Raw genomic sequence first — 130,539 nt, 5'->3', positions numbered from 1 at the left:
ATAAAAAAATTACATATCCCTATTAAAAAAATGGAGACCACAGCACAGCCTTGATTTACACATGCACACCCCCAAGTTGTCAGCGGTTGTGATAAGTGTTTCCTTCCCCAGCATCTCACTAACTGTGAGGAGCAGAGATCCAGCCTGTCCTCCACCATAAGGGAAGTTCTTGAGATCTCATTAGGGCCTCTCGGCTGGGAGGCATGGAGCTTTGCCTGTCATGTCTCATTGCTGTCCTATGACAGGAACAGCATTGCTGGAATATGAAGATGATTGAAATGTTAATTGCTTCTAGGAGAATGTCAGCAGCAGCACTTGCCTGGCTGAAAGAAAAACCCCAGGGCATTTACCTGAAGGCAGACGAGGACCCTCCTTACGCCGGGGTCAAAGCAGAGCAACTCCATTGATTTCAGCTGAGCTTGTGCTTTTTTCCCCTGGAAGAGAGAGGACTCAGAATCTGTTCTCTGTTCATTAGTACAGCCTGACACGGAGAAACTAACTCAGCGTGATGGGAAGTCAACTGTGAAATAAACTGTTAATATAAGTAAGGAAGCAGTGACAGACATCAGAATTACTGCTGCTATGCTTATGTTTTGGGAGATGGCAGAATCCGAGCAGATCACTAGCAGGGGGCAAATGCAGAAGTCCTTAGGCTAAATCTTGCCATTGCTCCCAATAATTGGCTTTTAAGCAACTGGGAGTTAGTAGGTGAAAGGTCTTGTACAACCAGAATGAACGTTTTGTGACAGTAAATTTTTCTGACCGTAAGTCAGAAGCATTGAGACCCTAAATATACACAGCTTTGCTAATACTAACAGAGCAACGCAGTCTTTTAGAGGCTGCTTTCCTTAATTTTGTTGTAGCTCGTACAGCCAATAAACAGATCACGCTAGCTTATTGCAAAGATATATTTTCTTTGCACACAGATGGTATTAGAAAACATCTCTGTATATAAAATCTGTAAATATGCAATGAATTAGTTATCTGATATGCAACAAATTAGTTTTCTGTGCAATATCCCCAACAGGAAGCAAAGCATGTGTAGTGACTAAAAGCAATATTATTACTTGCTTAAATAGAGCGATGCATCCTGTTGTTGTGAAGGGTAAGCCTTGACTGGAAAGGACTGTTATTGCAGCTTCAAATCATTCAAAACACTTTTTTTTTTTTTAATTTAAAAAACGTAAGTTTTATTCACTTCTCAGCAACTGTTGGAATATTTCCTTACAGAAGACACTGTTGTGTCCGGCTATTACTCAACCACTAACAAAGACATTAAAGTTGCAGGAAACACAGTTCATCTTTTACGTAGTTAGAAAGGAGTTGGCTTCCCAATTACCCTGGAAACTGGACTTGCTGCTGGGCAGAAAACCACAATTCGCAGTGGAAAATAATAGTTGATATATGAATATCTACCTAAAGACTAATCAGCAAAACAAACAACATATGAGGAAGGCGACCCACATGACGTTGTTTGGAGGAAATTAGTCACCAGTATCCTCTTGCTTCCTTTTGTTTTAAAATGGTAAATCACTGCCCCTCCCCAATTTAGTTGAGAATGGGTTAATACAATCTGTTGTGAATAAGAAATGAAACTATTTCAACAGACAGGCTATATTTTACAAGCGCCCAATGTTGACCATGTGCCTGTTGACTTCCAAGGGCTAGCGCTTCAGGCTAGCACTTAATTCCAGGTGTTATTGCACATCACATGGTGCTAAAGGTCCTAGCAAGCATCAGCACCGCGAAAGACAGACATGAGAAACTGAGGGTAGAGGCAGGATCAAGTTTGCTTTGTGCATGGTCCCCACATATCTTTTGTGGTTTCCTGCCATATTCACCAGGTCAATAAGCACACCTCTAAAAGTTTTCTTTCCTCCTGCAGTTGGCTTAATGGCATACCATTTAGACAGGATAACAAGCTAAATATTGCAGGGAGATAAGCTCCTCTGGATCTGAAGTACCTGCACTGACTCTATTTGACTTCCAGCTTAATTACACCAATGCTCAACCAAGAGCAATTGTCCGTCTCATACCAACTGCATGATGTACAAGCAATAACTCTAAAAGTGTATGTTTTCTTCCTTCTCCATTGAGAAGCTCTACATAAAACATTCTGGATGCCAAGTACTACACGTTGTGTGTAACAAACAAATGAAAAAGGCCACGAGATGAGTCCAGGATCTATTGATGTCAATAGAAGCTTTTGTTGTTCATTCCACCATGGCTGGTGGTTCTCCTGTCCCCAACCCACAGGCAAGACAGGATGGAGTGAAGTTGGTGCTTTGGGAGCTTTGTGGGTGGTGTGGCTTCTCCTTCAAGGTGGTTAACTGCTGCTTATTTTCAAAAAGCCAGCACGTCTCTTAGTTGTCAATGCATGCTGTTCTTGATGCCCTTAGCTCTGAGGCTGGCAGCCTCTTTGCTTCTTTGGGTTTAATTAGGCTCTAATCTCTAGCAAATTAGCTTGACTGCAGATGTCCACTTTTATTAGAGAAAGATCTAACACATTGTACTTACAGCTTTCTGGCAAAAAATAGATCCAGACTCACCACTGTTTCACACTAGGCTTCCCTAAACCAACAGCTTTTACTAACACACAAGCTGTGGGAGCTACAGCCAGCTTTGCCCTATGTCCACTACAGTGCAAAGGCATGTGGCTTACTGAACTGGAAACCACTGCCAAAACAGTCCGTTTTGATGTGTAAACCAGAAGGAAGGTCAGCATGCTGCGGAGCAGACCAGCACTGACACCAGTGACGTGTGTAGGAGCTGGAAAAAGCATTAGCCTCTGCGGGAGGACATGATGACAAGGCAGCCTGGTGCTTGGCTGCTTCGTCAGGTCTTATCCTTCACCCTGTACGCTGCTTCATGCTGCCCATTATGGACACCCATTTCTGTGAACAAAGAGCAAGTCTGGCAGAATTTTACGGGTTGTCAACCACTGTTTTCTGTTTTCTTGCTTTTTTAAATGTAGCTATTTCATTGAAAGAAAGGAAACAAACAAAGAATCCTTAACCCAAACCCTAAACCACTGTTTTCTAGCTTTGAGAAAAATGCTATTTTCTTCCCACCCCCAGGAAATGACTCAGTACTAGAGAGACATCAAAAAAATAAATAGATCAGCTTAATTGTTAGTATAAAAATCAATTAAAATAAAAAAACCCACACCACAAGATGTGCAGCTGGCTTGGCTGAATGAGTCTCTTAGCAGTGGTCTTCCCTTGTCTTGTCTCTTTCTCCTTTGGCCTCCTGTCGCACAGCTGCATCTGTTCTGCTCCCTCTCCTTCCAACTGCTACTTTTTGAAACAAATCTGTGCTAGTAAGAGTCGCGAAAAGGCCAAGCTCCAGCTCTTTTACCTCATCTCCTGGTGTCAGAAGCTCCCGCAGAGCCGACTCTCCGAGCTCACCTCCTCTTTCCTCAGCCACAACCCCCGGGATCGAAGCCGCGGTCATCCCAGTCCTGCAGAAGTTCAGAACAGAGCCAGGGCTACTGCCAGCAGACCAGCGGGGAACAGGATCTTCTCCCTGTTTTGACCTGAGGCCGTGATTTGGTTGTCCCAGCAGCAGGCTGTCTTAAGTAACTACTTACTGGTTGTACTCAGTGGATATATCCTTTAAACCCCATAACTTTTCATGTCCTGACAAAGATTGCAAATATTTTCTGTGATCACTACCCAACGAACATTTTCAACCTTGGCCATCCATCAGTTGCCACACAAGCCTGCGAAGGCTCATACCGGTCCCTACAAATCATCATGCTTTGGCATTGTGCTATGGCCAAGCAGGGAGGTGTCTCTTGCCTGAAGGGGAGCTTTGGGAACGAGCCAGGTCCTTGCCAAGTCTGGCAGCTCCCCCAGCAGCTGTAGCTGCAGATCAGGGCAGCGCGTGGTCAGGGGGTAGTGAGCTCGTAGCAAAAAGTGAGTGTGCATCTGGTGTGGATCACAGGGCTGACTTCATTTCCTTCCTCCTGGCTCCCTTGTCACGCTCTGCCCGGCCGTTTCACCCAGTTCTGGCTGTTATCCAGTCAGTACCTAGTTTCCTCAGGGCAGAGCCACAGATAGCACTGGTTTCCCAAGGTGTGGGATGGCTAGTAATCACTGCAGTGAGCCTTCACGGGCATGATTTCTTTCTCAGGAGCCATCAGATCTCCCCAGTGGCATCTGGAGAACATCCAGAGCTGATGGAGCAGTGAACAGGCACTTCCCTGTTATACCTGCCTGAACTGGAGACCACAACCAGTAAAACAGAGGAAGATTACCATTCCCTTGGCCCACGAGGCTCTCTTAAAAGCTGGAGACAGGAAACATTATCTGTGAGGGACCGATCGGTATTTGTGCTGCAGCAGCTCTGGAGGCTCCCACTGACATCCTGCTCCTGTTATTCTGGGCACAGCCACCAGATTGAAAACAGTCCTGACTGCAAAGACTTTGCAATTGAATCCACCTACATGACTAAAGAAGGCCTGCCCCGCCAGCAGACCCCAGCTAAGGGACTTGGCTCTTCACGTTTAGCCAGGGCCACCAGGGATCACTATATCCGTGCAAGCTGCCCAAGCCTAGTCCAAGTTCAACATACCCACCTCCGACCATGGAGGATGCTACTGAGTCAATACTTGGAAGGGCAGCAGCAAAGCTTGAAGAAACTCAGCCACCGTCAGCCCTCCTTTCCTCCCCAGCAGCTCCTCATTTGATTTATGGTTTTGATGCTTAACCTCACTGTTCTTAGTAATTCCCACAGACAACAAAGCTAGACAGACACCAGGGCTGGGTGAGAGAGAAAGACCATGACTCAAAGTCACAGGGTGCAGGTCCACAGCACAGCCAAGGGCTGAACCCAGGTCACCTGAAACTCAATCCTCGGCCCAGCCAGCTGAGCACCACCACTCTTCATGCTTTACCAGGCTGCAAATCTTTTACTTACTTATTTAGAAAAAGGTTCACTCGATTTTTCAATAAATACCTGTTGCTGGTAATGATGGCATTGCAAAGAGTTATTTGGCTGTAGCTGTGCTCCTAGCAGTTTCTTCAAATAAAGGCTTAAAAACCCCTTCAAATTATGTCCAGGCATCTGCTCCAGTGACTCTCCTGGTAAGACACAAGGCAAAGAAAGGAGTTTTGATTTAGGTTTTACCAGATCTTCCCCCTCTTGCCCAGTGGAACAGGTTGCCCAGAGAAGTTGTAGATGCCCCATCCCTGGCAGTGTTCAAGGCCAGGCTGGATGAGGCTTTGGGCAACCTGGTCTAGTGGAGGGTTTCCCTGCCCATGGCAGGGGGGTTGGAACTAGATGATCTTTGAGGTCCCTTTCAACTCTAACCATTCTATGATATCTTTTATACCCCTCAAACCTGTACAAGAGTATACAAGACAGGTTTTGTTTTCCAGAAGAGGTTCAGTTGCATTTTATCTCTCCATCTAAAACGTCGTAATCTGCTACTTCATTTAGGACAAAAATGACAAAAAAAATAGATCTACAGAAAAGCTTTGTCAAGTATCCATCGGTATCCATCGATACCATCAATAACCAATCCCACTTTTATTTTATTTCAAAGTCATTGATTGGTACATGCTTGGCTTGGATGATACCAGGGCCTGTGTTATATTTGGGAGAGATAGGGGGGAAGAAAACAGTGGGGAGATAAACTCACCATTTATGGAATATTCCTGAAGTCTTTTATTTTTTTGTGTGTTTAAATGATGGGAAAAAGGTTTTGTCACGGTAATTTTCTGGGGATTCCAAATTGGAATAAGAAGCTCCCAGACTCTGTAGACCTATTTCTCCGTGAAAGTAGTGCTGCTTCTTGATGTTGAATGGGAAAGACTGAGTTAATTGCCAGGAAGTGGAAACTGTGCTATAATATCTTGGCGAAAGCGTATATGATGAAGAGCTGTTTGCTCTGCTGGACTTGCAACGCTAATAACATACATGTGTCTCCTGGACTATGTGCCATTTAGATGTTAGCTGTAACTGGAGGACCTGCGTGGTGTTGGTGTGGATTAATCACTCACCAAAACCTGACAGCTGAGCCCAGGAGGGTGCAGTGAGGAGTGGGCTGGGACAGGCAGAGGAATACGCAGAGGCCAAGGGCTGCCTGTGCTGATCCACCCCTGCAGGCAGCATCACTATGAGCCAGATCCAGCACACATGGAGACTCGTGGCTGCCTGGATCTAATGTCCTTCTCTGGTCTGCACCAGGACACCAGGGCAGAGATACCTGACCTCGGGATCAGTCAAGCACATGCATTAAGTGGCTGTAACAAAGTGCTTATCAGTCTCTCATGACTAAAGATTATTCTCCGATGTCTGGACCACTTGCAAAACCTGGAACTGGCTGGGTTCGTTCCTCTCTTGTTCCTCCTCAAAGGTATACGCATAGTCAGCACTATTTAACCATTCCCAGGAAGAGATGAGCTTTCCTGAGAGGAAATCAGTGTTTCATCCCCACCCAGAAGAATCTGCAGGTCTGGATGAAATCCGCAGTCTGAGGTCTGCCCAGGGGCACAGCTAGCGAGCGTGGCTTGTACGAGCCCTTTCAGTCCAAATGAAACGTTCATTAAAAAAAAGACCGAAGCTATTGAGTTTCCGTACTTTCAGTATGAAACAGAGGAAGCCCAGCTGGGTTCAGCTCCCCCCAGTCCCTTTCTTTCCCTTTGGCTTCCTGCCATTGTCTTTGGCAGAGCTCAGGCGGCTGCAGGAGCCCGGGGAAGGGGAGTGCTCTCTTCCCTTGCCCACCATATCAATTACTCAGAGCTCTTTCAGGTATTTTCCAGCCCACATATCTTTTGCTTGAGTGTCTGTATACACACAGACACGTGTATACATTTATACAAGGACACACACCTACTCTAGACATATATTCCTGTATATACACACACTTATATGGTGACCTTGGTCCTTTAGAAAGCGTGTCAGACTCATTTCTGCCATGCGTGTATATTTCCACCAACAAAATGTACAACTCCCACTTTTTTTCCTCCAAAATGATGATGCAGAAGGGTAGGATGAATGTGCCCTAGGAGCGTAGCCCGGCACTGCCTTACACACTGGCACCGCAACATGAAAGTCAGAGGCAACGGGTGGCCAAACTGGGCTTGTCTTTGACAGTTGAGTAACAGCTAGTCACAGCTCAGCTCCTGATTGCTGTCTCCTTCCAGGAAGGACCCTAAACACCTACACAGCTATTGCAACAGTGGGCCTTCAGGCCAGTCTCTCCAGATTTTCTGGGCTTTGTTTGGTGCACCAGAGCTGTGGGCACCCTGAAGCAGCTTTCAACATCCTCCCTCCCCTCCAGCCAAATCCTGGAAGCGGTCCAGCCCCTGGAAGCTGCTCAGCCCCTGGAAGCTGCTTCATGTCAGCAATACGGGTCCCTTCCGCTGCCTGCACGCACTGTGTTTCAGTGTCACAAACACATGCCCTTCCCAGACTCCTCTATTGCTTGGGGAGACCCTGGGTCCAGGAGCAGGTTCCTGTAACTGTATGTTTTCAGGCTGCTGAGGTCGGCTTTTCTTCCCTTTCCTGTTCCTGGGACAGGCCAAGGCATCATCTGGCTTTCATTAGTTTTTGATGCTCTACTCTAGGTAGCAAATTCTAGTTTGAGAAGGACTTTTTGCTTTTCACATCTTGCTTTGAAGAAACTACTGTTTAAAAAAAAAAATGTTTTCTCATCCAATGTCACCACTGGTAAGGCTGAAAGGCTGCTTTCAGCCTGCCGGAAACTGACCTTGGGGAGACCTCAGCACCTGCTAAAACCCTGCCCTGAGCCGGGGCCTCTGCAAAAATCCTCCACCACAGTCGCCGTCAGCAAAATTCAGAGCCACTCCATCGCCTCGGACAGCTTACGAGGCAGCCTCAGCGTAACGGAGAGCAGAGAGCCTTACGTGAGACGGCCAGCTCTGAGACCCACCAGCAACGTCACGCAGCTGCCAACCGGCACCTGGTGGGGACGGGGCTGGTGAAGCAGATGGCATCTCCTCGTGAACCCGGCACGGCTTCCCCAGCCCGCTGCACCAGGTGAGGCTTCATGCCTGAGTAAAGCTCATCTTTCTTCCTGGGGTAACGTACAGGAGAGGCCCAGATGTGCCCACCCTGCTGAGCTGAACAACTCTACCCACGTACCGAGGCCAGAGAAGAGGTTCCAGCCCCTGCATTGCCAGCACAGCCCGAGTCAGCTCCAAATCACCCCACACAGGGCACAGATCACACTCGATGCATCCAGAGAGCCATTGTCCCATCCGTGGGGTGGGGTTACCCCCTGGAGACAAATCCCGACCAGAAGGGGCTGAGGGTGGGAAAGGGGAAGGCAAGGAAGAAGAGGAAAATCACGGAAGTGATGATCCCAGCAGAAGACCCAGATAAGAAATAAGCCATGAAATCTCCTCACCTGTGATTTGATTTGCTCTGTGCGAAATATCTGCTCTCAGCCTTGCCAGTGTGGGCATTTTCTTTAGCATCCAACACTCAAACTTTCTTCCTGCCTATACTAGGCATTGCTGCTTCATTAACACACCTGGAGTTTCGGAACCATCTTTTATTTACTTCACTGGGACAGAGACTGCCTTTTATTTTTATTATCCACTGCCTACCATGATGGCATGAGCAGAGCTCCCAGACCCCAACACGACCCCACTGAACAAATTATAAAATAACACATTACCAATAATCAGCCCCACAGCCCGAGCTGAGCTGACCCACTGTGCCTTTTTGCAGTGCTCAGCACTTACTGCTGTCACTCAGACTCCAGCCCCAGAAGACCTCCGTGGACCTCGAAGATCCTGTAGGGTAAGCTTGCTGCCAGTGACACAGAAGGTGAACGTTTCTCTTTCACGTTGTCACCGTGCAGTCAGTGGCACAGGAAGAGCACGCTGGATCTCTGGGGAACGCAGATCCACATGTAACTGCTGGAGAGGAACAGAGAAAGTACTACACTGCAGAAACAACGTGATACACACCTAAGAGCAAACCTGAGAGCTGAAACATGCTGTCACAGTCTGCTCCAGTGGATAAAGCTTTCTGCTGCTTTATTAAAGCAGAGTAGGGAGCGGGGGGATCAGAGAAATGCTGTCACTTAGCAACTGCATTAACACCAGAACCTGAACCAAACTGTTCCGAATGGAGAATTTCACTAATTTTTGATGCACCTGTGCCCACACGCTGGAGCAAAGGGAAGTGATTTGAGTCCTGGAGAGCCTGTGCTCTCTCTGTGCAAGAGAACGGCCATTGACAGTGAGCTAGGAAGCAAGTACAACAGTGATTTTTCTTTTAAGACATACATGAGTCCCACTGAAGCGTGAAACATTTTGTCAGAGAGGAAACATCTCAAGCAAGTGCTGGGGCACTTTACTTACCCAAAACTGCTGTTTTTGATCCTCTTGGAGTGGTAATAAATGGCGACCCAATCTCTGTTTTTTAATAACAAAACCCAGCAAAAATTCATTGTATCGGATGTTGCTACAGCTGCCTTTGCGAGGATGGGTCCCATTGGTGTTAAGTACATCACTTGTTCTTCTGTACTCTGCAATGCTCAGGCAGAAAAGGGTGTTTTTAAGAAAGAATAGAGATCTCTTGTTGGGTGGTTGAATGTGTCCTACTCTGGGCAAAGTTTTGTCTTCCCATAATACTGGCAAAATGGGAAAACGTAATACTGAACATTGAGGGTGCTCAGACCTCATTATTCAGGAGTTTCAGGACTCATTAATTAATAGCTTTGATTCTTACAGCAACATATTTTCAAGCAGGGGAGAGGTTGTTTCATGACTGAGGAAACCTTGTAAGGTGAAAAGAGAGGTGCCTTCCCCATCCGCCATACCGGCATCAGCCCATCCGTCCCCAAAACTAGCTCTCAGACAAGAAGCCAGGTTGGAAAGTAGAATCTGGTAGAGGGGAAGAGGCTCAATGTTCAAAGGGAAATGAACTTGATCATGTCACCCATAGCCCCAAACACCAAAATTATCTGGAATTATGTTGGTTTTCCTCATTTTCCTATTTTTTGTTTGTGAAAATATCATTTTGGAGGAAGGATTTAGGATTTGTGCTTACAAATAAAATAGACTATAACTTGCATAATGGGAGCAGTTTGGTTTTACATGGTTGTCTCTTGACATGTTTACACAGCTGGTCAGATACCACTAAAACATATTTTCTCAGGAGGCAGTGTGGTCTAGTGGAATGAGCATGGGCCTAGGAGTCAGGAACTCCCACGTTGTAATTCTGGGTCACCAGTGATTCGCTTTGGTGCAGAGACCAAGACATTTAACCCCTCTGTGCTTCAGCATCTCAAAAAGACATCTTCTTGTCACACCTTGGTGTTGAGGATCAATGAGCTGATCCTGGGACAGAAGAGGACGAGGGTCCTGATGTGGTACCCAGTGTCGAAAACACCCTAATGAAGACTTCGGAGGGGTGCATTGGCGCTAACTTTCTGCTCTGTCTTCACCTCTTGTGAGTTTGGGTTAGCCAGTCTCTGAACCAGAACAGATGCATCTGACATGGTCTTGTGCAAGTCTTTCTGCTCCAAATTGTGATCATCCATAAGCACGCTGCAACAGTTTGTCACTTTTCCTAGCAGCAAAGGAACACAAGCCTTCTTGGTCACCACAGCTCTGTAGATCCTCAGTGAGGTGAAAAAGCGAACAAGTAGCAGTGCTAACTTTTAGCCAAGGAATATTAATGATTAAAAAGCATCAATTTCCAAAAAGCCAATAAACATATCAAATGTTATAGGAGCTTGCATGGCAGTAAGATTGTAAGGACCACGAAATGACTGGCTCTAGTTCTAGCTCAGACAGTTAAAAATCAAATAAATCCTAAATTGATACTGAACTAGGGCCTATACTGTGACATCATTGGAAATTTACAGCCTTCCTTCTTTGATTCCTTCAATTCAGGATACTTTTGCCATAGCACCGGGATTACTGAGTAGGCTTCACATTTGACCTAGAAACTGCATGCACACCAATCATATCGCTTCTGGGCGATGAGGATGGAAATAATCCTACAGGAAGATGTTTTAGCTGGTAGCTAAATTGTGATCTTACCCATTAAATATCCTCCTTGTTTACTTCTCCCAATGTTGTTACGTCTGGTAACTGCTGTGTTTGCATTTCACTTTGCTGTTAATAAGGGTTTTATTTGATGGAATATTGGAGATCATCCAGCAAAAAACGTTCCAAATCAGGCAATAGCGGTTTTGTTGCTTCACTCTAGTTCCTTTCTTCCCTGTCTCGGTTTCTCAGGGCCTGTAATAAAAAGGAAAAGTTGCTTGCAAAACTCAGGGACTGGCCTCGCTAATAGACTATCTCTGGGGTTTTGTCAGCAGCTTGAGGGGATTTTTCTCAACAGTTTGAGTCATTTTAGAGAACTGGTCCGCTCTTTGTAAAGCAAACTTCTGCAAAGGAGGACGGGTGTGGGAACAGATAGGCGGCATTACGTCTGAACAGGCAGTGTGGTAGAACGCGCTTTCTCAGGGCTTCTGGATATGGGGAAAGGATGTGTCAAGGCGTGAAGGAGACAGAGCTGGAGATGGCTGTAGCCCGAGAAAGTCTTGTGGCTGTGCATCTTCAGTCCTGCGGCTGCTCCAACTTGCTGAGTAGGCCAGCTGGACTTGTTAACTGACTCAGGGTCTCTGACCACGTAAGGGTCTCGGTGCCTTCTCTGACTACACTGCTGTGCTGAGGACTGGAGCTGACCCCACCGAATCCCGGGAACACTGGAGGTACAGGACCCATGAACCCATCTATTCCACCTCCTGCGCCAAGTAGGGCTCTCCCTAGCTTGATCCCTGATCAACCAAGGCTCTGTCCAGTCAAGGATGGAGACAGCAGGACCCCTTGACAGCCTGTCCCCAGGCTGCACAAGCTCTCTGAGTGAAGAAGTTTTTCGAAATGTCCAAACTGAACCTCAAGCCACAGGCTGTGGCTGCAAAGCCTGGCTGTGACCTGCGGTTCAGGAATCAGACCTTCTCCTCCAAAACTGCCAAGGTAAGAGAGCATTTAGTGCATGTTCTCGTCATGAGAAACACTGGAAGAAACAGAAACCTTTTTTTTTTTTTTTTTTTTTTTTTAAGAGAGAGATTGTTCTCTTCTGGATGGCAGACTTTAACAGCAAAGAAACTTGAGCCTTCAGGGTATCTTTAACCCAATTTTAGAACCTCCTGGAAGCAAGAGTTACTACTAATGGACTTGTTGCTGGAAGCTCAGCTCCAGTATTTTTAATGGCTGTGAAACATACTCCTGATGGGAGAACGAGCACGAAAACAAGAGAAAAACAGGAATCTGTTATCTGATATTCCCACATCAGCTAATAAAGTTCTCTTTTCAATGCTGAAGTCTTGGTTGGTTTTAAAACAGTCATGTAAAATTGCCTTGACACCTTATTTAACATCGGTACAAAAACCTTCTCGCCCACCCTTTACTGACAGAGTGGTACAAGGGATAAAATGGGGGTTTTAGAAACCTGTCAAACGGAATCTGTTGCCTGAGCTCGGAGTGGGTGTGCAGTCTGCAATGAAGTGTCATGCACATCTATAGTGATCTATAAATACCAAATATTAGCATTTACTGAATTAGGGCTTTTGTCTTTTAGTAGCCTTATTTATATAATTGACACTTGCTTCAGTGGGTTTGCTCCAGTATTTCATTACCAGATGATATATCCAGGTCAGCCTCAGTAGGTTAGTGCAGAACCCCACTCCCTCAGCAGGATCTGAAAATTTAGGTCAATTCACATAACTTTGATGAATCTTTAGAACTAAAATTATTAAAGTGACAACTTCCATTGACTCTCTGCTTAGATCTCCGACCTTATATCACAGAGGTCACAAAAAATATGTTAAGAATCCAAATAAACTCCAATTCAGAAGCCTTTTAGATTAAGCATCTCTGTGCAGTGGGAACATCCATATGATTTAAAGGAAGTGCACAACACTTAAGTTTCTCAATAATTACAACTTTTCATAGGAATTTCACAAATTTCAATGCATATCTTTTTTTTTCTCAACTCCATCAAATCCGTTTTTTTTAAAAAAGACAACGGAAAAGATAAGCACTTAAGTATCAGTTCTGCAAAGTCTTCGTAAAGCTGCAACCCTCTAATTTCAGGGTTGCACAGAATAAAACCAATACATTTTTCAGTTAAAGGGTTTGACATTTTTCCTCACCGTATCAGGACCGATGCAAGCACACAGTGTTTTTGCTCCACAGGTACAGTGACAAAGGCCCCTTCCTACATCACTGAATAAATCATTAGGCAAGAACGTTTCCTGACGGCACAAGACTACCACGATGACACATGTCCTCAGTATTACCGGAAGAGGCTGTGATTGGTTGATGCTGTGTAAAAATCAAAGTTCAAACCCAGATTTTATTTTACTACAGAATACTTTGTTCTGTTTCGAAGAGCCCTGCAGGAGCTCGGGGAGGTTGAGCAGTCATCTATCTACTGGAGAGCACTGCAGGGACTGCGAGTCCACCTCTGCAAGCTGGTGCTAAGGGGACACTGCAAGGGGGGTCAGGACCTGTTTCTTATAGGTACCTCTTTTATGAGGAAAGGATGCTCCATGCACACTCATCTTCCCATAGCAGACCACACCGGGGCAAGCAGACTGCTTGCATCTATCCCTCATGCCTACAGACCAGCCCAGATTACCTTAAGCAACCCTAAATTTTCACACAGAGTCCTCTGTGCTCTCTTGGTGGCTGGAGAAGGCGTTAAGTAATGAAAGGAGAATGTAACGTATCCATCAAGAGTCTTTTTTTAAAAAAAATAATTTCTTCAGTTACCAGCACTGTACAGTGTTGCATCCTGATGTCTTTTGCTCAGAATTACGTGAACCAGGAACAAAGTTGTGACGTTTGTTTGAAAGAGTGTGATTTACACGCAGGAAGGAATCCCACAGCGTTTACGTCTCCTCTGTGAGTCATGTTTTGGTATCCCTCATCCTGGGTCCTCACACACATTTGACCCTGGACATGTTGAAATTGCACACGACGAGGGAAATCAAGGGAGAGGAGGGTTGCTTCGGAGATAATCAAGGAATTTGTACTGTGGGATTTAAGTGGAAAGTATTATGGTCCAGTCTTCGCCTCCCGCTACATGCACTGACGAGAAGCCGCGTGGGTTGTGTGTACATGTGCCAGGGCAGCATTTTCTCTTGTGTTTATTTAGCAAAGTGGAGGTCTCGGAACTACAAAGCAAGCAGCAACTTAGGCCTTCAAAATCTTTGCTCCTCAGTGACAATGGGGTCTGACTACCTGGCCAGTAATTCCAGCATGAAGTGGAAAACTATACCATGACTTTATTTTGCAGACCGAAGGCGCCTCCTGTTGGGACCACACACAGAACTGCTGTGGGCTCCAAGGGAAGGGTCATTAGCCACGGAAACCAGGGACGGGCAGCGGCCCGGGGGAGGCTCTGAGCCACCCAAAACGTGTTCTGGATGACCGGGTGCACCAAAGTAGTTCAACCTCGCACTGCTTCTATGCTTCAAGTCCTCCTGTTTTCAAAAACGTTTCAAGTATTTAAAACCTCACCTTCTTAGCCACCAAGAGGACCCTGCTCTTTGTAAGAGGCAGCCGCATGCCAAAGTGCTGGGCAATTTAGTCTTCTCTACTAGGCTGCGTGCGTCAGGGCAGGTTTCCAAGCTCCAAGTTGTGCCTGCGAATTTGTAATTACAGCAACGTGTGTACAGCTGTTACATTTTTGTCTGCAAAAGCCATGGTAATTGCACTCAAACACTGCTGCATCTTCCACGTGTGAACCTTGAGTTGACATTTTTTTCAACTGGGTCCCAAACAGCACATTTTGTATATTAGTATTTAGTGCTGGTCTATAATTAGAAGATAATTTTTTCCAGAGCTAATGAAAAGATGCCCTAGCAACCTCTGGATCTGATCCCAAATCCATTAATACAGTTCAAGCAATTCCATTTTATTTTATGTGGGCCAGACCAAGAAGTTTGAAGAAAGATGCTGCCAAGTATTTCCAATCAGGAATATGCTGAAACTTGGTGAAAAGAGATGGAAGAATTCATCCTGTATCTGTCCCTCTTACATCCAACTTGGAGAGAAACTGGGAAAATTAAATGAGTAATACTTCCTGAACTATGATGGTATACTGATGGAAATGTGGCTAAGAATTAGCTCCCATGGAAAAATTAAGAAAAATACATTTCTATCATCGTAATGAAGACTTAAGCTGTTGCTATTAGTCATTAGTGCCAGTTTATAGAGCCAAAGATGCTAAGCGTAGGGATACAGTGAGCCTCAATTGCATTTCTTTCCTGTGCGCCAGCCTTTGTGTGCGGATTTCTACCATGGTGTCCTGCCACGCTGAGCTGTAGCGAGTATTTGTCACCAAACATTTGGCTCCATTTCACATCCATTATCTCCAAACTCAGATTCCACACAAAAAATTAATAGCTCCCAGCACTTCCACACCCAGTTGTCACGCTGGTGCCCAGAAGTTTGCTGGATTTAGCACGCAAGAGCACAGGTTAATGACCATCGATCTAAACGGAGTGCTAGGAGGGCTCCAGGAACAGCCCAACCACACCATACTCTGCTTGGCACCAGTACAACACCCAGTCTGTGGGTGCCTTTCTGTTCAGATAATGTTCTCTAAAAGCAACTAAGTGCCTATTAAAATGCACCAAAAAAAGCACCAAACATCTGCCATGATGAAGCTATGCTGCATCTCCAAATGGGGTTCATGGCCTGGGGCATATCCATGCATCAAAGATTTTCACAAGCATCGAGGGAAAAGAACAAAAAAGAACATCACTTTGTCGAAACCCCAATTTTCACAGCAAAACAGCACAAATGGAACATTTTCACTGACCAACCTCTCTCTTTGGGATGAGCACGTGGCGAGCAGACTCTGACAGTGCAGGCAGGTCTGGTGGCTGCATCCGATAAAGCACATCCCAGCACCCCGCTTTGACCATGGGTTTCCCATCAGGTCCCCAGCAGAGCCCATGTCTGTTGTTCACAGGCAGGGCCCTGAAAATAGAGCGCGGGCTGCAAAAACACCACCTACCCCGCAGCCGGAATGCGTGCCAGAGAGCACAGCGTCTTCAGCTCCTGCCGTGGTCCAGTCACCAGCTTTTTGGATTTATTAGCAAGGTGAACCCGCTCACAGACTACCAAGTCAACAAAGAAGTACAGCGATGAACACAATGAAGAACCACAGTGAAAGGCAAACGCACTTTACATAAGAAAGTCTGAAAAGGTCACCAGAACGTTTGTGGGAAGGACACACGTGGTTTTTAACTTTGAACAATCAGACCAAAAGGTGAACAAAGACACCACCATGTTACCACCCCAGGAAGCGAATAAGAATTGCCACTGACTATGAATTAATTCTAAATCAATTATGCTCTAATGAAACTCTCTACAAAACAGATACGATTCACACACCTCAGCGTCATCAGCAGAACAGGACTGTTAATGAATGTTTTTCTGGAACTTCTTTTAAAAGTTGAGATCTCAAATTACCATTCCTCTCCCATTCCCCCTGGACAGCCTTTACACAGGACAGATAAAAGGGGAACTTCCCATCCACAACCACAGAGCATAGCAGATTTCAAAGACAAATATCAATGCCTTATCTTCTGATTTTTGGCACGAATCTTATAATTTAGAGTTATTTCCTACTTGACAATTCCCAACAGCATATCTTATTTATTTACAGAAAGACAGGAATTAACAACAGCTCATGACATTTTTATTTTAATGAAATTTAAAAAGGCAGTTATTAGTTATACATACACACAACTGATTCTGTACTTGTTAGTCATAAATATAGAACATTCAGAAGTACAAAATACACTTTATCCACAGCACAATTTCACATCAATATGAAGAGTTTAAACAGATAAGTAACCAAGTGCCTAACAATGACAGAAGCCCATTTTTGGAGTTGTTTTATTTTGTATTTTTTTTAATTTTATTTTTTTTAAAGACCATTAATCTAGGCAAAGTAATCAGTGCCCGCTGTCATCAGTTCCATGAAATGCACTCTGGTTTAAAGTAGGAAAAGACTGACCTTTTAAAGACAATTAGATGCCATCACCTTTTCTTCGCTCCATTAATAGAAACAAAACCAAGCCCACATTCTCCTCTTCTCAGAACTAACAACTGTGAAAAATGGGACTCTGGCAAAAATCACCTGAAGCCAAACTTGAGCACTGCCAGGAAAAGTGAAAATATCTGAACTAGAAATTAGTCCACTCGATACCTTGCAAACAAAGAGCAACAGCAGTATGACACTGATAAGGCATTAATGACAAAATGGCTGTATTATTCTCGAAAAAAGAGTACACCTATGTATAAAAATATATGTCATAGCAATTGGGTAAATCCAACACTATTTAACACTGTGCCAAAAGTAATTAAGAGTTAAAAAGGCAGTACTGCAAGAAGTATTTACAGTTTCATACTGTACTTCAAAAGAAAAAAAAAAGCAACAAAGCTACAAATGGAACTATCTAGTTAAAGCATCACGTAGGTACTGCCAGTAGCACTTGTAACAAGTAATGTGATGGAGTCCCTCTTGTTAAACAGGATTGCTTGTCTGAATAAATGAATGTAAATATTTTTAGATATTTTTAGTATCTAAAATCTTCTCAGTCTACATGCCTGCTCATTGAAATAACTCACCCAGACCATTACTATTTTCAGTTTCTTGCTCCATCAGTTTAAAACCCAAAAGATTCAGTTTCAAGAAACACTGTGTTTGCAACACAGTTTGATCAGAAATCACAGCTTTATTTCCAGCTTAAAAACCACAAAAGAAACAAGAAATCCGCCACTTTTGAAATTCTGGAAACTGGCAGCCAAAGTGCCGGCAAAGCTACACCAAGGGCACGTAATAAAAACGTCAGCATTCCAAACGCACTTTAGAACTTCAGCTATAGGATAATTAAGTTGCTTTAGGAACTAAACACAAGACGGAGAGATACAGCACAGCCAACGCTATACAGCTTTTTCGGCCACAAGAGCTGGGACGAGGCTGTTTGAGAGGAGCAAGCCACTGACACGACGGCAGCGCACGGCGCGGGATGCCCAGCAGCGGTAGCAAAGGCTGAACTTGCTCGTTCGCTTGGTCAGAAGCACAAAGTTGCCAAACTTCCAGCTCATTAAGCGCTCCCTCCTCGCTGGCTCAGGAACCGCAACTCAACGCCTCCCACATGGGTGTGGGAAAACGCTGCGGAGATGGGATGACCGGGAACGGGAGGGGAGGTAAGGAAGGGTGGAAACGCCAAAAAGAAAACACTGGCTCGGGATGGCAGAATAGAAATGGGGGACAATAATGGCTCACAGGGAAACCCCAAACCTGGCACTATCCAGACTGCCCCTTAACAGAGTAGCCATCACCCTTCCCAACCAGAAAGGCAGGAGTGGTCTACAAGGTGAGAAGCAGTCCGTGCTCTGATGCCTCAGGCATATTGGCTTCAAAAAAATAATACTGTATTTAAAAAACAACAACGAAAAAAAGAGAGATGTGCTTGAATTTCTGCTAACAGTGCACTTCTAACTGCACAACCAAATTCAGTACACGAGAAGCTTTCTACAGTAGTATAAAACCCACAACACACTGAGGAAGTTATCATCGCTGATGTTAGGAGAAACAAAATTACTTTAGAAAACTTATTTTTAGATTGAATTCAGGAATAAAAGTAAATTATAAACATACTTTGAGCAGTTGTTGGGTAAAATAAAACAGAGAAATAGCATTTTTTCAATTCATTTTTCACCTTAGAGAGAAATGCTTGTTAAAAATTTTACAAGAACTGACATTCATCATGTCAAGTGTCTTCTGTGCAGAGATATAAACTGCTCATCTACTGCTCCCTCCCTCGTGATCAGCCCCTTTTAACAGCACGTCCTGCCGCAGAGATGCTGACTGCCTCGCTCCAGCCAGCGCAGCATCTAGGCACCTTTTACAGACATCAATGAACTTCATTCTGGGACAGCAGAGCTCTGCCTACATAATTCAATGAGCAGTCATTCATCCGAGCAGCGTGAGCGGAAAGGGGGAAGGCTCCAAGAGAATAAACATCCATGTATTCAAAAGAATAGTGTGTAAGCGCATGGCTTGCTCAACTAAGAAAGTATTTTCCCTATTTCTGCGAGAGAAGAGATATGAGGTTTTCTTGTTTGTTCTCAGCGTGATTTTGGTGAGGCAAGTACAGACCAGGAGATCTGAGGCCTCTCCAGTACTGCATCTAGAGTGATAAAAAAATTCCCTAAAAAAGAGAGTCCCTAGCCCCACTTGCACGTAGGGTGAGAGATTGGTCCCAGATTTAGTGAGAGAAACAGTAGGAAGGACTCTTCATGGTTACTGAAAACTACATGCTGTTCTCAGAGAAGGCTGGAATACCAAAGTCAGATGGAACACTACCATAAGTTACCTGCTAAAGTCACGTCGCTGGATCGTGTTCACCGCAGCCCAGCTGCCCGTGTTGCTTGTCAGTATGAAACCTGTGTGGCCAGAGCAGGCTGCAGGACAGGGGCCTGCCTGCTTTCCAAGATACTATCCTGACAAGATGGACTGTAGCGTGTTCATGGTGCCTCCCGTCAGAGGCACCCCAGAATTCAAGAGGAGCTACGAGAAGCCAGACCTTAGTGCTCTGAGGTCGAACAATTGCTGCAGACATTGAGATCTTCTAGATGGGGGCTATGCCCTGGAGTTGCTGTTCCGAGGTCTGTGATGGCCCCTGAACACGCAAAGGCTGAGGGAAGCTGCCCTCTTCCTCCTCTGCGAAGGAGGAGGTTGGCTACCTCTGTCTAACCTTGAAGGTTCCGAACAACCTGCACGCGGGAACTCTGGGCTCCTTGCCCTTTGTGAGCGATTCCTTCTCCTCCCAGAGAAATGATCTAGCTAAAAATCCTGACCTTACAACCCAGCCTCTGTAACTCATCATGCATACGAAATACTGAATGAAAAACTTTCTACCACGATTCTGATGAAGACATACAGTAGGTGACTTGCCCAAGAGGAAGGTGATTAACTTACCTCTGTGGAAAAGCATATAGCACTCAGAACAGTCAAGAGTCCTCAACATACTTGATAAGCTGAAAATCCTATATTTAACAGAATGGGGTTAACAGGGTTTGACAGAAGTGATTGCTTGGGAATCCAAGCAAAAAATTCAAGTTATCACTGTGTACGCAGTGGACACCAGTCCAACTGATATATCTACCACCAACTCACTCTAAAAAAATCATACACTACAAAACCATCTCACTGCTTGCAGCAAATGAGCTTGAACGATTTCCTAGTAATAGGCCACCACCTTGCACTGTTAAAATGTGAGGTTTCACAGTATAAAAAAGTACTTCACAGAAAGGAAATGCAGCTAATATAGAAAATGCAATCTCGATGCGTTTACAGTCATTTTTTATGAGGCAATATTTTTGGGAAAGCAAGAACAATAGAAATAAAAGCAGCCAGTGAGAAATGTATAGTTATAGGCCTCAATTCAGTGCAAAAACAGACTAATAGCTTATGTAAGTAAATGTTTGTTCTGAATAGAGAACCACCTGAATTAAAAGTAAGAACACCTATGTGAGGTGATGGAGACTCCCACGATATCTAAATCCTTGACATATATTGTCAACCTTTCAATACACTCCAGAATGGACCCTTTGTAAAGGCAAAAGAAACCAGTACAAGAAATCACTTCATACAGCACAAGATATACATAAAGTACCAAAATGTACACACATTCAAGTTTAAGTTAGAAAAGGCGGAGCTGAATCTTCTGGTGAGAGAGGCCTACGTTATGTTTCTTAATCTCACACTTAAAGTGACCTAAAAACTACAAGAATCAAAGAAAACAGAATATTGCGTCTGCTTCCAGAAACTTAAGCTTAAAGCAAGGCATCGAAATTGAGCGGTAGGCACTGTAACAAGACATCACCTTACCTTTCTCTGTTAGTCTTTGTTACTTTGTTAATCTATTTAAAAATTACCATTCAAAGGAAATATTAGGTATCATTCACATTCAAATATTTAAGACTCAGAGATTATTTTTTTTTTTTTAAATCAAGCGAAGTTTTTCATCTCTGAGGTAGATGACAATAATAAAAAAAAAATTAAAATGGAGCTGTCAATAAACACTAACAAGTGCTGGAGCTCCTCTGTCAGCACTGATGCACCCCAAGGAGGAGAGAGCAAGCCCTACACCACTATCTGAAAAATGAGAAATGTGTCTTCTGGTTTAGTAGCTTCTACAGAAATGCAACACAGAAAAAGCAGAGCCAAAATTACACTGAAATGGCCTTGGAGAAGAACTTCCATTTCTGCTTCGCAAGCTACTCAGAAAACGGTGGAAACATGCCCAGGTCAGCAAAATCTTCAATGTTGTAATTGCCAGTACCCTGCGTCGGATCCCCCGGCATTGGCAGCATGTCCTGCACGATAAGGAAAAAATCAAAGTGAAGTGTCACTTGCTAACACGTTATCCAGACACAAACTGTTTCCTGTTCATCTTTTCAGTCTAAAACCAGAAAAGGCCAAAGGTTAGACAAATCAAGGTGAAAACCAGACCTGTGCAGGGGGCTGGGCTAAGGTTTATGTGCTACTTATGTTTTGCTGAAGCGTTTCTGAAAGGAAGATGGGACTTAAGCAGGGCAGAAGTTTTGGATTGCTCCTCTGAATAAGGCACGTTTGAGCTGCCCCATACTCCTCCCAGGACGAAACAGCTCCCCTTGGAACCGGTAGCTACATACGGAGAGAAGCAAACTCTCTGGTTTCACTAGGTGGGAAGTATTGAGCATCTCACATGCACCTGCACCCTAGTTTGGGGAGGGTCTCACCTCCTCACCAGCGCTCTGTAAGTGAACGTATTGCTGCTCTTTGTCCTCTGAGGAACACTAAAGACTGGACATCCACCCCAGCTAACAAGATGCCCAAGCAGGCTTCATGCATGTACAAAGGCAGACGAAATAGCAGGAACTTCTCAGGAGAAACGGGATTTCATACTAACTGCTCCCACGTGTCTTGAGCCAAATGAGGTCCCTGCAGGCGGCTTCGAAAAATACTCAACCTTTCCTCTCAGCTGGAGACTGAAGCCACAGGGAAAAGACATCCCTTGCTGAGAAAAATAGAGTTTACGCTTGCTTTTCCTGTCAGTCCTTACAATAATAAGCTCTTACTGCAAAGCCAAGTTTTGCCAGGGATGGCTCATTATCCAAAAAAACAAAACCTAAAGAGCAAACAAGAAAGCTCACAGGATCTGCTCTGTGAAGGAGTAACTACTGAGAACTGGTGGGTACTGAGAAGTCACCCCAAAATAAAGACAGATTAAAATCCATCTGAGATCTCTGTAGCATCCCTGTCGATGGTGGTGAAAGAGGCTGTGAACACAACTGGCAGTTTCTCAGCTGCCAGGGTCAGCCTTTGTTTTTTGACCAGAACTTGCACTTATTCTGCGTTTTCCCACATTCCTTCCCAGCCAAGGGGAAGCTGTAGCTGCCCTTGCCTGTTTTAATTTCCATCCCTTTGAAGGCATTTCTGCTGCTGGGGCCTCCGAGGCAAGGGCTCCGTAGGTATGGACTTGGCAAGGTAGCTCCCCTCTCCAGTCTGCCTCTCTCCGTATGTCCAGCTAACCCAGGGCTGGCTTCAGGTACAAACAGCCCAAGCAACTTCTTGGAGGCCTTGAACTGAGCTCATCTGAATTTCTCATCACATCAGGCTATTATCCCAATTCCTGCCAAATGCACAGTCAATGCCCAGAGCTCTGCGGGTGAGCCCGGTTCTCCCTTTCTCCCTCAGCCCTCCTTCCCACTGATTTCATAAGACATTTGCTGGGACACAGCATTTGCCTGAGACACAAGCAAGATGCTGGCTGGAGCTCCATGTCCCTGTGGGCCATCGAGCCATGCTGCCATCAGGTCCACTGGAATCACCCTGAATATGCTTTTGGGTTAAAGTACGTGCAGAATGATTAAACTGCTTACAGACAGAGATGCAACACATTAATCTTGCCTGGTAATGGGGTAGAGCATGCAGACAGGGAGTTATTCCAGACGTAGTGATGTTATGTGTTCCTGTGTGAAGCAATGGTTCGTTCACACAGGAATATTTTCAGGCTAACGTCTCTTCTGCAGCATTCCTGCGAGCAACTGAGCACGAGCCCAGTCATGCAGGTAAATTTACTTTCTGAAAGATAATAAGGTGCCCCACTTCTAAACCTTGCTTGTGGCTTTAACTGTCTTTTCTGCACTTATCTGCATTGTTCTGGGCAAACTGTCATCTTGATCTAATTTCAAAATAAGTTATACAAGGACAGAGACCTTATGAGTTAACTTATCAAGTCCCACTCCACCTGTAGTGAAGGCCCAAATGACACTTAATGTTACAAAATCAGGTAGCTGAAGAGGATTGTTTACCAGCTATCTGATATCTGACTGGGTTTAACCTTAAAAAAATAATGGGCTGCTATCTTCTACGCAGTATCAGACTCCTTTCCTGCTTGAACTATCAAAGAGCATTATGCTGATGTCTAACTGGGATTGACTGAGATTTGACAGGCCAGCACCAGGATAAGATAGACCCTCTATTGGGGACTATTTCGTGGCCTCCCTGCAAAACACATAAGCCCTAAATACAGGGTGCAAAGAGAAGGGAAAACAGCACTTAAAATCACCAAAGATGCTGTTTTCCGCAGAAAACAAAACCATCTCAGTTGCAGCTAATGCCAGCTAACAGCAGGCAAACCCACGGCACCACACGGCAAGAGGCAATTGCTCCAAGCCCTGCTAGCACCCTGGTCAGCCAGGGCCACGGTTCTTCAACTCGGCAGTGAGAAGCTGGAGAGACTTGGGGCTTGCTGAGCTCTCCTCACCTGGAACACCTCGGTCTGACTGGTCTGTGGGTGCGAGTGCTGGTCGCCGCTTTGCTGGTTGTGATGTTGGCTCTGCCACTGGGACCAGACTTCGGAAGGTCTCCCCTGGAACTGGCCGCTGCTCTGGCCACCTTCAGCTGGCCAGGGGGAGAAAGGGCAGAAGTCAGAGAGCAGCTCCTTCAAAACACCTGCCTGCTTTTGAGGCTTCATCCCTCAATGCCCGTGTTTGCAAATGAGTCTTAGAAAAAAGACCCTGCGTGACACCCAGCCCCTGCCGGGCGGAAGGCGAAGGGAGCAAAGTTCACCGCTGCGGCTGCGCAGACACGGCAGGTGAATTGCTCACAGCAAAACACACGGTGACACCACAAGCCAGGCACTGGAAGGCAGGTTTCAAGCATCCCTCCACCACTTTTTAACCACTAAGAAAGAATATCAGCCATTTCACTTCCAAACCAAACTGCACAATCTGAATGCTCTTTTCCTTTAAAAGATTAATTCTTGCAGAGCAGTGGGGGCACAGTTACCTGCTCATCTAAGAAATACGCTTTCAGACTTCGTAAGCAGATGTAAAAACAGTAAGATCACACAGGCAACAGCCTTCCTGTATTAAATGCAGATATTGCTGTATTAAATGCAGACTGTTGTTTGCTGGACTATTTTGTCCTCCAATATTATAGCTGCAAAATGATTTATTTAACATGTAGCTTATAGGAAATTATCATCCTGTTCATATGGTGATGGTTTCTTAAAAGTCTGAGGCCATTTAAATTTCAGAGTAATGTGAACAGCAAGGTTTTACGGTAAATACACTTAAAATGATGATTTCAGGGAGATGGACTACTTCTAAGTAGTCTACCAGGAAAAAATATGATGCCACACGGATTAATTTGGTCACCTGTTACACATCCACTTTCCATGACTACAGTCACAGCTCACACTTAAGCTGGACTCATTTTACCCTGTATTTCTACAGACTGGCCCCAAATATATAAATTTTTTGGACCATTTCTGTTCAATTATTTACAACTTCTCCTTCTAAGAATTAGAATTACACTTTTCCTCCAAACATTTTCTCCTCTTTTGTCTTTTCTTTTTCCTTTCTTTTTTTCTATATAACTACTCCTACTATTTTTGCCTATTTTCCTCTCACTGCAGAGAACCAAGCTGGGTACATCTGGTTGTCCCCAGTTATCAGCGCCCTCTGCCAAGGGTGCCCAACTCCCTGTGCCAAACTTCCCCATGTGTACTATGTCAGATCTCCGATAACCAGACTAGATCACGTCAAATCAGTCGCTACTCAAAGTCATGGCTTCAGAAAATACAGAAACACGTGCTTAATCCAATCCCTTTGGCTACCAGCCAAACTGTGTAAAACAGATAAAGCGAACGTTTTACAGGAAAGTAAAGAGGCCGTAGTGACGTATTTCTATCGCATCTGAAGTAGATAATTACAGCTCTTCCCCTACTGACATTACCACAACCAATAATTCAGCTGACTCAGAAACCCTGCAGCCATTTTATGGGCCAAACCAAAATTCATCTAAGTTACCCTTCAAAAGAAAGCTGCGAGTTTTGTTTTTTATTTTATTCTCAGAACGATACATTGACATTAACTCAGTGAAGCAAACGATGCTTCTTTTCAGCAAAACAGTTACTGCCAGCCGGAGGTTCAAGACATTCATCTTCGTGCAGGCTGTGTTATTAATAGCATCCAAACTGATGTAGGTCAGGAAATGTTTCTCATTAGGTGCAAGGGTTCTTGCCAAGTAGCTTAGGCCTGAAATGCAAGGCTGTCTCATAAACAAATGCACAAAGCCCAGTGAAATGGAAATGGAGGCATGAATAAGCTCTCTGGGAAGAGCTCTGTTCCAATCCACTTCTTCTAAGCAATGCAGCACAGGTCTGCACTTTCTGAGGCTGATCTGCAACAGATCTGCACTGACTTTATTCTCAAGACATAAGAGAAAAATGACACACATTAGCATACTGCTACCTATGCTTTTTGGAATTGCACGTTGTTACCAGCCAGCAGCGTTTTTCAGGGACTCCACGTGTGTTTATCACTGATGGATTCATAATTTTTTTACTCTTTAATATTATTCTGCTGGTGGTGTGCAGAAAACTTACCAAGAGGTCACCCACTGTGTCACGGTCTGAAAGCCACTGAATTAGCTTGTAATAGGAAAAGAAAACCATTTCAAAACATGGCACCTACTCTGATTAGGTCAGTAGCAGTGTCGGCACAAAAAAATCCTGCCTCCAGTCAAACTCCAACAAGCCATCCGTGGGCAAGAGGACACCAGCATGCAGTCAGGGAAGTTGAAAAATGAAAAGAATGTAAATTTATGCCATTTAAGCACTCTCCTGAGAAATGAAAAGAAACTGAACCTGCTGACCACAATTTGGGAAGATGTGTACTAGTGATGTAAGGAACTTTTGAATCTTTCATGGCACCGTTTACTGGGAAAAAGGAAAGAAAAAAAAAATTCCTCCTACTATAAAATGCCACAATATTCTGAAGTGTGTTGGATGTGGAGGTGATGCAGCATGGACAGAACAGCTCATTTTGGTCCACTCTGCTCAATGGGAGAAAGCAAAACCCTTTCAGCCCCTGGGCTTCCCAGTCGACCCACCAAAATAACGAGTTGGAGGATTTTTAATAGTTAATGCTGGAGAGTTTCATTTTCATGTGCATTTCTGTGTTACGTCATTTACACTTACCAAACCCTGCACTTCGGTTTGCTAAGCTAGAGTAGGCATTCCCACTTGGAGACGAGGTGGCTGGGCTGGAAAGAGGGCTATATGACGATGGATCAGCTGGGTAGGTGTGACTTGTTCCAATCCCAAAGGGGGATGACTGAGCCTTGCCAGACTGAGATGGAATTTGCTGAGGAACAAGGGGTGAAAGAAAGGGATGAGTTTTATTGTTGACAAACAGCACACCAGACTCACTTTTTAACAATGTAAATACTAAATAAACTGCAGATGCGAACAGGCACGTTATTCCTATCTTAGCCATATTTTATCTCTGTTGAAGCCAACTTATTGCTGCATAAGGAACACAGCAGACTATAAACCATCACTTACAGCTCTCCTGCTGATTAACCTGCATGTACTCAATATCAGAGCTACTTGGAAAAACATGACTTCTTTCACCTCTACTACAAGGATTAATCTCAAACTGAACAGTTATAAAGAATTCACCTTTATTTGCGAGGTGTTTTGATTTTGCAGTGCCACAGTAAAATCACAGTTATCTGAATGTCTTGCAGAATACATGCAGTTCTCAGATGACCAGAGTCTCCAGCGCTTGGGCGTAAATGGACAAAGATGTTTCAAAGCTAATGAGCTACTTTCTCTCCCTTCCTAAGTAGTACAGGCAGTAAAGTTACCTTGCCTTGTAAAAGGCTTGGGAGGGAGTGTGAATCACCAGCCCTGGGAGGAGGGAATAAACAGTCTAACTTTGCTTTAACTGGGCAGCTGAGTTAATTCAAAGGTATTAAAAACCAACTTGCTGTCATTTTCATCTACATAATGGCTTCGTCGTCGGATTTCCAAGAATGTTACACAAATGATTAAACACTACAAGACTGCTTTGAGACATGCACACACCAAGACTAAGGGAGGTGAAGTGTCTCATCCAAAATCACGTGCTACAGTAACGTATCTACAGACAGAATCTGCATATAAACCATTTCCTACATTATGAACAAATCCAGCAGTTCCAAGAAAAACTCATTGCCTAACCAATTCCACAAATAGAAATTAAAAGTGATTACATCTCTGGATACTTCTAATGATGTGCTCTGTTATTGCCAATCAATGTACTCAAGTGAAGATATTCTGTCGGACAAATGCAGGGGAGCTGGGGGAGAAGAACAGATCCCAACAGGCATATAACACAATGAAGATGCTATTAAGTCTTCAGCTCAGTTCCAAGCTAAGAAATTGTACATTTCTAAAGGTTTTCACAATGACAGTGAGAGCATGATGTGTCACTTCTGCAAGACTTAACTCTATTTGACTTTATTTACGATGGATGAATGAATTCCTATTTCCCAACACTCACATACAAACTCTGTCGACTTAGACAGAATTTGAATAGTAAGAGGGATGAATAATTTTTTTTTAGTTATTTTTAGCATCCTCCATGCCATTAAAAAAAACAGTTAATGTTACAACTGGATTTCATTAACAGGTGTGACAGAATACCCATGGCACACTGAGGACTGGGAAGCATCAGTGATTAATGTGGAAACAATTCAGTTACTGAAAAATTACTTAGTGCCCACCCCAACATGCCATTCTAGGCTACCAAACCATGGAAAGTCAAGAGTGATTAAGAGCAACATTAATGATAGATCAAACATGATTATTTCATATTCTTTGTCTTTAACAGAGTTACAAAACAGGTTTTTTTATTGTTAAACTGGTCAAGACATGACTTCTAGGCCAACATCGTCTGATGGAGGGGTGTGTTGTTTCCTCCAGCACACGACACAGTGTGAGCTCCACTGGGCAGTGCTATGGGAAGGGCAATAGGCTAAGTAGCCTCTGCTCTGAATTCATGCCTGGATTTGTATGAGCCCCTTTCTGATAACACTGCTAACTGTGGGTAACATCGCTGGCTTTGAGGCCTTGGTCCAAGAAAGCTTCACTCCGTGAACTTAATCCTAAAGCATAGCAGCTGTCCTCTTTTATTTCATTCAGTGCATGTATGAAAATAAGTGCAGGATTGAGACCTTCCACTGAGATTTATGTCAGTGCTCTGACTGCCACTATTATGAACACTCTTACAAACTAAATGCAGTTACGCAGAGGGCAGTTGTCTCAAATTATTATAACCTGCCAAGGAACAGAAGTGGGGGAACTGATTTCTCTCCAACCACAAATGATAATGACAAAGTACATTTAATCACATTATAAATGGGGTTTACTAATTCTTTTGTAAAAAGCACAAAGATTGCAAATCTTTAACAACGATGAAAATAAAACACTTTTAATCAATACCTGTCCTGGAAATGGTGGGCGATTTCCTGTCCAGGCAACCTGACTCTGATTTAGCTGGCGAGATATCTGTGTCAGATTCTGGCTGGTTGATGAAGAAGACTGGATATCGTTCACACCAGGCACATGTACCACAGATGAGCTAAAGGAACAGAAACAGTGCCTCATTTGTAGGATATATTCTTGATGCACAAATAGTATTTCAGTTATGGAAATGTTGATAATCACATTAAAACTAATTGTTCAATCTGTCTTAATAAAAAATGACTTTAAACCATCACAAAACTATGAAACATACTGGCATTCTAAAATGTCAGTTCAAACAGACACAAAGGGCAAAATTATTTTGAATTAGACTTCTACAATCTCTTTGAAACAGCTTGCAAGAATAATAGTCTAACACACAGTGCATAAACACTTAGCTCCATACTTGTTTAGTATTTAACGCATTAAAGAAAACCTGCTTGCAGACAGTACTCGGGCAGGGACTTAATTTTAAATTTGTGCTTAAAGTCAACACTATTTAAGCATTTGCTTAAATGTCATCCTAAATGAAGATGCACAAAAAGATGATACTTATAAGTACTTCTTTATTTGTTTCCCGCCTGGGAAATAAAGAAGTGTGTGCTATATATTAAAAATATGAACTTTTAATTCTGATTTTCACCAACTGATGCTAAAAAAGAGCATGTAGTAACATATCCAGACAAAAGAATAATCAAGACAAAAACTTAAACTAATGTAATAGCTTTGGAATTAAAAAAAAAAAAAAGTATTTCCAAAGGAACTTGTTTATATGTTGGCTGTTTCCTAATTACTGAATATCACCACAGAGAAATTTCCCAGAAATTCTTAATTAAAAGGAAAATTTTAAAAAGGACCGCTCCACTTTACCATTTTATTCTCATGGAAGTCTTGAACAACTGAATCTATATAACCACACATTTTGAATGTGCTTTTATATATTTTTATCTATAAAAATACATATTTATTATTATTTTACATGCCATATATAAATATATCCATGAATATAAATGAAGACAGAACATATAAAAATGCTTTTATGCATCAATTGAAACAGCTTGCTCTTGCTTTTTTCTCCAATCTCTTCTCTATTGTCTGTTTTCACAGGCATTTTACAGAGAAAGAAGAGAGCAGATTGGGAAAAGAAGTAAACAAGGCTGAGCAGAGAGGATGCAGGAATCCGAATCCTCTGAGAAGATGGACAAAATCCCTCCCCGAGTAGTAAGCAAAACGTGACAAGCATTTGAATATGGGAGTCGCTATTCTGTCTTTCTTAAGCTGCCTAAAAGCAAAGTGCGTGTTTAGAAATTCCTTGTAGAGTTTGTTTTCTATTTTTTTATTTTATTTTTATTTTTTTTACTACAACAGAGTCTCTGAAGAGGGAAATGTGGACCAGAAAGTCCATCTAAATCTAGCTGAACTTGGAAGCACACAACAGCTGCTGGGAAGGGCTGGCCCTACTGCCAACACCTTCCCAGCTGGACTGGCAAGTCCCATCGTCTAAGGGGCTTGGACTGCATATGGAATATATACTTTGAAACTAGGAGTCTGCCAAGTAGTGCCTAAAGGGTGCCCAGGCTCAGTAACGGAATGGACCAGCCTGGAGAGCATCTACAGAGGACAGTTCATGGGGGGTGAAAATGCTGGCAGATTGTGTCGTAGCTTGACGTAACAGAACAGCAGTAGGAAAAAAGCTACAGTTAAGCACCAGGAATTAACAAAGGAAATTAACAAAACACATGCCAAACCCCAAGATGGCAAGTCAACTATCCAGTAATATACAATATCCAATTAAAAGACATTTTAATTTACTGTCATATCCCCCTCAAGTTAATCTTGGTTTTAATGTGACAAAACACACGCATGGGGATTTTATTTCTCCCCACTGCGATTATTAGCAATTATAACTTTAAGAACACATTGGTTTAAATAAAATTATCATTTGCAGATGTTTTCTAATTCCTGGAACTGACAGCTTCTGAATGGCTGTTCCTTCCCTCTCCCAACCTCAGTTGGTCTAAAACAGGAGAATGAAACTTCAGTATCACAGTCCCAGAACGGTGACACGAAAAGCTAATCAGTGTTATCACACTCTCAAAAGTGACTGGAAATGCAGGCAAACGCTTAAGCTTCAGATCAGCCAAATCTGTATTGCCAGTTGGTAGGCAACGATGTGTACTCTGAATAACTCAAAAATGCCTTGGAAAATGCCAGACCACCACCTTATGTGTATTTGGAAACTGTCTTAGAAAACCATTCATGCTTGTGCCCCAGCCCTCACCAGAGACTATGGATCAAGCATCCCTCTGTTCCCTTTAGTAAGGTGTCCACACTGATGCCCTCCAAGGCAGCCTGCAAAAGTACCGACAGGTGTAAGTGCAAAACAAATCTTTGCACATTCCTACCTTAGTTGAATGTTCTTCAGATCTCTGAGCATGCCCCACCACCTTTCAGATTTATTTCCCTTCATGATTTGTTGCTGCTTCTTAGCTTTTTTTTTTCAATTACATCATCACAGCAACAAGTATCTACCTACCAGCCGCTATTTTTGACAGAGATATCCAAATCATCTCAGCATGTAAACCTAGCCTGAGTGCTGAGACATCACATAGGAGTGAAGCGTACACAAAGTAAAGTTCAGTCACATAAAGAAAGCCCTTGCACCTTAGGTCAGTTTTGCTTTCACTAGACTGAAGGGGAACAGTCCTCCACTATCAGACAGAAGCTGATACATTCAGGATCTGGATATCAGTACCTGAAAGTCTTTCCCGAATGTCCTGGCTGAAATGGGCTTCCCTGTGAGTAAAGCTGCTGGCTTCCTGCTGTGGATGCTGAGGCCATCATTTTTTTATCTGCTACAAAAGAAAAACAAATCACAGGAAGAGAAAAGTTTAGGGGATAAGAAAATGAAGACAAAATTATTTAATGAGAATTGCAATGTATACAGGCAGTAGGGATTCTTCTTTCCTTCTTAAAAGACTTATGAAGACGCCCTGTGGAACACATGAAGAATGACACAAAAGGGCTGTATGACAATTCAGTATGGAACGAGAGCCACAGCTGGTTTGTGTCGACTTCATACCCACGTCCCAGGAAGTACTTCACTAATGCTATTGTTTTCATGGAACATAACGCTGGTACGTGCCCTCCAGCCACACAGCCCAGACCTTCTCTGTGCCCGCTGGAAGCTGCTCCTGACCACGCAGGCAGGAAGGGGAATGGCAGACGGAGAGCGGCTCTGGCCGAGGCGGGCAGGGATGGGTACATGGGTCCCAGCTACAGACTGGAAAGGGAAAAAAGGTTTTCTGGAAGAAAGATGGGAGAGTCTGCCCAGGGGAATGGAGGAATGCTGCATGAAACAAGCCTGGCTTGAAGAAGGTCCGATGCACGTGCACCCCTGTGGGCTATGGGGATGGCCTCAGGCGAGGGTACGTTTCTGGCTGCAGAAGCAGCCCTCCAGGTTTGCTGCTGTTCCTGCAGTCTCTTCACACTGAGGTAGTGGAAAGGCAAAAAACTGGTCTCTCATGGATTTTACTGTCCTATATGTGGCTTGAGGGAGTCATGAAATAGGATGTAAGCATCCCAGTGGGGGGTAAGACAGACTAGCGTAGTGAATAACACAGACACGGAGATGCCATTAACTTTTATAGTCTACTCTTAACGTGGCAACTGGAGATCAATCTCTAATTGAATGAAACGAGATTGGGTGAACAGTGCCATTTGGTCCCTTAATTTAATTTTCTGGCACTGGATTATTCCAAAGCACAGGGAAACCTCACTACTACTACTTTTCTTAAAATAATTTAAAGGTCTGCTCCACCTTCCTTTATTCACTTTCTCCATCTTCCCTTACTACCTCTAAGCACAAAACACTCTGCAACTCACTGATGGCTTTGCAACCATTTTTTGTTATGCACCTTTGGTACGCCTAGAAATCAAGCCCACCTCCTCATTTTCCCCTTTGCTCTGTTCAGATTCCCACTTATTTAACAAGATGCTCTCCTGGACAAATGGCCCACTCAGCTCACAAGTAACGGAAGTGGTTTTTAGTTTTCCCTAGCTTTTAGAGACCTTGTGAGTGTGACTCATCAAAGGCCTCCAACACACACCAGCTCTTCCCTGTTACCTAAGTTCTTACTATGTTATGTTCCTAACAGGAATCTAAACTTGCATTCCCAAAGAAAAAAGTCACCTCGAATTACGTCACAGGAGCCTTGGAGAAAGTGCATGAATGCCACTGATGCAAGCTGTCATTGCTTTTCCTCTGTAATGTAGAAATTCCTCACCGGTTACACATTGTCCAGCACAGACACCGAGTCTGGGCTGCAAACCTGAGCTCTCATATAAAAAAAAACCCACAGAGAAATGGGGACAAGGTGTAGAGAAGGTTGTGTATGTAGTAGGAAGAATTGAGAATGGGCTGGGGGGGTATCTCTGAGAAGAAGGACAGATGATTTTGCCTTTTTTTTTCAGTAATGCCATTCTTGCATGAGATGTCCCATTTTTTAAGGCCACCTTTTACAGGGATACCAAACTCTCAGGGTTAGAAAAGACTGAGCCAAAATCCTGTGGGTACTTTAGATAGCTGAGAACAACTTACCAGCAAAATTGACTGCCCTAAATGAACTGGAATTCCTCGAGTGGAGCAGAGTTGCTATGGCAGCTACCAGGGTCTGTGCCACAGGATGAGGCCAAGACAAAGGGAACAGCTAAACTAATCACAAGCACCAAACTCAGCTTTCAAATCTCTTTCCTGAGTTACATCGAATGCTCTTTAGCTTCTGAATCTGGCCCACATCTCTCCCAGCTGTATTCCCACTCAGGACTTCACACACTACTTCTCTGCTCTCACCTTTGGTACAGCACTGAAAACCTATTCTGTCTTGGTTTTTACCTGCATCCTTAGACCTGTTTCTCTCTATAAACTCCATCACTGTACTGGTCAATGTTATGCCCTTCTCCCAGCAGGACCAGTGTTTCTGCCTGTAGAATGAAGATCTCTGTAAGAACCGCATCATCCCGCGCTTCAAGGCACCTGCATGAATCAGCGAAGGCAGGCTTCCTCTCCCCGCTCTTGTTTTTTAGTTATACGTGGCCACTGCATGCAATTACAGCAACAGTTTCCCTATGTCAAACCTGTATTTTTACAGAACGTAGCAGAGAATGAGACTGAGCATCAACATAACGCAAATGTCTTGAAGGCAGCACGCAGGTTTGTCAATATTGGTTTTGGACAGTGTATCTCATCTCTAACTGTGAACCATCTCTTTTTATCATTCAGAGAAGACCTTGATCACAGCTCCCATGAGAAATTCAGACAGGGTGAATGTCCCAAAAAAAGCATAGCCTGTAAATTGATAAGAATGAAAAAAGAAATGGCATTTCCAAGAACATAACCTCCCAGTCCCCTCACAGCTTGCTAGACCCTTAACCCTAACCCCTCCCCACAAACAGTTGAGAGCTGCCTGAAAAAGAGCCAATAAGGCAGCCAAAAAGCAAGATGTTCCTGCTTGGAAAAACATATTCGGGTGTTCAGGGTTGGAGTCTTGCTACTTTCTAATAGACCCCCTTTATGGCCTCAGCTGTTGACTTCCCTGTTAGAGTAGACAGACAAGGATCAACAGGAATAACAGAGAAATGCTGGCAACAGGAGGACAGCATATCAAGTCTATCCTGCAGTTACAGTGCCTTCTCCATTCAAAAGGCCAAGCCAGACATAAGAAACCAATGCAGTGAGGTCATCTCCTAACAGCCCTGGAGTCAAACCCTGCAGGTCATTTCCTCCATCCACTGCGTGACACTTGCACATTGATTTATTTAAAACAATGTAAAAACTTCTCTTTTTCCGTAAGGACAGTTAAGAACAATAAACAATAAAGAGTTCTTCCACAAGCAGTGGAATTAATGAGCCTGGTTTCCTACAGATATATTTCTGACGACCCCTTCAGCTGTCAGTCTTCTCAATGACTTCTGTCTGTTAGGGCAACAAGCAGCACAGGTTGAGGCTAGTTTGAGTCAGCTACGTCTGTCTGGCAAGTTGGCTGCTACCTCTTGGAACAGGACTGGGAAATCCTTCATTGAGGGCACTCAGTTAGGACTCTGTCCTCACAGTAATTTTTGCAAAATATTGACAAATATACTATTTTTGAGACTCCTATCACTCTTGTAAGAACTTGTTAACAACTTCAGAAGTTGTGAGAAAAAGAGCAAGGACTCACCAATAGGTAATGTGACTGGAGATGCCACAACTGACCAGAAAACAAGTATATTATTACACTTCAAGGCAGCGTATGCCTCTGAAAACATCAAAACAAAAGCTTGTGATTTGATTAAAAACTGCAGGCCTATATAAAGACTACGTGGTAACTTTCTCAATCCATGTCTATTTGAAGAGGTGAACTCGTAACTGCTGTTTAAGAAAGAAAATACATACTTAGAAACTAAGTTATGCTCAGTATGTTCAGCATCTATGAACACTGCTTAAGGTGCCCCTGTGAAATGAAAAATAGGTAGCCTTGGTGACACAGAAGCTGTCCTGCCCTCCTTGAATTTACTCTTCATCATCTTTAGGGGAAATATTATCTAAAGGCAAATTCTAGGAAACTGGTCTGAAGACTGACATTGCTTGGAAACTTCTCTGCCACGTTGTAGTTTCTCTTCATTCTCTTGAAGCTGTGCTCCACATCACGTAACCAAGCTTAAATAGTATTAAAAATTAAACAGAGACATTTCACTTACAAGCAGTCATTCCAGCAAACATCTCAGCAAATCTAGGATCTCTCTCTTGGGAGAAGATAGCATCAGGCTTTTCCACAGACTTTCCACCCTCATGAACGTTAGCTGGTATACTGGGAACAGGCACCTGTTGAGATATAGAGAGGAAGGTAATTCCCTCCATCATAGCTGATGAAAATAAATTTAGGGACAGTGACAATGTATTTTTAATTTTGCTGAAATCTGCCATTGTTTTACATTTTAAAAGATCAGAGGCACAAAAATAAAAACTTGAGAAATTTCACCTGAGATAAATCATAGGATGACAGCCCATCTCTTTGATGTACTTCAAGTTCTGCTTGCTGTTGCTGCAGTTGCCTGCAAAGGAGACAAAATGACTTCATTACAAAAACCAATTAAGACACAAAAAGGAACAGCCATGGTCTCCTATTTTATACTCCATGTGAAACATCCTCAGATGATTTAGTAAATCCTTTCCTGTGAGATTCATCTATTTTTAAAGCTTTCTCACTGAGAAAGCTTGCACCACAGGAATGTAACAGGGCACATGAAGAGCTCTGCTGTAACAGCACAGAAATGTAGTAATGGGGGATGGAATACAACCTCCTTGTGAAGGATTTAAGAATTCACCATTAAAACACCAAGAATATCTTCCTCATTTTAACAATGAATATACCAGACCCCTTCACTGATCCCACTGAAGTAAACAAGAAACCTCCAGTAACATTAAAGCAGAATTATGCTGGTCAATCAGAAAAAGTGATCAAAGCTCTGTCTGAAGCATGTCAGACCAAATGGAACAACCTGTTGAGCTAGAAGGAACTGCACATAAATCCTTTTTTGTAATAAAACCTATTTAAGATGCTTTGGTTCTACTTTCCTCAGGATCCAAGTCCAGATTCTATTCAATTTTTGAAAGCTTTTAAGGCAGTGAATGTTCAGAAATAAATAGCTTGTGCTACTATATAAAATTAAGACATTACATAAAATAAATTTGTGTTGACAAATGCTACAGAAAACACAGATCTCCTCTTCATGATAATCAGAGCTGAACAAAAAATAACCATTGTTTAAAGGAGATGAAAATGACTGGAAGTAATAGCCTTAATCCAATTATATGAATTTAGGAAAAATTACATGTGCAGCAGCAATAGAAAAATACTTCAAAAAAAACCTGCCAGAGCCAATAAATGTTAGGGACATATGCCAGAACGAAGAACTTTAGTGTTGAAGACTCTGCAGACTCTTGAAATGCACTCGATTTGTGTTCAGGGTCAGGTGCTGTTACTTAACTACGACAATTAGCCAATACCAACAGATAAAATCATTGGAAGTCACGAGAATTCACTGACAGGTGACCTGTAGGGACAGCATGCGAGTGATAGTAAGTCAGGCATATTCACATCCTACATGTGCAAATGTTGCCTACTTATAAAAATGTGCAGATTTTTAATATAGTTCTAATATATCTCACACACTGATCTTCTGAATCCATTTCTTCACTTGCTTTTTTTAATTCTGAGAGGACACAAATTCAAAGCTGCTAATTAAAAAAAAATCAGTTATGTTAATTGTTGTTACAGAAAATTTCAAAGTTACTGCAGCAAAACAACTTCTACACAGAAAGCAGTACAGTTTATCAGAAATGAAACCCAATCCTTTCGAAATGAAAGGCAAAAGCACTACTGATGCATTAAGGTCAGAATTTTACCATTAAAACGTGAGCTCACGCTTTCTGGTTTGGACTTACACCATCCCGACATGTTGGGTTATTAGGAACCTCACTTGTTTGAGCACAGGCTTGTGTGATTGTTTGCAGACAGACAAACCCAGTGTTGTCCCATTGCTGAGCTGGGCGCAAGAGCCACCTGATCTTGGAGCACAGCGCTGGGTTTGATGGAGAAGGCAGAGTCCCTTGCTCTGGTGTGGGCCAGTACCATCAAGGGCACTGAACCAGCCACTAGCATGCAGCTGGGAGCTCGCTGGCATAGCAGTGCCTCAAGGAAGACTGCCTGTGCAATGACAAATGAACCTCAGCAGCTGTGAAACCATCTAAATGGTTTGCACCTTCCATTAACAGCTGCCCTCTGTCACTTGGTCACAATTAGCGAGATTACTTTTGGCCTGAGGATGTGCATGTATCTCTGTGAGGCTCTTTTCTCAGTTTGCAAAGAAGATGCAAACACTCCCCCCAAACGATACAAAGCTCAGAGATTAGGACAAGATTGGAGTTGGACTGACAAGAAAGTAAGCTTGATACTTGCAAATGATACTTGACAGTGGTATCAGTTTCTCTGTGCTTCTGGCCTCTTTCTGAAGGAAAAATCACCTAACGGACAGGAATTACACATCACGTGGGTTTTCCACCTGAGACACACTATAATGTGACAGGTAGTAATAGATGAGATTTTGCAAAATAGCAAGATCATGGATTTGAAACTCTGGAAAATTAGGATATGTTTTTGGCCACAGGCTTGAATTTTAGATTTTTATCCAAATCTTCTTTCAAATTTTAAACTAGAAAGACTCAAATGTCAAGGGACTAAGACAAACTTGCAGATGAAGTCAAATTAGGCCCAAACTGGTGGGAACGTGAGAGACCACTCAAATGAGTTACTGAAGTAAGCAACAGATTTTTCCATCCCTTGATGCTTTTCCAGAAGACACTTTGCTCAGACACCAATTACTAGGCTCCATGGCAAATTGGACAAAAATCTGTGACCTGCAACAAACAGAAGATTAGAGTAGATGGCCAAAAGCCTTCTGCCAGCCTTACAGTGTAAGAACACATAATACACATAATCACTTCTGTCCTATGAGTAACATGCAAAAAAAGTGAGTCCTCCAGGTCATTAGAGTGTCACGGATTTTCCTCATTATTTTAGCCAACAGAAAATTCCTAAAAATTACCTCTGGAATGCAAAGAAATTCTTTGTTTGCAAGCATAAAATGCATACTTTTCCAACAGAACTATGGGAGGTAATTTAATCATGGCAAATCTATGGGGAAGTTCTAAATACCACCCTGTGGACAATAAACACCCATTAAATCCTGTTGTTAACGTGAAAGCTAATTACACTGTTTCATTTGTTTTTATTACCAACGACTTGGTGCATGTGTCAATAAACAGCACATTAGGTCTCTTCTGTTCCTCAGAAAGCATGTTTTCTTGGTTCAGCCATATACATACAAATGAGCCAAACAAAACAGCATACTTACTAGTTATTTGTTTTGTAGGCACTTCTCTAACTTAGTGCTCCTTCACCCTTCTCTCTTTCATCTCTAATACTCGTTAAGCTGCAGTACAACATAAATACTGCATTGTGTTAACAGCACTGAACTTCAGGAACAACCTCTCGAATCCGTTTCCTATGAAAACCAAACACCTAAGCATATCTTCACTGAACTCTGTGCAAGCTATGCTGCACTTAATTAAGACTGAAATGCAAAACCATGTTAGCATCTTCTGCTGTAGTTTGCTGTTACTGTATAAATAGTTCAAATGATGCTTGAAACCTAAAAGAAACCATGCAGCGACTCACGGGCCAGCCGACCAGGGAAAGCTGAGCACTACTGCTGTGGTTGCTTCAGACTCTGCCATCTAACCAGCCTTCTTGACTGAACAGTCGAGACATGCAGGTCCCTTCGGTCATCCCATTGCTAGATCGCTTTTGTAAATATGGTACAGAACAAGGGATTATTACCGCTTTGGGCAAAACTCAAACTGCCTTCTGACTTTGAAACCAAAACTGAAACTATCCATGGTTTCAATTTCAGTTTCACAGCTTCAAGGAGTAAATGAAGGAGGAATTTCTTGGCTCTACAGGATACTCAACACAGCAAGTAAGGTATTCTCTGGGTCAAGAGAGGACGCTGCTTATGCAGTGGGAATTGCTGGCTCACCCACAGGTTTGGAGTAAAACTGGGAAAGCCCTTGGCTTGAACAAGAAATGGTTCCGTGAATCTGAAGGCTTTGATAGTTAATTCAAATTTACTTCAGTTAATGTGTTTGGAGGAAAAAGGAAGATTCTGTGAAAGTTCCTCTGACACTGGAAAGGATTTCAGCCAAATTAATCTCTCCTATGAACACTGAAGTCACCTGTTCCTTTTCCAGGCATCAGAGTAACCAAAAAAGGACTTGAAATTTAAAATTAACAGTCTCTTTGGCAGGAGAGGAGCAATACTACTGTATCCCTACCAAACTATTTTTATGGAGTACAGGCACACATGCTTCCTGTGTCTAGTTTAGACAAAAAGGGAGTAATAAAAGCTTTGGGGCTGCCGTTGTAAAATCCTCTTTCAGAAACTCCAAATCTTCCTCTTTTAGTTTACAGTTTCAAAGCCATCCGTGTGAAAGGGTCTGTCATACACAGGCCTTGAGTGATCAGATGCCCACAGATGGCATGGGCATCATGAGAAAGTAAGTCTTTAGCACCACTATCATAGACTGGAATTTTAGCAGAATAGTTGATCTCATTTTTGGCCCAGGAAAATCAGAAACAGAAAGTATCTCTTCTACAAGCATGGCAGATTCATCCATCAGGCTGCCTCCAGCAGTGACTTGTGCCAGCTCATTCAAAGACATAAGTCTTGAGGCTCAGGACAACTGCAGGATTCATAAATGCAGCAGTGCAACATAGGCCTTTGGGGCTTACAAAAATGAAACATCAGAATTTCCATAAAGGTCAGAAAAATGTCTTTCTTTTATATATACACATATAAAGATTTTCATATAGTTTTATCTGTCACCATGACAGATTATTTTATTCAAACGCTGCTCTATGTGTATGTTAAATAAACGTTCACTGCAATTACTATTTCTTTTTGGAAATCAAACAGTCCCAACTACACAGGAAGATGTGGTCAATGGGAGGACTCTTCTTTTCAGCCGAACACAGCACAAATGCTAAACGTTAAATGCTTCATTTCTCCAGGAAGTTTCTCTTGGATGACTACACCCAAGTGAAACTAAGAGAAGTTTTGTTTTCTTTTTTCCCAAGGAACTAAGTGAACATTTGAACCTAATGTTTCATTATCCTTCCACACCAAAAGCAAGTTCGAAAAGTTGACTGTTTGAAGCTCCAAAGGAATATTTTTATCTAAAAAAAACAAACAAACAAACCAAAACAAACCAACAATAACAAAAAAGAATAAAAATCAATTTGTTCCTCCACAATTGGAACCATCGCTGCCCTCTACAGTCTTTAGGGAAAACACTGTTCACTGACCAACCCGAGAGCTACTCTGTTAACAGACAGACACACAGACGTATGTACTGTGGCTTTAAAGTATCCTAAGTTAAAAACTGATTTAAACCTAGATCTTTTGGCTACATTGTCTTTACAATTTCATGCCGAATTTTTAACTGCCTCAAACCTGTATTTTATGGAGCTGGCTAGGTTATCCCAGTGACAGACAAATTCAAATTTGTCTCTGCGCACAACTGCCTACAACCGTGCAGCAGAACACATCCCTGCTTGGTCTCCACGTGAAGCACTTTGCTGGACCCAGAGCATCTGATGCTTCCACCAACACGTAAAGATGGCCATGCACACTGGGGTCGGTCCTGAACAACCAGTCCCAGCAGAAGCTTAACGAGGAGGCAGAAATCAACAGTTAACTATGACGTACAACTCCCCAAGGCATCTAGGAAGTCAGAAGTCAAAACATAACCTCACATGTGTAAAAAAAATAAATAAATACAGAAACAGGCAGGAACGGCAGTACATTACAGTAAATTCTCTTTGGAAATCTGTCTGAAAAGTGGGAGAGAACACAGGGAAAAACAGAAAACAGTTTGAATAATGCATCCTTTCTACTCTTCAAAAGCAGACGTATAAAGGGCTGTATCTTCCCATAAGACTAGAACATTTTCAACATGACAGGAAAGAGGGAACATCCTCTGTCAAAGTAGCAGCAGGCAACTTCCATATTAGGTCAACATTTCTGGGTTGTTATTCAAACCTAGCAAGAGACATATAACAGGAGCCAGAAGCTGGCACAGTCCTATTCATCACAGTGAGTGCTGCCATGCCAAGCTGAACAGTATAGTGGAGGCTCAGAAAAAAACATTCCCAGGGTCAACACAACATAAGTCCCACTTTTTGATCTGTGGACTCTCAGGAATAAAGCACAATTAAGCCAGCCTGGGACAGATTTTAGAAGTCACTTTTATTTTGCAGGCCTGTTTTGGCATATACAAATTATTTGGAAAAGAAATGTGGGACAGCAGGAATGTGGAAATATCTATTTCAATGCACAGTGCAGACAGGGAGATATTTGGCTGTCTGATTTCAAGACACATTTGCTTGTTTTTAATGAGTTTAACTATTCGGTTGTTTAAGCCCAACTTTTTGGGTATGAAGAAAAAACGGAGCAAATCGATTGTGATGCTGGGTTCAAGTGAGTAGAAGCATAGCCCTTCTAGCCCAGGTACGTGTCATCTCCAAAGGAGCAAGTCAGGAACATCCAGAGACACTTATTAAAGCTTTCTAAGTTCAAATGCCAAAACCCCAGGGGTTTGGTTTTGCAAATGGTGCTCTCAGCATGCATCTCCACCAGCAGGCTGCTCGTTCAGCATTTCCATTACACAGTGTAACAGGTTGAGATCTTAAAACCAATAATCTCCTCTGAGCTAAAAACTTGGCAAAAAAATCTTTGGTCAGACCAGCAGCAGATTTTGTTTTAGATATAGATTAAGTTTATATTGGAAAGAAGAAATATTTATAAAAAAAATCCCACACTATAAAGCAATGGCTTTATCAAGGTCAGATTAGCTTCTGCAGCTACTGGCTCAAAACTCAGGAGGCTCCAAAGGTATTCCTGCTCAGTCACGCAGTGACGAACCTCCACTACGCTCCTAGGGCGACCTCCTTCTAAGAGGTCCAGTGACAGATTTCTGAAAATATTAATTCAAAGGCAGGATGATGTAATTCTCATTTTAAGATAAGGGGTTGGATCTGTCCCCATACTTGGGGATATTCCATCAGATCTTAGCTGAGTATCAGGAGCCCTCCCCGCTCAAGCCTACTAGGAAATAACTTTGCCAGCTTTCATAGGCCGTACAAGTAGACACAGTCCAAGGAGAAGCTGCTCAGAACTACGGAATGGTATGATCACAATGAACACGGACACAGAATTTTCTCTCTGGCTTAGGAAACAGACTAACCTTCCTCCAAGATCAGGACAGCTGGTCTGCTGCTGGAAGCTCCGTGCTAGTTTAAGGCAGCCTGGACTGAGATCAATGGGTTTGTCTAATGACATAACAGATAAGTGACGTTTCTTGCCCAGCGCGGCCAGGCGCTGGAAGCATCGCAGGATAACAACACAGAGAAACAGCTGCACTGCGAGATCTTGTGATGCAGAAAAACCCTGTTATCGACTGCACTGGCACGGAGAAACAAAAGTAGCTAGAAATAGGCTACCACAAAAATTGGAATGTGCTTTACAGCAAAAAGCAATGCTTAAGTTCTTTCAAAACCACATACGTGAGCATCTGGAAAGACACATACTTTACATTAGTGTTGGTGCAGATGATGTATTCAATCTCATCGGAATAAGGATTCTGAAATGTGAAGCTGCTGGTTCTGATCAGCATCCATTCCCGGTTTTTGGTACGAAAACGATACATCACAGACAGGACTTGACCTTTCAGTTTCACAACCTGAAAAACCATTTGGAAAGGTTAATAAAAGGAGATTGCTACCTGCTGTGCAAATGAATAGTAAATAACAGTAACTGGTGTGTTTTAAACTTAAATTACAGAAAGCTATGGACACAGCATGGAGACTCTTAATTCAAAGAGAATAAGCAAAATCTGATCCACACTTGCAGCTACCTCCTTCAGAAAGAAACCCTCACACTTTGTTGTATAAAACGTCATTTTCCAGCCTGCATATGAGAACAATACAGATTCAAGACAACAGACAGGTTGTGCTGTTATCCCAACAAGGAAGCTTTAAGAAGGGTTTAATGTGGAATGCTTATCAAGAGAGATTGACAGAAACCAGACTGAGTTTTTTTTAAATATTTCTGTGTAGATCAAAAACCAAAAATTGCAGCTGAAACAAAAGCCCACAAGAAAATAACATTTTGAGGTTGACTATCTGCCTGCTTGGATACCTAACTACGATTCATCTATGCGACATACCAAATCACACATCAGCATCAAAATTTAGGATAGTACTTAAACACAACGGGTTTTTTCAGAAACCAGACATGGTTGGGTTTTTTTTTGTCCCCCCAAACACATTCTAAAACTCCCTAGGATGGCAAAGTGCTAACAAGAAACACTTGCTTCTGGCTTTCAAAAGAAGAAAGAATGAGCCAGTGTTTGAATGCAGAGAATACCAATAAGCCACTGTCCATTTTAATAGTATTAATGAAAACAGAGAGCTAATTCTTTACTTGGACAGTCTACTTGTTTATAACAAAGAATTCAGATCTCTGGCAATATTCAGTTCAAATTCTAGTTTTAGTAGCTGAAGTTTTGTTGAAGTCAATAGTTGGGCATCAAGTGAGAAGAAGCAGACAGCTAAAGAAGGACGCTCAAAACAGTACTTGGACACTGGCACTGTAACTGCATTTTATATGTCATCTAACAATCTTGGTTTAAGTCAGAAGAAACCTTACATGGTTTCAAGTCATTCAAGCTGGCACTTACCAGGGCTATCTGTGTTTATTTTTTATTGCTTTTCCACCAAGCTATCTGAGGGGTGCCTCAGGGAAGGAAAGGGAAGGTCTACTACAAATAAATGCCACATCTCATTTTAGATTCTTAATCCTTATTCATTGGAATTTATTTTTTATTAGCTACCTGCAGCCTGTATTCTCTAAAAGTAGAAAAATCAGTATTTACTCTGTCTGTATTGACAAGCAACTAGATTAGGAAAAATGCTCCAATCCCGTTTTTTCCAAAGGTCTGCATTTCAAATTGATCAACTGGATACAGGACTAAATGGAAAGAATGCAAACAGAAGGCACAAAAAGCTTTAGCAATGCCCAGGAAAGTTCAAAATAATACTGAGACAAATGCGTTCTGTTTTTTTGGTGTTTTTTGTTTTTTTTTTTAAATGCTTTTGTAGTTTGAGTTTAGTGAGCAACATTCTTTTATCAGCAATTTTCTATTACCACACCCAGGTTAAAAAACACAGAGCTTGTGTAAAAGTGTCCAATCTGAACAGCATCCTACTGGATACCAAATAGCTGTATTCTGGATCCTTTGATACTAAACTCTATTTGTTGATCTTGGCCTTGAGACTATCTTATTCTGGTCTGATTTTCCCACCCTGATGAATGAATTTATCTTCCCAAGGAAGTAAAAGCTTTGAGATGGATACTGGCAATTGACCAAAAACTGCAAAACCTTCCCTCCCTCCTGTTACACACCAGCCTGGTTCTGATACTGTCAGCAAATCAGAAATGTCAAGTTTTCAGAGGGTACTAGAAAAAAAAGAGTTTATTTGAAATCACAGTTACCTTTTTAATGAAGAGATTCTCAAGGCCAAACTAACAATAATAAAACAAACTGCAGTGATCTATTGTCCTGAAGTCTGAATTAAGCAAACACTAATTCTGTAATAATATATAAAGCTTGAGATCGCTGGTGGGAAAATCCTGAACTGTCCTAAAACAGTGCACACAAACAAGATAGCACAAAAAATTTCAAAGCTAATGTTTAACCTTTACTTTCTTACATTCTTTGGAAATAAAAACCACCTGGTGCATAGCTTAACTGTTTACTTCAGTCTTTTATTGCATGATCGAAATAACGGCCCCAATCACATTGCTACTATACAGAACAAAAATGTAGCAAAAAAAGGAATTGCCTACTAAAGAAACAGCACAATGTTTTCATAGACTCGACATAGGTCGAGTGAACGGCAACTTTCACTTCTAATCTGCTTTTTTGTATGACCTTAACCAAATCATGTAGGTCCCTGATCCAGCAAATCATTTATGCACGTGCCTAATAGTGAGTAGTGACACTGAAGTCCCCAGCAACCCAGTTCAGGGGCACACTGGCAGCCTCCCACGGCCTGATCTCACCCAAGCGAACACAGTGAAGACAAGTCATTAACTTGAGTGTTAGTTAGCCAGCCCTTCTGAGCCCCAGGCAATCACTTCAGAAATGGATGTCTGACGTGCTATTATCCAGCAGCTCATTGTCATTGTCTCTTGGATAAATTAGTGGAATCAATCATTTGGGTATTAGTGAAAAAACAGCGTATGCTTTCTCGCTGCTCCTCTTGCACCACTGATGTGATCAGGCACAAGTTCAGGGAGCTGAAGCAGCTAAAAGCTAGTCCCATGCAAAAGCAATGAGTCCCTCAGCTAGCCTACCTGGCAAGTCCATCTGTGCTAGTATCAGGAGAGTAGGAAAGGTGGGGAGAAGGTCAGGGAAGAGACAAGAGGGGGAGTAGGACCTGACTCCTGGTGACAGCTACCCACCAGGTAGGTTCAGCTGCAGCACCACACTCCCAACCAAGGTGAGGCAGAGAAGATGACGGAGTGTGGTGACCTATTTCAAGCATGTAACTCTCACAGGCTCCTGTCTGTGAATCAACATCTTGAATTTAAAAGGTCTTCAGCTGCTGTTTGAACACAGCTCGTTCAAGGGACATGAAGTGGAAGCATAGTGCTCACACAGTCTTTTCCGCTAGCTCAGCAGTGGGGTTTGTAGCCTCTGCTTGAGGGAGGGGGTGGTGAGAAATAGTTCAAGGGTACTGATATCTTACATTATCTCAAACACTTCTGTAGAGACCATAACCTCAGTTTCACAATCTATCCTGTGGACACAGAACAGCATTTAGTTGTTTTCCCCAGAGAGGCTTTTCAAGCTCCGTTTTTGCATGCCATGCCTGAATAAATAGTTGGCTATACAAATTACTTTAGAAGTCACTTCATATCAATGTTTCACAGCTGAAAATACATCTCAGCATCCAACGCAAGACAGACCAACAAAACTTAGTTGAGCTATAGGCTGTTGTCAGAAAATCTGGAACCACTTAGATCCATCTGAACCTCCGTAATCTGTTAAACACACTACGCCGCGCTTTCTAGTGCAGCAGAGAAGGTGCTGAAAAGACCAGCAGCAAGCAGAAGGCTTGTGGAAAGCACTCCTACTGCACGTCCCAGATCAATTTGAAACAATAACTGCTACAACGGAATAAATGCCTTTGATATGGCTGATGTAAACGTGGCCCACTATAAAAATGAATCCAGCAGTAACTCTTTTGTTACTTCTGTCTGCATTTCAATTCCTAATAGGGAGAAGGGCCAAATTCTTTATTGATGTAAAGCGGTGTTACTCCATCCAAGTACGAAGCACGTCGTCTATGCTAGCAGAAAATTCAGGTCACAAACAACCCGGCATTACAGCGGAGTGTAACTATTTTCAAATCAACAGCCATCTTGGAAGGTAAATACTTTTCGTTACCACTTAACATAGTGGGATTTATACAGGCATCTCCAAAACAGCTCTAACTTGTGCAGTGAACACTCACTTAATTTTTTTTGTAAAAAGAACATAAAATGTATAACTAGGTGACTTATTTCTGAAGACACAGCAAAGATGCTGCAGTTTAAACTACCATTTATGCAGCTAAACTGATTAGTAACTGATCAACAAATTGTTTCATTAGCTTGTCACTCCTTCTCCTGCATAACAGCAAAAATACCTTGAAATGAAAAATAAAAGCTACTTCTCTGAACAGAATAGTAACAAAAATAAGAAATAATAAGAAGAAAAGGAGCGGGACGCAGCACCTGTTGGAAACTCTCCCTCAAATGGCTTTGATCTTCAGGATGGCAGAATTCTAAAATATCTTTCCCCAGAAGATCCTAGAATAAAACATAAAGCTGTGTAAAAAACCTGGACTACAACTCAAATCCACATACAGATCTGCAAGGAATCCTTGCAGACACTAGATCTAGTACCCTTAATGAGACTAGTCAATTAATCAGGGATGAATCATACAAACAAGGTTTGTAGGCATCGTGTTGCACATTATATTTGCACTGTTCCACAGATTTATGTATTTACAAACAAATTTTAAGTGTTTTTTTTTTAATACCTGTGAAACGGTGTCTTGGAGAGACTGACATTCTCTACTACAGTTCGTTTTATGGCACTAATTTTTGTAAAAACAGTTACTATAAAGCTACCTAAAATCAAAATAAATGGGAAAATCTAATAAGCAAGAAGTTATTTTTGCCTGTAAATTGCAACTGTTGAGAGTTATCTGAGGGACAGTTATGGTAGTTCATTTATTAGCGATCTAACAATAATAAAACAAACTGCAGTGATCTATTGTCCTGAAGTCTGAATTAAGCAAACACAAATTCTGTAGTATACATAAAGCATAGAGATCACTGGTAAGTTCATTTAGTATTCTACTCAGTTCTGTGACTAGCCTCCTATTCAGAGGAGCAGATGTAAGCCTAAAGGAAAAGAGATGCCATAAATGATGTTTGCTTACTGTTCAACAGACAGACAGAAGACCTACAGAACTAAAACCCTCTCCAAGCACTGTTAACTTTCTATCATAGAAACGTCCTCACTGGAAAGCTGTGCAAGATTTAAAGCATCTTGCTGTTAGAATTCTAATCGGACCTAAAAGGTATAAAATGATATCCCACACAACAAAGGGGAAAACTATACATTTTACAGAGGCATGGACAGTAAAGAAACATGAAGAGCATTTAGTGCACAACATACAAATCATCAGCTATAAATATTTCATGTTTTGCTGCTTTTGTTTTAATGTCGAAATAGAACTTTTTTCATTAGCTCTAATCAGTCTCTGCATTTACAGCAACTCACTGACCTGGGGCTGGTAGCCAATGACGCTGATGCACCTTGGGTCGACGAAGGTGATGACTCCATCAGAATTGTGCCTAGACAAGAACTCAGTTGGGACTGACATGCCATTCATGTCCATGCACACTGGAGAACTAGTTACCTAGGACCAACGAAGTCCACAGAACAGTCGTCTTAAGCCAAAGTTGATTACATAGCTAAAGAATAAAATCTGTTGGCAGACTGCTAACTACTGAAGAAGTCATAAATAAAACAGCAGCATGAATAAATGACACAGAAAAGCCTTTAGTCTAGTTTGCAGTGCAAATATCTCACCCCACAGCCCATATCCAGGCTTAACGGCACCGCAGGAAAACAAACACACCAGAAGTTCCCAACAAGGAGGGATAGCAGTATGGCTGGATTCATCTCACTCTGTGGGACCACATTAAAGTTTGACATCTTGGTTCCTACCCTTGTCAACCAAGAATGAGAGACTTCCAGAGGACAATGCAACCCACCCATTTTAGGATGGGAGGGTCAGTCTCTGTAAGAGGACAACTCATTATCCGTAAACATATCCAACAGGACTAGCTCAGACCAACACTCAACTTCCAGGTTCAGAGAATCTGAACAAAATTCCCCAGAGACAGAGGTAGGTGATGATACTGGACCAGCAATGGCTGCTCACAGTGAAAAAACACTTCTGTAAATGCTCCTCAAAGCTCAGAGATAATGATGGCATTTTCAGTTCTCTGCCTGAAACCTTTGCAATCAGGCCACTTCACGTCCATTCATTCCTACTGGGGCTACAAATGAGACCATTGTTTTTCTTGCAACTTTCAGAGCCATCTCTGTTAACAAGATCCCAATGAAAAAGAAGCAGAATCTCATTTGTTGCTGTCTTGAAGTAGATTAACAAGTTAACTGTATGCCAGATTTCAATTTGCTGTTACAGGGCAGAGTTTATAACTTGCACACCTTGGCTCCTTTGTGATGAAATCCATCCCCAGAGCCTCCTCTTGCCCTCTCTCACATACCCTGCTGGCTCTTCTAACATAACAGATGTTTTGACACTCCACATGTTACTAATGTGATTTTCTCAGAAATCATCTTTCTTTGGCAGCTGTAACATATGAATCTCCATAACTTCGTTCTCTCCATCAGTGGAATATATTACCCTCGATTATAAAAGCATCATTAACCTAAAAAACATCATGCAACGCTTTTGTAGCTCTGCTATTACAACGGAGACACGTTCTGCAGAAGTGCTAACACTTGCAGTAACATGCAGGCTGTTCACCTCAAATAAGATGGGTTTGGCACCTGTGCTCTAATGAAAGGGTCATTCTATGTTGTAAGAAGGAGTGATGCCATCCTACCAGATGGCAACGAGTGCAGGCCAACTGGAGATCAAGCAGGAGGCTCAAACACGTTCACCCATGGCAGAATTCCCAGACTGGGAAGATAAAAATTAGGCTCCCTGCTGCAGTGAAGGAGATTCACCACGACTGGTCTAGCTCCCACTCAGAACTCTTGTCAGCAATGGACAAAGAAAGAAAACGTATTACATCAATTGCAACCATCTGGACAAAAAAGAAGTAGAATTTTATTCTCACAGTTCCCTCAGCTGCCATCACATCGGAATGCACACTACAATACACACTGAGAATAAAGCTCTTTGTGTAGTGCCTCTTGACTGCCTTATCTTTACCATTTTCAGAATAATTCCTGCAATCACAGTTTTTCAAGCAGTTGATTAGCCAGAAAGAACGAATGAATGAAAGAATAGCAGGGAGCATGCCACTGGCTTTGGGAGCCACTTGAATCCAGCATCTGCAGCACCTGTACTGCCATGTTTCTCAAAATCTAGAACATCCCAGCCCTAGAGAACAGCAGCTTTGTACAAGCTCATGCTCCAGAAGCATCTTTGCCACTGTTGTTGGGTTAAATACACATATCTATCAAAAACACTTTTTCACTTTGCTCTGTTGACATGTTCTAAGCAAGTCCTGTCCATGGCAGGGCAGTTGGAGCTAGGTGATCTTAAAGGTCCCTTCCAACCCAAGCCATTCTACGATTCTATAAATCACTGGCTGCACACCAACATCAAGGCACTTCATATTTTGGAGGCATGTTAAGAGTCACAGTCTAGTATCAGAACTTTGTGCAAATCCTTTACAACTAAAGCACAAGACTGATTATGCTTTCAGAAGTAGTTTATATAAGCAAAGACTGGCATTACCTGAAGCCTTCCTATTGCCACAAGGCAATATTTACTACCTTGTCCCACATCAGCATCTTCTTCTGGTATAGTCATTCCTAGAATAAAAGTTAACAAATATTGTTATAATTAGGAAATTTGGATGAGCAGAGATGCTGCTGGTCTGGTTCTATACTACTCTAGACACTCTAAATCATACAAAATAACCTTGTCTTCTCTAGGATTTAGGCATTATCTCTGGGTTCAGAGCAGATGATCCTTCCCAGTCGTGCTTGATGCTACATATCACACATGCATATACAGTACCCATGGCAGCAATTTCTGCTGCAGAATACAAAGCAGATACAAAAATTCCATTATACACTGTGATGGACAGTAACATTTCCATGCGTACTGCTCTGCAGCATGTTACTAGAACCATGTGGTCATTTAATATGGTCAGTGAATGCACACTATGTTCAGTTTTCTTTGTGAATAATATATTGTAATAAGCCTTAAAAACAAGGCACAGCCTAGATTATTCATTAACTTCATACTCATAGTTAACAGCCAGTTTTACTTTTTTCTATAACGGATTATATCTGGGTTGTTACGTCGAAGGCCTGAAAAAAATGCAGATGCTTTGCTAACAGTGCTTGTTCCAGTTGTGTAACAGGAGTAACTACTATAAACACAGGAATAATTTCAAAACATACATGTGTACTGTTTTCCATCTCAGTGTTTCAGAAATAGGAACGTTCAGATTAGCTCTGTTTACTTGCTATTTGGCTACGCCTTTAGTTAAGGCTATTTCCCAACTCCAGTTTTGAGATACCAATTTCCTATGAAGCATTTCAAAAAACATCTTCCAAGAGTGACACTGCTGACTTATTTTAAGCGATCTGTAAACTCTTTCACAAGGCTTTTCAAGGAATTCAGTCACAACAGGCAGTGAATCATTTATGAGGCACTTTAAAGCATTAATGAAATTAATTGCAAAGCAGCTACCAATTGTGAAACAACAGCCACTTTATTATCAGGATTTTTAATTCCCAATGTAAGTCAATCTTTGGACCGTGCAGAGGATGATAGCGTACAACTTTCTTAAATGACGCCTCTGAAAAATGACTATAAATGCTGCTGAATGAAGCATTCTCTGAAGGAAGTTATTTTGTACCAGAATAATTGAACCTTATCTGACAAATAGTTTCTAAATAGTTCTCTACCGGTATTTTTCAGTTCTCACTGAGCTATACAATAAAATAAAATATCTAAAGTATGAACAAAAAAAATCCCATATTTTTGTATAATATATTCAAACTTTATTTGCAATGGAATTCACAATTTTGGGGGTGTGACTTCATTTGCCAACAAAATCCAACATTAGGATTTTGTTACGGGATCTCAAGAACTTTAGAAAGGAGGAGCATTACTGTCCCTTTTAACAAGTGCAAAATTGAGGTGTAGCATGAATTTCAACGTCACACACTACAAGAGCTGGGCAAAACCCCCTTCTATTCTACTCAATGATCTTGCTATGCAGAGATACAAATTTGGCCCTAAATAACTCCTTAGCTTCTAAACCTATGTGATAATCCTCACCAAACAACAGAACACCCCTCTGAAGTGTTTTCTTAGAAGCTGTACAAGAAGATCGAGGTGGCAGTATGTGACTTTATGAGTACATTGTAAGAAATTAATCATTAAACACATAAGTTACAAATAACATTGGGTGGAATGACGTGTTATTTTGCAATTAAACATCATTTTGTGCTTCCAACAAAGGTCCCTCTGTGGGTTACTTGGGACCGAACTTTCACTCGAGATTCTTCACCTGATTTAGAACATCCTTGAAATGAATACAACCTGCATTTACCCTCCCTGAGAGACTGTTCTGTATTGCCTGCAGTTTATTGGGTCCTTCAAAGCAGTTAAATTACAAAGCCTTGTTTCAGTATTTCACACACCACCACTCCAGCCTCTTTTCCACTATACACTAGGCAAACCACAAACGAGATCCCAAACACAAGTAAATCCCATGCTCTGAGACACCAGCATACCATGGAGAGCATAAACCACTGACATGAAACTAGTTGAGAGAATCATATTACCGAAGTATTTTGTTTTCCTTCCTTGCTGTGTTTACACACAGTTATTGCTTCAATATAAGACTTAGTAATTAGCTAATGACAGCTCTAATAAGCAGAAGAACTGAATTTGGCTTTCTCTTGAGAAAAAGACAGAAAATTACCCTGAAAGAAGCAGCAGTGAACGTATCTACTCAAAATTGTGTCCGCTTAAGACAAAGTTTTGGCAGACACGTGGCTGCTATCTGCTCACATACATGTAGACCACAGGGATGGTCAAGCTTCCAAAACTAAACCTAGACTCCTCTACATGAGCAATTTTTATTTTAAATAGGTAGAAAACACTTCACTGAGAATTGTGTGCAGTTGTAGGGATAAGGAGTGGAAGCCAGCAATTTCAACTGACAACGTTGTGACTGAAGGTGTGAATCGAGATCAGGACAAATTAAATGGCACAGTAGTTTAGTAAGGAGCACAAGGACATTGACTCTCTGTGAAAGAAACGCAGCAGTGTACAAAAACAACCATGGAAAAGAGGAAAGCAGCACCGGAGCAACTGAAGAGTTGACCAAACTGACTGGAAGATGGCAGCAGGGACTGCATCCCTTCAGGAGACAGATGAGGAGTCTCTCACTCCTCAGTCCTAAACTCCACACCAGGGCAGACCTGCAAGTTCACCCACCAGCCAAAAGAATAAACATTTTAAAAGCTGGTGCCTGAAGCAATCACAGTTACATTCAGATAGTTCAGTACAGGTGGTCTGATTTCAAAGACAGTGAGTGATTCTAGGTCCTACCACCTTCAGAGGATTTTCTTGGTGGATGGCTGGTACTTCTGGCAATCAGGCCACTAAACACAGTGCTGCTTTAAGGAAATAATTCTAGGCATTCTAGTTGGACAACCTTAACCAAAAGATCCCTTTTAAATGGAGTTTTCCATTTGAGAAGGACAAATTTGAAGTATTTTCCCTTGACTTCAAAAGCTTTTTCAATCGTTTCCTTAGCGGCACAGCGTATGCAAAGGACAGCAAGGATACTCAGCTGGATGGCTTCCACCTCACATAATCTCTTTTCTGCAGCTTTCAACAACGCTTTCCTTTTTAGGAACTTGGTCCATGCTTGCTACTGCCCAAATAAACTCAAAGCAACATAAACAATCTCCAAAATTAAATCTAGCTAAGAAACATCATTTCTGATGTCACTCTGTTGGCCAGGGAGGCTGCTCTAATTTTCACCTTTTTTTTTCCCCAAAATGGATTACATTTGGCCTGTATAACACACTGGCAAATGTATTAGTTGGGTTATACCGCAAGACATTCTATGAATAAAAAACAATCTGCCTGGAATTAATCAATACATGACCCAGTGAATTGCTAACCATTCCCTAGAAGGGCCTAGAGTAAAAAATATGCCCAAGTGATTGTCTGCTCACCTGCAATGTAGGTGCTACTACTGACAGCATTCCATTGAGGATTTATTAGAGAGTTATTAAAGAATTAGAGAATTCTTTATTCTTTTGCTGATAGTTACAAAGATTCAACTGTGCTGTGCTTATATGGGAGAATGCGTTTGTAGAAGAGATTTACTTTTTCTTTAGCATACTTCCTAATGAACATACTCCAGTACAGACAGGTAAATAAAGATACGTGCACTGCACTTAATACCGGTTTGTCCAGCTCTTAACATAATGTAATATTGCTCCTTAACATCATCAAGTATCACCAGTATCTCCCAAAAAAGTTGCAAAACCCTTGAGGAAAGCAGTCATGAAACTGATCTTCAGGGGGCATCAACAAAATAAACATGCATCAGTTATTCACATTCTTTACGTATATCCCTGAGAGAGGCTTTATTTCTCAATACCAAATATATGCTCCTCTTGAATAATAAATATAGTGTTATGCTTGTTCAAGTTAATATCAACAATTTGCAAAGCTAAGCCTGCAACTGAGCATCACAAATACAACGCTGGGCCGTTAGAGGTTATATTTAATTTCCAAGTGTCCTTTATGCCAGCAAACAGTTTCCCACAGGGCAATGACATGTGTTTGTTCAGACACAAGGAACTTTTTAGTTCTCCCAACGAGCTTCCAGTTGGCTCTAACAACAGACCAGCTTCATTTTCTGCCTTCTTTCTCTGTCCTTCTGCCTCATGTTTTCTGCGAGACCCAGAACAGTGTTAGTGGATTTGTGGTTTAAATACACTACACTCAAAAATAAATGATTTATGAGTTTTTAGAAGGATATAATTTAAGTGTCCAGTGGTCACTTAGAAATCCCCTGTTAACGCCTACCTCCATCAGAACCATTACTGATAGTTACACATCTGTGCATGAAACAGCACTGTGAGACTTGATCTCTCATGAACAACAATGGAAAAAGGCTTTAAAAAAAAAGGCTGTGGATGTTTACAGCATACCAAGGAAAAATCTTGTGAAAAAAATCCCCCAAACCCTTAAATTCTTCCTTAAAAAAAAAAAAAAAAAAGCCTTAAAAATGACAGCACTGCAAAGAATATTTAAGCAACTATTTTGTTTTGTATTGGAAGAGGGAGTACTTTGCACAAACGTCCAGATTCTGGCCAAAACTTTAAAATAACCTAATAGCTTTGGCATGCTGTGGTTAAGACGTTACCGTAAGTCTGACTTGGAAGACTAAAATGTTTCTTTTTTTAGATAAAAAATTAAGGAGAAAAAAAAAAAGATTTCAACTTTATTTAAATTTAACATTATTCTGGGACTTTTTATTTTAAGTTTTCAAAATAAGTATCTATCTAAGCCTTTTCTTCACTATGTGTTTTTCTGCAGGTCCTGGCTTTGATTTACAGAAAACTAGCAACATCCTGACTGTATCTTCTCTCTCCACCAAATATTTTCCATCAATTGTTATGGCATGAAAAAAAATATTAGGAAAATATCATATGGACCACATAAGATTCATTTCCTTCCAGGAATAAGATGCTCAGAGGGGAAAAAAAATGAAAAGCAAATGCTTACTGCTTAAACTGAAAACTGAATGATCAGGAGAAGGTCAACATGTCTCAGTTTTGTGAGTGGTTATGAACTTGAAGCACTGTCTAGGCTAAGGATCACAAGCAGCTTCACTGGGAAGAGAGGGACAAAGGCTGGAATTGGTGCTCAGCCAGTTTCAAACAAGGGGTCTTCTAATCCAACAGTGCCCTGTCATTATTTAATCTAACATACACTCCACAGAAGACATGAACAGCAGAACTGATCGGAATGTCAATCTGGAATATCTGATTCCTTTTACCTTTGACTTCTACACAAAATTTACCTCGATTACTTGAGGCCAACATATAATTTATGGGGATATAAGTGTGCAGGTATCATATGCCGGGTTTTGCATTTGAGCTTAGTTTTACTCGTCTTGCAGGCACAACAGAGGAAAATGAACAGACATGTTCCTCAAAGTGGCTTGGTCTTCTTGTCGTGGCTCACTCACCCAGATGCAAACATGCTGTATTAAGGGAACAGCAAAACAGCTCCTTTTCCAGGGGAACACATGGAGAGCACAGGCTGTAGCACTCCTGGGTCTCCTTTGCTAAGAAATGTGGGAGAAGCAGGTGATGCCCATGGGTCCTGCACGCTCTGAGCTCAGTTCTATGCAGAGGACACAGCATGATGCTTCCTGTTTTCTCTCTCATTTCTCAGTGAAAAAAGGGGCTAAATGCAGCCTGCCAATAAGGGAGCCTTGCTGCTCCATAAAATTAAGAGAAAAGGAAAAAAAAAAAGGTAGATATGCAGAAGTGTTCTCATGCTGACCACAGACCTAAGCCATAACAGAATTTGCTTTCTACTTTAGATCTCCCAAAAAAAAAACAGTCCTTAAAAAATGCCACTACACTGATGCCAGCTGTCTGTAGTTTGTTTTCACCTGTTTAAAGTACTCAAATTACTTAAGAGATTTAGCATAGACTACTCACAGCAGCAGCCTTGTCAAACCTGATAGTCTATCATACTAATAATGATCACGGAGCAGTTCTTCTCTTGTCTATATTAAAGCACCCACTTGGCAATTGAAAAATAAATTAAAATGATCCTTTCCATCACAGCTGTTTAAAAACGCAGCTATTTAGTACAAACCCATTTATTCAAAGAATCCAGAGACGATGCAAAGGCCACAGGCTTGCTACTCTCTACCTGATTTGAACAAAAGTAATTTCATTACAGGGTAGAAAAGCCTTAGCAAATTCAATTACTGCTACAGTTACTTCATTTGCTTTGCAGACTATGGTTGAATTACCATTGGAAATGAGAACAAATGCAGTGATGTTGCCACTTATTTACCCAAATGTACTGGAGATCAATTCAGCCCATGGATACTCCCATTCAGCTCCGAAAGTCAATGGATACATGACAATCACCAACACAAGGTGGGGAAGACTGGCAGGGCAAATAAACACTCCTGAAAGAGGCCCTGATTCAGTACTATATGCCCTGAAAATGGCACTCAGGCATGACTATTAACGATTAACAATTTGAATGGTAACATAAAAGACCACTGAAATTCCACATAAGGCTGTCAAAACCGAAAATGTCCCTTAGGACTGCGCTATATTTTGGAGATATTAACATTGTGGAGGAGTGCTGGGATATCATAAGGGAGCACCATGTGATTTTGAGGAGTGTAGTAATAGAAATGGGATGAAATTCAACATTACTAAATGCATAAGCATGCACTTTGGGACTAATAACAGTCATAAACTACAGAAACAGGAACGTGGTGAAACTTCGTATTACTAATTGAAAGATCACACAATTCAAAGCTATTTTTGCTATGAACTGGAAGACCTTGAGTTGACAACTGAGAAAAAGGTAGCCTGATAAGCACATTAGGCGATTAAGGATGCCAGCAGGAAGCACCATACAAAAGAGAAGTATGCCATATCATATACTGCCAGTCAAGGCAGAAAATACCATTTTCATTACACATCACTACAATCTCATCTGGACAAGAGCGCAGAGCTCTGGCGACCCGCATTTTGAAAAGTTCAGTGAAAACATGAACAAGTGCAGAGAAAAGACACAAGGGTAAAAAACAGAGAATGCATTGTGAGAATGGAAATCAGAAGCGAGCTGGTTTAATTGTGCAAAGTCAAGGTTGGCAGGATATGACCTCCTTCTGGAAATGCACCGAAACAATACAGACACACACAAAGCAGGAAAACTCCTGCCTGATATTCAGTGCAATATAGTCTAAGAATATACTGGCATAAACTTCCCATAAACTAATGAGGACTGGAAATCAGAGAGATTGCTAAGCATGGGAGAGCAGTGAGGTTTTTGAAGAGCTGGAGAGGGGGAAAACACCTCACGAAAGCAAACTGGAACTTACAAAGTGATAGCTGGCAACGAGGCACTCAAAGATCCAGAAGATCCTTTTCATCCCATGCTCCTACACTGCAGTGCCTGCTCCTCTGCAGAAAGGGCGACTGGAAGGCATGTACTGCTGATGTTGTAACCCAGTGCGGACATGAGTTCATGCATTTGCAGCTCTGCATCAGCAACATACCCCAGAAGGGTTAGATCTCTTCAAATGTCCTATAACATGTAGCAAGCTTTTCATTCAAGCTAAGCAAGAAGCTAGAAGAAATCTCATTTGACCTGCACCTTTCTGAAGAGATGTCCCATATATCAAGACTGAATTCAGTTAGGTTTGGAATTACCAATACAAAAGTTAATTTCTGTGGAAGAAAACAAAAAATCCCTTTCATTTTCATAGCACAATTTATACACACTGCGTTCTCTTTTCAGATAGAAATGAAATTGAAACGTTTTGACTCCTACAGCACACTGAAGTATATCACATCCTATCAGCAACAAGAGGGGAGGTTTTCCTCTTCTTCCAAAACTGCAATTCAGCAGGAAAGGACAAGAAGTTCACATCCGCATGCTGTGTCTGCACACCACCATACAGACTTGGTGCAAACCACCTCTCAACATTCATAAGCCCTGAATAAATGTGATTTATGCTTGCGGCATACGACCGCAAAAGGGTAGGGCAACTCATGGTTTGATTCATGCCAGCAGGCGCTGCCGTATTGCAAACAGCCTCTTCAACTACTGCAAATGCCGAGGTCATCTAATCCAGTTCATGACGATGTCTGGATGAGCTCCACTGTGTCCTCTCTGCATTTTGCAAAGGTAAATATTCCCATATGTAATACTGAGTTCCAGTAGGTAAATGCTTTTCTCTGCAGTTCAAAGCAATATGGCAAGACTTGTTTCCCAGAAAAACAGCCTAAACCCAGAACTTATCACAAAGACCGAACATTCTCCACTAATACCATCACTTTGAAGTGAGGACTGATGCACCTAAATTGAAATTACACATTTTCATATAAAGGTGCTTGCAACTCAGTACTTAAATATAAAAGCACTAGTTGGTGTTTTCTAGAGGTACAAGTGCTTTGCGTTTATCTTCTTAAATTCAGGCCATTTTTATCTTGGTTTAGCACATCAAAAATTTTTGGCCTCGGCTACTGTAATCCCACATAACCAAGAACTCCACTATTCTCTGTGCCACTACACTGAGAAGGGTTTCACATGGAAGAACGAGGACGCCCTGAGTGAGTAACAATAGCTGATTTCTTGATATCAAAAGCTTCTCAGTATGAGACTGAATGGGTTACTCCACCGAAATTCAGCCTAGTTCTGTACCACCAAGGGATCCTGAGCCAGGTATTCAACTGTCTGACAAGCAGCGCAGTACACACCGCCTTCAAATGAGATAGATACACACCTGCTGGTGGCCAAGCCTTGATATAGCCAGTGCAATGGACAACAGCATACTGCGCTTCCCCTTCTTTTACTGGGCCGAGGCCATTCCTAAATGAAAAGGAAACACAAATTGTCATGTTGATGGATATGCAGAATAGCTCTATGTTTTTAAACTATGACTACTAATGATTTACTGATATTCGTTAAGTTATGTTAGAAATAACCAACCATCAACCTAGAGTTCTGTACAATGTCAGCACCATTACAATGCTATTCAAGCCGTGCCTATTTTCCATAACATTTCTCTGAGAAAGACAATGAGGCTTATTTCAGAGACAGAGCTGGTTAAGACAAAGAAGTTGAGTGACTTCTGCAGGGCTTGCAAAAAGATCCAGTGACTCCACCATAGTTTAATTTATTGGTTGAGTTCTCCTCTCTTGAGACCCAGTGCTATTTTACGCTGTGTGCTAACACAGATGTTTGACCAGGTAGTACTCCTTGAGTGAGCATTAGTCCAGGAGAAATGAGACTGCTTATGACAACTAATTACTATGATAATTTAAATAAGAGTACCTGTATCTTTTTCTCATGGTGGTTATTCTGTTCAGAGGTAAATGATCCAGAGGAGCATTTCCACACCTAAAAGTAAATTCATATTTGAAATGGCTCAAAAACGAATGTAAAACACCCAAGGTGAAAATGCATTTTAAGATTTTTATTAGTATATATAAGTATACAATAATGTATATTTATTTCTGACAAAGTTTTCTTCATGGTTTTTTTTTCATGTTTTCTTAGAACTGCTGCTTCCACAGGTTAAGCATTTTGGGTGTGCTACAAATATTTTCTTTATTTTATAAAGAAAAACAGAAGAGACTACAAAAAGATTCCCTCCCACCTCTTCAAAATACTATAAAACAAGGGTGAAAACTAGAGAAGAGTATGTCAGGCCCCCAGATATCCACACAAAACAATCTCCGTGTTCCAGTAGCTCCTCTGGACAGAGCATTTCGACTGCCATAGACAAGCTACAATGTTAGTAGATATTAATCTAATGTTTGCAAGAGCAGACTATTTACACTGTCAAATACCTTTGTTTAACACTTGTTCATGTATATTTTGTGGTAATTCTAACTATACTGTATAATTTTAACAATCCACTTGAACCTAAGTAAACAGTTTGAAGGGTAAAACCAGTTCATTTTCAATGGAAAAAAAGAACAAAAGAAGTAATCACAAGGAAAGTTCACATTATTTGAGGCTCATTTTTCCCACAAGTTTTTTTTAAATTATTATTATTCTTTTTTTATTCTTTTTTTTTTTTTTTTTTTTTAATACCAGTCACTGCCAAGGAGAAGGAATGAACAATTAAAATACAATTTAGGATTACAAAAACATGTATAAAATTACTCTCATGCACTGGAGTTTACAGAATCAGAGTGCTAGGAAACAACTGCAATCTGAAATGTTGGCTTTAAAAGCTGGGGAACAACTGCAAGCAGGACATTAGACCTGGTTTTCTTTGCACAAAAAAGTCGTCCTCACATGCCCACTATGTGCAGCTTAGAGGAAGAGAAAGCAATGTTTCAAGGTCTCTCTGACAGGCTGTATTTCTTCCCCCTCAGTAAAGGGCAGGAAAAAGGAGGTACAGCTTTGAAGTCTCATCTTCCCAGTATGAAGTATATAAACCCCTTACAAAAGCACCCAGAAGCCATACATTCAGCTTCCTCACATGACTGGAAGAATTCGACCACATAACCAAAGTACAGGGATCTGTTTCAATGTGTCAAATGTTTTGCTTTCAGTGTTTCACTCCATAACAAATTTTGCATTATCTGTTTTCAATACACATACTGGATATAGGCTGCAGATGCAATTATGTACTTTCCCCCCCTAACTACATAGAAACTTATTGCAACAGTAACAGGCATTTTATCCCCTTATACAACACCAGAAATGCCCATAAGCCCTAGTCAGAAGCACTGGGCAGGCAGATACCTTTAAAGAAGCCCAAGCAATGCAGAATTTGGAAAATTGCAAAATAAAAACCCTCTAACAATTACTCATTTATCTAGCATCAACCAGCTGACATTTGGTTAATTCATACCAGGCTTAGGTTAATTCTTACATAGCTGGCAGGTTTGTGACTGAATTCCTGTTTGTCTTCAAAATTCTTTTAATATTACTGGTTTGCTGATAAAATACACAGAGCTGGGCTTTCATTACACTTGCGAAAGCTTTGTCTTCAAAGTATTGATTTGAATATTTTGACTAGAAGAGACAATAGCCTGCATTCCAGGGGTGAAGTTATGAAGTTCTCTGGCGAAAGCATCCTACACCCCACACTGACAAAAATAACTGCAACACACAAATGAGGTGCTGTTTTATCATTAATCATAAAGGAAGACAGGTTTCAGTTTCACTCCAGTTCCAAAAGCAAGTATTCTGGAAATGCTTAATGGGAGTGTGTCATTACAGCTTTGTTTTTTAAGCAAGGTCAAATTAGTGCAAGAAAATGTCTGAAGTCTAATCTGAGATGGGACTGGAACCATTGCAGAACACAAGGTAAATGCGTACCTCATCCTGCAAATGAAAGAGCGCCTTGATCCCATGCACATTCTCATTGAAGACTGCTGACCTTCCTTCTTTACTGTTCCAGTCTTCAAGTCCAGGATTCGCCCTAGAAAAGCCAGGGAGAGCAACTGATGTTCAGTACATAAATTCAATTCCATTTACTACAAACCAAGACAACAATAAGTTCACAAGCTAAATGCTATTAACCTAGTTAGGGGAAAAAACATGAACAAAAAATTTTTATCCTGGTCTCACATTGGTTATGTGCTGGCTTAACTAACGACTTCAGTGAAGCTGACTCTGATTCACAACAGTGACAGCTTTTCTCAGTTGGCCCAACATCAACTACCAAGGTAGGGTCAACGTCTGGAGGCAGAGATGACAACAGCAAGCATAACTTTTTGACTCTTTACCAGAACTGTGGATAAAGCAACAGGCATCATACCCCTGACAGCTGCTCCTCTTTCCCTGTGCCCTTGTGTCTATTGAGAATGCTTTCACCATATGTGCACGTGGAGATAAGTGACGAGTGGTGTTCCTCAGGGGTCAGTATTGGGGCCGGTGCTGGTTAACACCTTTGTCAGTGACACCAACAGTGGGATCCAGTGCATCCTCAGCAAGTTTGCTGACGACACCAAGCTGTGTGGTGTGGTCCACATGCTCGAGGGAAGGGATGCCATCCAGAGGGACCTTGACAGGCTGGAGAGGTGGGCCTGTGAGAACCTAACGAAGCTCAACAAGGCCAACTGCAAAGTCCTGCACATGGTTCGGGGCAATTCCAAGCACAAGTACAGGCTGGGTGGAGAATGGATTGAGAGCAGCTCTGAGGAAAAGGACTTGGGAGTGCTGGTGGATGAGAAGCTCAACATGAGCCGGCAATGTGAGCTGGCAGCCCAGAAAGGCAACCGTATCCTGGGCTGCATCCAAAGAAGGGTGGCCAGTAGGTTGAGAGAGGTGGTTCTGCCCCTCTACTCTGCTCTTGTGAGACTGGAGAGTACTGTACTGCATTCAGCTCTGGAGCCTCCAACATAAGAAGGACATGATCTGCTGAAGCGAGTCCAGAGGAGGGCCACGAAGATAATCCGAGGGCTGGAGCTCCTATGAAGACAGGCTGAGAGAGTTGGGTTTGTTCAGTCTGGAGAAGAGAAGGTTCTGGGGAGATCTTACAGCAGTCTTCCAGTACCTAAAGGGGGCCTACAGGAAAGTGGAGAGGGACTTTTTACAAGGGTGTATAGTGATAGGACAAGGGGCAATGGATTTAAAGAGGGGAGATTTAGATTAGATATAAGGAAGAAATTTTTTACAGTGAGCGTGGTAAAACACCGTAACAGGCTGCCTAGAGAAGCTGTAGATGGCCAGGCTGGACAAGGCTTTAAGCAACCTGATCTAGGGGAAGGTGTCCCTGCCCATGGAAGGGAGATTGGAACTAGATGATCTTTAAGGTCCCTTCCAACCCAAAACATTCTATGATTCTGTAACACCACCTCACATATTCAGAGCTGCAGTAACGGTGAGGAACACCAAAGACCAAGCTTTTCTCCTTGATGATGAGATACAGGATAGGTATAGTACATACTTAGCAGCACTTGTGTCGTGGTCCTTTCAAAGTTGATTAAAACTTGATGTGTCAGCATATTTTTCGTTTTCAGGTGGACCCTGCTGATCAGTATTAGCTGACTACAAACCTCAGAAACTCATCTCACAGACATCGCACAGAGAAGGGATGACAGCTACCAAGGCATTTCAAGAGAGGACAGAATGAAAGGAGCACTAAGCTGACACTCCTACACTAAGTTGGTGGAGATCCTTATGAAAAAACAAAGGCAGCAAGGCAGTAACAGATTAATCTTTCCATTCTCCTGAGACAAAACAGAAAGCAGGGATTACTACCTATAGGTTCAGATCAGTGATGGCAGGGTACAGGGTATCACCTAGAATCCTACTGTTTATCACCAAAGGACTAACAGAATGGACTTTTGCATATACAGCTCAATTGCTAACAGATGACTATAAAATCTTGCACATTAGTAGCACAGACTACAAATGAATCACTGGCCCAGATCCACAATGCTTCAGGGCTGGTTACAGCCACAAAAGTGACAGTGGGCAAGAGAAATGCAGTGGAACAGCTGCTAGACAATTAAATGACTGCCACCAGTGCTGATGACACATGGCTGTGAGCAAACCTATGTGTTTAAGGTGGGTACCTTTCAATAACTGAAACAATATAAGCCAAAGTCTTTACTGTTCTATAACTAGCCAAGTTTACAGCAATAATAGACACCACACTCTGTCTGTACTAAACTGAAGACATCATGCAGAACGCATTCAAAGCTTCCCTCACCAGATTTACCTAAAAGTCTCTGTCCAAAACTTAAGTTCTGAAATAAACCTACTGCCAAACATTAATTTCAAAATTACTTTAATTGAAAATACTTACCTCTATCCATGAATGGGAATAAAATCACTACAGAACAGTTTAAAGATCAGTATTTTAGATAAGAAACTAGACAGCAGCATTTTATTCTTAAGGTACGCTCAAGATAACTACTTCTGGAAGAAAGCCATCCTTATCAACAGAAGGTTAGACGTCATTTGATGTATCTACAAGGTATATCTCAGATGGTTAAGAAGTTATCAAGCTTGGGAACAATTCCTAAAGATGCTTCAATTCAAAGCACTGGGCTATATATTAATATTGATGTATGATTCAGGTGTGAGCTGGGAAGAAATACCATATTTCCCAGTTTAGTTACACTAATCCTATGATGTAGGATGGATCTGAGGTTCAAACGCTCCCTTTCTCTGCATTAGAGAGTCTCTGCATCTCCTTTGCTATAGCCAAAGCCACAGTCTATTTCCCCATCCCCTCAACTAATCACACAATTTAGAGAAATAAAATATCCTCAGGCAGGAGGCAAACTGAGTTACAAATGAAGGCAATACATGACAAAGTAAACAGAATATACGTGGAGGACCCAATGGCTGTCCACACGAGCATGCAAGCCAAATCAAACCATTAAAAGCACCTTTCTCTTTGGACACAATAACTGTCATACACGTAAACAAAAGATGAGTTGTGGGGTTTTTCCTATTCCAATACAAATTCTTAAAGTGACACTAATAATCCAAAAGCAGTGACAGTAAATGTAACTCAAACAGCTAATAGAAACTTCTCAGTTTTTATCATCTAATAGCATCTATAAAAATAAGTATACTTCACAATTACGTGGCCACTAAGCCCAAAATTGCTGACACATGTTCCTTTGGCATGTCTGGAATCCTCAACAACAAAAGTCTTAGTTTTTAAACTTAGCCTTTTGTTTTGCAATGTCTTAGAAATATGTACCCGATAACAAACAGTATTCTAAATTTTGCCTCAACTTACAAAATCACTGCAAGGGGTACATGGGGGTATGAGTCAGAGAAATGTTTGGTGCATAGATATTACGACAAAGCTCTCTCAGCAGCTTGTTTCAATAGTTCCTCTTGCATGTGTTAACCTCGTAGAGCTCTGACTCTGTGGAGTTGTACCACAGTATTTGTCATGACTTCTTATTGCTGTGACAATCAGTAACTGCAAGAATACAATGTCACCTGGCCTGAAGACAAAAGCCACAGCTATTTCTCCCCAGGCTCCTCACCACTCCACACCTGACTGAGAAGGGGATGATCTCACACCACTCTTCTTCTGCCGGCATGGAATTACAAAATCCATCTTCTACCTGCTTCAATAGCAACCACAGTTCACTGCAGCTGCTCATGTGATGGACCTCAGCAGGTCCCACACTGCAGTCAAGCAAACTGGCATAAATCACAACTCAGTGTCACAGACAGCTCAGTTCAAGGAGGTGGCACGCTCAGATGATAGCTCTGTCCCAGAACCATAAAACATTCAAATCTCTGTGTGTTCCTGAATCTTTTACACTGATGCTGCTACCTCAGTGATAAATGCTCATTTAGGTTTCTCCACAGGATACACACACAAAGTACATCTGATGTTAAAGTTGGCAACTGTATTCTTATTAATAAGAGATATTCTAGGATGCTCTGACAATTTCTGCTAACCAAATAGTGCGCGTGTGCAATTTTTTAATTTCTTCTTCTTGTTTCTTCAGAAGTTTTAACAACCCAGTGCCACCAGCTGGATCCCTTACGAGCTTCCCCATAAAGTGGTAATTGCATGTAGTTCATTTTCGTGTTAAACTTTTCCCCTTTCCAGCTCCAGACACAACCCTCAGACACAGCAAGTGCGGGATGCGTGTCTCCATCACAGCACTACTGTGACTGACTCTGCTGTCTTATTACCATTTACAGCAGCTGCACAACGCAGAGGAAATCAGAGTTTACTATAATGCAAAAGAGAAAATAAGTAAATGGGCACAATGCTTATTAAAACCAGCACATTAATCTCTCTGGTTGTTCTGGGTAAAACTGATAATTTGTTGAAACCTACCCACTACAGTCCCCATTCAGAAGACAGTATTGCTTAAACCTGTAATAAACCAGTTTCCTCTGAGCAGGATTCCACCATGCAACCGAGGAACCTGATGTCAGCTGTAATTACAGGAAAGGGCGACCACAGAGGTGAGGACAATGGCAAGAGATACATTATTCGGGTAAAATTAGAGAAAACATATAAAGCTCTTCCCACTAAAGAGATGAGTTAACAACAGATTCAGGTACTGAGGATACAGGCCAGAAACACTCCCTTCATGTCATACTGCAGCATGTTTTCAAAGATGCTCTAAAAACATTCTCATAATGGTCAAGGGGACAAATGTTCATACTGGCACTGTTATGCCCCTTGCGTGTGCAAACAGTGAACAATTATGCATGACCCTTCCCTTTTTGGATCTCCAGTTGCTACTGTGAATGTTCAAATACCTTTTCTGTACTTGGAATGCCTGAGATGAACCTAAGCCAAGGACTGGCCCGGGCCCACTGAAGTTCATGGGGTTTCAAATCTGGGAGTTTGGCTCTAATCCATCTTTACATAATAGCACCAGCCTGTTAGAAAATTTGTTCCTCCATGTTTACGCACTGCATGCTAAGGTTTATAGCCTGGTAATCAAACACAGTCTGTTCTTTGTTACTTCTTTCAGTTCTGTTCTATTTTTTTTGATGCATTCACAACTCCATAAGCTTCAACACCTAATTCTACCACAAATGCTTTCTCTGCTGGATTTCCAGTTCCTAAGAATTCTAGAGTCTGTAATCAGAAAGAAGGGTTGTTACATAAGGTCATTCTTCTGCAAAAATTTTGGTGGAAGTTGAAATGGCTGTCTCTAAAAACAATCATTCAGTATTCACATCCAGTTTGCAGCAAGGAAATACTCCTCTTTTTCAACGAAAGACCACTACCTGCTTACAAAGATCAGAAGAAGTTTGTTCTGGCCTCATGCACATAAAAATAGTGTTAGCAAAGTACATGATACAATTTTCCATTTCCCTCTAACTCATCAGCAGATGGACTGCTGTCTTGCACAGAATCTTGGACCTGACAAGGAAACAGTCTGAAATAATATATGGAGTCTCACCTTGCCCTCTACACCTTCAGCAACCCAGCAAGCTTCACGCTGTAGATGACAGTGTCTTGTATTACAAAGAATAAGTTAGATATTTCCTAATTATTCTCAGCCACTGGATTGTCTACATACTTCTTTCCAGGCAAAATAAAGTAAAGGATAAACTAAGTTTGACTTGGACAAGATAACAAAAGATGACTTTACGTTCATCAAAAACGCTCCACAGGCTACTCATGGAAGACAAACAGAACACAGGAATACTGCACCCAAAAATCCTTATGAAAACTAAAACCATCTTTATCTTACTATAAAACTGGGAAAAGCAAGACAGGGACGCAGAAAAACAAGAGGAAATATTTAAAAATAAAAGCAAAGTGATGGTCAAGGTACTGATGCTTTCGGACACAGCTCCAAATGTAAGCTGACCCATAAACTGAAGGAGCAGAGAAAGGACTTCTATGGTGATGCTCTCTATTAGTACATTGAGTCTTTACAAACAAGCAGCAGAGACCAGCTTTACGACGTGCGTTCTCAACTGGAACTGCTACCTGCCAGCCCATCACACAGAAGTGTAACACTGCAAACAAACCATTTACCATTTATAGGGAGGCAGCACAGAAAAGTCCTTATTACTCATGAGCATAGGATCAAAAAGCGAACTCTGTTACTGTGCCTTAGGAGATGGAAGATGTGCATGAAGACAGCATTGGTGGTTGGACATTGACTCCATAACAGTTTGTACAGATATCTCTCTCTCTCTCTCTCCAGGTCACTGCTTGGGATAAACAATCATGTTCCAGAAAACGAAGCTACACTCTTCTTTTTTAAAATTTTTCATTTATCTGTTTACACATATACACCAACTACAGCTGAATGTTCAGCTTTACCCCAACTGAGGTATTCAGCTGGAGGAGTTCCTCTTGAAAAAGATGATGCATTATGAATAAACAAACAATATGTCTTCAATAAGAAGATTAAATAGCCTAAATTTGATCAATTTATATTAAATTACTCTCGATAAGCTCATGCCAGAGCAAAGCAATTATTCTCCATCAATTCAACAATTAAAAGAAAATAAAAACTTTTTAAAATGTATACCCTTACAATTGTAAGGGATACAATTTTATCTCATGTTTAATGCAGCTCAGCAAGTGCTTTAAGCTCTATTAAGTTTAATAAATATACATCTGCCCTGTGGATTTCAATATAAAAAAAACTACAGATGATCTAAGAACACTTTAAGAATGAAAACTGAAAAGCAAACACACTATTTGAAGGCTCTCCTTCCAGGAGCAGCTCTCAATATGTAAATAAAACAATACACACATTAAAAAAAAATAAAATCACAATCACGCAGCTCTCCTCTCAGCATTCTGGGGTTTATTATTTACATAGAGGTAATTTTTCATAAAAGCACAGACATATCTGCCATGTACATATACATATTAGAATACAGAGTCCCTGTCCTGAAAGCCCAAGTCCCTGCCCTGCAAATGACAAGATATCTACTGTAGGGTTGGTGAGACAAAGAGCAACTGCCATAGCACAGAAATGTGCTGCTGCTCATCCAAGTATCCTCTAAAAACAGAGCTTCCCTTCAGCATCATGACAACAAAGACAAGAACTACGTGGAGTGAACGCACCAAACAACACAATCCTAGCAAAACTGTATCCACAAAAAATGCATCTCTCCAGCCCCTCATTGAGGGGAAAGCGAACACGTGAGCAATAAGAACAGCCTGGGCGCTCAAAACATAGATGGACTTAAGACCATTTTGACTTCAAATTAAATTACAAACTCAGGGCAGAACCACGCAGCTGGCACCAGTCACGCTGCGCACCCAAAGCCAGCGCTGATCTCACAGCACGCCTCTCGCTCACAGCAGAGGTTACAGAGCGGCTCTCCCTGGCAATGCCCACTACCCTGGTGCTGATTTTAACATCGCTACTTCATACTCACTGAGAAGTTCATGGTCTTTTAAACGTACAACAAAAAAGACACCAAGTCTTGATAGCATTTAAAACGCACCGCGAAGCCACGAAGAACGCACAGTTCTAGAAAGTAAGAGCCTGATGAGGTTGTTTTCGCAGAGCAGATTTGTAACTCGTGATGCTGAACTCAGTCACCAAAAACCCCCACTCATTCACAAAGAGCCCCGGCGTGCAGGCGCTGGCGCTCCCGACGCGCTCGCCGGCCCCTGCGGCAGACGCGGCACCGCCGCGTGGGACCGCTGCCAGGGCTCGCCCTGATGCAGAGCAGATGGGCTCCTAACAGGCAGCAGGCTTTTCTCCTTCATACTGCGGATTAGTACAAAATAAGCACCATAGCTGTAGTGCTAGCAGTGTGCACGTAGTTTTAATTCACATGTGGAAAGAGTCTGTTCTCCAGACTGTCTACCCTGTGGGTGCAGGAGTCCCTGGATTCTGCCTGAAGGTGTCTGGTAGGACAGGTCATCTCTTACTGGGATCACAGCCCTTCTTTACCAGAATCACAACTTCAACCCCTCGCTTACAGGCAGCTCAAGACATGGTAGCGGGGAGCATGTTCCCAATCATGTGGAGATGGCTGATAAATTCGAAATCTTTCCTGATACTAAAATCATGATCCTATCAAATCTTTCACAGAGTAGGTCGGCAGGACTCTGAGGGAGGCAGCACAGCAGGTGGGAGCAAGGCTTCCCCTTGCACACTTTATACCTTTGCTTCCCAGCTGCCCTGACCATACAGAGAGGACAGGACCTCTCCTCGGGAGACTGCACCCTACCAGCAAGGCTGAACAGCAAACCAACGTTTATACCTCTGCTCTCATTGTGCAGGATCTTGTGCTCTGGCCCAACATCTCCAGAAGAACAAAGCCAAGGGGACACTGCTATACCAATATCCCTTGAGAATACAGTACAACTGTAAAATCAGCCTCACGCAGCCTGGACCAAAATCAAGAACCGCTCAGGACTCCCCAGCTGCCATTACACTGCACACACATCAACCAAGAAGCTCACGGATGGCAGGGATAAAATGCAGCGGCTCTTGTGGCAAAGCTGGCAGTGCCTTCCACCCTTATGTCCTGAGACTGCTCGAGCTCTCACAGGCTGGGGCTTCACTGCTCTCACATGCTTGTTTTATCGTGCAGAAGGAAGCAGCACCATATCCCCACCCCACTGCGCATTCCACTACATTACAAGGCATCACTAATCACTGATAAACAAATACACCAGTATGCAAAATAAATAACTGGCTCCAAGTGTGTACTTGTTGGTAGACAAAAGAGCAGCTTTCAGTAGAGATCCACACCTTTACTCCTATTTTAAAGATGAGAACGCTGAGCCCCAAAGGAACAATTTCTCTTGCCTGCAATCAGCCAGCAGTGGAGGATCAGCTAGGAACAGGGTCCAAGCTCATATAAGCAATATGAGTTCTCAACACACTGTAGCTGTAGATAAAAATTGTCAGTAATATAATCCACAGTGATTCTCAGAAAGGCCATAAAAATCTCATGACTATATGCTTATCAGAGCATAATCAGCTTAAATGAGAAATAAACATGATTATGCTTCCAAAAGAAGATGATTTATTTTTCTTTATACCCAGTGACAACCTCTTCATGTATCTGTATAGAACCTGAAATAAATTAGCCCAAATAAGGAAAAGAAATTTCCCTTGAATTGAATACTCCATTTTCACAGTGCTACTTCAAACCAGGACATGCTCTCTCTTGCTCATTTTTCCCTCTGCACTCATGAAAAAATTCTTGAACTACCTATCTCGTAACGATGGCTAATGTTCCACTTATAAATATAAACCATCAAAGCTCACTCCCCTCACTAGTCTAGCTTCTCCAGAGGACTATTTGAATCTCTCTAAATATGTTAAGGTTTACATCATCTAATTGCAAAAGGCGTTGTATAAGCATTAGAGTCAAGTTATGACATTCTTACAATAGAATGAAGAGTCGATCCAATCAACAGCAAAGTTAAAAAAAATCAAAAAAGAAGTAATGCAATTGAAATGTAGCTATTTTTAAATATCTGTCTATCCCCTACTTACCAACTGGAGACACTGACCCACAAAGGGGGAATTGAAAAACTTTCTCACCCCCTCTTGTTTTTCAATAAGAAACCCCTCACGTTACACAGCTGTTTGCTTAATACAACTTGTTCTTATAAAAGCTCTTGAGGCCAAAAGGTCTCTGCTGTGCCTGCCTTCATGTTTGACTAACAAGTCTGCATCATGTAATTCTCCACAGTGTCGGGCAAATATGCATCATTTTAATTAAATCAAAAAGGAAACTATGTGGGCTTTTAAGCCTTGGTATTGAGTTAATTTTAAGGGACTATCTGAAGGGATAGTGTTACAGATCACATGCAATTTTCTCCGCTGATGGACCTGGAAAAACTGGACATAGAACCCCAAGCAAATAATTCAAAGCACATGTTGAAAGCTAAGTTACAACATAAAAACCCCAAAAAATATTTTAAGGGCTAAATGTATTTTCAACTCTCAACAACGGTTTTCTTATGCATGGGAAACATTCAGCATACTAAATAAAATAGCTTATAGAAGTCCGTACAGATGTGTAAGCTCTCCCTAGATGTAAGTACAGCAGCATCTATCTCCATTTCCAGTTCCCTTTCTATAAAGCTAGATGATGATCCTCTCTCTTTTTACCCTTGCATTCTCCATTTATACCTTTGCAGCAGCTTTATCTTGCTATAGGTTTGTATAAGTCCTGACAGAGCTGCATTCTGATCTGCAGGTACTTTCAGGCTCCGTCACTCAACAAACAAATATGACCAAGTTCATCGTTCCATGAGCTGGGCAGTTAGGGTAGCACTGCTGTTACAACTACCAGACGTATTTGACGGAAAGTCTGAGCTGGAGAAAATTACCATACTAAGGCCTGCCAGTGATCCAAGATACAAAAAGCAACTCAAAAGACAGAGCAGACTTTCTTCTGTAGCTACAAAAAGGATGGAAAACCCCAGAAACAGTTACTCCAAAGCACCATCAGCTGAGACTCCCATGACAGGACAGCTATCCAAAGTAAATCTGCAATATGTAATTTATTCTTTTACCATTCACAGCTGCATAATAAATCAATACATAACAGTTGTAAGTAGCTTTTAAATTAACCTGTTTGTTTCACTTGAATGCTCAGCAGGAAGTTTTACTAAAAAACTCTTCTGCCAAAAAGACTCCAGCTCCTGGCATTCTGTATTACTTGTACCTAATTATCAAACTCAAATAACTGGGGTATATGCTTTATTAGTTAATACTAGTATCATCTGGTTCTGAAGTTTGGCTGTGGTCTGTTCCACATGAGCCAGTAACACACCATGGAATAGTCCACTAGAGGAAATACATAATGACTGCAAGATGACTTTGTGAGATACTTGTGAGATATTTTGCTGGAGATAGAATTAAATTAAATTAAATTAAATTTAAATAAAAGGAGGGGTGGAGGAGAGAGAGAAGAACAAAACGCTCAAGGATGCTGCCTGGTTGTTTTTATGGGCTACTCCTTTAGTTCAATTAAAATAAGGTGTGTGGGGCAAAACATCATTACAGGTTTTAATTTTCTTTTCAAAGACTCGAAGCACTTACAAATTACATGCAAAAGTCTCCTTACTATGAAAACAGAAAGAATGTCTAATGACGTAAGTTCAGATCGAAGACACTACAATAAAATAGATCAAACTACAGAAAACTGACAGTGGGACATGTTACCACTCTGGTCATGTGCTGCCTCGTGGGAGGCTTTCCACTCCATGCAGCTCTGTGCACGACACCAGTAAGGAGCAAGTGGGGACTGTGGCCCCAGCAAGCCAGTGGGAGGACAGGGAAAGGCCAAAGACCATGGGAGTCCTGCCTCTGCTGTTCCAGTGTTATGAAACAGGAGAGTTTCGGCTAAGGAGAGAAAGATGACAGCAGCATGGGATAAGCCAGTTATCCCCCTTTTGAAGCAAGCAGATACTCGGGGTGGAATACCATCATGCCCAGGCATTACTCCTCCCTCTGCCTCCCTTGGCTGCTGCTACCACGTAATAATAAAATATTTCAGTGCATTCTATTAACTTAATTGAGACAACACAACATGCAAATTAGGCTAAAGGAAAAGCTAATTTTCCACAGGGCAGGTGATAAGGCTAATACTGCATGTTCTCAGCATCTGTGGGGTTCCCATCGAAGCAGCGATGCATCTGAGATTTACAGAGGGTTGCAAGCAGGGCCAGTGCCAAAAGGTTCTGAGAGGCATGCTCGGGCTGTTTTATTAGCAATGTGTTAACCTAAAAATAAGAAGGACATGGAGCTACTGGAATGACTCCAGAGGAGGGCCACGAAGATGATCCAAGGGCTGGAGCACCTCTGCTATGAAGACAGGTTGAGAGAGTTGGGGCTGTTCAGCCTGGAGAAGAGAAGGCTCCGGGGTGATCTTATAGCAGCTTTCCAGTACCTAAAGGGGGCCTACAGGAAAGCTGGAGAGGGACTTTTTACAAGGGCATGTAGTGACAGGACAAGGGGCAACGGATTCAAACTGAAAGAAGGGAGATTTCAATTAGATATAAGGAAGAAATTTTTTACATTGAGGGTGGTGAGGCAGTGGAACAGGTTGCCCAGAGATCTTGTGGGTGCCCCATCCCTGGCAGTGTTCAAGGCCAGGTTGGATGAGGCTTTGGGCAACCTGGTGTAGTGGAGGGTTTCCCTGCCCATGGAAGGGGGGTTGGAACTAGATGATCTTTAAGGTCCCTTCCAACCCAAACCATTCTATGATTCAATGATTCTAAGAAGTTGGTTAGGTATTTGTGAAACACTAGTATTTTCTAAAAGGGGGAGGGGGGGATGAAAATCACTAACTCCATATATTTCATCATAGTTAACAGAGCAGGCTGAATAAATATTGAACATTTAAAAAACCCACCACCCTTGAAACCCAGCAACTGAAAATGATCCAGTCAAACATCTGTGACAACAGACCTAAGAACGCGGCAGTTTCCAAGTGAGAAACTCATGGTGAAGACTGAAGAGAAATAACAACCACAAAACCTACTTGCACATGCATGCCCTAACACCTGAAAATCCACCCTTAAAGCATTCCCTAATGCTAATCAGGTGTAATAAGTCTGTCTCAGAGTACTAGGCTAAACCTGCTTCCTTATTTTGGTAAAATCAGATTCTGACCTCTTTAAACCACCATTACAATTACCAAAGTAATTTTTTTAAAAACGCAGCTTTTTATCACTAGTTTTCCTTCCAGTACTATCCACCCAAACAGAGTGTCTCAGCAGCAGGGAGACCACTGGGTCACTGTGTTTGTGTAGGAGTTGCTTTATGAACTCTTTTATACATAGCTGGCTTCTCCCAGTATTTGGGATTTTTTCCCCCCCCTCAGAGACAGCCCTAAAGATCAAGGCAAAACAAAATTTTCTCGGAACAAGTTAAAGAGATTAAATGTACCATACGTTTAAAATGTGATCATTTGACAGTACCTATTCTTGAGAGCAGACTGGGTTTTTCTTGTTTCTGTGGTATTATCTACCGTATCAAAGGGCAGGAATGGCCCTCTCCGGCCTTAAAGCCCTCTTTCTCACATAATCAACACAAAAAGATGAATTCCACACTCTCTGTTACCCTTGTAAGATCGCGGGACCACAGTCACTGGTCACACAGCCACAACCGAACGAAATATTTGTTTCATTCACTTCAGCTGAAAAACAGGGCAAATCACTTGCAAAGGAACATTAAGTCCCACGTGTAATTTAACATATAGAATATTTAAAACTTTCCTTGTCCTCCTTCTGGAGAGCCCGGCACATTCACAGACTCGGGTGGCTCTCGCTCACCCACTAAACTTTTCTATTTCATCCCATGGAGTTGGCAAACTGCGCTTGATCAAATCAAACAACGACAGAGGAGAAGCTGAAGACACAGAGGCTTTGGGCATCACTTCTGAGCACAGGCACAGCTTCTTTGTTTCCTGCTCCAAAGTATCTATTGCAATAATCCATTTGTTTGCAAACAGAAGGGGGATGGAGGAAGCAGAACATCCATTTCCTCCATCCTCCACGTAGAAAACCTGCCAGCTGAACAGACTAAAGTTGGAAACCCACAAATTTCTATGCTCAGCACTGCCCTAGTTCAAAGGCCATCTCTGGCTGGCACTGTGACCTCTCTGCTAAGAGAACAAACAGTCCCCAAAAATGTGGACAGATTTTTTAATTTGGAACAATGGCATGGCAACGGGCTGGTGTGTATGGAAAGTCTTACATCTGAAACATCCTCTTCACTCTCCGCAATGCTGGTGGGACCACATAACTTTGCTGAAAAACAGGTATCACATGGTGATTTGGTAGTTGTCAGCAACAAGCCAAATCTCTTCCAAGATTTCACACTTCAAACAGGAAAAGATGCCTTGCCAAAATCAGCTTTTTCTACAGAAAAACCAGACTGAAACCTGAAATGCTCTGTTCTCATCAATCATTCATACATATTCTATACATGGTAGTATGTTTCAAGAATTGTCCCCTCTTTTCCAGGACAACCTCAGTATAGAAGCCTCTATTTTAAAAAAAATCATTCTGTTCCCTTCCATTGCAGGTGCAACAATCCTGGCACAGCGGTCTCCAGCCTCCACCCTCCTAAGGAATAAAGTAAAGGGGGTGTGGGTATGTGTGTGTGGGTGGAAAATCCCATAAAATATTAAGAGTCAAGTTTCAGACAGTCCTGCAGAGACATAAAAGATTTCAGGACACCTCATATCATGTATATGGAAACTTTTTCTCCTCCCCGTCCTGCCCGCTTTGCTGCGTGTTGTTTACTGGATGCCTGCTCATCTTCACCCGCAGATCATTACATTTCATGGACAGCCAGTGAAAACAGCTGATGATGAACCACTCTTTTATACTGGGATAAAAAGCACAAGTAGCTATTAACTCTCTCTCTCTACAAACAAAAAATTATACAACTCATTCCCTACCTGCCCAGAGGCTAACAGTCTTACTAGGTCAGTCATCCTGCACTAAGACGTTAAAATCTAAAATACTGAGATCTGGTTTTAATTCTCTGTACTCTCACTTCCTAAGCTGCTGGGCTGGGCACGTTTCAGAGACAGAGGGTTCTTTACGGTTCATGTACTTAAAAGAGTTCACAGACAGAAGTAAAAAAAATAAAGAAATCAAGCGCTGTTAGTTGAAACAGCCCTTCACACACAAAGTCCCTTTCCAAGGCATAAACCCCTGATAAATGTGCTCTTTAGAACCAAAAGCTAGAGAAAAAAGTCCCAAAGGATCTTTACTACAGCTCCTTGTTTTGCTGACTGTCTCAGCAAGGAGACACTTCTCTGAAGAAAAGGGATTTTTTTTTAAATTTTTTTTTTTTTTTTCAAGGAGAGTTAAGAGCTCTGAGTAAAGCATCCATCTTTGGCAAGCATCTTAATTTCTACAAAAGACATAGGGAAGACAAAGCGTCTGACAATATATTTTTGGTATAAAATTTTTGTCATCAATATCTAAAATAGACTTTTTTACTTTTTTTTTTAATAAATAGGCTGATGCAATTTTTAACTGGATGAGGAGATGCTCTCTGGTTTGCTAATATAGTGTAGAAACCATCCTACTAATTAAATGTTTTGATAACATATTACTTTTTCATTAGACACGTTTTACTGTTACTGATGATGACATTTAAGGCATAACAGAATTGTATTTGCCAGGGCAGAGTTTCTGGTCATGCCTCAAGTTAGTCTTTGAATTTCTTCGGAGAATTTTGCACATGAAGCCAAACAGAAGTCTCATCCAGCCTTTCTCCGTATCAGTTGGAATCTCTCCTAAATCATTCATTGAAGTCAGAGTTCAAAATAACGATCATAAATAACAGTCACATTTGCATTCACTTGCTGGATGTCCATATGAGAATTATTCCCTTTCTTCTAAGAAAGATTATTATTTCCAACTCTTCCAAATCAGAGTTGGAAAACTGACATGGAAGCATGAGATAGCTCACAGCACAAAAATTCTGCACTGACTTTCAGGAAGAGTATCTGTTGTAGAGAGAAGTTATTCCTAATCTTCTCTTTCACACGGTTATTTACTGTTTGTTGAGCACTTCCCATCTGTTCAGTGCTGTGAAAAGCTTTACTTTGCTTCTCCACTGGTCTCTGGCACTGCCCTCTGGGTGGAACACTATTTTTCTCATTTTTACAGACAATTTGACTCTTACCTACAGCATCTGGATTTTGTGGCTGTGTCTACAAACCGTGCTTGGTAACAGAAAGCTTTGCAGTTGGACAGAGAACTGCATATGCTGAAACCATCATTGCAAGACAACGTTTATTTGAAGGTTCCGTGAGACAGGTTCCCCAGTCCAAATCTCTGCTTGTATAACATGGAGTGATGTTTCCATAATACTCAAGAACCATAGCAAATTGTCACACAATGGTCTTTTCTTCTAAAAAGGCACCTATCAGCTCAACTTTTGCTGTGGTCAGTCACCATTTCCATCACAAAGTTCTACTGTTTTGTACTTATAAAATATGGCAATAAAATATCATGCCAAGATTAAACTTGGCACACAAATTCTGTCCACAAGTAACCTCAATTAATCTTTCTCAGCTAGCAAGTAAATTGACTTAGTCATTTTTAAATCTCTTGAAAATGAAAGCTGTATAGATTCTGGTTCTCATCATTTTCTCACAATCACAGGTCCACAGTTTCAGCACCCCTTAACTGCTCAGCTAAAACAGATGGCAAGGACTCCTTCTGAACCTGAATGTCCTGAGGAGGCTTTGTGCCGCGGATGGGATTACATATGTTGTGCCTTGCCTCGCCTTAGCTATGAAGAGTGAGGCTGAAGGAAGACATTACAGCTGGATTATTATGTGCTGACAAGCCTGGAGCTCAAAGTTGACTATAAAAAACTTGGGTGTTTCCCATTTGCACCACTGGAGATGCTGACTGCAGGAATAGGGACCTCACAGCCTTGACAAGCGTATCTCAGACACATCATGGAATCACCTGGAGTATTTCCAGGTAACCACGCAGAGGTACCTATATTCCTCATTCTGCTCTTTCATTAACTGCTTATGGAGGATTAGATTGGTAGAAATCAGTCTTGCAAAGTGTCCTGGAACACTGTATTTTAACAGAAGGTCAGTCTACTATAATACTTGGCTCAGTCACTTTTTGAAAAGTAAATTTAACAGAGGCATTCTTCAAAAGTTGTTTTTCTTTGCACTTAAATCTAAGTTCTGTCTGTTCTCTGCACCATTAGAGATTTGTTGTCCACAGCTGTTCAGAGGCTCTCACTTGCATTAGGATTCCACTGTCTTGTGTTATTCAGACCTTTACAACTTCCAACCCTGAATCTGCATCTGAACCCAACATCCATAAAGTTTCATCAGTGCATCCTAAGGGCAAAGAGGTCTTTGCTAACAGATCCTACTGTGCGTTCTGATCTTCATCCACATTTGAAATGATTTGTTTTCCCATCTGCAGATTTCCAAGAACAAAGAGGGGAAATAAATTATTACTCTGAATATCTGCCCCGTTCTCATTAATCATGCCCATGACGCATGTAAAGACTTCTTGGGAGCACTACTTGTTGCTATCATCAAGTCTCAGCTGCTGTCTTTTCTAGAGCATTTCAAACCGTACATATACTTCACAGTTCAGCTTTCCTGTTGCTACAATGTGTTAGCAATTAATGTACAACAAACAAGCAGACAATTGTCTCATTTCCAGGGAATAAAATCTCCAAGGATATAAAATGGAACAGAAACCATCCATCCTTTGCCATATTCTGAGAGTTAAAAATACAGCAAGCAATTAACTCCCCAAAACACATTAAGTGGTTTAGGCCATAGTTAAACAGCCACTTCAATTTGGCATATGCTTTTACTTCTCCTTAAGTCCTGTCCTCTCCTTACCCTTAACTATTCACTCCCCGCTTCTCCTTGGTGTTAGCACAAGAGCTCAGCAACGCTATGATAAGGTGGGCCAAAGAGCTGCCTCTACCAAAACCAAGGTTTTTCTGCTTAGCTTAGCTTTCAGCTGGGTCAGCCCCCTTGATGTGACTCATTGTAGTACCACTCAGATGCCAAAGGAGGAGAGGGTGAGATGAGGTGAGGATTGCATAAGCTTGTGTGACTGCCAAAGAAATGCTCATGCAACCTCAGCTCCAGTCCCAGTCTTATTCCTGGGGGCAGAAATGTGAGAGGAGTCTGCTTTCTCCACCGGCTTGTTCTCTGTCATTCCCCTTTGGCAGTGGCAGCTTCCCAAGTCCTCAGGGTCTGGAGCAGCTTCTCTGGGTAGCAGGATTGCTAGAGGTGCTGGGAAAATCCCAGCAATGTAGTGCTAATGATCAGCGCTCGTAACAGGACAAACAAATACAACCAAAGGACATTGCTCTGATCTGATGCAAGGCAACTGAAGCTTCTCCTTTGTCAAGATGCTGTCACTGCTTCCCCAGTTCAAGGGCTGAAGAGGGAGGTTATAGGATTGAGAAAATGGAGCCTGAGAAGATGAGGAAGAGAGCAAAATTAAAAATTGTAATATACCATTACACTTTCACCTGCAAATCTCTTCTTTTCCCTAAGCAGAACCTGTGCTCAACAGCCAGAGGTCACTAAAAGATGAGGATTTTCCTGCTGCCTGCAGTGAACTTCACTTTGAGCACGAAAAACATCAAATGCAGCTGGTTGGCTTGCAGTTGGCATCTCTTTCAAGCTCTGCATTACCCTTTGCTACGCATGAAACATAATTTTGGAAAGCCAAGAGAGACTTGGGGGCTGCACAAATGGTTGGGTAAACACTGACTTAAAGGAAGTGCGTTTGCCTACTTGACTTCTTTTAAAATGTCACTAAGGCATCTGTTATTTCTGTTCACTGTAATAATTTGGTTTATTCCTACCTGTTACAAAGCTGCTACTCTCAATATGGCTTGTGTTAGAGAAAGGAAAGTGCAACTGGTTGAAGGGACTCTAGACACCTTGCTCCCAGAAAGGTATCTCCAAGGAGCAAGAGTGATGCTGCTGAAGTCCTGCTGCATGCTGCTCATAAGCAAATTCATGCCAGACTGACAGTCCTTATAGCAGACGGCTCCTCTTATTTAATGGTACCTCAGAGAGTCAAGGAAATGCAACTTTAATATAAAAAATCTAGAGCTTTCTGTTTATCTATATGCTCCACAGGCTGACAAAACTACTCCTACACTAACTAAATGTACTTCACCAGTCACATCTTTAAAACGAAACTACTCAAAGCAGAACTATATTACGATGTCACCCACTTTACACTGATTGTGTAAAAAAGCTAAAAAATGCAGCAGACACCTTAAAAATCTGTTCTATGATGATCTTATGAGACATGATGTACATGCAACTATACGTCTATACTTGATTCAGAAGCAGACTTACGAGCGTGTTTACGACTTGTGAGATGTTCAGCTGGCCAAAAAATTGCACTGCACATGTAACCAACATGTAACCAACAACTTTGTAAAGCGAAACTCGTACAATGTGCCCCATACAGTTAGGACGAATTATGCACTGTTCTTACTTGCACTCTCTTGGAACAGCTGTAACTACACACACTCTCCAGTCCCTAAAAAGCACCTTTCTACATCTGGCACGCCTCTGCACCTTCAGGAGTGTATCTAAGCAGGCTATCCTGGCTCTAAACAGGCTGATGTTTCCCTCACACTGGGAAAACGTTGAGCTGTCCATGTACAGCAGATTTACTAGCCTTCTGTGTCAATCTGACAACTCCAAAAGACTGAGGCAGGGAAAAGATTTAGTCCTATAAATATTATTTGAACTTCTCTTTCCACTGGCCACAGATTAATTCAGTGTAAAAGTAAAGCATATAGTTAAAATTGGAAAAAATACAGAGCTGGGTTTTCAGAAGTTGCATTTGTCTAGTCCTGCTCCAGTTTGAGCAGGTTAAGTCCCATAGCTGAGCACTTTTGGAAGCTGAAACATGACTGCTCACTGAGGCTCTGGAGTAATTGCTTCTTGGAGGAAGATGGTATGTATGTACGTTAGATTGTATTACATGCTATATAATAAAAACAAAGGTTGTGCTCTTTTGCAAGTCTCAGGGTATGAAACTCAGCTGTTTTGGTCTTCACAGGCTTCCCTAACTGTTCACTTGGTTCTGATCCACCTGGATTTTCACCACAGAATTTTGCTTTGAGTTTCCAATTTGAATACATGAAAGCTCTGCCAAAACCACATCACATTCAAACCACAGGAAATCATGAATTTGGCACTGTTTTGATATGGAAGCTGTAAACAGTGTGCAGGTTCACTCAAAACTGGATCACTGTACTTTGAGTTATGAAACACAACAAAACTTCCAGCAAACCAGGTCAGAATTATGAATTACTAAAGCAAGGAGAAATTATGTGACTTTTGCATGGATCAGAATTTTGTTATAAGTATTTTCCCCTGGCTTCTTTCCTTTAGATATAAACATACTATGCAGAAGAATAGAAAGAGAAGTTAGCTTTCCTCCTTTCCAAGTTTGAGTTAGAACAGGATTTAGCTAATTCTCACAGCTCTAACATACACGTATCCTATTAAAGACAAGAGTAGTTTCCTATTGGCAGTCTTGAGCACAAATAACTGTAAAAGCCAAAGTTATACTGAAGATATGAATATGGTTTAGATTTATGTGCAAAATGATAGCTCGTCAACTTACAGTTAACTTACACCACTGCTACAGGAGCAAGCCTCCCATTTAAAATCCACTAGATTTTCAGCTGCCAAGCACTGGGATTTTTTCCCCAGGATTCCCGTTAGCAAACCACAAGGAACTTTTATGAAAATGGAAAAGTCTAAAGCATGATTTTTGCCTTCAAAATAAACACTACCCTAAAGAAACACATATTTGTAAGGAAGTCACAAGTTCATTGAGGATGAAAAGAAAACAATCTAGATTTCCAGACCAAGCCTGAAAACAATTCATATTCCAAACCTACTCAAGCCAGAAGTTTAAATGCAGAGCTATGCGAAAGTGGTATAGGAAGCAAAATGTAGTCATGAAAAAGAAGATTTATGTTACTGTACTGCTTGCAAGAAAATGCAGTTTAATCTTGTTGAATTTCATTTTTACCAGATTTTCAAACCAGGCATTTTGGATGTCAGAAAAACTCTGCAGGGATCCATAACACAGAACCATACATCAGACATATCTGACCTGTCATAGAATTTTCGGAGGTACATAGTTGCTCTCGCAGCTTTTCCACGTCGTCTGGATGAACTTGTTCGTACAAAGTGCTGCCAAACCATTCAGACTGTGGCTGGTTCAGCACAGGAGTCACAGAATCTGATACGTAGATCACTCTTCCCGTCTCAGCTGCAACTACAAACAGGAACCCATCTGCAGCCTCCAGGATAAGATGTTTCAGTTCCTTCCAAAGAAAGGATTTGATTAGAATGCCAGCAAGAAAAGGGAATCAAATAACACATCTGTCACTGCCAAAGAATATTGTTTTCTTGTGATCTTAGTAGCTGATCACAACCTAGGCAGAAATTTTCGCTGTAGCACTGATATAACAACACAAACAAACTAGCAGCAAGCCATAAAAATACTGATCTTAATAACAAACACCACTGTTTTCCTTTATTGCGTTTCATCTGGTGATCTCAATGCACTTTAGGAAAATTAACTAAAACGCGCTGCATATTGTGTGATAGGCATCTAACATTTAAAAAATAAAAAGTTATTTCAGAGTACAAACGGAGGAAATGAACAGCTATAACTCATTTGGGCAAACTCATCCCTTTAATTAAACGTCCTGAATAATTTAATTGGAAAGAAACCAACAAGTATTTCTGGTTGTTGGTTGGTTTTTTTCCTCCCTCAAGATGAGCTCTGTTTGTTTGTAAATTAAACAGTCACTGGATAAAAGGCAGAAAGTGTAATGGGAACAAGGACAGGAATCCTCAGTCTCCCCTCCCATTAGGGGGCCCAAGTCACTACAGGAGAAGGTTGTATCACTTCTTGTTTTCTTTTCCAGCCTGTGACTATGAAGTCTCAAGAGATCCAAAGGATCTGGAACGCCCCTCCCTTTGGCCTTTTGCTTACATGGTCTCCTGCTCATCATGCTGAGTACTTCTGTCCTGAGACACCTACACATCTGTCTGACGTGCAGCACCCAGAGCCCCAACCTCACCTCGGCACTGGAAGGGGGACCACAGGCCTTTAAAGCACAGTACTTCTGTCCCTCACTTTCACACACTGGGTTTAGACATCCAATACTCTGAATTGCACATGCAAACAGATGTTTGTATGTATCACACAGAAACACCACCTTTGCTTAACAGAGCTTAAAAACCTCTCACAGTAAAGGATGACAACTACCACCCCAGTTCCTGGGAAACAAGCCCGAATAGCCTTTGCTTGGTGGCTCCAGTGACCACCAGAGCTTGTTAAGATACTGCACCTGGAACTCAGAGAGCTTTGGACAATCTGAGTCCCATTCCAGGTGAGACAGCTCAGCACAGTTAGCACGCAAGTGGCAAATTTTGACTGATAGGTGAGGATCAAAATCTGGTAAATTGTACTAACGAAACAGATAACTCATCTCGGGAAACACTTAACAGACTGTCAACTTCTGGTGCTTCACTGTAGAGAAAGCACATCAATTCTGAACCACTGGCTAAATAAAAAACCTCACTGCATAGCTGGCTGCACTATAGAGAGGATAATGAGACCTGTTTTGCATACATTATTAACAAAGATGAAGATAAACTCTGTTGTTTTGCAAGGTTCAAAAAAACTCGAAGGGCAGCAATGAGAAGTGTCTAGGGCGCCCTACCAACAACTTGAATGGCACAGTCCCTCCAGAAACATGCTTCTAGAAAGCCAGAATAAGTGAAGATGTGAACACCGAGAGGTCAGCAGCAGCTGCTGTTTCTCTAACAGAAAGAAGTATTACCTCTAGCCATAACTTACATGTGTAAGTGCTTAAATCGTTCAGACCACAAAAATGCACATTACACCCACAGGACTTCAAAAACAATGAAGGTGGTAGGAATTTTCAGTGCACTCAGTTAAACATGGTTTTCCTTCAATCACTGGGTGCACCTTCCTTCTTCCATCGAAAATGTAACCAAGGAAGTACCTCGGCCAGTACAGATGGGATTCATCTTTGCCCAGTTCAGCTGCTGGGAACTTAGGCATTAAGACTAGACAATGTTTTTAACGTTCCTCTAAACCCAGGAGGGAAAGGCGGATCTTTCCAGATTCATTTTTACCTATTTTAGAGAATCTTTGTTAGGATGGGAAGGAGCCAGTTCTGGAGGTGAAAATTCCTTTCCAGTGAGGAGAGGCAGCAAGTGACTTGCTTTTTGGATGGACAGACCTCAACGATAAGAACGCCCATTTTGCTGCTTCAGAGAGAAAGATTTGTTGTATAGTTAAGATAAAGTCCAAACGGTCACAAAAAATTGTGTGTATTCACACCTTGGATATGTAAGTTGTACCAGTTACTACAAAACAACGAAGGATCAAGCTGAGACTTTACTCTCAGCATCTCCTCACATCTTTTAAGACCACAAACCAGAGAAAACAGACATGTGCAAAAAATCTACCTGTTCTGTAAGGAACGAAGGCTTGTAAGCTCCATCAGTAGATTTGTTTCCAGTGCCCCTCATAGATTTCATGTGTGAAACAGCCATCCGAAGAATTGTCAACTTGTCAGGTTTACGAGCCAACGCGCTACAAGTGGGTACCATATCAGACAGTTCGGTGATGTACTGTGTCATCTTATTTCTCCTGCGTCTCTCAATTTCACTATGATTCTCCCTGAACATTTAAAGAAACACCAAATCAACAGAAAAGCAGACATGATCGATGTGAGAATTTCAACTGGAGGTAACAAATCGTAATACTTCACACTCGTTTGCTCTCCTGGGGTGAAAACAGCAGAAGTGCTTTACCAAGCTGAGCACTATTATCCCTCAGTTTATAGACAGAAAAATCCAGGCCAGAAAAGGATAAACATGATTTGTCCATAGCTGTGAAAAGAACCCATATTTCTAGCTATTGGCTTGTGGCCTTAATCTCTTAACCAGTTTAATCTCCTTTGGTTTAAGGACAAAAAATTAAGTAGAAAGATGTCAGGAACTGACAAGTGCTAACTCCAGTCAAAGTCCTAAATTTGCAGCAATGCATCTCACAGCTTCCAGTCCTTGCTCGAGGTGTTGGATCTGCTCATAAAAGCCCTCTTTTATAGGAATCCTCTCACTAACAGCTGGATCAGGTCAGCAGTAAGGGTCAGCGCTGACTTACAAAAAACCCCACTCAATGACAACACAGATCTCCAGTCCTGTAATGCTGTGTGGAACATCCCGCGTCCCTGTAGGGAGACACTACATGCCTACAGGATCACACTGCAGGACTGGGACCATATATGGTATAACAGTACATAAAAAAACCCCAGTAAATTAATAAAATGAGTACAAAAGACAGCAAGTAAACATCTGGCTTGTCATAGACAGATGAGAATTTATGTCCAAAAACAATCCAGCACAGTAGGGAAATAACAATGACAGTACTTGATGCTGCCCCACTTTGGGTTGAGCTCCAGTGTCCTCATCCTTTACAGCAAACATATGACTGAGGTGGTGAGTCAAATTTGAGAATTCTCAAAATGGACAACCACCAAAAGCTTTCAGAACTGCAGATCTGGGAGTTCAGTTTTCCCATACTGGAAATCACCATTGCTTGATCACTACTAAGGAATTACACCAATATATATATATGAAATGGTCCAAATGGACCTACAACACTTCAGTGCCTAGCATTTATTTTTCCCATACTGTACCTGTCATGTGGCAGCTAAATACAAGTACAGGACAGGTACATGATGTTTCAGATGTCAAAGCAGCGTCTCCACCGATTTCAATGAGCTGTGCATGGCATTTTCTTGTGGGATCGCTGGCTGATCCAACAAGACGTGAAAGGTGATCACTTGCAGAGTCCACCACCATTGACCAGTATGATAACACAACATTAAAAGAAACGGCAACATTCTTTGGAGTTGACTGTTACGAATGATCATGAAAACAGAAGCTAGGCTTGGCACGCTTTTTGGCTGCTTTTAATAATGAAGTCTTTTCTTAAAATGCAAGAAATCCCAGTTTTAGTATGCTGCTTCCTGAAATAGAGGAATGCATGGGCTTGCCCTGCTTTACAAATGTGTATCCTGCCCCTGGACATACAGGTATCATGTGCATGAGGCATTGTCTCCAGAAATACCATTTGTTAAGGCTACATGCAGAGATATTATTCCTACTGATGCCTATGCTTACTATCTGATATTCAGGAAATCCAGCTATGGGACCCTACAATGACAGCCCACAGTGGTTCAGTAAAATACTCCCAGTCCCTTGGTTAAGGTCATTATCTACTTAACTACTTATTACACCATAATAGTGAACCTTTCCCTTTCAAATGGCTGATAAACAGCCTTTGTGTAGGTCTGCACAGACGTAGGAGAGAATAGTGCCTGTGGGAGTTGGATCGTACACACACACACACAAGCAGAACAGCTTGTGTGACAGTGCACATGTATGTCAGACCACACGTGTGTACATGTCAGCATATGCATGCAAGTAAATATGGACAAGGGGAAGAAAAATGCGTTTTTACATGATGAAACCTTGCTCTAAGCTCAGCATTTTCACAGAAATGATGATAAGGAAAAGAGAGAGAGACACAAAGAACACACATATTCAACATATATTTTACATTTATAAATACATATTACATTGTCTTCCACTACAGTATTTTAATACTCCTGAACATTGAAAACAACCATTATAAAGAGTAAACGAAGAGACTGCAAAACTTCCTGAGAAGAATATCCAACAGTCCATTTCATGTATGATCATAAAAGCTAAAAAGTAATAGTATGTTAATCAACTGGCCATGAAAATGTTCAAGCAAACAAAGCCCTGAAACTTTCCTGAAACTAGTTCAAATTTAAACCCTTGGCAGAAAAAGAAGGGCTGTGCTCCTCTTCCAAAAGCATCTGCCCTAGGAACCCTGGCATTCAGAAACATGTATACAGACCCATGTCCTAATTCTGTCATTTCTAACTTTGTTTTTACATGGAAATTTTGGAGGGATGTTAAATTTTGGGAGACTGCGGGAGCTGATCCAAACCCACTTAGGTCCAGTGTTACTATTTCTGAAGCCAAGCATTTTTGGAGCAGCCAACCCTCCTGACTTTTCATCAGTCAGAACGGTATCATATAAAATAAAAATGGGGGCACACCATATTTGATTTGCCTTTTTCCTACCTGGCCATCCTTTCTGTGTCAGCAGTACTTTGATCATCGTCCCACCTAGAAACAAAAGTAACCAGCTCTCTAAGCTAAGGCACACGTACTCAGAGTTTCTGGACACGAACATCCCCCTCTTTTCTCTCAGCAGAAGAGCTCTATAGAACACGCCTACCTTGCAAACTTTTCCTTATCACCAGAGATTTGATCACCATCATACCTAGAAACAAAAGATATTAAGTAAATCCACAAGGGTTATGCATTGCATAATAGTCAACACACAGCAGAAAGCAAAGTCACAACTGCAAACTATTACAAATAACAGCAAGAAAAACGAGGGCATGAGAACGATAACGCAAAGAAAATGTAGAGTCTGATGAAACTTCCAAGCCATGCCGATTCAAAAGCTTCATTTGCATATTTAAAAAGTTGGAGACACATTTTGGTGGATTTATGCAAACACTTTGACATACACTCACTGCTTGGAAAACTTAACAACCAGCATCATTACAGAAAACACCACTGAGCTTTTATCGACAGCAGCCCATGAAATATTCATTGCTGTGTTGGAAGTGAAAGAGCTTTATCTTTTCTGGATTGCAACCACAACTCACTCCATTCAGCAGAGGGCACTGATGGTCTACAGATAACATGGGAGGGCAGAGACACACGCTTAAGTGCAATGTATTACATAAGGACCCCTTCAGAAAAAAGCTCTAGTAGGTACAGACACTGCACCGTTTGTTGGGAAGACTGGCAAAAGTCAGCCAGGCAGATGAAACTGCTGGGTAAATATAAGTGAAATTGAAACTGGCTAAAATTCCTAGAGGTAAAAAGGTACCTCATTCCTACCCAAATCAACAGAAGTTAGATACCCAAACAGGTATGTGCAGTGTATCAGCAGCAACTTCACGGAGGAAATCCAGATCAATGGGACTTTTGTCCCTTGGGATTAAAGCTTCACTGTTTCTGAAGCTGTCCCAGAAACAGGCAGCAATGTGACATTTCACTAAAAAAATGACATGCTGCTCCTCCTTTCCCTTTCACATACCAATCATTTAAATTAGGATTTGATAGTATAGTTACGAAAATACGCATTTGTTTGAAAAAGATCTTACTTTTGAAGAAATCAAATTGCTTGTCCAAAACCAGAAAATGTAGGTTTTTGAAAATAGAAAAATAAGGCTAATGGCTTTTCTAGAAGCAAAGAGTATTACTGCTCAAGAACAGGCAACTGAGCTCGTGTATTAGAATTATGTCTTTCCAAAATGATGTAATTTATCACAATAGACAGCCTGTAAAGGTCCCATGTATCAGCTAACAAAGTAATACTGCATAATTAAGCACATTTTCTCTTCTGAAAAACTAATAACGGATTTCTTCTTTTCTTCCCAAATGAATTAAAAATAATTCTAAGTATCCAACTGTGCAAGTCCCTCTATGAGGTTTCATATTTTCCTTCCTCATTAAGCCTCACTCAAATGCTGAAGACAAAGCTCAAGTGAGACTCGAGCTGTATTTCTTGCAATGCTGTGCAGCACCCTCAAAATAATCAAGTGAAAACATCACTTTATTCCACTTGACTCTGCCCACAGAACAGACTGAGCCCAAAAACTTTTAAGCAGAAAGACAGATGCAATGAGGAATGGCGACATGCCGTTACGTGAGAAGAACATGCATATGCCTCCATGTGACGATGAGATGCCATGCAGAGATATACCTGAGCTGGCTTGGAAGTCCCTGAGAAGCAAGGTGTGTTAACTCACGTGGAGTACCGTACTGTCACCACTACCTCCTGTGCTCCCACTAGCCTGGGGCTTGTCTACTCATCCTTGCTTGGTTGGCTGGGCTGAAGATGTTACTGCCTACTGTTTTGTCCCTTCCAGGCCAGCTGACCTCTCTGCGCGCGTGCTTCTTCAGGCACTTCAGTCAAAGCCAGCTGGGTTAGCTTGAACATTTCAACAGCAGTTCTTTGCTAACCAAATAATTTTGACTGAGACAAGCTAGGAATCAGTCACATGAGCAATTTGGAGAACGGAAAAGTCCTAAAAGGAGGGCACAACTAGAAGAGGATGTCTGAACGTGGCCCTGGACGTCTCTGCACTGTTCTTCTGTACTCTCTAAAAGTGGAACAATATGGGGTTTTTACAGCAATTAAGAATTAAATATCAGATTTTGATCTGACATCTAAGATCAACTGAGTTTGAGCACAGCTGCCGTGGTTTAGCCGGGCCGGCAACTAAGAGCACAGCATACCTCTCCAATAAAAATAATGGAACTATTGGCTCTCTCCACCACCAAACTAAAAAGCTGAAGCCAGGATGGACGGGGACCAATGCACATGCACCAGTGTGCCTAGAAACCCTGACGCTTATGCAGGCACAAACCAGATCACACTCATCACAAATCTTGTTCCCTTAACACGTATCTTCCAGCAAACATTAGGACTAGCCTTCAGATCACCAGTTTTAACACCGGAGACTGGAATATGCTTTCTATAAATGGCATCAGCTAAGCAGGGGTGCTGCTGGTCTTGTCCAGGAGGTTACGATAAGGTGTTACGACACATCTTCAGTATATTTCTTTCAGACTGACTAGGAAGATCTTCTTAAAACCCTACAGTATGCCTGCTGCTATAGAGATGCAGTTACAAGTTGGATAATCAGCAGTTATCTGTAGGCCTCAAAGTATCTACCCTTACTGCAGCTGCTTGGTTTCTAATGAAAAAATGCAAACAGTGTGATCAAAGAAAAAAAAAAGGAAAAGTGGAAAAAATGGCAATGATGCTTTAATGTTTATTTCCAGTCTAGAATATTCCATGCTAATTAACATTTATTTTGGCAATTTTTACTATTCAGTTACACCTAATGGTACATAATGAGCTTTAATCTTAAAAAAACAGTCCACACCTCTGGGATCTGTCATATTGTCCTAACAAGCAGTTAACAGCTGAAATAAATTCAAAATAAAATTCACCTTCAGTGGCAGAAAGACAACTTCAGCAATGTCAAATAACCAAAGTTCATCCACAGCGGTTGAAATAATAAGCTAAAAATCACAAATTTTCTCATTTGACATAGTTGTGGAGCAAAATTATGACACACACACTGTCAGCTTTGTAAGCCAATAACTACATTAGGCAGATTTCTGCCAGGATGCCTAACGTGCAGAGGAAGCCGATAAAAACAGTAACCAGAATTTAGGTCAAGTTGTTGGCAAGTTCTTCAGGCATATTCGTATCGACTTTAAAACATCAGTAGTGAGACAGCTGTCTTTCTCCACTGAAAGAAGTCAGTAATTTGGCCAACTCTTTGCACACGCTCACCTTGAAAATTTGCTGGGTCCCTCCCCATCTTCATCATCGAAGTCCATTCTGTAAAAGTAAGATTTCCAAATCAGTAATCATGGCATTGGCAATGGTGACACGAACATTCAAGCCAGTGGTTCTCAACCTCGTTTAACTTATATTTTGACTGGAAGTGTTAACGACTGTAGATTCCAGTCTTGCTCATATTCTCCAGAACCTCTAAAAGTAGCTCATCAGCTGCCAGGAATACAAATAATAATTAAAAAAAAAAAATCACTGTTCTTCTACACAGAAGTCTGCACTGTGAAAATCAAAAAATTAAAGGAAATATTAAAAAAATGCAGTTCTTGTGAGATGGTCAGAAGTAATACCTCTTACACCTGACAGAATTTTACAGAAATCAGTGGGGACTCTGTGTTAGAGGACTGAAATTAAGGCTAAAGAAAAAAGTTCTAAAGCTGTACACATAATCAATACCAGTCCATTATTTTTGCCCTAGTCTAAAGAAAATATGTTAACGGTAGAGCAGAATAAACTCCAGGCCTCCCTGCTAAGAGGTTTATCTACATCATCACTACTGATTTTAACCGAGGTGCACTCTGACTCGCCCTGTATTACCAATCATTTCACACAAATTACCAGCCAGTCTGCAGATGGCAACTAGTTTGTGGTATTCCTGTGGCTGTTACTAAAATAACCTATGGGTCTACTGTGCACCTAACTTACCTGGTTTATGTCCCAGACTTTCTTCTTAAGACAGCAGAAGAGATGAGCCCTTCCCTAGGCCAAATCCCAGCCCTCCAGTTAGGCTCCTCCAAGGAGCCACAAAAAGCAGGAACCTCTTTCTTCACTTACACAGAGAGACTAGGAAGATTAACTTCCTAAATTAGCCACCTAAATTAGTTTCCTATGTTAGGCAGTGTGACTGTCTCCTTCTCATTGATATTGTCACTACATAGGCATAAAACAGTGTACTTTCCCAAGCATTTAATATGTTTTTACACGTTTAAAAAAGAGGTAGAAAATATACATCCCAATTATAAGGAGGTGACTCTGCCATCAAGGTAGACTAAGAACCAAGCTGATATAAAATTATCATATACAATTGTTGTATTAGTGAATTTATTTTAATAAGAAAATACATTAGTATGATATGCAGACCTTCATCAGTCACTTAAATGTAATTCATGTAGACAGGAAGTCAGTTTTGTTTTGCAAACAATTTTGTTGGGTTTCTGTAACACTCAGCTTTCTAACATCTCAGTGTCATAAAACATCATACAATTATAGATTTCATGTCTCTTAATGCTCTTCATATTAACTACAGATATTAGTCATATTAAACACAAAACCCCTGCAAAGTGACAATAATATTTATCTCAGTATTAAAAGAAACCCCTACCAACTAAAAATTAACATTTGTATGTCCAGCTTGTGGGAACAACGATGTAAAAATGCTCTCTAAAATTACATCAGCATAGAGAATATGAGTGCCAGTCAGGCGATACTGCCTTGCTTCCTAACTCTGATAACCAAGGCAGATGGGTCTATAGAAGATGTGTCTGAGTCACAGCAATCTATGTACAATCAGGACAAGGGCAGCAAACAAGCACAGGAACTGGAAACGGTGTTGGAAAAGTCACAATAATATTTTCCAGATGGTAACAGTGATTATTCGTTTCTGGAGGAAGCAGAGGGAAAACCATTCTCCCAAGAGCCTTAAGAAAAGTTGTGTATTTTATTTGGTTAAGTTTGATGCAATCATCATTTTCACTCTAGATTAGGTTTTGGCTCACCTAATTATCACCCGACCGGGTTCCAAAGGCACCAACGCTCGGCTGCGGTGCGTGGAGCACCACCGACCTCCACTGCCAGCACCTCGCTGGTGCCACGGGAAGCCAGGACCCAGCCGACACCTGGCTGCCTGTCACCCCAAACGTGGCCTTCAGCGCTGGCACCAGCACCCTCCATTTCCTCAGACCCGCTGCATATACAATACTCCCAGGAATTTAGCATTTACACATTATCATCCAGTCGAAGGCCTTTTCTTCAGAGATTTAATAAAACACTATTTAAATTTGGGATGGATTAATTTTTTAACTCCTCGCCGTCTCCTCCAATACACTGAGATCCCATGCCTTGGTAGATTTTCTTAGCTTGCAGTCAAACACTCCAGCTGAGTACTAAGAGCTGGATTTTCCCCTCAGAATCAAATAGCAGTTCTGCTGCATTTAGTCAAGTTTATTACTGCAATATAATGCACAGAATTACAGAGAAGCTGATGGCAGTTTAAGGCTGGATCCTGCTGCCCGCGCTGTATACTTACTTCCAAAGGAGTAAGTGGGACTAACACATCTATTTATCTAGATGGCTGGGTATCAGCTTCTCATCTTGATGGGTTAATATCCATAGGTAATACCAACCACAACTATAGTGGGCTCATCACAGCAGAATCTGAGCGTCTAGGGTACAATACCAGACTGTAGCAGACTAGATCTGTAAATAATGCCTTTGCTGTGTTAAACTACCTAAAAACCTTGACTTTATTCCAAATATAAGATTACTAAAAAAAAATAAAAAATAAATTGAACATAAAGTTAATTAAAAATGTCAATATATGTAAAAATGCAACAGCAAATATATCTCTGTCCCATCTTTGTTAATAAACACATTTCTTAATTTCACATTTCACTGTCAAAATGAAAAAAAACCTTTCAAAACGTCTCAGGTATAAAGTCATTGATTCCAATGACCTGCCTGAACCATCATGTCTGCTTAACAGCAAGGTGGAGTGAAAGATAGGGGAATCTTTTGTAACCTTTAGTAGAACACAGCAGAACACATCGAAATAATATTCCAACAAACTCCTCATACTCTGACAGATAAGATCTTCTGTTCAGATAGAATACTGCACATTAGCAACACAGGAGAAGCAGCCTCCAAGAAGACAAATGACATCATTTCAGAAGTTTCAGAAAGAGTATCTTTTATCTTCATTTAAAATTCCCATTAAAAAGATGCTTTAAAAAAGAGCTGCACTGTGCTCTTCTGTTTTGAAGAGACAGCATAAATCTTGTTTTCCTCTCTCATACTGTTCATGTCAATCATGAAAAGGCCTGATGCATGAGGTACTTATTAAAATATATTTTCCTCAAAAGATGTGTGGGTATCATAAATACTTTGACAAAAATATTTTTTAAATGATTTATTTTTTACTAGAAGCATTTTCACACACAAAAAAAAAACCACTCTCCAACAAGGTGGTCCTGCACAGGTCAAAAAATTGATTTAGGAGAGGATTTGAATATTGCAACAAAATTATGATGCAAAATTCCCAAGAAACATCAAAAGATGGCTTGCCATGAATATACAGCATAGGAAGGGGACAGGCAGGAATGATCAGGAGCAGACACAGCTGAGGGGCAGATGGGGATCTCTGCTACAGCCTTTTGTTCAGTACAATATCATGGGTACAAGTAGGGAGGGAGGCTGGTGGGCTGAGGTCTCTTCCTCCCCATGTCTTACAGTTCCAGGTCACAGAAAAGACAAGAGTATATGATGAACTGAAACAAAATCAATGCAACAGTAAACCAACCAATCGAAGAAAACCCACCAACCCTCCCTTCCCAAGTACAGATAACCGAGGAAGGTGAAAAAGCTCCATATCCAAAAAAAAGGTTAAATAAAGAACAGACATTATATTAATCCAAGGTAGTTACTGACCACTGCAGCGCATTATCTTATGCTGTCACTTTCTTCTATAAAGTACATGGTACAAATTAGAGAAAGTAAAAATATTTTTCCGAGCTGTCAATGAAGCTGAATGCCTACACGGCAGAAACACCTGGATAGCCCAGGAGTCTAAACTGATCTACATTCAAGTCCATGCAGCAATTATTCTGCCAGCTTGCCTCAGCAATTATGAGAAAAGAAACAATTTTCAGAGATAACTGAAGCTGGAAAAGATGACTGTGTTCACTAGCTACAGTCCTTTATGTTTGACACAAAGCATTCATTTCTAAAATGCCCAAGGATTTAGGTGTACAAAGATGTATCACCAGGAAAGTAATGAAAGGACCAAGTGTTAGTTGCAACTTTGTTCAAAGAGAAGCGAGGAGGAATTAGACACAGCAGGCATTCTTTCCCTCAAGGTCTGAATACATATACACTGAACAATAATAAATAAATAAATAAATGCACCCTCAGCTCAGGCTTGGAGAAGGGCTACTAGATCAGAGCTATGGTGCACAGATAAAATACCACTGTGTGGGTATAACAGCAAATCTATACTAACTTACTGAATTTACCTGTTAAATGCATTTAAAATAATTTAATTTTATGTTCCTCCCACTCTCCCCCCCACTCCATTTTCTTGTAAATAGATGATGATACTTAAAATGCAACGCTTAAAGCATAGCTTTCCATTAATATTGTCAGTATTTAACATAGTCAGAAGATTTCGCAGTTAGCAGCATCAACCCTTGGTAACAGTAATTTGCAAACTGGTATTTGCAGTTGACATCGTTTATGATCAAAAAACCTGCAACTCCAAAGTACAAAAGCTTATATACGTTATGCAGCTATGAAAAGAAGTTAATGCTTTGTTTTCTCTTTTGAGTACAAGTCTGAAAAGGCTTTTCATTGAACACGTTCAAAATAAAAAACGTGATGTCTGTCAAAGACAGATTTCAGGAGTTTCTCAGACCAATTTCACACCATTAGCTCAGCATATGAAGCACACTCAATGAGGGTAAATCTCCAAATTGTCCTGCCCGAAAGAACTCCCCTCAGAACAACCATCCTGAGTGTTCATGTCGCACCAACTTAAGCTCCACATCCAAGGCAAGGTCCACCTTCTCCCTTGTTAATTCATTCCAGGATTGAGACTCCAGCACTGTTACTTGAGCAGACACCTAAAACTGGCACCGTACCTTGGTGAATCCCTAGAGTAGCTCTCACAAGGAATAATGTCTTCTCCTTAGGTGTCCATCAGTGAAGATTTTACTCACACTATCAATCCTGTTAAGCCCTACCACTGTTATATTTAGGGCTAAATATAAGACTAATCAATCTCTTTTGCAGGCACTCTCGGATCAGATAACTCTGAGAAAGCATCACCTAAAGACTGTTATTTGTGACCAACTTTTGATAAAACCAGGTGGTTTTTGTTAATACTAGAGTGAGTAGTTTTCTGCCCTTCTGCAGCTCTTGCTACACTTTTCTTCTAACACAGAGGATTAGTATGAGTTGCCACAGAGCAATCTCATGTGGAAAAACTATCTCGACACCACATCAACCTCTGAAGTTGGATAAAACAAATTTTCTTCTTTAGCAGAGCCCTCAAGCTAGTGCAAGGGCTGAAACTGATTCAGCCTCTTTCTCCCAGAAGCAAAATATGCTGCATTTCCAGCGAGACCTAGAATATTGTAGACCACAATCTCTGAAAAGTGACTGCTTTTATAGTATTTCTGTACCTATGCAGATTATAAAGAAAACATTTTTAACAGAAGGCCTCTATCTGAGATATTCTAAGTCCAAACTTCAGATGAAGTTGGATGTGCATGTGCAAGTAAGAACATATCTCACTACTTTTATTCACATGATAAATCCTTTCGAGATTAAACAGATGTAGGCAGTACGCATTTATTACATGCACAACAGCCACGGGATCCAAACTCCGTTTCTGGATGCTTTGCCAAACCTGAAAGTCTTTTGAAGCATGTAAAATAACAAACACCACACTTATCAGCAAGTTTGATCTTGCAGGAAGAGCAGATACATTGAAGAGAAAACCAAAACATCAGTGACTAATGCCATAATGTAGTTTAGGTACATAAACATTGCATGATAAACGTACACACAGAGGTACATTTTCACTTTTTCAACACCAATCATTTCCAGTTTCAGACCTCAAAAAAAAGAAATGGCTTACCCAGAGCGGCGCTTTCCTCCTCTGGAAGGCATGGATCCTGCCATTCTCACTTGTCCACTTGCCATTGGTGCCACTGGCAAGGCCACCGAGCCAGGAATATCTGATGCCATTTCTGTAATTCAGAGGTAGAGAAAGAGGAGGGGGGGAAGAGAAAAAATCCTTTAATCTATTACCTTTCAAGGAGAAACCTGTGACAACATTAGAGAAAGGCCCTTTCAAAAATAGGCAGAGAAAGCTTTCCTTTTTATTTCTAAGGAAAAGTAAAGCTCCCCTATCAAAGACCAGCAGATTCAGAGCTCCCTTGAAAGAAGTCCAGTTCTGTCAATAACCGTTACAAGTGCCTCAGGAGACAGAGAGAACCACAGGTAGGTATCTCTGTATTTCAATTTACCTAATGGTTCTAATTTTACTTCTCAGAGAGGCTGTCAGGTGAAGGCCAACAACCTTTCACAATAGCTAAACTGCCCTGTAGAGGAATACAGAGCTGAATTCCCAAGACAAATGAAACTGCATCATGGCACCAGGGTACCAAGAAAAATAAAAAACTTCTCAGTTTCCCAGTGAGGTAAAGAGTTTAGAGCAGGGATGAATTATCAGGTGACACTGGTTTTCATTATTGACATTCTAGTGGCATTCAGAGGACCAGAGTGCACTTAGCAGAGCTCCAAGGCTTCCTGTATTTCAGCGTGTTGCCTTGCAGAGCAGAACTGAGCCCAAAATCCAGGCTGATATTCGCCCCTCTGCCAGTGCGCTGGGTATAGCCACAGGTTAATGAGATCTGTTTGATCTGAGGAATAGCAAGAGCACCTTATGCAACATTTTTCAGATTGCTAATGGCAGGTACGTTTACAACCTATTAATAACAGTTCACTTCAAAAAAGAAAAGTGAGAATATAAAGTATTTGTACCCTCTTCTCTTATCCCATGGATTAAGCATGTTTTGCCTCTGTTCAACTCTTGTAAACTATGGAAGCAATTAAAACATTTTTAATGCAGATATACTTTACTCACTCTGGAGGTAAAATCTACAGTCACAACATTTAATAATCTTGAAAGAAAATGCAGCCTCCTTCCAACTTTTTTTTAAAAAGAACTTGGCAGATTATCTGGAGCTACAGATAAATATACTTACTAATGAAAAGTAAATCTGTTAAAAATCCTGCTTCTTTTTCCCCAACAGGTAAGTACAAAAGAACTTCAATTATGGAAACAGGAATCCATGTTCTTTTATTATGTCTGGGGAGCACTTCCTCTCTGCCACACTTTATATAAATCCATTATGCAACATTATGCATTTCAAATAGTAACATTTTATCTGTTCACTGATTTAATGAATTTCTTCTAGTACATTTACTTTTATTAACTCCTTTCAACTAAAAAGCAACAGAGCAAAGTACTCATCCAATATTTTTCAAAGTGTGCAAGGACAAACAATGAGACCTCTGCCTACAACACCACACCACAAAAAGCCCCACTATGTCTAAAGCTGCTGCTATGTGAAAATAGTACATTAATGTCTATTAGCATATTTCCATACAAATAAAAGCATCAGCATCCAAACAACTGGTAAATCACTACTTCCAGAATAAGTACCCTTAGCAGTTCAATGCCAATAATTCACTTGGAACAATCAAACTCACATTTCATGGATAGAACCGAAGGTCATTTTGAAATGCTCTGCTCACTCATTTATTAAAAAAGATGATAAAAACCATAATAAATCTACCTGCAACGCATCCCTGTCACTCAGAAACACATTTCAGTATAGACCATCGAGCAGATCAGATTTTTTTTTTTAAGTAGTAATTGTAAAACAATTTCAGATCAGCTCTGAGCAGTATTTTAAGAGAGTAAAAACAATACCGTATTTGTAACTGCAATGAGAAATTCTTGTAACCTCATTTTCCTCAATTTAAACAAAGATGATGAAAAAATGGACCAAGGGTTGGATTCAGCTACTCTTAAAAGTCTAAAAGCCAAAGCTAATTATTTAAGGTAACTTTAAAGATCACTAAAAGGGAAACAAAGCACCATCCTTGCACTACTATGCATCCCATGCTTAGAGCTGCATCTAAAATAGGTTGAGTAAACCTCTTTCTATAGGTCTCTTGTTCTCACCACTGACAACTCAGGGAGACCTAGACAGATAGTTTTGATCAGACGTCCAATTTAGGTGGTTGTCCCTGGGCAGAATGAGTTGGTTTTCTGCTCTTACGTTCAATCTCTAATGTACAAAGACATGAGAGGTAAGGGTAGTTAGCCAGTTTCAAGTAGTAAGGAAAAATAGACACTATGTATTTTTTATAAGAAAAAAGAAAAAAACAAAGGCTAGAGGAATGGCCAAACCACAAGCTCAGTTATATCAGCGTCCAAAAACACCTGAAAGAAAACATTCTGCAACAAGTAGATCATCTGTCTATCAGGATGTAAGATGAAGAGTTACTGTGCAGGTATCTCGAATCTCTAGAATGGCACATCCAAAACAGCGCAAGGAAGTAACTTCTTAAACAAAATAGCCTTTAAATATGTGTTTACAGTCCTGAGAGAACAAAAACCAGTTCATTGAGCTGACTGCTCTAAAAAGATGTCTCCAAAAATGTCCATTTCCAAGATACAGAAGCACAAGGGAAAAAAAAGTAAAAGTCAGGGGATCCACACACATTAATCCACGTGAGAGGTCAGCTAAGAGGGAGGAAGGCTTCAGGCCCTTCAAATCAGAAGACCTTCTATTATGCAACAGTCTGAAGGTGTGACAGAACTGCACATACATCAGCTTGTAAGACACCCAATTTACCCTTCCACTTCAGAGTTTCCCATGTCAAAGAGACACCAGGCATTGTGCCACCTACCACAGCTTTCACAAGACCCAGAGGGTGGATGTATACTACTAACAAAAGCAGTCAGCTTTCCAAAATTCCTTTAAGGACCCAACAGAACTAGGGTCCTGCATGTGGAGAAACCAAGAGGGCTGGGTCTCTTTCAACCACAGAGCAAATACAGCAAAGAAAACAACTCCAAGGGCAACACCACCAAGGAGCACGGAGCATCCAGAACCAGAAGAAAAGAAGAGAAAAAAAGGAAAAAAGACACCCATAGGCTGGAATATCAGATAGAAATATTGTGGTAGAGAGGTACTCCAGGGAGCCTACTACCATTAAAAAAATAACAAAACAAAAGAAGTGTGCACTGAACACAGACCTAAAGAAAAACAAATAAATCTGAAGGGTAACCTGCAATTGTATGAAGTTACAACAACATAAATTTAGGGCAGCCCCTTGAAAGTAAATTAAGCTATATGCTACAGCAGAAAACTATTATGAAAGCCCAGCACTGCAGAAGCAGGTGTCAAGCTGGTTATCCACATTTAAAAAATAAAAGAAAATTAAAAAGAAGGACATGCTGGGTCATCATAAAGATCAAGTTTCCAGGCTCATTTACACCCACGTCCAGACACATGTTAGCACCGATGTTCACAGATATGTTTCAGCAGCAACGAGCATTAGAAAACAAGCTGTTCTCTTTCTGAAATTGGACCTTCTGAGAGTGGACTTCCCTTCTGCCAACAGAAATAAAACAAGTGTTGCTTACTTTATCCAAAATTAAAACATGAGCATAAGGGTATAATGTTCGGAAAGTAAAACAAGATCAGGCTGAACGTTCACGAAAATCATCTAGAACCATCAAAGAAGTGATCCGAAAAAAAAACCCGCCACACTATTTAAAAGAAGTTCCTTAGTGTCAAAGAGAAATCACTTTTCTGCTGCAAAAACATATGCAGTATTTAATTTCAAAGTTAGAAAGTTACCTAGAGATCTGCCAAAGAACACAGAAATGCTATTAAAACAAAACCCAGCACATCGTCTCTAGCGGATATTCTTCCCGTTTGATGACACCTAACAGTTCTTGTCTTATCACTGTCATGCCTGGGCACAAGCCTGATCCTGCCACTAATACTCATGTTCATCTTGGAGATCTCTGAGAAGCCACACTAATCCAGAGACAACGTCAACGCTCAATATAAAAGCAGCAGAATTAGTCCCTCCATTCCTGTCCAGAGTTAATTTCGCTGCCGAATACTCCAAGCTTAGATATTACACTTTCCTCCAGCACCGCATGTAGGTCATCCCCAAAATATTCAGGGATCTTTTTGAAACAAAAGACTATCTGCAAATGTACGTTGAAAATACAGGGATAAAATACAGGGCTTTATTCCCAATAAATTTCACGTTAATCTCAAACTTATAGAGACCTGTACCAAAACCAGCTACTGTGCGCTTCACAAAGCAAAACACGAAAATCGAGCCAAGTGCTGCACAAGGGAACCTTGCAAGTGCACATGAACCACACTCACAGCAAGAACTGCTGGACAGCGTAACACGCCAGGATGAACCTGGACTTCTCTTTTTAGGCAGAGAATCATCAAACCACAGCTCTTAAGCCCAAACTTTAAATCTTGAGCCCCACCCCAGATCCAGTGCCTGAAATGCAGCTCTAACTCATCTCTAACACAAACTTATGACTCTCCGAGACACTCCCCGGGAAGCACAGCTCTTGGACCAGGTTATCTTCACAGCCTGCATCACACAGCTCCGGAGATGGCCTTTCCTTCCTGCTCCTCTCCAAAAACCACAGCCGTACATCTTGCTGTGAGGCTTTGAAACACAACCAGACGCTGTGCATGACAAGACTTTGTAAGCTCGTCTTACCATAGGTCCTATTAACCACAGTTTTCAGCCACTTGGGCAACCCAGGCTACCTACACGCGCCAGACACAGACAGGGCCAGGTTCAAATCTGAAGCCTACTGAAGAAATGCTTTCGCCGACTTCAGTGGACTTTGAATCCTCAACATTAACTTTAACGACCAGTTCCAGGTTCGCTATTACATGTCAGGAACCCCTGAGCATACTTTCCACAGGGCTCCTTTATCCTTCAGTAAGTACTATGATAAACAGGGTTCAAGTCAGATACCAGCATCTGATTAAATGAACAAGATTCTACTTTTATCAGTCCAAATGAGACGGATTTCCAATCGTTAACCCGTAGAACGACTGAGATGTCAATCACCTCCAAGCAACTGTGGAACTAAGAATTACGAATGTGCCCTCTCCCATGAACAGCATCATACACAAGAGATTTTAAATGTTCTAAGAAAGCAGATTTCAAAAACTTCTTTGGAAACTGTATTTTTCCATACCCTGAAGCCATACAGGAGTTAGATGCATCTCAGCAAAAAGGTTTTGATTGCAGTCAATTGCAAAGGGTATTTTCTGGCTAGCACAGGGACATTTAAGAACAAACTAAATCGTATCTCTTACTTCAGAACAAGCCAATGAAAATAGGAAGCCATCATGTAGCCAAAAATATTTCACAAAAACACCTATGCTAAAAATCTAGCTGCATATTCAGTCATTGCTTCTACATGTTAACTACAGAGATTATAAAACAGAGCTCACTCTCTGAGAATATAAAAAATAAAGCATTTTCATTGTTCCTGACAACTCTGTTAATACTGTTTTACTTGCATTCCATTGCCAGATACTTTAAACAGACTCCAAATCAGAAAGATCTACTGTACAGAGAGGATACGCAGAAAAGCAAAAACATTCCTTTCCATGCTCTTAGCAGAATGCCAATAACAAATAAATCACAAAACAGAATAAATCCCACCTTTAAGGAAGACTCTTACAAAGATGCTATTTCCTTCCTGTGAGCAAAATCTTCTCGGAGAGAAATTTTATCCGCATATAAGAAGTGTCAGAAACCTCTGGGAAGAAATGTAGCAGCATTGGTATTCTGCTCAGAAAATGTCATCACAGATCTGTTTACCTTAACTGTGGACCATGATTCAGCCAGTGACAACCGTCTTGCATACTGATCAATTTATTTGCAGCAAAATTACTAACATTTTCTACTTTAACCATTTAGGTTCTGGAAACAGCTAGTAGGATAGGGAGGGCTTTTATGAATAATATATAAATCCTACTTAAGTAAAAAATTTCCCCTCCACCACAATGCTCTGTATTTGGGGGGGGGGGTGGTCCCCCATAATCTTGAAGAAAAAGAAAAATCAGAGCACACAGTGAGTAGTTACTAGAGAAATGCTCCCTTTTTTAAAAATTAAAATCAGAGCTTTATCATCCGTCTGCATCGCAGGTGAATGTTAAGTACACACCAAGGGGAGGGAGATGACACGATTAAGCTGATCATTTTGGGGAGACTAGCTGTTCAGCAGAGACTGTGACCAACCATTTAAGAGAGTGGCCTAATTGGTGGTCTGGAGGTCAAATCCAGTTATCTTGCTTACTGTCTCTTCTGTTGTGACCGTGGAAGACAAAGTTAGAGCAATGTCAGAAAGCTAAGAGAGATCTACCATATGTCCCATCAGTAGACTGGGAGAGCAGGTTTTGAGGCCAAAGAGGTGAAATCCTCTGCGGTGCCTTCACACTTCTCTGTTGTGTCCACACAATCCATTTGTGGCGTCCTGGAATCTTCAGTACAAACCATAATTGTCTGCATGCCCTGTAGTTCAATAACACCACGAGGATGTGCAAAAGAAGGTGGGATGCAGACACAGAATTAGAAGTAGACCTTGACAAAGAGAGTTTTGGTCTACCTTAGGGGAATTCTTGCTTTAAGCACTCAGCTTGAGGGACAATGCCAGACAGATCCCTGCAGGATGAGCAGCTGACACTGAAAATCAGGGTCCTCTGAAGCATCCAAAAGTGGGCGTGCAGAAAGCATGGCACTGAAAAACCCAGTTGTGGAAATGTCAATCTCACAATTTGTCATACCAAAAATTATTTCATGCAGTGATTTTGAATGCTACTTTGACAACACTTCTTATTTTTAATTCCAATTTTCATGCTAATCACCTTGGTCACTCCAGACATGTCTGGTAATTCCATTCATCCAGATCTAGCCCATAGCTGAGGCACAGCAATTACCAGAGATATCAGGGCATAAGGTAAGGATGTGGACCGCATTCATGCTCACTGCCTATGACTTCTCTGCTTGAATGACCAACCCTTATCCCGAATAAATTCAGAATGGCCTTTAGCATGATCCAGAAGATGACCTGGAGTCACATCTCTGCACCTACTGCAGAGATTGTTATAGACTAAAATTTCAACACGAAAGACAGAAGATGCACGTTACTACCTAAGGTTAGGCTGGGAAGAAGGGAAAGGGTAGCTGCTTATTCATTCCTCCTATCTTCCTGACAAACAGCATGGCACCAATTCACCTTCTCATGTATGCCCATGTATTTTTCCCTGGCTATTTTTCCACTTCTCATTCATGACTCCTTGTTATTTCTTCTCGACCTGTTCAGCCTCTGGATTAGATGAACTGTCTCTTGTAACCCCTCTCATAAGCCAGAACATCTGACTGCTGAAAAGCCCTGCCAAACTATGACCACTCCCCTCAAGAAAAAGAAGCTGCTGGAATTCAAAATAAGGAGAAGAGATTAAGGAGAAAAAAATAAAAAAAAGAGGCCTTAATGGTTCTTATTCTGAAAGCGTGTCACTAGTCTTGAACAATAATAAACCTCCTCAAAACTAAAACAAGGCTTGTACCTGCACTGTAGAATGGACTTGAAGACTCTCACCTGAATCTAAGTGCATGGTCTGCCTCTAAAATTTGGTAAAAATTTCTCACTGCAGAAGTGTGGGCTTTAACTCATGCAGAACAGCACCTAGGTCTCCACCATGATTATGATGGACAGACACAGTAGAATAAAAGCACTTCGCATTCGAAGTCTGCAAGTGCACCAAAAAGCGGGCTAGAAGCAAATCCAAGGACCTGGACTAGCCTTGCATTGAAAACACAACCTGAGCCTCCAACGCTTGGCAAGGCTCTCAGGTATAAATAGGCACAAGTGGGAAAGTGCACATGCAAATTGGGCAGGGAAATAGGGCAGCTACTGTAAAAGGCCAGTTTGCAGAAAGGATGAAAATCTGGCTTTGAAAGCCTGTTTCAGGACTGATGGAACCTTTATTAAAAGGAAGAGAAGCAGGTCCTTAGCTTATTAAAGGGCCACAGTGAAAACGCAGTCAATAGCAGCAGGATCATTTATGCTGTCTGAATGTGAGTCTACCTGGTCTTAGGCCATTAGATACATGACCATGCACTGATATGACACAATTCTTCACTTAACTATTTTCTGTCTTAATTTGCCCTGATTTTATTCATATTATTTCAGCTGATATTAGTGACACATGGCAAAAGTACTAAATAAATTACAAAAAAATTAGGCTCCCCAAACTATGCATCATTTCCATCTGAAATGAATGGTGATCCTCCCTCCTTCTCTGACATTTTGTATTTGCCAAAAATAACTGCCTAATTATAAGTTGTGTGCAAGAAACAGAAGGTAACATTCAAAGTTATTTTCCATAATTTTTACTTAGCATCAGAACTAGCAAATACCGTATATGGCTGTTCTGTTCTGCAGAAGTGGCCAAAGCTAACCCATTAACAACTCCCAAGAACTGCAGAAGCACACGCCCAGCCTGGGCAAACAAACATGATGAAAAAATAATGAAGTGTAATGACTTTCCTTCAAGTTTCTGAGAGACAGATCACGCTCAGTCCATTAACTCTTCATTTAACAAGGCTGTATCATTTAGCTTGCTTTGGTTGGCATTCAGTTAGAAATTCATGCATAGGACATTTTTTTCTCTTTTTAAAACAGAACACTTGCCGTATTTCATCCAGTAAAACACCAGAAGGTTAAGTGCAAGCTGCGAGACAAGCTAAAGCTACACTAAAGCCAGGCAGAATAACACTGAATTAGGCAAAACACCTGCACAAGGCCCTGCCCCACAAGATTATCACTAATTGTTTGTTAAAAGGGCTTGGTAAGATTTGTTGCTCAGTAGAAAAGCAAAGAGCCAACTGGGTAACTCTCAATTTGTTCCAGCACAAGCTAAAAAAACAACTCACCTCACCATACCATCAGCTTTACTGTGATCCCAGTTACGGCCAAGTTCTGTCGCATCTGCCTCTGCATCGCTAAGACTCGCTGAGATTGGACTTCTGTCTACAGAGAAAGAAAAACCCTCTCATCCAACCATTCCTCATGTCCCGCCTTGCTCAACATGATGTCCCTTGCTGGCTGTCCTCATGACTACATGTATAAAACAGAACAGCTAAACTTAGATTCCTTGTCCCATTGCATTGCTTGTCCCCTCTTGGGAGTCACCCCAGGGCTGTCCACTCCTCAAGGGCAACAGGAAACTGTTTCAGCTACTGTCAAAATGTCCCACAACTTGCCCCTTTTCACCAGTCTTATCTTCCCACACCCAAACTACTTTTGCCAAGCCTTCCTGACCAGTCACAACTATCTCTGGATGCCCCAAACTCCTTGCAATGGGAATCTGTGGATGCTAGAAGTTTACATGTGTTTTAGTAGAGCCTGCCCAAAATTGTGGAGAAGAAATCCACTGAGTGCTACAAAATACAAATGTCATGCCCTACTCAAGAAGCCTCTGAGTCACACATGGCTAGAGGGTGGGAATGTACTCAGGGGAAGCACTACACATGCTTGCTCTTATTTTATACTCCTTCAAGCACCTGCTTTTGGCCAGTGCTGGAAAAGGCATGCTGGGCTTGAAAAAAAATCTTTCTTTTGAGACAGAACAGCCATTTTTACATCATGAGCAGGGGACACAACGTTTCTCAAGCATGCTGCTTCTACAACGGTAAGAAACCAGGCAACTACCACTATTCATTTATTTCATTAACAACCAAATCATGCATTTTCCATAGGATACCCTTGCTCTAGACCACTGATTACTAGTTTTAAATCATTGGTATTTGTCCTTCCCCGAACTCCTCATCTTGTTTCATTTCCCTGTTCTACAAGATAACTGTCAAATGACGTTTACAAGCTCATGTCCCTTTACAAACTCCTATGCAACTGTTTTACGATGAATAAATAATAACAATGAGCGCAGATAAAGTATTCAGCAGTTACTATGTCATCATTTGAGACTTTATTCATTTATCTTCAAATTATTTATTTTAAAATAATAATATTTCTAATATCTTCTATCAGGAAGTCTGGCTTTTTACCATCTATCTAGCAAATTTTTTCCAGCAATAGAAGCTGGTTTAGATTTCAAGCAAATAACGACGCTTGGTCACAAACCTATTTTGTTCAGGTATAAGTTCAACTGTTAATTTGCAGAAATTGTTTTCAAACTGCTACTAAAATACTTGCAATGATATACACAAGAAAAACCCCAGCGAGATCAATACCGTGGTTCTCCAAAGTTTACATCTTAACAAGATGACATAGCTCTAAATTCCTATCAACTAAGACAGACATACTGAATAGCTGTGAATATGCACCAAAACAAAGGTAATGGGCAATAAATCTGCCTAAAATGTTGACCAAAATTTATCTTAACCAAACACAGATGAGGGGTAGCCTAGCTTTCCTAGGCATCCAAAGTCTTCTCTCGACTACTTTACTTCTCCTCTCCTCTTCAGAAATCCATATAATTCACATGAAAGCAATTTTACATGACTTGAGAGCCAAAATCATTTGATTCCTGTCCATATTTTCTGTTAACTACAACAGAAGTCAGCTGTCAGATTTCATAAGCATGCAAGGCAGTATTTATGACTAAAACTTTTGGTTCAAGTTGGAAGAATACTGACAAGACATTTCTTAAATAAGGAGCAAAGATGTTTTTGTGAATGAATTCATTCCTGGGCCCCTCTTGCAATTGTTTCACATAAATATTCTTACAGTCTGTTTTCACTGAGGTGGACAAGCACAGTAAGCACTGTTCAAGTTTACAGGTGCAAGTATTTATAAAATTTATCCTAAATTTAAAAATCTGAAAGTCCAAGGAGCTAGACCGAGACAGAAGTGGTATCTTGCACCTGACCTGCCTACTACAACAGAGCATGGGTCAATCACCAGGAGAAATCATCTCTGATAGTCATCTTACTGAGCCAACTCACGGAGGTGCTGGTAAGGAAGACCATGAAAGATCTGCACAAAGTATTTCTGAGGAAGTAGTGACTGCCAAAATACATCAGACTAAACCAACCACTACTGCTATGGTGGTGGCCCACGAGCTGCCCTGCAAGCCACTGACCCAGCTGGGGTCAAAGACCTGAGGCGTTTGTGATGCACCCAAACATATGGAGAGATCCACTCCCACCAGCTGCAGAAAGCTCAGGAACAACATAGTCCAACTACAAAGATGTAAAATTTACACTATTCTGATTTAAATTATTCATTGAAAATTACTTACTTACGTCCTTCAAATGCCTTTATTATTTATTACAAAGATTTTTTTTAAGTGTGCCTCAGAAGGGTATGTTAATTTTAAATTTCATTCAGAATAGCAACTTGCATTACCAAATACCTAATTATCAGTATATTTACAGTGTCCTTGGGCACTGTTGGGTAATCAGAATGCTATTGTTTTCGTTAAACAGTATTTTATTGATAGCACTAATGACTTCAGTTCTGCTTGATCAACAAGCAAATGATGCTTATTTGATGCTATGATAATTAATTGGCCTTTCAGGTGCTTCCACAACCCAATTTATTACCAAGAATAAGAATATTATGTCAAACGCCCCAAAAAGAGTATCACTATGCATCACAAAATATGTTCTAAAAATAGGGTGTGGTTTAGTACTTCGCCGTTTCCTCATAATAATTTGTAATGCAACGTTCTCTGTCTAAAAACTGGGGGGGGGGGGGGGGGAAACAATCACATTTAATTCCATTTCAAAAACCCAGCCTGAGCCTTGCATACTAAATATTCGGTTCATTTTATCTCTTACGGAACTTCCAGTAAGTCAAAGGAGATTTTCTGATTAACGTTTCTTTTATTTTTTTTCTCTGGAGATGGGAGAAAACAGCCAATCTCACTTTCCCATAGCAGCAACAAGGATCAAAACCTTCACCACTCAAACAAGATGTAGAAGAGAACAGACTGCTTGTGTAATCTATTACTCCAAACCATTATTTTTCCAAACTCCAGGCCCAGTTTATATAGTCCGGCCTTCAGACCATGGAAAAAGGCTGTGGATAACACGATTTCAGATTCAAATCGAACTGGACCTTGAAAAGCCACCTGAAAAGAGTACACCAGTCTTCTCACAATATTCAACTGGTACCTATCAGAGATCTGGATGTGTTCAGCTTAACCTCCTGCAGAGGACAACCTTCAGAACATCTTCTGAAGCCTTAGCAGCTCTGACATACCAACTCCTATTAGCAGCTACCTCGTCTCTGAAGACAAGTTTCCCAAAATCTGAATTTTTGTGCAAGCAAAAAAAAGTTACAAAGAAAGGTCTCACTGATTTTTCTACCTTTCACTGCCCCAAGATCATTAATTTTGCTTTTTAGAACATTTTGTCTTTTAAGTAATTTCATATATTGTATCTTTCATGTCTGTAAATGACAAAGAAAATAATACAATCCCACAGGCTTTTGGAATTTCAAAGGTAGCTGCATTTGCATTTTTTGCAGTACTTTCTTGAATTTTTCATTCCCAGAAATGTTCTAAATAGAACACCCGAACATTATGGAATAACGGAAACTTTCATAGGCATATAGTAAATACAAAATACTGCTAAGCCCTGCTGCAGAAGATTCCTCAGTGTTACTTCAGGTTTACTACACACCCAAGAATTTGTCATGAATTTTGGAACACTTCTTTCTGCTTAACTTCTTCACAGAGCTATTTCATGAACAGCTTTTATAATACTGAATCTCACACTTTGCTTTTTAAAATTACCAATTTTAAAATAAGAGAGAAAATGATGTTTCCAGATAAGCTCTGCCAGGCTTTCAAGAAGTGATCAGCTGTGATGGCCATGCTCTTACTGCTTTCTCAGACAAAACACAAGAATTCAATGGATGTTCTACCAGTGAACGACTAAACAAATGAAAGCATGTAACAACAAAATGTTATTTTTCCGTGTCCCCATATTCATATTAAACATGATTCCACATCCATTACAAGCCACTCGTTCCCGAAAGTATACAGACAGTTCTGTGGATACATCAAACACAGAAGCGAAAAACAATACTGAAAAAAATCTCACTATAAACAAACTGGATGTTTGTCAAAAAACAAGCTGAGTATTTGTCTGTAAATATTGACCAAACTAAGTTTTTTGCTTTGGTATTTGCTGACTGAAGAGCAGCACAGACAAGTACAAAGGGCATATAAAATTAGTCTGAATGCCACACTGGGCGATCAGGTTCCAGCTACCACAGGGACTCTACGCAAGAAAGCAAACGGCCAGTGGCAGCCAAATGCACTTACCAAGAAATCACCACAAATACTTTATCATTACATTTCAACATTAGGCAGAATCATGATTTGATTTCTGAAAATGTATTTACTTCCAGTGACAGCTCATTGACTTGATTTAAAGAGCAGTTTGAGTTAACATACTAACCAAATACGTCCATATAAGCCATTTTCCTACTTTTAAAATTCAATTCTCAAACACACAAAAAACACTTGAAAACTATCTCACAGTTTTCACTTCGTGTAACGGTATTTTTCTTTTGATCATTTCTTTTGTGTATGAAGCAACGAATATTTTGCTCTCAATCTTCAAACTGTAACTGGCTAAGGAAAAAAAAAAGTTTTTTCAAAGACAAATTAAGTGACAAAAGCAACCATAAGTCAAGATAGCAAGAAATAAGTTGTAAAGTCTATATTAAGGCTTTAAAGCTAGGTGGATTGTTGGCAATTCAGCTCTGAAACAGCTATCCATCTATGCTCATGTGTATATTTTGCCAAGACACTTAAAAAGCACATTATCCCAACATCATACCTACTGTATAAATAAAATATAAATTAATGGTTATTCATGTGCCTGGAATAAGTAAGAGCTGCTGTTTCCAAGGAAAAAGAAGCTGTATATTCTGCTTTTTTATCTCCTCCTCTTCCCAAAGGGAGAAAAAAAAATCTTTGCTAATCCAACATAAATGTGGTTGCAACAAAAGTCTGCTGTTAAAACATTATCAATTAGTCCATCACAAGGAAAAAAAAAAAATTCTGCTTGCTCCAGGATAGGCACTCCACACTCTCCTACAAATATGTCATTTTACAACAGATGCATATGAAAAAAGCATCCCAGAATACATAGTCTTATAAACAGGACACGCAAACTGGAAGAGAAATGAAAACAAAACTCAGATGACTTAACGGTGACATGGGGAGGTCATAACTTGTCAGAAGTTAAGTAGGAAGTCTGTGGTAGATCTGAACCCTGTACAGTGCCTGTACCACAAGACTGTCATCTTTCCCTGGTCAGTTCTCAGACATGAGAGCCAGCCAGTGATAAAAGTGAAAAACGCAGGCAGCTTGTAACAGGCAAGAATTTTTCTGCACAGTGAGATCTTCTCTGAAATTCTTACTCACAATTACCACAGTCATTTTAAACTCAGCAACGATGAAAGAACGTTTCACCCTTAAGACCACCTTGAAAAACCAAGAGCAACAAAGGGATTTAGGTGGAGACACAATGAGCTCTGAAGCTGAACTCGGAAACAATATTATTAACCTCTACACGTAACACTAAGAGATGGAGCCATGACTCCGCGCACTCTGAAACATTTACCACATGTATGTCCTTCCCCTTCTCAGAGCAAAGCGAGGACTGGCACGCTGCCTATGTCTTATTCAGTTCTGCCAAGGGCAGAAAGGCTTTCGCACATCATCAGTAGATGAGGCAGAACCAATTCCTTAATGTCATATCAACCTTTTCATCAAAGTAGTCAGATACTACTTTAGAGAAGAAATAAAAAGGCATGTGCCAGCTATGAGACTAATGAATAGTTTTCCTCAAGCAAAACATAATTCAGCATGAACTTCACGTTAATTCTTTCCACCCACTCACACATCTCCAACTGATTCTACTCAACCAAAATGCCAACAAGTAAAACCATCCATCTTTTAATACAGCTATCATACCCCAGCACTAACATTTTGTCTTACGGTGCCATCCTACAGCTGCCTAACCTCAAACATCACTTACATGTTTACATGGCGTCTTTTTTTAAAACGTTCATGGAACCTGGAGGGAGAAGCACAAGTAACAAAACAGAAAACTTTGAAGAACGAGAGATATTCAGACTGGCAGCTTTCACTAAAATGTTAAAAACCATCATAAGCCTCAGTCCCATTTATAGTTCAGAATCAAAGGGCTTAAGAAGCAGGAGGAGAACATCACTAAAAAAAAAATAAGATTAAGTCTTCATTCAGGAAACAATTTGGAAACCTGTGATGTTAGCTTGTTTGAAGAGTGAAAGAGTATCAAGATACATTTAACCAGAAGACTACTACATCTCAGAAAGGCACAGGTTCATTTGTTATATCAGGAAGACATCATAGAGTACAGCAAGTCCAGAAACACTCACTTTAATTTAGAAGAAATAAAACCAACAGCTGTGATCATTCAAGAACCAAGTCTCAGGCACAAATAAACACTTGTAAAAACCTAAGTACTTCACAATGCCCATCGGCAACAAAGAAGGAAGAAAACTCTCTATTGCTGTCTTATTCTGTAAGTATGCATAATGGAAATTTTAGACTTTATTCTAAAATGTCTGTGATGGGCTATTTTTGGATAGGGGTTCCATGCAGCACGTCTGATCTAGCACGTTTTGTTCTTACTGAGAATCCAGTCCAATCTCACCTACGTAACAAAGAGAAACAGTTTCACTTGGAACAACCTTAACTCATAGATGCTGGCAGAGAATCTATAGAGACATTATGCATTTTTTAAGGACTTGTGTAGGAACTGCAAAATTTGGATTCTGCAGGCCTCAACAGATGGCATTTGGGGAAGATTGTTACGTTCATGTAAGACATTCTTAATTCCAGCAGTCCACTATCCTCTTTGCTGGAAATTGCTACCATGATAAGAGAGCCAGGAGAACAGAACACGCTCAACACCTCAACTGGTAGTGGTTATCACTCAGAGGTGTAGCTCAAACCCACTCCTATCGGCCTTTAATGCAGAGCAGGGTTGAGGCACAACCGAGGTGGAGCACAGCCCCTGGTACCCTCTCAGCACCACGGATGGTGACCTCCAAGCACCGGCCAGGCAGGAGGTCCTGGCCACTGCAGGAGACACGGGTCCTCCTGCAGTGCAGACGGACACCTCTTCCATCTTAACTACGCTTCATAGTCAATGAAGGTCTGCATATCCCCAAAGTTATTTTCACAGAAACTTCAGTCTGATGTCTACAAGAAAGGAGCTGACAAATAATTATTAGAACTCTAGTCCACCTTTTGAATGTGCTCACGCATTCAGAAAGTATTCTTATTTTCCAGTTTCGTAAGAGAGTTTGAAAATGTTCCTGTATTTTTCTTAGTGATGGTTCATTTACTTTAATTTCGACAATGAAAACCCATACTTCAAACCTTCACTGGTAAGCAAAAACACAAAGCAGCTAAGAGGCAAGTGCTGCTCCCACAAACCCAATCGCACAGCAAATGAAACTTTTTCTTTTTTTTTTTTTTTTTACATAAACCAGACAAATTGTTTTACATGAAAACATCAACAGAACAAATTATTAGAGGATCGTTTATCCCAGAAACACTGAAATCTTTACACAGCTCCAATAATTTGTCATTGTATTCCTAAGGCCGCTGAAAATCTCATAAAAATAAAGGAGAGTTTTCATTATACAGCCTTGTTTTCTACTGGTCAAACCACTACTCACTACAGAAAGTGCAGAGTGTTTTCAGGATGACAGAGCTATACGCAGAAGGCCAGATGATCTCTTAAAGATGCTTTCAAAAAAAAAAAATTAAATCTGAAGAAACCATTGGTGTCTCCATACGACATGAACATGACTCACAGGAGTAGTCATCAGACTGACCTCTATTTTTCCCAAAATCTCTCCCAGGGCCAGCCTCCACAGGCTGCTGTTAAATGAGCTGCCTCAGTGGTTGGGAACACAAGAATTCAGCATTTCAAACCACGCTTCTTCTAGCTAACAGTACTTTATTTCTTTAAAGTTGGACTCAAAATTGAGCTAGCAACTTTGCCTGTTGGACATGAAACAATCCAGCTCGTCCATGGCCATGTTGGCTCTGCAGTACCAACAGCAATAAAATTTTTGTCAATAAACAGATCAAACATGACTCAGAGGGCAGTGACACACAGTAGCTAGTGCCATTTTATAGCTGGTTTTATGACTATAATCCACTTCCCACAGCTACTGTTACAATCAGCACCTAATTTCGGGGGTTGACTTCTGCCATGTGTTGAGGGTCACTGTGCGTTGGGCAGATTAACCACTTTCCATGTGACAGAAGCTTAGCGAATTAAAATACTAGCCTCATACTGACAACTTCAGCAGCCTGTCCCTCTTCAGGACATCACTGAATAACTTAGAGAGGCATTCCAGATGCAGTCTGTTTTCACTTATGGCAGTAGTACCTGGAGATTGGAGACGCACTCTGCAAAGCACCATCCAAATAACAGAAGACATTCTGCATTCGCAGACCCACAGTGATCTATTCATAACAAGTTACTTTAATTCTCCTTGCATTCAAAATAATCAGTTTTATCCCAAGTCTTAAAAGCATTTCCAGTTCAGTTTGATCTTCCATCCAGATATTACAGGCAATACAGTTTTAAAAATACATGCATTGCAAGGGCATTTAACAGCACCCAGATATCCACCTACCTTTACTAACAGAGAGTCAGCAGTAACAAGTCCCTAAAATCATCTACTTGCATGAAATCGTGTTCTGGATTATTACTGGGAAAGTACTGGAGACCATTTTTCAAAATCAGGCCTATATATTCCACAGGAACAGGTTTTGCTTTTACCTCTGAGGAATACGAATATGCAGTGTTTTTGTTCTTTGCAGCTCAGTGATTTACTGGCATGCCTCTTCCCATAAAATATTTGCATATATCTGAGAGTCAAACTGTTCTGATACGTTCTGTGTTTGCCAGGAAGTGAACGCTTCATTTCAGTGTAACCGAACATTTAAACAAGGACAGGCACCAGGACAAATGGCAGTGTAATTAACATACCAATGAAGAGCCAGTTGTTAATTACTACCCATTTCGGGCATTTTGTATGAGCAACTTACCTGAAAAGCCTTCCCATCTGCATGCCGGCAAAGCCAGTAATTAAACAATTCAACCCCCCTTTTGCTTGATTACAGAAAAAATTATAATTATTCTATATTATTCTATTTGTCACATGCAGTTGACATTTAGATGAGAAAAACCGCAGCAGCCCAAATCTAAACATTTGAAATGAATGTTATGAGCTGTCCTTGAACCAAACAGCCACATATATACATCTAGGGCAGGTGTAAGCTCATAGAGGCTCCTAATTTGAGCCAACTGATTATACCTTACAGTACCTGCTGGGTTACAAGGAGGCAGCACAGTTGCTGCTTATAACAGAAAAAAAAAAACAACCACTTTTCTCTAACAGGGACTGCAGATGCTACCTACAGAACAGAATCTGAATTTATAAGCTGTTGAAAGACTTGGGAGTAGCACCAGTACAATGCCAGGATTCATTTGCATTTTAACAACAGTAACTGAGAAGTCGATACATCGCTCAGCGCAGCACCACGGTTAAAATTTGGTAGTTACAGGAGTTGTAGGAAAGGTAGAGGCACGTAAGCGGAAAGCAGGTATGAAAACCTAGGACAGAAATACTAAAGACAGGCAAAATGGAAATAAAAGCTGACCAAAAAAAAAAAACCGAGGAAGCAGAAAGTTTAGAAACATTCATCAATATGTAGAGTATCCAAAACAAAGGATTTCTCTTTCTCTCTGTGCAGATGGCTTTGCCCAAGGAAGACTAGCGTGCTTTGGGTACAAAAAAAGGAAATTACATCTATCTTTAAAACAGCTTCTAATTCATTACCCATTGCATGACTATGGCCATTAATCCATGTAAACAATGAAACCAAGACCCATCTGAAATTTTGACTATCCAAATTGAAGTTTGAATCACCTCTTGTTAAAAAATTGGCATTCTATGTTTGGTACAGAAGTTTCAAACCATCTAATTTATGCGTGTTAAAGGCCAGATTTTGCTGAAATCCTGTAACATTTTGTGACAAAGTAGTTCCTTCCGGAGTGGCCAAAAAGCAAGTATTTGGTCCCTGTAGATTTATTCAATCAATTAATTTTCATTTTGATTTTTATTTTAAACAATAGAAGATGATGAATCATTAATTTTTTGAAAGTTTTTTTTTTCTGCTAAGAACGTGCATCATTCTTATTTGGATTATAATCAGAAGCTAAAATGTACAAATGCAGCTTTATAAAGTGTTTCTTTTCCTCATTTGACAGAATGATTGATACCGATGGGGAGACAGGAAATGCTTTACATCTGAACAAAGGAAATACTGTTAGCAAGAAGTAAACCGCACCAATTGTTTATACAGCAAGCATCCACCCAAGATTTTTAAAATTTCAAATTTTTCGGCTGCATCGTCCAGCAAATACAATTTTTTTGCACAAATGATTCTACAGAACGGGTGAAGGAGCACCTCTATCTTTGCAGATTTCTTTCCCACTTAACCTTTACTGAGCACGCTCATACAGTCAAGAAAAGAATGTAGCTTGGGTTGGTATCTGCACACTTCTGCGCCAAAGGCAGCGCCCTGCAATCCACAGTGCTGGCTAAACAGAACAGCTCACCCAGAGCTGATTCATCTATCTCTAAATACTGCTGGCCACCCAAAGAACTTTGCTATAGATAGACCGAAAAATCTGCCAGAGTTCTACAAAATCTGAGATCTAAATTCCCATGTCTTAAACTCAAGACCCCTCTTTCCCTTTTCTGTTGCAAATTTTAATAATATTGTACTTTCTGCAGGTAGCACTGAACTAACACATTTTCCATTCTAACTTGTCAGTTATGAAGCAGTAAGCCCCAAAAAATTACTCTAAACGACACACATATCTGATCTTCACAAGCCATTTAAGCATAATCTCTGAATACATCTTCATAATGACAGCCCCATTTCTGTCCTCTTAATAACAATAATCACTACATCAACAGTGTTATTTTGCCTTGACTCTTGAAAAGGCTATTTTTTTTTTCTTTACTACCTAATCTCTATAGCAATTTTTCTTACTGGGAAGAAAAATCAGCAATACTATCTGGTATTACAGAAATCGGCAATATCTCTTTTGTTTTGCATTTTTATTAAGAGGCATGGGGAAACATTATTCTATTTGAAAAAATATTTGGAACTAACCACAAGTTACATACACAAATTTTAAATAAATAATGTGTGATAGAAGAGAGACCCTGAAATTAAATCTTTTGTATGCCCTATATATTAGAAATACCAAAAAATGACATTTCTTCAAAGCAAGTTACTGTTTGGTACACAGTCCTGAAGGATAAAACATTACCACAGAACAATTCAAGAGGCACTATCATCTTATACCACAGCTTGACTGAAACAAGGACCAATTCTTCAGTAAGAAAGAGATGAAAACACCAGAAGAAAAAGATCTGCAATTTACACCTCCCATTAGCCAACAAGTGTTCCATTTTGGAGACCTTTGTTTTAACATTATCTTAGAAAGATGACCTCTTTTTTGCATGCCAGAAACATCAGAGCCCATTATAACCTCCATCACTAAGAACACTTCATTTACCCTTCAGAATGCTGTTAAATTTATTTTGGAGTTTACTGGATAGTCTATATTGTAATGAAGGGCAAAGCTGTTACTATTGTAGCAATAAAACACAACAACTTTTGGGCTCTGAGATGAATAGACAATTTTGAAATCTAAACCAGCGAAATAGATTTTTTTTAAGCATTAATTTCAAAGCTGTACAAAAGCTAAATAAAAGAATGGCCAGATTGTGAACTCCAGAAAGCCAATTCCTTTTGGGAATATGGAATGGGAAGCATCAAGAAAATTCATCCACAGCACTTAATATCTTAGTAACTTGAGTGCAAACATAAGTTTGGACTGGCTAACAGAGGATTTGGTTCCCAAAACGTCCAGCTGAAACGGCAGAATGATTTGTCTCCACTTAACTCCCAAGTCAAACAAACACATACAAACAAAATCAGCTCCCAGAACCCAACGCACTCGCCTGAAACAAGAGCCCAGGTGCAGGGCTGAGTTACAAATTTTCACTGATGTGACATAAAATTTGCTGTTAACTCATTACGAACTGAAAGTAAAGAGAGCTTATTTAATCATCTTTCTTCAAGGTTCAATCTCTTTTTTTTTTTTCTATCTTGGATTAGCCATAGGCTAAAAGTACCCCTGCCAGCTACTGTGGTTGTAATAGCAATGTCTCAAGCCACTGCAACTCCTTTCTCTCATGACACACCACTCCTCTCTGTCTCAACACATCTGGGGACACGTTGCCCTTCTGGGGACATGTTGTTCTCCATATCTTTATGCTTTAGGCTCTCTGCTTAAAAAGAAGTCATTAAAGGAGCTTTAGTGGTTATGTGAATAACCCAGTTGCTTTTTTTTTTCCAATTAAAGATAAGAATACAAACCTAAGGATTCACAAAAATCTTAAAACATGGCCAAAAACGCATCCTAAGGGATCCGTCCCCTAATGCAACTCTAGAGAAGCTCTGAAATCACATGATTTCTTCTGACTTGACTTACGTGTTTGTGGCATTTGGCAATACATCTGTGGGTACTACCCAGGGTGGCCCTTCCATCTAGGGATACCTCACCAGGAAGAACTGAAAGGATACCAGTTCATTGCACATCACCTCATCGTGACAGATAGTTGCTGCTCTGGGACCACCCATCAGACTGAGCCAGACTGGAACTCACCACCCAAGACCCAGTAATGTCTCAGGAAGAGAAAATGTCGAATTCATTAAGTTTTACATTTTCATCCCAACTTGGCTAATACAAGAATCACCACAGCATGTTCTGCACTCAAGTTAAGCAAAATTTGACCCCAAAGCAGCATCAGTTATGGACAAGTTTGCATTCCAAAAATACATACATTTAACAAAAATGGCACTAAGTTATTTTGCTGCAAGCAGTAATTTATGAAATGCTTGTTACACCTCCACATTTTTTTTGTTCTTAAATCCCATTTAATATGCCAATCTTATTTCAGGAGGAAATAAATTAACTCTGATGCTTTGTGCCAATGCAGATGAGCTTCCCACACACCTGTATTGTGCTTCGCACTTCAGTTAGTCATCCAGATTACGACAAACGAACAAAGCACTTCTAACCAGAATCCACTTCCAAGGCTAAGCATGCGGGACGAGAAAGAAGAGTATCTCACACAGCCCTCCAGTTTTGTCAGAGCAATGTCTGGTTGCAGCTATGGATGAACACCTTCACCAAAAAGAGCTATCAGTTTAGATCTAACACAGCCCAGAAAGCCCACAGAGGTAGCCATTCCCCCACCACAATTCAGTCCCTGACACTGCAATTCCCGGGAGCCAGGACTGTAAACTGCTCTCCCTCCCTTGAACTTTGATAACTCAAAGTCTCCATTAAAAAAAGATCAGTGGGAAAATGGATAAATCTGTATCTAACACGAGAGAGAAGATGATGTCGCAGAGCGGTGCATGGTTCGCACCAGGAGATCCAACACTGAAAAACTTTCACATCCAGAATTACAGAACACCCAGCTTTTCTGACTCCGCTAATCCCCATTCCTCTATCTAGAATATGACTAAAATCTCATGTATTTGTATTGTGGTAGCTGCAAGTTAATGTCCTGCCTAAATTATCAACTGTTATTAGAACCCCAGACAATTGCTTAATAAAAATTTAATCATATTGTAATTTCTAATCATCATTAAAGATGCTTAACAAGTTAATCTCTCTATTGTGCTCCCCTAACATTGCAGATCAGAAAGTCAACTGGCGTAAGGCAGCACAGCTTCACCAATACTAATAGGGACACTTTCACGTTACTCCAGCTGAGGATCTGGCCCCAAGTGAAAATACCATTATTAAAATCCTCTTGCTACAGCTTTCGATTGTTTCTCTGCACTGCTTTGCAGCAAATAACAAAAGCATCGGATAACGACTTCAAAAAAATACTGCATAAAGCAAGGTATTTCATGCAGCTCTATCTTCTGCTGTCCGTGGTAGAGCAAACACAGCACTACAGATCGAAGGTCTCCTCTCACCTCTTCACAGCTCAAAAACTCCTCATTTTGACTTCGTCCTTGCATAGCTGCATTTGTCTGACAGCAACGCTCACGCACAGAATATGTGGGAGGACCATTAACAGCCCGTGAGTTTGTCTTTCAGCTCTGATCTGTTCCAACTGCCTAGACAAGGAGTGAAACGCTGCTCTGTAACCTCAGCCTTGCAGAAGTCGGTATTGGTTCACTTCAGGAAACCAACACGCTTCCTCATCCTTCCGGTGGACCGGCAATCTGTGCTGAAGAGAGTTTGAGGACCACACTGCAAGTCAACTTTAACCGTGTCAGGTCATGGCACACAGATGCATACAGCCAACAAACTTGGCTCTCGTTTCCCTCGTATTTTTTTACGTTTCTTCAATAATCCCATAACGCTCTAAATTCACAAAGTGGTCACAGGAGAACAACTGTGGAGCCCTACTCTGAGGCTGCTCTGCAGTGCGCGCATACCATACCTCCCGCAACCGCATCTTTTCGTGGCCTCAGCTGCAGGCAGGTGACAACAGAAAGCAGAAATGGTTGGTGCAAAAAGGCCATCAGGCTCTGCTATATTTCAGCGGTTTCGGTATAGACTTCTAAGCAGTCAGGGCTGTTCCTTCAGTGCACAGCTTGGAGAAGTAGACAGGAGAATGGTAAACCAAACCTAAGTCAAAAAATATCCTACTTTGTCCACAAAACAGCACACTGATTCTAGCTATGCGCACGTGCAATGAAACTCCCCGTTATCATGTGCAACGTTATATCCTGGAACCTAAATAATAGTCATCTAATAACTTTCCATTAAATATTGATTTTCATTTAACATGAAGAATTCTGACATTAAAACTTAATCTGATTGGCAAAGATCTGTTCCTCCTTACTTTATTGACACTTACTGATCCAAATTAATTGTTTATATCATAATATTTACTTTCAGTCTGACAACTGCACAACCAACTGCAGCAGGATTTAATCTAAAGAACATCCTTTAAACATTAGTTGGCCTCTACTCAAGCAAGCCCTTAATTGTCTGAACCCAACTCTACAAAATATGATCACATATCAAAACAAGTAAAACTGGAATCCACCTTTGATAAAAACGTTCTTCATTAGTATTGAGCCCAGGGCAAGATCCGTTGTCCCACTTATTTTTAATGTCAGATACCTGTTGATCCACCACTAAGTTGATCCAAGCACACCTCCAAAATACATACTACGGCAGCTCATCCAAACCCATTTTACTCCATCACACACTCAACAAAATAGATGTTGCATCTCACAGACACGTTAACACGTCATCAGGGAACGTCTTTCTTCACGGAAAAATCAAAGAGAAAATCTTAGTAAGCTTCTTCTCTTGAGAAAGGCAGTATTAAGACAAAACATTTACGGCATCCTTTGGCAAGAAAACAAACACATGGCAAAGACCCTTCGCACACTGAGGTGGCCTCGGTCAGTTTCAACACTCTGTTTTGGTTCCGAAGGATGCTTCGGAAGCCAGTTTTGCTTCCCGACAATAAACCTGGCCGAGGCACAGGCGGCAAAAGCAAACATGCCCACCAATTCCCAGGGCAGACACGGGGCAAACCCGCTGCCACCCTCCCTGCCCGGGGAGCGCGTCCTCGCTCGTTTTCCTGCCGCTTGACCGCGTATGCTTATGCAAAACTGTTCATTCTGCAGCGCCTGCACCCCACGGCACCCACCCGGAGCGAGAGGCGGCCGCCGGACTCCTGCAGCCCGAGAAACCCGCCAAGGGCTGCGGGCTCTCTGGCTCGACGCGAGGCTCCTCGCCCGGGGCGGCCCGGCTCTCCCCGCCGCCGGCGCCGCCGCGCCCCCTCCGGCCCGCAGCCGGCTGCCCCCACCGACCCGCGGGACGAGCCCGGGGACGCGGGGGAGAGCGGCGGGGGCTGCCCGCCCTCGGCTGCGGAGACCGCGCCGTCCGCAGGGGCGGATGTGTGCCTACGGCGGGGGGGGGAACGTGTTGTGCGGCGGGGCCACATGGGGCGAGACGGACTCCCTGCAGCGCTGGGGGCGACGGCAGCAGCAGCTACTCACCGGGAGGGTTTACCGCCGCCGGCGTTGCCATCTTGTCTCTGAGAAGAATTAAGACAAATGCAAGGGGGAAGGAGGAATGCTCTGAGCAGCCCGGGGGAGGCGGGGGAGGGGAAGGCAGCCGGCGCCAGGGCGGGCCGGGAGGCGCGGGGGCGGCGGGCTGCTCCCGCCCCGGGGCCTGGCGGCGGCGCTCCCCGCTCCGTGCGGGGCGGCCCAAGATGTCCGATGGCCCCCGCGCCGCGTCTGCTCATGCGCCGCGCGCAGTGAGCATGTGCTGGGCGGCCGCACATGTGCGCTGGGCCCGCGCCCGCCGGCGGCTGGGCGGGACCGCCCCGCGAGTACCGGCGTGGACGTGCCTTTCGCCCCGGTCCCGAACCGGCCGCCCCCCTCGGGGCTCGAACCGGCGGCCCCGGCGAGCGCGGCTCCTCGCAGAGCGCCGACTGCCCGTAGGGAGACGCGCGGGGCGGCGGTCGGTGCGCTGAAACTGAGGAGGGTGGTCGAGGTGCTGTGACCGACACGCACGCTGACACGGGGCTGATGCTCCCTTCGGCGAAGGGGGCCCTGGAGCTTTCGGAGAGGAGAGGAGCCGTGGTCTTGTCTTCACGCTACAAGTACGCCAAGCGTATGGTCCGACTGTGAGATGGAGAACTTGGTGCTTCAAATGGACAGCGCTACACAGAAACATCTTAGTCCTTTGTTCATAATGCCTATTTCCTGGAATTACAAAGGAAAATGTAATAACTCTTGGAGTTCTTTTAAAAAAAAATCCAAGAATTCAGAGATAGGTCACTGCGCGCTCCTCTGGGTAGAGTGTAAGAACTCACACCCCCCCAAGGACGGTGGTTTACCTCCCACCAGGCTCATGTTCACGCCAACTAGTGCAACTGAACAAGTGATCCTTTGTAACTCACTCAGCTCACGTTTTAAGGCTTTCCATTACAAACACGAGGACTGAAAATACACTTTCAATGAAATCTGAGGTTTTTCTCATAACCTTGCAACTCAGGTCTTCAAGGGAAAAAACTGTCACAGAATTAACAAACTGCACGATTTGTGAAAAGCCACCAGTGTAATAACAGCAGCAGTCATGTGTAGTATGTACGCAATACTGAAAAAAAAATAAAATTAATGGCTTTTTCACACCCCTGGAATGCTTCGGAGGCTTGTTAATCTTTAAATGCCTCCCCCGGCTGTGCTCAGTTGCCCTGAACAGCCCTGCAGAAGTTAATGGAAGCACTCGAAATGAAAAGTTGCAAATCAATCCTTTGCTTTGCTGAATAAGTAACCTGCAACAGTTTAGCCATTAAGATGTAAATTGGCACAAAGATGGAGAAAGCATGGAGGTTGTGTTTACTCATTTCCTGTAGATGAGTTTAATCAGAGTAGCATTAAACGCTCCTGCTTATCTACAAAGTTTACTTTATCTTTGATTTATTGTGCTTTTGCCTATCAGATGTTGAGCTGTTTTTCTAAGCATCTTACTGCTTTAGTGCCTCCTGATGCTGCGGAGTTTTCAATGCTCAGCAGGCATTCTTAATTCTTATCTTAAGGCATTTATCCTGCTAAAACTAGCAGATTGTGTTAATATCAGCAATTTTGTAAATACGGCTTATTTTCATTCAGATAAAACTACGCCTTTGTGATTTTAGAGAACCTTGGTCACAGTATTTTTAGATTCATACCTTTAATGAAAGCAACATTCAGAGTAGCTTACTCTGCTGCAGGAAACAGGGCATAGCTCAATTCCTTTAGGTTTCTATAAAGCCTTGTGTTCAAATTACACAGGTAATACTGCTCATGAAAGCTTTTCCATGAGCCTCCTTTATGTCAAGTTATGTACATGCATAAAGGTTAAAAGGCCAAACCCTAATGCTATAATGTTAGTAAAATACCTTATAAAACCATGATTTGTAGCCTTAGGCACTTCTAAAGTGTCCTCTGAATGCATTTACAAGTATTCATGGGTTAAGCCTTATCTCTCTCTTATTGGAAAAGCATTAATGTTTCTTATTTCATTTCTATTTTAGAAGTAAGGAAGCCACCCTGGAAGAAACAAACCCAGAGAGATCTGACAGTGCGCTATCATAGCTTTCGACAGACGTATGGAATAAGCCAAACAACAACTGAATGTAACCAATGAAACCCTTCAGCTGTGTGTGCTGTCCCCTTGCGTAATATCCCGTGAGACGTTAGATTAGCCCAGAAAGAGCGCATTACAGCCAGTATATTTGATACTGTGCTCCACCTAAATAAGACCTTGGGGCTTAGAATGGAACACGTTCTGTCAAATCTACTGTGATTCAGGCATAATTATGCAAATAAATCTTTTCTTTTTTGTTTGATGTGAGCTTTGTTGTCTCGCTCCTTTCAGTTACACACACAATCCTTTGTTCACTTAAATAGGTTGAGAAATGAGATTGATTTTCTCTCCTCCCCATCTTCTCTATCTTAGTAGGCAGTATTAGCAGGGCCTTTGAGAATCCTTGAAACAATCCATAAATGAATGTAACTGTTCTCTGTTTATCTGTAATAAACTACTTCCTGGCTAACTCATTCTGAGCCTTTCCACACCTGTGGTGAGATCTGTAACACAGGTAACTGGAGAAACCATCACTGCTTGTAAAATTATGTTCCAGTAATGGTGGAAACGCACACAGTGTTTTACTTTCACTGTAATACAAAGAGCACATACACAGTATATCATGAAATCTGCCTAGTTACTGAATTCATGTTTCTCCAAGTTCATGCCAAGCTGTGTACCTTGAAAGCCTAATTCCTGTGGAATGGGGTTCCTCACACCAAAAGCAGGGACAGTGCTGGGCTCTAACCTTGCACTTGCTAAGAGATTGTTTAATCTCTTAAACACTTTATCAATACCAAGCGTGAAATATAATGCACATGCAAGACAGCAACATGCAAAATTTTTACTGTTCATGTGGCACAACAGGGAGTGCTTTGCTTACCATATTAATATAATTACAAACAAGTGTTGACAAGATGTGTAGCAACAGGAAAGTAAATGAATTAAGGAAAGTGATTTTTATCTCAATCTTGTTGTTATGTACCAGAGAATATCTGTTAGGTGTCTTTACAATGCTTGTTTCCAATTTAGAGGGCTATTATCACAGATACTAGTGCTCGGAGTACATGTGTATTCTGCATCTTGGCACTGGAAGTAGATCAGTTGAGCACTGCAGCATGCTGTTACTGCTGTTCATTAACGCCTTTCCTTTGAAAGTTCAGCACTGGCCTGTGAATTGGAAAACCTGAACTTGGACCTTTCGATGTGTTTTCATCCCATGCCATGGGATGGAATATTTTTATTTCTTTTAAATTGAGAAAAGTTTTTGGGGGTTATTATTTCCTTCGAAAAAACTGAAGTCTTTCCAAAATAGTTTTCTCCATGTGAATGAGTGAAGTCCAGAAACAAAAGTCACAAACCAAAAATGTAATAAATTGAAGGGAATGAGAATATATGTTCAGTATCAAAAATGGATAAAATATGTCTTTTGCTTTTCTTACTAATTTATGACAATTCCACTTTAACAGAACTGAAAATCAAGGTCTGAGACCTTGAACCTACACTTCCTCAGTAGAATTTTCTTTTCTGGGGACACAAAGAAGCTAAGTGAAGTTTCAGACATTTTGATCCTGTATAATCAAATCCAGGGACATTTTAATAAAGTCTCATACTTTAATAAGACCTCCCAGCTACATTCTTTGATCTGTGTTTCCATTGTAATTGAGTTAATATATTGCACCCAATTCATCCAAAGTCTTGGATCATTTGGAACAAGTATGATATATGTATATTAAGCAACCCCATCCACCTAAGTACTTGGAACTGGAACATTACGTGCCCTTTTTAAATTTGTTTCGTCACGTATGGATGACCACACTTGCCTAAATAAGCTATAGAGAAAATGATGAAATTTAAAACATGAACTCATAAGAAGGTCTTAAAAGCATTTGTTAAGGAAATTACAACCTTGTTCTTTAAACTATCCCATATAATTTAAGAGAAAATTGTACTCTTTCTATAAAATGCAATAAAATACCTTGATAAGAATGTGGAAGTTATATTAATTTCTATTCAGTCCTGGAGGTATAGAAATGTAATTTCTATGATGTTCTCTGCAGTTATTGCTGTTAAATTCTGCAGTGCTTTTCCTTTAGGGAAAATGACATTGAGTATTACAGAAACGCTCCTAAAGGTGAGATGTCTGTGGCAGAAGTCCTCTTACCTAAGAAATGCAACTGAGATCAGACAATGAGTAAAACCTTTTCCCCTGAAATGCCATGTTTCTCACTTTGAAATAAAACAAAAGCTTGTTCATTGGAAGGGATGTGTTTCTGACGTATTATAACGAGGGTATTATGATTTAAAGCATGAGGTGAATGAGACCTGTTGGGCTGGAGACACAGAAATTAAGTTCCCAGTCACTAGACAGTCCTGAACATCTTTATCCCTTTCTACCTTCAGGAATAACAGCCTGAGCTAAATTTTGCAGAAACACATATGCACCTGACTATCATGTCTAGCAAGACGAAGGCTTTGTGTAACAATTCTGCGACGGTGTGACATCCCTCCAACTCGTTAGCCCTATAATACTAGCTGGAGTAAAAAATTAGTCATTTTAATAAAAAAACAGAGCTGGTCTTTTTGCATGGAAAAAGGACGTTTTTTCACTCACTGCTCAGGGTGGGACCAAAGTGCCAGTTTCCCAGATTCCTGCTGTCCCATCTGCTCTATTACAAAGCCTATGAATGCAATAAAATGTAAAGATTGAAGTAATGTAACACCTACACATCTTGACAAAGGTATTTCATTTCTTGGTTCATGATTTCTAGCTTTACAACAATATTTCTAGAATTGATCTGTCTGTAATCCACAAAAGATTGATATGTTCTGACATACAATAAAACTAGCGGTAGGGCTTGGACACATTTATGTTTATGGCAATGCAGTTTGAAAAGTATACTCTAAGAACAGGAAAATGTATATCAGAAAAACACTGCTGCCAACTTGGTGGAGACCTTTGTCTTGTATGAAATGAGAATGCATGAAGAGTATTTTGGTAAGTTTTATAAACAACATTTTATCCTCTTTACAGAGTTTTCTTTATCTCATCAGAGAGATTTACTGAGGATCATAAGCGGCAAAAAGACTAAAATGGCAGAAAATCTCTCACAGTTAATTGCAACAAAACCATCTGAGTCCCATGAGACGTAGAAAGCAATCTGTATCCGAAGGAAAATAAGAAATTATGAGGAATCTGAAGCATGCTGTGCTATTTCAGTTGAGCATGGGGCAGCTGGAAAAAACAAATATGTGAGGGAAATAGCTGTCTGATATTTGCCCTCTCTCCTAACGTGCTCCTTCTCTGATTTCTTAAGCCCCTCTTTCTCCAGCTATGCAAGATAACAATTTGCAAGAACCATAAAAGGGAACAGAAGCACATGCATTTAATTGTCTTATGAATTGAGTTATGATTTATGACAGGTTTTAAATTTCACAAGTAAGATATTATGCAAATTCTCAGCAGACCCTTTCATTTAAAAGCTTGCACAAAATATTTTTGGTAGCTTCCCACTTGATTTTATTTCTGAAATAGACAAACTGAACACACGTACCTGGTCTCAAAGACCAGGCAGTATATGCTTAATTATGTTCAAAAATCTAATCCCTGAATTGTGGAATGCAGCATAGTTCATTTCTACATTAGCAAAATTGTGCTTTAAAAGTGATGGAGCATCCCTTACCATGTGCTTTATCATTCTTGCATTTGCATTTACAAAAGAGGAACAACCATCTTGAATATTTTAATAGCTGGATATATAGCCACAGATAATTTTTCTTTCTTATCCATTCTATCAGATCACCTCAAATACAATCTAATTCTTTTACTGTATCTGCTAATATATAAAAGTGTATGAGTATACTTATGTTAAAAACGGTTGCCAATATATAAGAATTAATCAGAAGATTCACCCGGCCAAGCATTTTGTTTCTGACAATGTTCACTAACTCTGCAATGCTTGAGAAAAGAGGGTAAAGACAAGGCAAATACTGAGTTATACTTCCCTCTGCTGTACTCTTGCAGCTTCCAGCAAACTGCGACTAGGGGAATTCGTGAAGTGGGAAGTTTCATCTGCATAATTAAAACCCCTCTTAGCATTAGCCCAGTGTTCTGAATTAATTGTAAAATGTCACATCAATTAATTTCTATTCAGCTGGGCTGGATCATGTATTGATCCCCTCAAACAGGAGGCTGAGTGTCAGGATTTTAAACGGTGGAGTGGATAGAGTCGGCACATAGATTCCTGTTTCATAGCTGCATCTTTTGGGGCAGGAGATAACGGTACAGTGCAAATAGCACTGAAAGGCACGCCGAGACAAATGCTTATAAGAAAAAGACTGTGGAATACCAATACCTAATGTGTGTGCTTGGAACTGAATAAAATAGGGAAATCTATCACAAAATATCCTGGGTATCCAGAGATTGAAATACCTTGTACTTATTCATCTCATCTGTATTCACTGTGCCTGAGTGTTCCACATGCACAAAGCTTTGTTGAGGACTAGGCTCTTGGACAGTATCAGGCAAATACATTTTGGGAGTTTGGATGCAGGAAAATAAACATCTTCCTTTCTCCTCTCATCTTTGTCTAAGAAAAAAAGAAGAAAAAGTAGTTAGGTGTTTCAGAATTCAACCACCATATTGCAAAACACAGTGCAATGAGGGCTGGGATGATACTTTGGGCTTTGCCTGTTTGGCTAGCAGAGCAATTCATACTTCCGGAAGAGCCACCACTCTGGAGCAATGTTTTTCCCTGAGCGTGCATGGAATTCACTTCAGGGCAGCATGCTCACAATGAACTGGGAAAGGAAAGGCCTCTAAAGGTTTGTTGATGGGAAGCAAGTGGGAGACTGTTTTTCCATACTGCCTCTTTCATGATGTATTTTATCCCATTTATTGGTGTGAGGCAGAAGGACAGATAAAGAAAGAGACCAGAAGAACGGTGGATTGGTGTTTGATCCTTCAGAGCCTGAGCTATCATTTTGTAATGTGATGTTTACAGGTTTTGTCAGTGATTTCCCATTCTCAGCACGTTGTGCTTCACCTCAAAGTTACGATCTATCAATTAGAGTATTGAACAGTGATGGAAGGCAAAATCAGAGAACAGGATTTTCGAGAAATGCCCTTGGTGCATTGGAGCTATAGACAACCACAGAGATTATGCTAATTCCCAAACCCCAGTAGGGAGGATATTAAGGCCCTGCAGCTGCATCTGTCTGGACAGGACTACACGTTTTCCCTCATGTTACAATTACATCGCCAGCATCTGTGGCAGTGACTGTGCGTGATGGAGACAGACCAGAGCACTGAGCAAATGCAGGAGGGAGCTATGTGAAACGTGGCTAGCTAGAGCCTAAGTAATAATATGGGATCACAGGAAAGTGCTGCCCCCAACGCTTCCTGGAATGGTGCTGGACACAGCTGAGCTTTGTCTAAATTTGCTTTTAATCATAGTCAGCATCAGCCTAGTGTTTCCTCTGCTGCTCCTGTTGCCTGAAACAGATGATTTCCATAAAGAACAGCAAGACTTTTGAGTCGTGATCAGGCTGCCTGAAAGCTGCTGAATGTTACAGAGGCACGTGGATGGATTGACCTCTAGACTGGTCAAGGCCTGGTAATGAGAAATGTTTACACAGTTTTGACATTGCCCAATGACAAAATGAGGATTGGGTAGGTTCTGCATCCCCCCTGTTTACCCTCAGCTACCTCACTTAATTTAGGATCTTCAAGGAAATTAAAGGTGGTCGTTAAAAATAGGATTGAGTACTCTGCATTTTCCCCATGAAGAACATTCTTCTCTTCTCATTCCCAATGAACACATTCTTTAATATGTTTGGTATATTTGCTGCACTGCTAACAGCCTTACCCCAGGAGAACAGGTGACCAAGTAGTAGGAGTGTCTCCTGAAGACTAGAATCTGCAAAATACATCTTTTCTTGCGGTATTCTTCATGGAAAGCATATTGACATAATATTTTCGTACTGTCGTGACTAATACCAAATGCTGTTCTCAGACATTATTCAAATTGTTGGAGAGAAAAAAAAAAGTGAACCTCTATTAATACCATATGGAATCAGATTAGCCATGCTGCTAAAATATTCACAAAGAAGGCAAATCCTTCCATCTTCTTCTGAAAGCAATAGCAAAACAGACATAAGCTGTGTGATTACCAGTTTGCGGGTGATAGAATTCAAGGTCGTGTTGA

The 130,539-nt window shown here is 41.3% G+C and overlaps 1 protein-coding gene across 1 annotated transcript; it reads right to left on the bottom strand.

The window, feature by feature from the left end:
* Positions 1-21,308: 21,308 nt before the first annotated feature.
* Positions 21,309-97,171, bottom strand: ARNT2 (aryl hydrocarbon receptor nuclear translocator 2). The gene is made up of 18 exons (XM_009978420.2): positions 97,062-97,171; positions 91,148-91,195; positions 85,126-85,339; positions 82,727-82,940; positions 62,014-62,116; positions 60,010-60,075; positions 59,459-59,544; positions 50,653-50,729; positions 48,436-48,570; positions 47,375-47,449; positions 43,120-43,271; positions 35,893-35,965; positions 35,612-35,735; positions 31,629-31,728; positions 28,853-28,991; positions 26,564-26,729; positions 23,843-23,979; positions 21,309-21,407 (listed from the first exon to the last, which is right to left on the bottom strand). The coding sequence occupies exons 1-18, from the start codon at positions 97,169-97,171 to the stop codon at positions 21,309-21,311; spliced, it is 2,118 nt and encodes a 705-aa protein (XP_009976722.2).
* Positions 97,172-130,539: the final 33,368 nt, after the last annotated feature.

The sequence above is a fragment of the Tauraco erythrolophus genome, chromosome 14 (genome assembly GCF_009769465.1).
Source record: "Tauraco erythrolophus isolate bTauEry1 chromosome 14, bTauEry1.pri, whole genome shotgun sequence".
In the NCBI taxonomy this organism is placed as follows: domain Eukaryota; kingdom Metazoa; phylum Chordata; class Aves; order Musophagiformes; family Musophagidae; genus Tauraco; species Tauraco erythrolophus.
Note: the sequence above shows the minus strand (reverse complement) of the source record. Positions and strands in the feature narration are given on the sequence as shown.

What these genes read in the sequence shown, in the direction of transcription:
- ARNT2 (XM_009978420.2), bottom strand. Translation starts at nt 97,171, where the DNA reads ATGGCATCAGATATTCCTGGCTCGGTGGCCTTGCCAGTGGCACCAATG. An exon ending in TCTTTCATTTGCAGGATGAG is followed by an intron (nt 60,076 to 62,013) that starts GTACGCATTTAC and finishes ATTTACTTTTAG; the next exon opens with GTGTGGAAATGCTCCTCTGG. An exon ending in GTTTGCTGGAATGACTGCTT is followed by an intron (nt 31,729 to 35,611) that starts GTAAGTGAAATG and finishes TTTCTTTTGTAG; the next exon opens with CAGATAAAAAAATGATGGCC.